A 141780-nucleotide genomic window follows, 5' to 3' on the forward strand; every position below is an offset into this window, starting at 1 on the left:
GTTAATTCTAATAAGAGGCATTTGCAAATTTGTCACTCGTTTTTTTCTAAATTGCACGGATGCCACTTTAATGATAGTTCTAGTGGTATTTTTGTAATTTTCTAGTAGTAATTTTATAATAATATTTCAAACCAGTGCTAAATTTGTAATTGTCCCTTCTAATAACCTTTTGATTTTCCAACACTGAAGCTTCCTCCGACGGAAACTGACACCGAGCGCCAACGATTTGGTTCGTTGTGAGGAGGGAAGGGATTAAATTTTCTTCCTCACCAAATCCACAACTGAGATGGTATCAAAGGCTCAAAGCAACACCTGTAAAACCTCAAATCCATTCTCTCACCTAAACTCACCTGGATGACGGCTCTTTTATGAAAGGGCATTTAGCCTAGTGGTTACAGTGACCTGAGTAACGCCTAAGGTCCTAGGTTCAAATCTCCATAGTAGCATGAATTTCATATTGGGTATTTGAGAGGCTAGATCCCCAACTTGGACTAAGTTTCCAGAGTTTCTAAAATAAAAAAATGGATCCCCAACTTGGACTAAGTTTTCAGAGTTTCTAAAATAAAAAAATGGCTATATATATCTGAGTGGATATAGAGGCCGGATAAAAATACCCTTCTTAAAAAAAACTCACCTGGATGGAGTTGCTAAAAGCAGAAACTGGTAACTACTACAACAACATCAGTTCGGATATAAATAATTGCACAAGTTCATAGCAACTGGCGTGACAGAGGCAGGCTCTATTAGCAAGGTCACCGATTGGTTATTTAGGGAAAAAACGAAACGATATACATGTTCCTAACGATTTAAAGGTAAATATTGAAAAGTAAACTGCGACAAAAACACTCAAAATCAACTTTTTAAATTTAAGGCTAAAAGTTTAAATTTTTAATTATAAACATAAGTATAAATAAAAACATATGGGTGGAAAGATGTATATGTAGAGATGTATATTTTCTTAAAACCACAAATTGGACAAGATAGAGATATACACCACAAGGAAAAAAAATCCCCATTTGCACCCTGGCTAGAAGCATTACATGCCGAAGAATCAAACACAAAGGTATAGTAACCTACATATGGATTATGGTTTAGGGGTTCATTACCAATGTTAATTGCCTCCATGCTAGCTAGGTGGCCACACAAACATGTGGACTATGGACTAAAATGGATCGGTGAGGCCAAACTCCATCTCCTTTCGAGCTAACATGTCCATCTTGTAGCAAGCAGCCTACATGATTTAGGATCTACCATCTGTGAGATTTCTCATCTGGTTCTTGGTTTTGCTGGTCCACAGTCGATACCCTATCAAGAAATCAACATTACCTAATTTATAAGTACCTGTAAGGATTTTTTTTCAATTATCTTAAATTTAAATAGGAAATTGGGACGTTTAACTGAAAAAAAGACCTACTTCATATCAAAGCTTATCACATAGGTGTCATATACTTTTCAGGCCGCGTTCGGCCGGGGGATAAGTTATCTAAACCCTCTCGTTTTCCACGCATACGTTTCCCGAACTACTAAACGGTGTATTTTTTGCAAAAAAATTCTATAGAAAAGTTATTTTAAAAATCATATTAATCTATTTTATATTTTTAAATATTTAATAATTAATTAATCATATACTAATCTATTACTACGTTTTTCGCGTCAGATAACTAACCCACTCCACACCTTCTACCGAACACGGCCTCAGTAATTAAACTAAGCTAAAGTCTGCATAATTCATTTATTTGCGTTCTCCCAAATATTTCTCACCTTTTTCTTCGACTATTGCGTGCATGCTTACCGAATTGCTAAATGTTGTGTCATTTTGCAAAAAGTTTCTATATAGAAGCTTATCATCTTAAGTAAATTTTTAACTTTGTAGTAGTTAATTCCATTGTCTAAACCATTAAATAACTATCACAAAAATTAGAAGATATTCATCTTCTCATTATCTCAAACAATGTCGTGGAAAACATCCAACTTGGCCGCTAATAAACATTAAATTTTCGTATTTGGCAATCAATTATCTGATTTTCTGTTCAATATTTGCATAATCTATATAATTAGGAAAGTCCACCCCACGGTAACTAGTCTATCTAGACTGAATACATTTTTTGCTACGTTGGGAATTTAAATTATTGGCAACTAATTAATTATATTATATTTGTAACTATGTTTACTACTATTTTATATTAGTAACTAAGTTTTTTGATGTTTTATCTATGAAAAATAAACTAAACATAATATTATTTGGAGTGGAATTATAGCCCCACACTCATCCTGGTTCATTTTGTGGTTGCTCAAATTAATAATGGTATATCCACATCCATTTTATACAATCTTGAACATTTAAATATCTCCAAAACATTTAGTAATACCAATACATACATGTTAATACAAACATTAAATTTTCTCATAATTACGATTAATCTTCCGTATTCCAATTAATCGTTTTCCGACACCCCAATTCCGTTTTTCCACCGCACTGATCTCAAACACAGCTTAAGATATATAGGAATGGGCAGCTTCGCTGAAAAGCTAGACTGAACACATGGACTTAGGTGATAACAAACATGCATGGGCTGAATAATCTGCAATGACTATTGGGCTTAGTAGATAACGAGGCTGGCAACCCTTAGCCCAGTTGGAGTAGACCTGGAACTGGAAGTGCAAGTGATTAGTTGAAAATAATGGCCCAGCCCAACAAATTGTCAGAAAGGAATCAACTATAGACTCGATGCCCGTTGCTTCTTTTTTTTTCCCCTTTGGACTCTAAATTTTCAGGCACACCTTTTTGACTATGTCAATATAATATCTTTGAATGAGGTTTCTTTTGTTAAGTATATAAACATTATATCATATTGCAGAGTCATATTTGATTAACCAATTCAACCACTGCAGATGCAGACTGGTACGAGCAATAGAGTCAGGAATTGTCACCCGCTAACTTCTTGTAGTAGTACAAGTTTTCGTCCTTTTAAGCTGCCTATTTAATTACATCACCATTGTTTGTTTTACCAAAAGTAAAATTTGATGACCATTTATTGGGGATTCTTTTGTGACCTGAGGGAGTAACATCAAGGCTGTTCAAAACGGTTCATCTCTCCAGAAAAATCCATGTAAGAATACTGAAGACACATACAAAACACATGAACGGACAAGTTATGCATCTTACTAATTTTATTAATATTACACAGAAGAATTACATAGGAGATATTGCAATCCAAAGAGGGTTAAGCTTAAATGACCTATTAAACAGCTGTTTGCCTTAACCTCGGGGCCAACCAATACCAAATTTGTGGATGGAAGTGCCTGCAACTGAGGGGGCTCAGGTCACAGAATCTTAAAAGCGAATGTGCAGTTGTCACCAACCAGCTGGGCAACAACTGCAGGTAATCACAGACTCATCACTACCTGATTCAGAAATCAAAAAAAAAAAAATGAACCTGCTAATAAAAAGTGATTAGAGAGACCCTGAATTTCCTGGCAGCCATGCATGTCTGCAGTCGATGGAGGGTTGACAGCTAACTACTTCAGTTTGCATGTCTGTGTTCATCAGTTATCCACAGCAGCAGCAGCAGCAGATTAAGCAATCAACACAGCGCTACTGCGCTATCAGATGATGCCTGCAGCATCCTGTACATGCTAGTACTCTGATCAGTCAGCTCCTGCGCAGACGCCACCGGCTCGATCATCGACAGCCGCTCCAGCAGCGCGGTGAGCGCCTCCCGCATCCAGTCGTACCGACAGAGTTGGTAGGCTTCACCGGGAGAGACCTGTACACGGTGATCACCATGAGCAGCGACAGTAGCTGGGTTAGTTTTTTCTGAATTCTGAGATGCAGAGCTTCCATTGACAGCTTGATGACAATGGTGAAAACTTCGGTTTCGTTGTACGGTGGACAGTGGCTCACCCATCGGCGGCCATGGGTCGCCTGCTCCGGCCATGACTCGAGCTCCTCAGTGACCTCCATGGCGAAGATGTAGCCCTTGCAGGCTCCCCTGGGGCTGCTGCTGTTCTGGCTGCTCTTGCTCTTGAACACCCAGTGTCCCAAGGTTGTCCTCTGCAACACAACACACACAGGAAATGTCAAGCACCCAGTTGTCAATGAAACGAATCGCATATCTCTGCCGAATTCACGCAACACACTGAATTGTCCCAATTGCTGTCACAATTTTGCAGCGTGCAACTCAGCAGCCGTTCCTATCAGCATTTGCAAGTTGCCTCCGAATTGAATGGTGCGAAATGATGCACCAAGTGAACAAAGAACGCTGTACAGTACAGAGTACTAACAGCAACATGCTGACATGAATGCATCACCTACGTAGGAGATGCACTGATCAGACTGGCGATGGCAGTGTCGGGGGGCAAGTAGGAAACACACCACATGCATAGTGGTTGGGGACATGTATGCACCAGAGATAAATAAAAATTGCGGCCTCTTGACTCCGATCTGAATGAGAAACTATTTTTCTCTGATGATGAAACAAGCCGGCAAACCAAGTATGGAAGAAGAGCTTTACTTCCATCCCAATGATTTCAAATTGCCGAGATCTTCCCCACAACTAGAAAATCACAATGATTTCAGAGTATCACCTTATAAAATTGGTGGGTAATGATATGTTTAATCCCCCAACCCAATTGTGCTCTGCAATACTGATTAGGTTGGTTAATCAAAACTTTTCTGTTGTTTCATACTTTTTTTTCTCTCCTCCTCATGTGTGAGTTGCAAACCACCAACTGATCGATTGATAGTGTGCTAGTAGAGTGTAGTTCTTGCCAGTGCAATGGCTATAGAGAAACTTCCATGTCGCTTTCGCTATCTGGAGAATCGTCAGATTACTGGAGCTGCCCATGAGGGGCCCTTTTCTGCTACATGCCTACATGTTGCTTAGAGCTATCTGATCAGAGTCGCAAAATGCAACCTAGTTTACGGTTTGCTGAGCTTTCATCGGCAGGGCAACTGGACCAAATGGCTCCAAATTTGCGCCGCAACACGACACCGAGAAAGGCGTCGCGACCATGATCCCAACCGGCAGACTTTTCAGGATGCACATAGCGTTTTTACTCTGGACGCTAACAGCAAGTATAATAGCAGGTTGTTAACCTGACTAAATGTTGGACAGAGGAGAAAGAGGAGCAGTGGACTGTAAGCTTACAGCTGACTCGGCAAAGAACCAAGAAACTCTATCAGAGATAAGTGGGTCATATATTAATGATAAAGAGTTAATTATTATATAAGTGTGCTGAACAAGTATGTAAAAAGTCTTACAGCCGATTTGCTGGTTATATTATTAGCCTTACTATAATCAGCGTTCAACCAACCGCACCAGTAAGAACACAAGGGAGCTTAATTAATGATTTTTTTATCATTCTTAAAAGTAAAGCTTGAGGTATTATATTTTTCAGCGTAAAAATTAGTATCTTAGGGTATAATATATCTTAAGGTATCATAATTTTACATTAAAATTTTTTGGTATCTCAAGATATTCTTTGTTAAAAAAAACTTTTAGTTATATGAAATCAATCTGCTGGAAAAAAGAAGAAAGGACAGGGCAGTGCAGAGAGGGAAAATGGAATGGTGAAAGTGAATATAATACATCGATGATGCCCTTGACGCCGGCCTCTTCCATGGCCTCGCGCGACGCCGCCTGGTAGACGTCCTCGTCGTCCTCCCACCCACCCTGTAACAAGAACAGAGTCAGATCGATCGATCGATCAATCAGGAATCATTTTTCGGTTCAAGAAGAAGGAAAAGAAAAAACTCTCGAATCATTTCGTCCCATGAATTTAACTCTGAAGCGTGAGCGATTTCGGTCCAAGAAAGCCTGAAGAGATGGTGGTGCAGAGACGAAGGATTACCTTGGGGAAGACCATGTCGGCGCGGTTGGGGGTGGAGATCATGAGCACCTCCACCTGCTGCGGATCGTCGCCGAGGCTGCAAGGGTTGCCCTCGTCGTCTTTCTTCACCCGGTACGGCACACACCTGCAGAGAAGAAGAAAAGCGAAAAGATGGCGGCAAGAAATCAGACAGTCGAGAACGCAAGCAGCGTGGTAATGGATTAATGGAATGGAAACGGATGCATCCGCGGCGGCGGCGACGATGGGGGTACCCACCCAGCGACGAGGCGGTACTCGTTGTCGTAGCGCTGCCTGAGGCGGCCCGTCCTGGCGATCACCTTGTCCGGCGACGACATTGCCGGCCAGCTAGCTGCCGCGGCACGCACGCACGTGAGCAGAGCACAGAGAAATACGGGAAGAAGAATGCACTGCAGCGAGGGAAGCCGCTCGCTCACCTTACGAATACAAACGCAACGCAGGAAGCAAGAAGGGGGCGGAGGATGAAGAGGAGGAAGACGAGGAGAAAAGTGCGTCTGCGATTCGTGTGGAGGAGGGATGGTGGTGAATATTGGTGATGGTGGCAATGACGCCACGGCCTTATCTCTCCACGGGGGAAGGGAAGAAACGCCAAGAATCGAAGCGAAGACGATAAAAAAAAAGGATGAAAGAGGAGGAGGAGGAGGCAATCAGAAACAGGGGGCTATCGTATAAATGGCGCGCGGCCTTCCCGCCAGATTTATGGGCGCGCGCGCGCGAGCCAAGAAGAGCGAGACGACGACGACTAGGAGAGAGAAAAGGGAGGGAGCGCGGTCAACGTGCCCCGCCTGGCACTGCCATTGCCGTTGCCACCACCGACCCACCGACCGTCTCTGCCGCGACACCCAAAGAAAGGAAGCCGGACAGATTTCGCGCCATTTTTGTTCATCCGTGGCTAAATATGCCGTCAGGGAAACAATGGTTTTTTTTTGTTTTTTTTGCAAAAATGGCAGCCGATGGTCTCACGTGTTGGCTGGACAATTAAGGCATGCTAGCTGGAGCGTGTGACGATTTACTGGGCTATTAACGATACTATTGTTTATCTTTTACTATTGTAGCATATTGGGTTGGTTTTGGGTTTTAAATATGGACTTAGAAATTTAATTTTGGAGTTGTTTTTTTTTAAATTTTGAACTTTATCTTTTAAACCACGAACAATAAAATATAATAGTTTTTAATTTTCTCTTGGTGGTAAACACTTGTAATCAACTATTGGTCAAACGATAAGATTCGTGACTTGCATACATGTTTAGGACACGCCCAATGTATAAATGAGCAACATACTAGTAGGTCCTAGAGCATCCAACACCATGTTTTCATCATCTCCACAATCTTGTGGTAATTAAATTTAGTAGGATGAGAGACTTTTGGCTACCATTTCCATGAAAGTACCACAAATACTGTATATCTATTGTTATTAATTTGCTTGATGCAGGTAGTAAAACAATAATCTATTATACTATCCGTTACATATTATAACACTTTCTAGCCTTACTTCGATTCATCAAATGTATCAATCTATATATTTTATATATGTTTCTAAATTCATTAACACACAAATAAATTTAGACAAAACTAAAAAACATTATAATATGAAAAAAGGGGAATAGTTATTACCACATTTCTCATAGTGGTACATTACACCTGGTTACTAGAGTGCTATATACTTTTTAACCACATTGTGATTGCCCTTACATGGGTATATAGGTCAAATCATGGGAAAAACAAGAGGAGACAATATTGCCAACAGTCATGTACTAGTACTACCTCCATTTTGTATCGTAAGACTTTCTAGCCTTGTCTAAATTTATCCATTGATGAATAAATATAATTTATATATATGTCTAGATTTATTAACATTTATATGAATATAGATAAGGCTATAAAATTTTACATTACGAAATGGAGGGAGTACAATATAATTTTTTGTTGGGACGGCCGAAGAATTTGGCCATCCAAATTTTATTAAGAAGAAAGAGGGTGTTACAGTTGTTACATGATCGACATTACATTGTTAAAAGGGACAGTAGCCGTGGCCAGCGCCCCTGAAAGAGGAAAAGGGAGAGGCAGTGCCCCATTTTACACTTAGGCCGCGTTCGGCTGTAGGAGGGGTGGGTTAGTTATCTGGCGCGGAAAACATAGTAATAGATTATGACATGATTAATTAATTATTAATTATTAAAGAAATAGATTAATATGATTTTTTTAAAACAACTTTTCTATAGAAAATTTTTGCAAAAAATACACCGTTTAGCAGTTTGGGAAGTGTGCACGTGGAAAACGAGAGATGTTAGATAACTTATGGAGGATAACGAACGCGGCCTTAGGGGGTGTTTAGATTGAGAAAATTTTTAGGAGAAGTATCACGTCAAATGTTTGACCGGTTGTCGGAAGGGGTTTCGGACACGAATGAAAAAACGAATTTCACGGCTAGCCTGGAAACCGGGAGACGAATCTTTTGAGTCTAATTAATCCGTCATTAGTACATGTTGGCTACTGTAGCACTTATGGCTAATCATAGACTAATTAGGCTCAAAAGATTCGTCTCAAGATTTCTTTCGTAATTGTGCAATTAGTTTTTTTGGTTCATCTATATTTAATACTTTATTTAGATGTCCAAAAATTTAATGTGATGTTTTTGGAAAAAAATTTGGGAACTAAACAAGGCCCTTATTTCAGCTTCTTTCTAGACCAGGATTTCATCCTCGACGGCCCAATACAGCTGCGAGGCTGAGCGAGAGACGTGCTCGAAGATTCGTGCATTGCGCTGCGCTCCTTCCATAGGAACCAACACTATAAGGCAGAGGGAGTCAATCGTTGCCATGTACCAGGGTCTGAAAAGAGTTTCCAGCCGATATCTACCAATCCGCAAACTCTGCTCCTTCATTTGTCGGTAAAGAGAAGGTTGCCCCGATCCATCCTGGTAGCATGGAAAGGGTTGTATGGTTGTGCTTCAGCATATCCTTTGTCTGTTTGAAATTGTTATTTGGACGGGTTATGGATGGATATTTCTATGGACGAATCAAATATTGTAAAACTAACACATAGCTTAATTGGAGCAAGTTATCTTCGAAATGTTTGGTGTAGGAAGTTTTTAGGGAAAATTAGTATTTTGGAAGCATAGCAAGAATAATCCACACAGAATCCATTAGCCATAGGCCCTCCTCTTTTCAACTTATTTATCTAATTATTGAAACAGATTACCTTATGCTTCAAAAAGTATTTTTTTTCCCAAAAATATTCTTCTACGGTATTTATTAGACCACATCTTTAAACTTATTTTGAACTTTATTTTTAAATATTTTATTTATTTCTAAATAAGTGGATGATAACAATAAATACACTTAGTACTCTAAAACAAATTTGTGGTCATATAAACCATAAAGGATGGGCTAATTGTAGCATCGATCACATACTCATCAGTTAGCTGAAGGCGGTTGGATCAGATCCTGCTCACAGTGGATTGCGATCCTCTGCAGTACATTTAATATATTCTTTTTACCGGTGGATCAAAATGAAAGGATTAGATCAGTTGCTACAATAATTGCTACTTGCTACAGGAGTAAAAAATACTTAAGCACGACTTTGGTACTCTAGCACTTCATGGTATATTTGTTCCTCTCGCATAAACAGTTTACACCTACAGTGATATAGACGATTCAGACCCCCCGTACTCATAAGCTATTTGAAGCCTGAACAAGTGAAAGGTACTGGTGATAGTATAGGATAAGAGTGCATATACATTCATTATTGCTTCTTTTATTCTATTCTCTGTTACTCCCAAGAGGTTACAGACATATATATAGGTAGCATGTCATGGTTATTGAGAAGCACCTCTGGTGCAGTGGAGCTGTGTATATATGACTCCACTATAATAAAGGAAGTCACAAGCAAATTAAATAAATGATATTTTCATAGTTTTTTAAATAAGACAAATAATCAAACATTGTAAGTAAAAAAGTCAAACATCTTACTTTATGAAACGGATAGAGTATTTGCTTAAGCCTCAAATGTCTTGTGTAGCTGTGTTACGTGTCATCATTTTCAAGATTTGTCACCATCACCAAACAGCAATTACTATCATTAGTTCTATTCAAGGACTGTTACGCAAATCAAACCTACATGGTATGTTTTATACTTATTAATATTATTGAGAAGCTTCGTCTGGAGATCACGAACATGCATGAGCAACACAATTTGTCAAGTTTAGAAATGGCGATCATGTACTGTTGGATTCCTAGCTAGGTTGTTGCTACTCAATACAATTAATCAACCATCAAGAATCTCATCTGCTCCTCAGTAGATGGAATCTTCTCATGATTGAAGGAAGGCAGTGTATATAGTTAGGTTCTTGGTTCAAAGTACATATACTTTTTTTTAAAAAAAGCATATTGGTTTTTGGATGATCTAAAGTTTTGAAACATCTGAAATCATCTAAGGCAACTAATTCAAGGACTATATAGTAAAATAATGTAGTTTAATAGCATACATGTTATGACATCCATCTATTTCTAGTCTAAAGGTTACTAAACCCACATAATTTATACTCAGTTTTTAGAGAATTAAATTAAACTTAAATAGTGACAACTTATAATTAACATTAATTCATGCTACTTTCTGGAACAAGAATTAATATATATTAACTAATAATTTCAAAAATTAATAAGGCACGGTATACAATATGGATTATTATTATTATTATTATTATTATAATAGTAGGTTTTGGCCGTTCATTATACAAATAACTGCACTATATATAAGATACGTAGTACTGGACACTAGCATATATATATATATATATATATATATATATATATATATATATATATATATATGGCATTTTTAATTCAAGTAATAATTCACAATTAGCAACATAAATATCGTGTAGACATTCATTGATTGATTTAGGTGCAACCGCTTTAATTAGTTGTGTGTTATGAACTGGTTATGCTCACTGTTGTTAATTAATTTGACATAACAGAAAAAATACGTACGCGTGAACAACTTCTTCTTTAGTAGTACAATATATACAACGTAGTACTCTAGATAATTTGCTTTGCTAACTCTTCATGCCATTCTATATGATAGCTAACTAGCTAAGTATGATTTGCTTTCTTCTATCTTTAATAGCGCAAGCATATAATACTTGTGCCAAGTATATATGCACATATCATTCATCGGTTAGACTGAGATCGCAGCTGCAGGTCGATCGGAAGCCTGTATTGATCGATCAAAACCAGTGGCGGATCTGGCTAATAATATTATGGATTTTGCACAAGTTAAAGTTTTAGTCCTGTTTTCTATTGTTTTTTGCCAGAATTTTTTAAGGGGGTCTTTATGAGGCTGTAAAGGCTTTAACGGGATAACGGGGCCCGAGTCCCTACTGCCCCACGTTAAATTAAATTTTCAGAACCATTTTGTCACAAAGTATCATATTTGAATGTATCATTAATTAGTACGAGTAGCTGTAGAATGGAAATATATTCTCTGACAAACTTACCGTTTTCACATGGATATAATCAAATGCATTTTAATCGGCTCGTCAGTCGTCAATTGTGCACTGAATCTCCATCCTGACCATATACTCCTACCTCTGTCGCATAGTACACGGGATTTTGACTACTCACTTACAATCATTCATCTTATTAAAAATTTAGTACAAATATAAAAAATTATAAGCAATACTTAAACTACTTTTAATAATAAAGAAAATAATAAACAAAATAAATAATACTTTTAATTTTTTTAATAAGACGATTAGTTAAACATTACAAACAGAAAGTCAAAATCACTTTTAATCCGGGACGGAAAGAGTACTTATTAAATACTCACTTCGTTACATAACGTAAGATGTTTGACTTTTTACTTGTAATGTTTGACCATTTATTTTATTTAAAAATTATGAAAATATCATTTATTTTGCTTGTGACTTACATTTTATAAAAAAAATTTAAGCATGACTTGTCACTTTTTATATTTGTACTAAATTTTTGAATAAGACGAATGGTCGAACGATGCATCTAAAAAAGTCAAACATCTTATATTATGAAATGGAGATAGTATTAATTAACTGTTTCTTTCTAGTATTGCTGAAATTAATGTTTTCCATTGATCTGTCTATTGTACTAATTAACTAATGTTCGATACTTGATATGTCTATGCATGCATTCTGTTTGGAGTTCTACACAATTCCTGCAGCTATAAATTCTCATTAACCAGGGATGAGAATTACTCTGCTGAGTCAATAATATAATGTTCCCTTTTGCAGAAAAGGTTGAACATAGGTGGTCCTAGGAAACAGGCCGGGAGCCTATTCTTTTCACTTTTTCCCAGATATTTCCCGCAGATTATTTGCTCATGTTTCTAAAAGTATGATTTTTTTAAAGAAAAAATATTCTATTACAATGTTTAGACCGCTTTTCTAAGCTATTTATGAAGTTCATCTTAAAATATTAATTTACCATGTTAATCAAGTAAATTTGCCTCAATAATCCAAGAAAAAAAATGCTATGTCAAATCAAGCCTAAAGGCTATATATATATGCTTTCCGAAGCCCTAACACACCCAACAAATTTGATTATTCACAACACCCCCCAAAAACGATCCTAGGCAGCCGTTAGGAGGCACCACCTGTGATTAGGAGTGCTAATGAGCCAAGTCGTTTGGGTTCTTTCATACCTTATTTAATTCTTAAAATTTTTTAATTTAAAATTTTATATATTTTATTTTTAACTTATTTTGAACCCAGCCCTTATATATAAAATGGTTTAACTCATTACCACCCCTATCCGTGATTGCTCAGCTGGGAGGCCCGGGGGTGGGGGTTGGATTGGGGGCACCTCCGCACCTGCGAAGATGAAACATTACAAGTGGTCTGCTTAACACGCTCGCATGTGATGGTGGGAACATCTTCACAGGCGCGCGTATTAAGCAGCCCGCCTACGATGCTCTGCTATAAATTTTTGGGACAACACATCAGACAAGTTCAAAGTTACAATATTTTTACATCACAAAAGTTAAACATTGTGAACATAAACCTGCCTACATTTGCTACATTTTGAAAGTATTTATGGGATACTTGCAGCGGGCATGGAAGAGTCACTCCTTGAAAATCAGAGTAGAGCTGCGGAGGATGAGCGACGACGATGAGGATGAATCATAGTTAATTCTTCTGTATGACTTTTTGGACAAAACTCCCATATGTATGATTTTCTTATAATATTTTATAGATATATGATCCGAATTATTATATGTAATGTATTTGGATTATATTACTAGTTTCCTACTAGGTTTCTCCTAACCGTTTCCTACTTGAAGTAGGAGTAGAATTAGTTTCCTAATAGGATTCTATCCGTCTTTTCCTATTATGACTCCTTGATTTCCCCTTATATATATCCCTTGTAAGCTGCACGGGAAGGGTGCGACGGCCCGGTGTATTTCCCTGCTATTGTAATCATCACCTCATAGTGGTTATTGCCGGTTGACGCTCGTGGTTTTTTCCCGTAAGGGTTTCCACGTTAAATTTGCTTCTCGGTTATCTGGCTAATTTACCTAACAAGTGGTATCAGAGTCTGGCTAGTTTAACATCTCTAGCCCGATGGACACAGTGTGTGAAGGCCTGATGAACCGTAGGGTGCCTGCGGGGATGCACGGCTTGTATACCTGATGGACCGTGGGCTGGTGATAGCCCGGATACGGTGAAGGGGCGGTGAAGTGCTGAGAGACACCAATGTGTGAAGGGGGAGATTGTTGAATAATTCCACATTGGTCGTGGAGGGGCAATGGACGTAGGATATAAGTGGGGGAGCCCCTCACCCCATTGGCTAGCTTTTGAGGTGGGATAGACCCTTTACGATCCTACAGTAACGTTTTAAATCTATTTTCTAACTCTATCATAGTTAATTCATTCATTTGAATCATTGAATTTTTGTCACAAATCAAGCATGCCATGCATGTATGTCCTGTATCTACATATATATGCCCTTAAGATACGATAATACTTATCCAGATTAATAGGAAACAGTAACTAAACTTTTGGACGGGGGAGCATATGTAATGTGTTCTGCCAATTCTTTCTAGTTTACCATTTTCACTTGCTAATGTCATTATTGAACCCTAGCCTGGTATGTTTTTTGCAGGAGCATTAGTACATATATATAATTCCCTTCTTTCTAACGGTTATTAATGCCTTTTGTTCTAGTGAGGAATTAAGTGGTAATGTTTGATTTTATGGAGGTTCTTTCATGTCATCAATATTTGGAGATGCAGCAAATTACATATGATTTTTGTCATAAGAGGTTTCCAGACCATTAAGGAGGACGTTTTATATTTTAAAGAAAAATAATTAATCTATCTCCCTGGAATAATGGAAACAAGTGGGGGAGTCCATTGACATGGACATGGAAATATATTTTTATAGATGACATGATACAACCGGTCTCCATGAAATCAATAAATTTAGTTTGCAGGTACCAAATATGTCCAAAATAGGCCACTGGAAGTACTGTTTCCTTGTCCCAATTGCATCATCCTTGTGCTGAACTTTTTTTTTATTGGGGTTTCAACTGTACTGAATTTTACAATAGATTTGAAAACGATGTTGGGGGCAGAGAAGAAACAATATTATTCATGGAGGAGAATTGGTGTTACATTGTTATGGCCTCTTCGCCATATATAGCGACAATATGCATATGGGCTGCGGACTGTGCCTTTTAATTGGACTTTTTCCTTCTAAGCACGTGGAGCTATGCTCAGCAGTTGCGTCAGTACCTCGCTTAATTATCGACATATTGAGTACTTATGTTCACAGGTATTCTTCATCATCACAGTGAGTGGAGTAGGTTACAATGTTTTTTTCCCGATGAAAAATCTATGACAGATTTACCGCAGCTCGGCTGTAAAAATAAAAAAAGGTCTCTAAAAGGCCGCGTTCTTGATCGGGGAAGTAACTGATGTGAAAAAAGTAGCAAAATAATTAACATATCATTAATTAATTATTAGCTATAAAAAATTAAAATATATATTGATACGATTTTTTAAGCAACTTTTCTATAGAAAATTATTTAGCGGTTTAGAATACGTGTATACGAAGAACAAGAGAATCTGGCTTATTAAGAAAAGCAAACGAACGCAGCATAAGGCTCACGAACGGCTCAAGGTTGGCTCGTCGATCTTAGGTTTTATTTTGGAGCAAAAGTTGTCATGTGGTACTTAAAGTTTGCTCTCTTTGATATCGGACATCGCAAAATACATATTTGCTGGAGAACAAAATAGAAAAGTAAATGGCCTACTGGACTTCGATGGTATTATTTTATATATGTGCTATAAATAGAAAGAGAAGCAGCGGCAAAAGCACCAACTCGCCCTGGTCTCAATCTTTACAAGCGACTAAAACCAGAGCCACTCTAGTCCCCCTCCCCTGATCTTCCAGTTCCTCTTTCCTCAAACTCTAGAAATTGGGGTGGACAATGATAATGGGAGTAGTACAGTACTGAACTGATGGAGTTGTGATGTCGCTCGGGAAGAAGTCTCTACGGAGGAAGACGAAGAAATCCATGGTTCGTTTGATGAACATGGTGTCCCTCATACCGGCTCACCGCTACAATTGATCGTCGCCTGCAACTGCCAATTGTCGTCGCAAGCCCAAAAGCTATATTTTGGGAGAGGGGATCGGGTGAGCGGGGGTACCTTGGATTTGGTTCGAATCATATCCGATTGGATTGAGATTCATTGGCCCATGGGCAATCTTGTTTTTAATGAATGCTTCCCTCTCCATTTAGAGTAGATATAATAAAATAATATCACTGCTCTCTAGCAGCCAATTATCTATTCTTGTGTATCCTCCGACGGATACATATCATTCTTCCAGTGCTATGCAGCAAATAACACATATGCTAGGAATGTCTTGTAGTATTTTTTTTTTACGAACTTCACCTTAACTCGTGTTCTAAACCGCTCTTCACGTAAATAATTATGTATTTTCTCAGCATAACCAACTTAATTTGTGGACAAATTAGGCGTGGGTGTAGTTAGAGGTGGGAAAAAAAGCTCTACAATCTTGAGCCAGCTATCTTCAACTCGTGTGTTCTCTTTCAGACAAACGGAGTTGTCTTTTTAGCACAATTTTATCAGAAAGTCTCTCCTACGGAGTTCCGTTCAGACGGGACAAATAAAAACCAACGTCTTCACGCATAACATATGCGTATGTTTCGCACATCCTTCTTTCTCTCTCTTCTCCATATTTCTATCTCACACGGGCTAGCTACGGCCGACAACTGTAGGCGCCGCACAACATCGCCATCGCATCGCACCGTGCCGTCCTCGCATGCGCCACTGCCACGCTGCCCATCCCGCCGCCGTTCGGGCGCACTCGAGCTCGTCGATATGATACTACCTGGTACCACCTAGTATCATGTGGTATCTGCATTCCTCGAGTTGCCCTTTGTCTCATGACGCCATCATACCAGATGATACCAGACAGTATCATCTAGTATCATATCAGTGGTATCATCTAGTACCAGCTACGCGCTGCGACGTGAGGTGCATCGGAGCATGGAGGCAAGAGGTGCGCAGAGATGTGTGACACGCGACAGCAAAAGTGCGACATGGCGTTGCATAGCGCGACGGCCGTGGAGGTGGGTGGACGCGTGGAAGCGGGTGCACCCGACGACGGGCGGAGGTGGGCGGACACGCGGAGGCGGACGCATGAACATGGGTGGAGGCGGACACGGTATTTTTTTTATTGTTGTGTTGCGTAATCCGTTCAGATGGAATACTGTCCTGCAGCAATCCTCACTAAAGTCTCAGCAACGGCTTCCCTACCGATGGGATAAATTAATGACTAATTTATCTTTTTCCAGGGCTAGCGAACCTACGTCGGCGCTGCATGCTTCTTCCCCGCCGGAGCAACCTATCCCGCGCTCGCGCCTCCGCACACTGGTGTTGCCTTCCCCTGAGCCGGACCGCTCCTCTCTGCACACACTACATTCCTATCCATGGAGTTCGCCACTAGCACCGATCTCAACCCGTGCCGAGAGGGCTTCACCGTCGTCGCCGATCTCCTTCGTTGCTCTCTCCTCAACCGTCGGCTTCACCGTATTCTACCTTGGCTCTGTGTTGTTTTATCGTGCACCGTCAACAATACCAGATGATATCAGTTGGTATCATCTGGTTTCCTCTATGGTACCAGGTGATACCAACTGGTATTAGTTGGTATCATCCTGTTTTAGCTACTCATGTTGAGGTAGCGGGATGTGACAACGCGAGGTGTAACCGAGCAAAGGAGCACATGTGGCGGTGAGAGACGCGAAGAGGCATGCGGTGTGAGGCACAAGGTGGCGTGAGAAGTGCCGTACGACAGCAGATACACGATGCAGACTGCGGAAGTGCGCGGATTTGTGGAGGCATACGTGTTTTTTTTGTTTTTTATGCATGCCGATCAGGATCATTAAGTATCCTGGTACTGTAGCGACATCTTGTACCGTAGCAGTTCTCTAATTTTATTTATATTATGATATATAGTTACAACATGTTGCTATTGCAGCTACAAAGTAACCGCATCATCACTTGTTTTTAATATCTTGGGCTAATATCGAAACATTAGCGGTAGGTAAATCTAAATTAACACGACTATATGACACCCTTTTGTAGTTAACTAATATTTTACTGCCGATCAAAATACACCACATCTTTTCGTATCTGATTAGGCTAATAGGCTAAATTTTGAATTTTAGATTTGGAGTTAATTTTAGGGTTGTTTCATCGAAGTTTATTTTTCAGTCTTGGCTTTTAAACTGCTAAGAATATAAAAGTTTATTCATAAATTATTTTTTCGTTTGCAAATATGTCCTAAAAAGCCAAACAATCACCCTTTAGTCATTACTATTCCCCCCTTCTCAATATAAGTCTAACTTTTGAGTTCATATATTTATTTAGAAAACTACAAAAATAAACTTAGGTGCAAAGATATAGTATTTCCCTAATATATACTCAATCTAATTAAAGTTATTTATCATTTAGGAGAAGATTTGGTCAAAAAATTTTAAAATTCTAACCATCTATTATTTCTTAAATGATTAGTTTAAATATAAAACAAGTGATATACATAAATTCTTCTGAAAGAATTCTCTCATAATATCATATCATAAATTTATTAGATTCTATAAATTTCTTTTAATAAAAAATGTTTATCAAAATTTTAAAGGCCTAACCAAATCTTACTAAACAAGCAATATTTGATCGGGAGGTGTATTAACAAGCCGAATGAACCCAACTTTAGCCGAACCGAAAACGAGTAGGGCCGTGTTCGGCATGTTATGAGTAAGTAATAGATTAGTATAAAATTAATTAATTATTAATTTTTAAAAAAAATATAAAATAGATTAATATGATTTTTAAAATAACTTTTTTATAGAAATTTTTTTAAATATATTGTTTAGTAGTTCGGGAAGCGTGCGCGTGACAGATAAGTTGGCAAAGCGAGGAGAGATAAGTTGGCGGGACTACTCCATCCACCTCCTGGACACTGTACGTAGTGGGATCCACCCCCTTGGGAAGCTTCCATGCTTGCGCATGCTGTCGCTATGCCGGCATATCATCGTTCATAGAAGATGCTGGTTGCTACAGGTACATGTAAGATACATGTACACGTATAGTTAGCAATCCTAATACAAGAATTAGTTATGAACTTATGATCTTCATATCATTTATATTATAAACAAACTATTACTTGATATCAGTAGCATATACAGTTTTTTTAAATGTGGGTGTTCCAATTTACGTAATTTTTTAATTATCACAAATATAATATACGATACAAGATAATGCATTATATATATTAATAAATAGTAAATTTGTTTTGTATTACTATGCTTCTAACCCCTCCTCATAATTTTTTTTGTTGGGGAAGGCTATGGGAGCTCCAATGGCACATACCGGGTAGGGCTGAACCGGTAAATACGTCTCTACTTACGATGAAAAAAATACTATGTCTAATAAAAAAATTTCTCTTTTACTATTTATTTATTTGTCACATCATTGTTTATTCTATTTCTACGTGACAACTCTTTAATAAAACTCTTTAATAAACACCATCGTAATCATGAATTGCATGAACCCCGGTCTATCTATCTGCACGCGCGTACTTGCGGGCGCATGCATGCCGACATGCCGCAAATCGATCGTGTCGTGTCGCGAAGGTCAATTAAATGGAATCGGTCGGCTGCATGCATACGCAGAAAGGTGTACGTACGTTGCGCGCGGCACACAGACAGAGTATGATGGAGGAGAGGTGTACAAGTCGTGGCGGCTGACCAGGTCAGCCTCCTCCATCGACCGAGTCTGCACGTCAGCTCAGGTCAGGTGCTTTACTTGCTTGTCGGCAACTCAGCATCAATGCATCATACTCCACACACACACACACACACACACACATATATATATATATATAACACACGCACGTATAATGGTCCTATTTTTTTCTACAAAATTTAAAGACTATAGTTACAATGAATTGAAAATAAAATTTTATAAAGTTTTGAGCTAAAATATTTGAGTATTAATAAGATTGTGAAAGAGTCTTGCCCATAACCAATCCTGCATGTAAAATTTTTTTACTAGGGGTAATTGTTTGTTTTTTATGAAAAAGTAAAACAACAATATTTGCAAACAAAAAATAATTTATGAATAATTTTATATACATATTATTAGCGATATGAAAGTCAAGACTGAAAAATAAAATTCGTTAAAAAAACTTAAAATCAGCACTAAATTTAAAATTAAAAATTTAAATTTTGGCTTACAGGCATAAGAAAAAAACAAAAAGAAGAGGAAGTAAACTTAAGTGCATAAAATTTTTAAATACTTTCTTCCTACCGTTAAAAAGGAAAATGTTTCGATTTTCATATGCTACTATGCGTTCGTATAAACTAAACCGAACGGCTTTAACAAAAATTAATCCTTGAAAATTCTATTTGTTCGTTTTTCGTTTGGGCTGAATAGACCCTAAGCAGTGGGTCGGTACGTCGGTCAATTAAAGCACGCGCGCGCCCAAGCTGCCGATCGACCGCACTCGCTCGTAGATGTAGCCCCTCGGACACGGTCACAAACTCACAATCTTTACATTACACGTACGTACGCGTGCGCCTGCGTGTGCTTGCTTTTACTGCTCATGGGCGGCCGCTTTTACTCGGTTGGCATATTTGTAAATAAAAAATAATTTATAAGTAAAATTTTTATATACGTATTTTTTGGTAAATTAAGATTGAAAAATAAACTTCAGTAAAAAACTATAAAGTTAACTTTAAATTTAAAATTGAAAGTTTAAATGTTGGCTTATGAGCAGAAGTGGGGAGACGAGATGAAGGTTAATCGTCGATGATCTTTTCCATCCCTTCGCAGCCTCTTAATTGACGAAACAAATAGCCAAAACTCCATTTCCAATCACGCAACCATTGATTAATTCTGTTCGAGAGACGTACTATCTCTAAATTGACTCAAAAACCAGAGGAATTAAACTCTTCTCTATGTCGGCTTTAGAATCACACGGAAAATCACCCATTTCATGTGTTATGAAGTTAGGTGTTGTTTGTTTTATAAGTCCTAGGACTAAAATTTAGTTCTAGGACTAAAACATAAGTCCCTTTTAGTCCTGTCCTGTTTGTTTGAAGGGACTAAAAGGGACTAAAATCTCATTAAATGACATACTCAATAGTACACAGCATACACACATAGCTATAGGTCTAGAGTAGTAGAGTAGGTGTATTATAGGTCTTTAGTCTCTTTTAGTCCTACCCTGTTTGTTTGGAGGGACTAAAAGGGACTAAAACCTCATTAAGTGACATACTCAATAGTACACAACATACACACATAGCTATAGGTCTAGAGTAGTAGAGTAGGTGTATTATAAGTCTTTAGTCTCTTTTAGCACCTCCACTAGGGATTTATGGATCTAGATAGTTTTAGTCTCTTTTAATTCCTCCTATTTAATATTTCAGAGGCTAAAAGGGACTAAAATAAAAGAAGTTATGGATTAGTCCCTCCAAACAAATAACCCCTTAGTCGTCTCTTCTCTTTTAAGTGTGCATTAACTAAGAGGACGCATTTGCGTGCGTGGGTATGCATGTGTGCTTACGTATGCTTTTTGTATAACCACAAAAAGGAAAAGGGTATGAGTATGGATTTATCACGGACGTTCGGTTCAAATGTTTTATCAGATGATCAATACATCATTTACCATAGAGGTGAAGCATTGCTTAATTAAAACGGTAGAACAATAAGGATGTGTTTAATTTTAGGGATAGGATGGGTTGGAAGTTGGTGGATGGGTGGGATGAGTTGGACTAGGAGAGGAATATCTCAGATTCAGGTCCAACCCATCCCATCAAAACAGTGAGACGGATCCGTCCTAGGACAACCACGACGACAGAGGGGGTGTCCATTTTATTTATTAAATTTATTTAAAAAAATATTGCTTGTATAAATATACATCTAATTACTTTAAGTTATTCATATATTTATCCTAGTATTTAATATTTTATTTGTGGATATGAGAGGTATCTTTTATCACATTACATCACTTCAACCAAACAAAAAACAGGACTAACCCATCCCATCTCGTCCCTCCCATCAAACAAAAAAAACAGTATCCAACCCATCCATCAAACTAAACAGAAAAATAAAACCAACTCATCATATAATCTAGGGATGGATCCAACCAACCCACCCCGTTCACGAACCAAACGCATCGATCCTAAGACACCGTCATGTTGTGTTATGCGTTTGATGCCAAAAAAAAAAAGATTTTGCCACATCCTCCCCCCCCCCCAAAAAAAATAGAAAAATTCACTTTCCTAATTGCAAATTCTGAAAGTAACGCGAATTCGATGTAAAAATCTGGGAATTGAGTGGCATCTAATTACTCTCAAAAAGAGTGGCGTCTGATGAAATTTCTCCAACGAATCTGCGGAGGAGAATGTTCTGGCCCATTATAAGCCCATGGCTGGATGTAGCCCATACATGCAAAAGTGTTTTGGACTAAGAGCAAGAACACGTTCCATTTTCCCTAATATACTTCTTTAGAAGATAAGTACGGAGTATACTATCAGAATTCAAAACGAGGACAAAAGAAAGACGGTGTAAAAATAAACAAAAAAAAATTATTGTTGAGAGTGGGATTTGAACCCACGCCCTTTCGGACCAGAACCTTAATCTGGCGCCTTAGACCAACTCGGCCATCTCAACTCACTGTCTTGTTAATTCAAGTACACCAATATACCTTGTAACTACTCACATAATCACACAAGGCCCGTGTACCAAATTCGTTAATCACCCGGATCGCGTGTGCCCGTGCGCGGGAAAGCAACACCACCGCACACCAAAAGCGCAACTCCATCATCACACGCCACATCAGTAAGCAAGCTAAACTAAACCCCGCACATTATATAAACCCATCTTAACGACACACCTCATTGGCAGCAGCTCGATCGATCACTTGCACATGCAAACCAATCCATTCGCTCCTCCCACACACTAACGAAGCAGCTAAGCGGGCTAGCGAGCGATCGACAATGGCCGGCGGTCGAGCTAGCGCCGTCCTCCTCCTCCTTCTCCTGGTAGTCGCCGTGGCCGGCGCGACGGCGACGGCGACGGCGGCATCGTCGTCCTCATCGTCGCCGCAGGTCGTGGGCACGGCGGCGGCGGACGACATGGAGCACGTGAAGGGGATGATGGAGTGCATGATCGGGTGCTTCACGCAGGTGTTCATGTGCGCCTTCGGGTGCATGGCGAAGGGCCCCGACCTGCCGCTCTGCGTCGTCAGCTGCAACCAGAAGAGCGTCGTCTGCATGTTGCGCTGCGCCATCACGCCGCCGTCGCCGTCGCCGTCGCCGCCCGGCCCGCCGGCGCCCTCTCCCACGCCCAAGCCGTCTCCCCCCAAGCCGCCCAAGCCCTCGCCGCCGTCGCCGCCCGGCCCGCCCTACGCCGGCGGCCGCGCCACCGAGACCACCTTGGGCTAGACCTAGCTAGCTACGTACGCACCTCGCTCCTACCACAGTACGTGTGCCCTAGCGCCTACGTGTTATAAGAATCAAGAAAAATCACCATCTGCAAAAAAAAAAAAATTGTCTCTCTGATTAGTTTCCATATAAATATACATTTATTCAGTCAAAGCCGCGACTTATTAACTGTTCATCGTTTTATCTTAGCCACCTGTTGCAAATGAAAAATGGGTCGTCACTTGTATTGAGTGTGTGTAATGTACGACCTGAGAAATGTATACTCATTAATGTAATGTGTTCGTCGTGCTCTGAGAGTGAAAATGTTACTTTAATTTGTGCAAGCGTCTGTTCTCAATTCCATGTTGGATTTTTGGATGTGGAGTTTGTAAGTAAAATCAAAGTGGTTAAGCATCGTATACTTCATTTAAAATGGGAACAAAGTGATTTATGGATTTTTAGAGGTAGATACCAAGCTTGAAAAAAATCTTGGATCATAAGTTGTTCCAAATAGGACCTTAATTACGACAACCGTCCTCGATCCCTACGTACCTACAAAAACCACACCAACGGCAGCTGCAAAATTGCGTTTTCACCGGTCGCTTAGTCGGCAGACTTTAAATCTTCAGATAGTAGACACCAAGCTGTACTATATATAAAAGGCTGTGACTTCGAATGCGTAAAGATAGTATTCCCGAAAAAATGTGTTAAAATATGAAATAGTAACTTAATTGACAGTTAAATACTAATAAATCTATATATATATATTATATATTTATCAATAAATGAATATAACAAAAGTAAAACGGAGGTAGTATTATTTACAACCTCCTGTATCACCAGCCAGATTTGTATCCTCCATTACCCGTTGTTTACTCCACTTTGAGACAGCATGTAGACTTTCTTTTTTTGCAAGTATATAATCAATTTAAAATCCTGTAACACAGAGACATATTTGCAAGCCAGCATTACAGCTGCACTAATTTACTGCACACAAAACAAATTCTGACATTCATTTCTTTAATTTTTTATACAGTTACAAAGCTACAAATTGTTCCACTCACTTCCACAGAGAGTAGGCATCTAGCTCAGCGGCACTGGAGATATACAACTTTGGTAAATATCATCTAATTCTGTGAAACTAGAAACTCCTCAGTGGAAAAATACATAACTTCACAATAACATCAAACCGAGTCTTTCATAGAACCTTTTCTACTTCCAAGGCTTCAGATCTGCTACAGGCCCAGCTGTCCAGTTAAGATGCTTCTCGCCTGGCTTTAAGTATACACTGTCTGAGTGCGGGAGCTTCCGAGCAAGGCCGTTGAGGATTTGATGGAATGCATCCATAGGTTGCGCTGGCTGGGGAAACAACATGGCTTGCTTCATTGATGGATTGGCGAGTAATCTTTGCTTCCTTAGGATATCATCAATTGGGATGGATGTCAGGATTGAGTCTAGCCTTGGAACATCTTCCTCGTTAACAAAAACGCCAATTTCGTCCCATGGGATTGCATCAGCAAATGGAAGCACAATATCATCAGCTATGATGACCGGAATGCAACCAAAAACTACAGCCTCCACTAATCTAGGGCTCCATGGTGCCCATCCCAAGGGACACAAGCAGAAGACCGCGCGCTGCATATCTTCATAGTAAGTGGTTGGGTGTTCTGTAGAAATGTCGAAGAGGGGATTGTTCTTAAAATTCTCCCACAGTGAAGCTCGCGCACCTCTGTACAACACATTCAACAGAGTCAGTAATGCAGGACCAAGTACCACAGGAGATATATCTTTGAAGATATTGCAAACATCCTTACCTTGCATAATACCCACCCTCAGGGTCATTCCCATTGTCATAGAACAGGCCTCTGAAGTAAACAAAGATTGAGCGGGGAGTATCTGGAGGAATTAAATGAGCCTGCATTTTCTGAGGAGGAGCATATGGTGGTATAGTGATAGAACCCTCCTTCAAGCACACATGGTTCTTCTGTCCAAAAGTTTGAACTAATGTGGCACGGCGGAGCAATGGAAGAATCCCCCGCTCAATAGCTTTCTCTTCCTGTCAAGACATATTACCATTGTGTATACAATCAGAATAGCTACGAACTACAGGCAGGATCATTCCTGAGCTACCTATATCAGATAAAAATACAGTGGAGCTGAAATCCTGACCAGCTATGGTAGTCTCAAGCACTTGGCAGGTAAGAAGACTAATAAACTAATAGACCACTACCTGATAATGAAAGCATGCCCCAAAATCATGTGGAACAACAAAGAAATGATCTGCTCCATCAGTTCTATTCCAGAATGGCCACTTTCTTGAAAGAAACTGGATTGCACTCCGCATCATCCTTGGGGACTTGAATGGCAATGGAAGTCCGGCATGAGTCAAATCACAAGTAGTGTAGACAGGGGCATAGAACCAATCAGCCTGTTCAGGGTTGAGAGTTCGAACAGCACTAGACAGCAAGAAACGATGCATAAATATCTCAGCAGCAAACATGTGGTTGAGGCATCGTGGGTCTTTAGCAATTATCCTCTTGTTGTACTTGCTTGGCAAGTCATAAACAAAAACCTTTAACCGCCCAACTGGATTGTCTTCTAGCACATCACCAGCACTTCCTGTAGGCCAATGATCTTGGTTAGAAGTGCATAGTACTATTCATGAAGCCAATAATTAAGGAGATTCTAATGGAAACCAATAATGCAGCTATAATATATTGAACAGGTAAAGAATTAAGGTGGGAATAAACTGCTAGTAAGGAGAAAAGAAGTAAATTTTATCTAAGCTTAGGGGAATCCATTTCCAATAAATCATGAATACATGAACCTAAATCCGTGGTTTTCTGAAACCTAAACTCAGAATGCACCACCGTCCTAAAAAAATTAGGTAGATCCTCCTCTCTTTTCTTTGTGGTACAACGCATTTATTGGATAACAGATAACTGCATAACCTGCAATTATTCTAGTATTAGTTAGACACACAATGGAATCGGCAACAAACAGATCACAGTATCTTGACAATAACTCAATGGTAGTTGGATGGGACTTTGTCAATGAGAAAATGACATAACTCTGTAGGTCTGCAGGTAGAACAGGGCAAGTATGATTGTCTAAAACTACCAAATGTCAACTATGTAAAACGTAAAGAAACAGAATAGGAGGAAAAATAGGTGCTCCATGGTAGTAATTCAATATTTCTACATGTCTACACAACAATAATTCGCCCTAAGGGAGAGGCCACATTCATTCGAAAAACCACAAGAGTCAGAGACTCATTTTCAATCAGAGATCAGTACTGAATTTACATCAGTCTACTGTTGGATATCTTGGATCCCCTTCGTTATAGGAGAAAAGCATCAGTGAAAATTCTAAGCGCATGTGCGTTGTACGAATGCACATTATCAGATCGTACCCGAAATTGAATACATGGTTGGTACTACTACCAGAGGAGAATTTCGACCTAGGAAACTGAATCGTGTGTAGCTGGTACCGCTAGCATTTCGCACCGGACGAATTCGATCAAACCGACCTAGAAGCAAGCAGAAGTAAAAATGCTTGCAAGCAACCTAAGGGCAGTTCATAGATTCCCCAAGCCGAGTTCGTGGCCAACTCCAAGAGGCACATCTGAACCAACCCCTCCACCCTCGTCTCGCCATCACAACCCACAAGCCGACAGCCCACACCGCCCACCAGGTAACGAGCAGCAGCTACAAGAGCTCACCTGAGATGCGCTCGGTGCTCCCCTGAGCCGCCGCCGCCCCTCCGTCCACCACCTCAGCGGCAGCCCCCACCGCCGCCGAGAAGAGAGCCGCGAAGACGCACGCGGCGACGATCGCCCCCGCCGCCGCCGCCGCCGCCGCCGGCGCTGGGACCCGCCCAGCCCTTGCTCCCACCATGAGCGCCACCGCCCACCACAACGCCCCCCCTCGGCGTGGCGGATCAGAGAGGGGCGGGAGAGAGAGAGAGAGAGACGGCGGCGGAAGCTTCTAGAAGACGCGAGAGCAAGGGAGGCAGAAAAGGCGGAGGAGGAGATGGAGAATGGCGAAGTCGGGGAGGGTTTTTGTTGCTTCTGAAGGCAACAAAAAAATGAAGAGGGTCAGGCTGACAAGTGAGAGCTACCACCATTGACCAGCAGCATCAGGAGGCACCAATCAGAGATTATGTTGCTGCTAATTTGCTACTACTCCCTTCGGTTACATAAATAAAATATGTTGTTTTGAACCAGTTTAACGTCAAACTTTTATAACTTATACTCTATATATGTTTCGATAAAAATCGCTTGGAAATGGACGGAAACCAGCCCCACTGATTCCGTTTTCATTTTCTTTAATTAGAAACCTTGATACGATAATCAAATATTATCATATACATAAATAACGTTTATATAAATTGGAGCAAATATGGTAATGAAAATTTATTGCATTATAAACCCTTCGAACTGAGTTCTAATTTGTTTCTAAAACAGTTGATAAAAATTCTAAACTTTAGCAAGTAACAATACTATTTTATATTATAAGGATTACAACTAAGCTCATAGATCACTTTTATCAATCGTCATCTCAATAGCAAGAAAAAAGTTACAATTTACAGATATTATAAATTAGAGTACATATCTCACATATTATTCCAAAGTTCACATAGCATAGTAAAGTATACATCATATAAGTCATTACAAAGCAAAATTTTTATTTATATGTTTTGATTAGTTAAGGGTTTAAAGTTAACTTGCTAAAGTGGTTAGGCTATTTGGCCTTATTTTATGGATTTATGGCATATGGGTCTAAAAAATTCCAGATAACTTCTGACTAGTTCCGATTTTCAACGGATAATGCTCTTACCGTATCAATTTCCCTGTACGAAAAATTTATGAAAAACTTATGAAATTTTTTTTCAACTAGGTAAAGAAAAAAATTATTTCTTTTGTGAAAATTTATGAAAAATTTTGATCGACGATTTTTGTTCCCAAAAGCTAGTTTAGAGTCTGAAAAGTTTCTGAACCATTTTCAACCGGGTAAAGAAAAAATGAACAAAGTTATTTTAAGAAAATCATATCCTTATTTAAAACGACAAGTATTATAGAATTAAACGGTCTATTAAGTATTTTCTTTAATCACGAAAGGGTGGTTGGTTTAACTTTACACGAAACGAGCCTCGAAGCTAGGTCCGGAACACCCATAATTGCTTGTTGGGTTGGAAGGGCTTAGATCGGACCACTTCAGCTCGGTAGGTAAAGGAAGGCTAAGCTCAAGACCAACTCTATGGTGTCACTGTTGCGCTTTTTCCATAATGCTTGTTTAGCCAGGAAGCGAGGGTTTTTACTTGGACTCTTTTGGTTTTGGAGTACTAAATTCAGGAATGCATGGGTATGTACAGTACAGATCGAGGGCATGGTTTCACATTAATTAAACTGACTGATTTCGTGTCCGGGCATTAATCAATCACCGTGACTAAACTCACATCATCGTTTGGTTCAGCACATGGGATTATATTTATCCATTTTCCCGTCATGTCAGGTTCTTGTTTAAGTACAGCAGCTACAGGTGCCTTGACGGCGAGGTTTCAGAGGCTAAAGTTGTGCCAACTATGCTGGGTAGGCCCCTCCTTCCATCGATTTATACATACATTCATCGCATTGTTGGAATGGATCTATTGTTCCATCTTCATGAAAGTACCGTTATCTTAGAAAATATAATTTCTTCTAATGTAATAACGTTAAGCTTATTTCTTAGAGAAAAAGTATAATTATCCTGGTAATTATCTATTAACTCTGTTTCATATTATAAAATATATTGCCTCACTAGATTTATATTATATGCATGATAATAGGTCTAAATATAAAACATACATATTTATTTATCTATGAATTTAGATATAACCAAACTATTTTATAATATAAAATAGAGTGAACCGATAATTTTAAACGGGGCCTAAGGGCACTCCTAATGCTAGAAACTACCATAATTTCTATACTCTAGGACATCGTGTCAAGAAACTATGTTTCATAATGTAACTTTTGTATCTTGTTATCATATGACCCACTCATTCCTCTAATCACCATCCTTGTTTTATGTGAAGACACTAGTTCTTAGTCTAGATCTAGATCATCTTCTTTCTTAATCTAGATTTAATTTCTTTATTTTTACTTTTTTTTAATAAATAACCTATTACATCATCAAATTATTTATATGACATAGCCGTAAATACAGATAAAACCACCGCATCTTCTGCGCTGTAAGTGACGTAAGTGGACTCAGCTCACCACCGGACAGTGCGGTTGTCGTTGTGACTCGGGAGTCATTGTCGGCGTGGATCGCACGACCGGGCCATTTTCTGACTCCAACGTGTTCATCGGTTCGTGCGTGTTTGCTTTCAAGGAGTTCGTTGGCAGAAAGGAAAACGGAATTTAGCGGGGTACAGCTTGACGGATCGATTGATGGTGCCACGTATATATATATCCTACTGTATGTTAGTGCAGCACGTGTAGATACACACTCTGGTCGTAAATATTTTCGGATAAAATTTGATCTTCAACTTTTAACCTTATATGAAATAAACATATAAGATGTAATGAGGTTTGGGTATCATGATGGTATGATGTTCTCTTTTTTTAGCTTTTTTTAAGAGAAGATATAGAAAAAGTCAAATGATATATTTACAAACAAAAAATAATGTTTAAATAGAACTTTATATATGTATTGTTAGTTATCAGAAAGCTAAGGCTAAAAAATAAACTATGATAAAAAACTTTAAAATCAACTCTAAATTTAAGATTCAAAATTTAAATTTTGTCTTATAAAAGATAAGGTGAAACTAAGTATTTAAAAAAGTCATTTATGGTTAAAGTTTAACCGCATCATGTTTTAACCATTAAATAATTATTACTAGAGGGACACACATACAGGGTCCCTCGATCAGCCAATTACTACTGGTAATACGCCCACAACTTATTAGCAATAAAAAATAACATGTAGTCAAAAATTTTACATATTTATTCTTAAGGACTTAAGAGTTAATTCTGCAAAATACTAAGATAAAAAGCTTTAAATTCAATTCAAAATTATCATTCTAGGATTCAAATATAGCAGCGGTATATCTATTGTAGCACATAAAATGTGGCCAGGTGATTATTTGTTTTTTCCATGGAAAAAAGTCAAGTGACATATTTGTAAACAAAAAATAATTTATAAATAAAACTTTTATAGACGTATTCTTATGTATATAAAAGCCAAAGTTAAAAAATAAACTCTAGTGAAAAAAAAATCCAAAATCAAATCTAAATTTAAAGTTGAAAATTAAAATTAAAATTTTTGTTTATAAGAGCGAAAAAGTATGGGATGTTTCCTAGATCAGCGGCTAAACAAGCGGCCGAACTTACGTGGGTATCAGGAGAGTATTCTCAAGATAAATACGAATTGCAGTGCCATTTTCAGACCATCAATTGTGTAGGTTTTCATGGTTTTTTCAAAAAAAAAAAAGGATAGATAGATAGACAGAGATATATGTGCTAATCCAGAACAGTGTAGTACTATCATTGATTCATTGCGGCTAGAGCCATCCTCGGCAACCAAACTGCCAGCAGCGTGTGGTACTTTTGAGTCGGCGCCACGCTGTTCTTGTGTGCTGTGCACGTCCAAAAAACCACTATTCTAAGCATAAAAGGACCAAAGCTATTCCACGAGTCCTCGAATGGCATGCACAAATTTGACTCGAATTTTGTACAATTTCTTCAATATTTAGAATATCCATTAAGCCAGCTACTAGTAGGTGAATTTTGCTAGAATATGCCTAACACATTTCAGTGCATTCATCTCCTGCGTGCCTGGGACAAATGTCACCACAATGTCTTCAGGTCGAAAACCATTTCAGATTCTTCAGACCAGAACGCTAAGGTAAAAATATATTCGACGTCAATTGCATGCACATAAAAGCGTTCATGTAAGAGCAACTTTACCAGTGTGTCGCGCATCCTTGCGACCATGAGGAACTACCTTAATTACTGCTTGATGTAAATTATATATCACAAGTTCACAACTGAACAGCTGACAGCAATTCTAGCATCATCATGTGAACAACAAGCGTTTGCAAAAGTTTCTCATGATAAACAAATCAACAGTCAATCACATACATACACGAAGATTGCAGAAGCGGGATGAAAGTTGACCGCGTATACGCTTCACTGTGCCAGGTAAGACAATTACAAGATAAATCCTATTGATATCAGGCACCAGAACCAAACTCAGAAATTGATTAACAGTAGCCAAGTAGCAGCTCATTATTCTTTACTAGAAGGTGCTAGGAGATAGCTCATCAAGGTAGAGCAACAAAAAGGTGAAACGTCAAACCAACACTGAATATAAGTGACATAAGATTTAAACCCTGTGGTCAGTAATCTCAGCCGATGAGCAATTTGTTCTCTTCCAGGAATGTGTAGGTTGGGACCTCAAGGTTGTACGGCGCAGGGCCCTTACGAATTCTACCTGAGATATCATAATGTGATCCATGGCATGGACAAAACCAGCCACCAAAATCACCAGCGTTGGGGAGCGGAATGCAGCCCAGATGAGTACACACCCCAATCACGATCAGCCACTCCGGGTTCTTGACTCTCTCTGCATCCTGTTGTGGATCACGAAGAGATCCAACGTCAACACTGTTTGCCAAGTTGATGTCTTCCTCTGTCCTGCGCCTGATAAAAACTGGCTTGCCCCGCCACTTCACAGTCACAGTGGTGCCAGGCTCAATACTAGAGAGATCCACCTCGAGGGAAGCAAGAGCAAGAACATCCTTGCTAGCAGACATGCTTAGAACAAACTTCAAAACGAGCAAGCGTAGGAGCGAAGCATAAATAAACCTTCCACCACTCAACACGAAGTATGCAAATGCTCGTTTACTTGGGTCACCTGGCTGGTATCTTTCATGGTTATATTCATCATACACAATCTTTTCACTGGGATTCTTCACAGCTGATACTGTTGCAGGGAGCTCAGCCAAGCCTACATCCTGGTTCCTTGGAACAATAGTTTGTGAGGAAAAGCCTGCAAAAGGAAATTATCATTACATTACATCATCAAATATCAACATAACACCAAAAGTGGTATGAAGATAACTAAGCATTATTTTATCTTAACACAGTATAACCAATAAATGTCACACATGAAAATTGTCTCTACAAATTATCATCATATAGGCTGCCATTGTGATTAAAGATCAAAACTATTATAATGCCAACTGTCCAAACTCTCTGCTCTCAGCATTGCATCCTTGCAATACACTGTAAGGTTACAAACTCATGCTAGCTTCTGTCATGATCAATCTGAGTTGTTCCAAACAATGAAGAACATTCAATGATTTCTACAAAGGTTTCTACTATCAAATGTAGTAATCCAACTAGAAGCCATACTTAATCAGTAATGCATGAATTAGCATAAAACCTAGAAGGTAATTAACATAAGACAGCACACATTGTGATCTGTAAACATCTCACTGTGAAATGTTTGGCAAGTACACAAGTAAAAGGTAAAAGATGGAAGTGTTGAACAGCCCAATTACATTCTGATATTTGTAAGCATTCTACAAATGGACACATATGAAGAGATGAGATATTGCAGAATACTAATGCAATAAGATTTGCAAGGTTCCTTACACAATAAGTAAAAAATTAAAGCATGGATTATCTTAATCAACAAAGCATGTTTGCGATAGTTGGAAATGCATACTAACTGATATAGGAAAATAGCACCAACACCTAAAAAACCAAGAGCGCTGATCTTCATAGCTAGTTACAAATCGGAAATAGAATAGAAGCATAAAAAGTTCATAGTTCACATCAATATTCTGTAGCAAAGGAAAATACTAGAACAGTGCGATAGAAGACTCATGCACATGATAGGGTAACAGTAATCAATGAGCAAAGAGGAGCTGATCGAAGGTAGCTTGCACAAACTCAATGAACCATCTGATTACTTGGGACAGTGTTAATGCAAAGAAAACAATTTGGACAGGGCAAAGCAAAACGATACTTTATTGTGTGTATGCTCCACATTAATCATGTTAAATGGATAAACTAAATTCTGGCATGTCCTTCTCAAACAACAGCAATCAGGAGCATCATCAACATGAGCATTGGCAGTCCAGTCCACATACATTAAAACTGATAACTACACCAAAAAGATTTTTTTTTGACATAAAAAAAGAGGGACAGAGACTCCCGTATCACTATGTATTCTAACCATTACCTAATAATGCCTAGCTAGGCCAATTACTAAGGATGACAATAATATTTATATAGCCCTTTAATATGATCTTGCCAGTTGCCAAGCATATATTTGCTCAAGCCTTAAGGCTACCAAAAAAAATAAGCCATCCTTAAAAGCAGCCATCTGACATGTGCTGTCATTTTCATTAGCCCTTTACAGTTTACACCACATGCATTTACAAACTTACAGATGCTTTCAGTTTAGGATGGCTGATATGTCTACACTCTACATGGATGAATACATCATATAAGCATTCAACAGTGAACTATTTTTTATTCTCATAATTCAGTAACATTGAACAAGATATACCAATCACATACATATATGCATCAGTTAATCAGTTTCCATAAGAATATTACAGTTTTTTAAGTTGACTGTAGAAAATGATGTGTACAAAGTTAAAATGGAGTCAACTTTGCAGAAAAGATAGATGCCAAGTGTAGCATGCAACATCTTGGCCATCTTAAATGGGCAGACTTATATTCAGGGATAGAAATTTTGCTTTAGTAAAAGTTAGAGGTTAGTGCAGTTACACAGACAACAAAAACATTGACTTCTAAGACAGATGGTATTTGAGAAATTAGTTTTGCATGGAAAACTGGATTTAGCTAGATGCAAACTAAATATGATAATAATTACGGTAAAAAAGCATCTTAGGGTGGTACCTAAATAATACTATCTTGAGCCACACATTTTTTGCTCAGATGATCACGCGAAGAATCAGTGGTATAAACAACACATATTTCCCACGATTGGAGGCCTATTTTTGCAATTTTTTCCTTGAGACATAACATTTCTAAGATGGCATTTGTAAGAACTAAGAACTTTAACTAAGTTTCTCTCTTTCTCTTCTGAGGAGTATGGGTCATTAGGAGAGTGCGCGTGAAGAAAAATTCCACGGAATCAAGGACGAATTCAAAACAGTTGAGCAACGGAAACACGCCTAAGCATAACGCCAATCATGCGTACACAAGATAACACTTTTTAAAATTCAACCATCCGTCCAGCCGGTAAAAATCATACCACAATCCAATAATGCCCTCACCCTCGCAAGAAGCATGCATGAATTAACACGCAGATCAACGAGCTCTATAAGCCGGGAACGCCTCTAGAAAAGTAAATATCAAAACACCGATCAGGGATCAAACAGCCGCAACTACCGGGAATCCTGGATCCCCCTCCGAAACCCTGAGAGAGCAGGAGCTGGATCCCCCCCCCCCCCCCCAAACCGGAACCCACCTACGACTACGAGGTCCGCAGATCAGAGGTAGAAGGAGACCACGAGGGGGGGGGGGAGCACACGTACCCCTCGAAGCGGCGAGGAACGGGGAGTCAACCGCGAAGCGCGGCCTCTGGTGCTGGCGGGAGGCGGAGGAGGAGGAGTCATCGTCGGCGCCCCCGGCGAGGGGGCCCCTGGCGCCGGCCGCCGCGGCGGGGCGCCAGGCGACGGCGGACGTGAGGCGCCTCCCGGCGACCCTGAGCATAGCGGCGGCGGCGGGGGGCTTCCTCTCCGGCGGATCGGGTGGGTATCTGGTGCGGCGGTGGAGAGGAGGAGATCGGGTCGAGGCGGCGTATCGTATTGGCGTCACGGAGATGGGGTGGACCAGGATTGCAGCAGCAGGAGAAAGAAAGGAAGGAAGAGGGGAGGAGCACGGAAGCCCGGAAGTTGGCCCACCAGGCCCACCGAGAATTGCTGGGCCTTCGGCTGCTTACGTGACTTCTCCTCGGTTTTTTATTCTTTTTTCTTTTTCTTTTCATTTGTCCCCCAAAATACTTCTCCTTGGTCCCAAGATACCGCTCCTCCGCTTCACAAGTAAGACTTTGTTTAGATTTATATGTATGCTAATAAATCTAGATATATATATAAATTATCTGTATTCATCAATTGATGAATTTATACAAGGCTAGAAAGTTCTATAATAACGAAGGTACTATCTGTCTATCTTGGTTTGTTTATTTGACGTTATTAGTTGATCATTTGTGTTATTCAATATTTAAAAAAATATACAGAGTTATAAGTTGTGCTTAAAATATTGGTCTTACAGTGGCATCGCACGTGCCACGTGTAATCTGTTGTAGGCGCCGACGTACGTACGTGGCGACGTGGATTGTGACGTTCTTTTTGGAAAATGCTTCGCGTGGTTTCGTATGATCCGTGTACGACGCGCACGGCGCTGGTGCGTGCCATGCGGACCGTGTCAATTATACACGGTTCATACGAATACGATCGTATAGGCGCTCGTTCTTTTTTCCCCTGCCTTTCAATCGAAATGGAATCTGAATGAGAGCTCGTCTCACGTAGATGAAAGGTATCGTGTGTGTGTTCTTGTGTTCGCGTTGATCCTTGTTCTGTCGTGCCCATTGCCAGACCTCCCATGCTTCATGGTTAACTGGGATGGTCGTAGATTGATCCATTGGGTGATGGTCGTCAATATTTATTAAATCAAATAAATACGGATTGTGTTTGTTATTTTGCACCGCTTATTTCATGTTACAATGATAAGTACAACAAATTACAAAGTAATAAGTGATAACAGTGGTTACAATTTCAGTAATTTCAGTCAAATAGTGAAAAACATAATTGAAGTTTGCAAAGATTTTAATCGCTTGAAAGCTAGATGTCCTTGTGAGTCATGACCTCCAAAACCCACTAACAATGAACTAGGTAAAAGAACACACCTTGGAGATTGTCTAGCTTTTAGATGAGAAAAAACGTTAAAAAACCTAAATGTTCATCTTTCATCAAAAAAACTTAATTGATCTCGTTGCTGACTCCTCATTTTCTCAACACAATTCCCTCTTTTTTTTCTTCCTTAGATGAGTTGCTGAACGATGAATTGTTCTCACATAAACATAAGAAATAATTTGGGGCAAAGTATATAGAAATTTAAATGCGTGAGAGATGATTGATGCAACAAGTAGTATTGCAAAATAACTTACATTTAGAGACAAAATTTAAAATTATACTTCACAAGTCAAATATGAAAACATTCATTAAAAAATAAAGCAAACCTGTTAACAAAATCATAATACAAATAAACTAAAGCTGCATCTCACTTAGCATGCGCTAAATTTTTCGGATTAGCAGTGTGTTACTCTAAATGATACTCCCTTCGTCCCCGATTATAAAGAATTTAGTCTATTCGCTTATAATTTTTAATCATTCGTCTTATTCAAAAATTTAGTATAAACATAAAAATTTATAAGTAATACTTAAACTACTTTTAATAATAAAGAAAATAATAAAAAATAAATAATACTTTTAAATTTTTTGAATAAGACGGGTAGTCAAACATTACGAATAAAAAGTTAAAAATCTCTTATATTTATATCATAGGACGGAGGTAATACTATGAAATTTAGCCACGCACCCGTGGAAAAATTAAACAAGCCGCTACTTGCAAGGACATGCAAGAACGCGCGTAGTTGATGCGACATGCGACAGAAGAGAGAGAAAAATCATGGCCGTAATCGCAACCCATGCATACACACGAGCTAGCTCCTGTGCTCGCCGCGAGGCCACGTGCTAGGAGGACTAGGAGGCGACGTCGTGGTCGGCGTCGGCAGCGGCGGGACACCGACGAACCGCTGCGTCGCGAAGTCCATGATCTGCACCGGTGCTGACGACGAGGTCGGCGCCGCGCTGCAGCTGGCTGCAATGCTGGGCACGGCGGCGGCGGCGTCCGCGCTCCGGAGCAGCCGCGCGTACTGCATCAGGTCGGGGAACGGCGCCGCCACGGGGGCGGGCACGGCGGGGGAGACGAGGAAGCCGCCCTGGCCAGTGCGGCCGCGGACGCGCTCGGGGAAGTTGAGCTTGGCCTTGGCGCCCTTGAAGCGGAGCGCGGCGTCGTCGTAGGCGGCCGCGGCGGCCTCCGCGGTGTCGAAGGTGCCCAGCCAGACGCGCGCCGCCTTGTTTGGGTCCCGGATCTCCGCCGCCCACTTTCCCCACGGCCGCCGCCGCACGCCACGGTAGTGCCGCTCCGCCGCCGCCGCCGCACCTGCACGCACGCGCGCGTCACCACACACACGCACTGCACTGGTACTCCTTCCCATTTTGCATACGGAAATTGCGTTCTCCATTTTGCTCTTAATAAGAAATTGGGTTTGCTTTAATTAAGAAGAAATTCCGTTCCCCGTTTATTTCAACAGTATACAGCAAGTTAATTACTCTAATGGTTACTTCGGTCTATGTGTGGAATCAAACAAGCTGATACGTGATTAGCAAAAATACACACGAGGAAAAACAATTAATTAGCTTAATCTACACGAAAATAGGCAGATTTAATTATAATTTACTTAATAAAGCTTTAGATGAATCATCTGAGCAGAGAGTAGTAATTAATTATAGTATTTTTTTCATAAGGTAGGATAGTTTTTTATATAAAATTTAGTATTTTTGATATCTCAAGATGGTAAAATTGCTAGATGTACTCTGCTACATGCTCTTCCGTTTAGCCATAGCCCATAGATCGAGATAATCATGGCAGCTTAATTAACCACGTACGTGCTTGGATCACGTAATTACGTGCGTGTTAAGGGTAACACATACCTTGCGCCTCCGCGGCCTGAGCGCCGGCGGCGGCGGCGGCAGGCGGCCAGTCGGTCTCCGACGACGGCGTCGCGCCGGGCGCGGCGAGGTACTCGTCGTGGGGGTACCGATACAGCATGGCGCCGTAGGCGGCCATGGCGCCCGCGGCGTGCTCCTCCTGCTGCAGCTCGACCTGGCCTCGTCCGGATCCTAGCGGGGGCTGCCGCGACACGGGTGAGCTGCCGCTGCCGCTGCCGGCCGAAGCTTGCGGCGGCGGTTGGTCCGGCCGAGGCCGGCGCGGCTCCGGATGATCGTCAGGTAGGCGAGGTCGCTTCCCATGCCTCCGATGCTCCACCTTAATCCGATTCCGACGATCACACACACTCAAAAACTCGAAAACAAGATTGGATTACGAGATAGAGACGACGATCTTGGTGAGCTAGAAGAATGAGATCGATTCGATCGATCGCTTTCTTTCTTGATCGATTGAGCAAGAGAGCGAGCTAGACCTAACCAAAACTAATTAAATACGGATAATTAATGGAGCGATCGAGCCAGGAGAAATTAATCGATGGAATCGATACACATGCGGAGATTAATTAGCTGGACACGTAGCGGCGAATGGATATATGATATGGTCGTTGCTTTGTTAAAGCGAGCGGAGAAAGTCTTCGAGTTTGCCTTGGCATCCTCCGATCCTTTTACGTGTACGCCGCAGGCGTGGTCACTAGCTAGATTTTCCTACGTGCACATGGTTCACTTCACACTCAACGTCTCTTTCTCTGCACGCACGTACGATTGTGGCTATCACCTCAGGTATTTATGAGCTATACTCCCAGGTCTCAGTATAATAAGTATGCATACTATTTATTTATTAAGGACAAGCATGTAGTTGTATTACGAGATAAGTTCGGAGAAGTTTCTATATTTTGATACGGTAATACAGGAAGCATGTACGGACTGGATACTCTACAGTCGACATGGTGCAGTCCTCACTGACATATAGGCCCGGAGGGTCATTGGGCCTACATGTCAGTGACGAGATTCTTTGCAGCCGTCGACTGCAAAGGATCTTAAATCGGTATTAAAGCGGTACACAAATTTCCTTTTTTAGATTGCTTTTAATATTTGTGATTCATCTTAATCTTTGGCAAACTCTAGTGAACTCTGACAAAGAAAGTACGGAGGGGGAGGAGGAGATTTGTGGTGGGGAAGTGGGATGTGTTTTTCACATTATGGTCATTTCTTTTTTCAAAATTAATTTTATGCCTACTAGACTATTGCGTGCATATTTTCAAACCACTAAACAATACTATTCCTTTGAAGATACTTTCAATATGGAAGTTTCTGTAGTAAATCAAATAACATTAGGATGGAGATATCTATGCTTGTGTATAATTTTATAGGGCATGGAAAAAAGGTAATCATTTATTTTGTTGTCATTATTTTTATTTTAAAATGTGTTTTAGTTATAAATTACTTTTTTACATATTTGTATAAATTTTTTGAATAAAATGGTCAAACATGTGCTAGGAAGTCAATGGTGTCATCTATTAAAATACTAAGAAAGTAGGGATGTTTGTTTGGCATATTTGCAAATGAAAAATAATTTGTGAATAAAATTTTTTTAGCTATAAAAGAATGAACAAGTCCAGGAAAGAGAAGATCAGATCCAAGTTTCCTCAAGTCATATAAGAATACAACAGAAATAAGATATACACACCTTGTAGCCCGAATCTATGTAAATCTCTTCTCTTTTTGCCCGTGTGAAACTCTCTTGCTTTCTCTCCTGGTCCCCTGGCTAAACTCATAAAGGAGTGCTTCCAGTCTCCTGTTTAAGAACAAAGACCCTGACAGTAGTGTTGTTACTATTATTAATCCAATGATAACAACGCTTATTGGCGTTTGAGAAACCCTAGGTATTACAGAAGATCAATCTTATTTCATCGTCACAAACCAGCTCAATATCGTGTATTGTTATCGTCTATATTAAAAAAGACGCCTTACTACTGCTAACATTAGGAAACCATAGGTTTAGCTATGGTTTGCTAAATGTGTGGTCAATATGCTGTTAGCCACGTCCTGCGTATAAGTAAGAAATTGAATATTCGACATGAGGAACCATATGGTTAGAAAGTGTGATCAACTATGGTCCTAACATCAACGAAATAACTGGCTAACAGTTGATGGCGCATCTAAAGGTTTGACGTGACAAAGTTGAGACAGTACTGTTGAGTCCAACCCTCCGTCGGCCGTCTCCACTCGCAAGAGAGGACCAATTAGGGTGGGGATGCTGCCGAGACACTAAACCATTAACCATCGAGTACTCAGCTCGCATCAACTTTCCGAGAGGGCATCATCCTTTCAGTGAACTGCAAAGCAATTTGTCCGACGGGATGGTTCATGCGTATAGACAGAGATAATGTATCAGAGAATCGAGAGTTCCGATCCAGCGATCGGTACTAGCTTTGGTTGAAAATATTTGTCGTTCAGGATAAGATTCAGTTAAATTTATAAAATTTCAGTAATAAATTATTTCTTAAAGGCTTAGTTTAAATGTAAAACAAAAGGTATACATAATATCATAAATTTATTTTTGAAAATGATTATAAGAATTTTAGAAGGTTGACTAAATCTTATCTAAGTGATAAATAGCTTTGATAAAAGAGAGTACTAGAGTTAGAATATGGTGCCTTGAATAAGACAATTACCTATTTATAAACGAAAAATAATCTGTAAATAAAACTTTTCTATACAAGTGTTCTTAGTTGTTGAAAAGAAAAAAAGTAAAAAAGATGAAAAAACATTAAAAAACAATTATAGATTAAAATTTAGCTTATAAGTATAAATATAAGCGAAAAAATATCTACATATCGCGGAGAGAGTTGGAGGAATGGCTGGCCGGCACCGGCCAACCGGAAGCTATAGGCGATTGATCCGTCGCCCTCAACATCGGCAGCGGCAAAGATATTGATGGATGTGGTGACCATAGGACCATAGGATGTGGCCCGGGAGTCAAAGATACGCAGTACCCACAACGTCAATTGATCGACATCCATCCGTGATCCATCGTCCTATCCAGCACTGTGTTACGTTATTTCTATCCACCACTGTGTTACGTTATTCTCTTTTTTTCTCAACTTTTTTCTTATTTTATGCTCGCATGCTTCTTAATCGGTACGTGTTTTATATAATACTGCATATAACATCTCACGTTTGTAAAGTCTAAAATAATTTTTATAAGCTAATTTTATTGTTCATATGGTTAAATAGCTAAAAAATATTTTATCTTTTATCTACTGCTACTGAAGAAGGCAACTATGCACACCAAACGGAAGTGACTGCTCGATCAGTCCCCGACCCCATGAGAGGTGAGCGGCCGTCCCACGTTCCAGAGATTAATGCGCCACACGAATGCATTCAACCAAGCAACACGGTTACTGGAAGGGTTTATGTCCGTAATTCAAAGGCGACAAATTTGTTTGGTATTGTTATATTACTTTTTTATGGCTGTGTTACTATACTTTGCACGTTACTTTGTTTTTAATACATTATTAGCAAGTAGAGTTTTTTTTTTCGAAATAACAAATATTTCCTCCATTCCACGTTATAAGATCTTTTTAATCTTGCCTATATTCATATGTGGGAATATATGTGTGCTTATGAACATATATATATATATATATATATATACATACAAAATATATATATATATACAAAATATATATATTGATACATAAATGAATCTAGAAAACCTATAAAATCTTGTAATATAAAATGGATGGAGTACAAAATTAACATCAATGAGATCACTTTAAACATGGCATCGCATATGCGTCTTTCAATATATATTGTGTTAGTTCAATTACGAGAAAAAAAACCATATTTAACCTCTCAGCTGTGGCATAAGAGTGTGTGTATATATATAATAGCCTTATAAATAAAAGCACACACAAATGCTTTTACAATCACACATCTTTATACCTGCTTATGAAAATACTCTGTTCATCAAAAAAAAGGAAGTGTATTCCTAAAATTCCAATACAACAATAGTGAAGTGAAGAAAAGGATCAAAATACATCACATTAATGTATAAGTAGTATTGGTCGATGAATAAGCAGAAGGTACCTAAGTGAATTGATGGCAGGGTAAGAGTGGTTGATATATTTTGTTTACAAAGTTTTAACTCTGGAAATTAGCTTATTTTGGAACGAGAAGAGCAGTGATAAAGGATTTGTAATGGGACCACGTGGCCACAAACTACAGTGTCCGCGTGCTGAAAATTGGAAGCAAGGCCTGCTGGGGACGAGATCTCCACTGAACAGGATTGCTCCTCTTTTTGGACATCTCCTCGCCTTGGCCAAATTATTATATTGCGATTCTGGAAGCTGGGTCTCTCAGGACTGAATCCTAATTGGTAATGTATCCTCTTACGACATCATGCAGACCATTTAGTCCTAGGGGTAATTGTATTATAAGTAGTATTAGCAGTGATTTGTTTGTGCGTGTTCTTTTTGGAAGAGGGGCGCAGCACAAGTTACTGCGTTTTTTATGCACCGTGTTTTTGTCTTTTATGCATGCTTCACTGCTAAACAGTTCATCTTATATAAAAGATCTATATAAAATTTTGTCATCTTACCTCCATACTTCGTAGAGTAGATTTCTAACTTTTTATAATTAATTTTATAGTTTATACGCTATACAAAATCAGAATGTAGCCCTGGTCCTGTCGTGCATCGACAGAGTTCTGGACTTGGACGATAACTCAAGAACACGTCAAAGGTGGCAAACGGATCTCTTGTGACGCCATGTGCAACAACTGACGGACTGAAATCATACAGAACTCCCGATAGATATTGCTTCCAGGTGCATCATGTCGTATCCTATGGATTCAGAGAAGAATGGTCACAATTCAGAAGATTCAGAAGTGCACAGCTCCAGGTATTTCGTGCTATACCTGGTACAAGATTCTGATATAGCACTAGCAAAAACATTAAACTCATTCTCAGATAACACAAACAAAAGTATCAAACTCATCAAAGTAAACTACAGCACAAGATAGTACTGGTTATAACGATAACGCAGGTAGCAAAACTGCATGTACATCATCATAACGCCATAACATGGAGAGTTATTAACAAAAATGTTTTTTTTACCAGGTACGAAAAATCAACATGGGGTTCAAACCCTTAATGTCAAGTCATGAATTTACAAGCAGGTATGAGTAAAACGAACACGTCCAACTTCCCTGATAGGAACAGCTAGTCTGGGGAATCTCCCAACTCAACCCGAACAAAGAAAATCAAACCACCAATCACTTGATTTTGAGCAGAAAGGTAGAAACGCCGAACCTTTAACCTTTACACGATCACAACCGATTCAAATGTTTAATCTGAGAACAATTTCCAATCTGTAGTGCCAACCAGTTCCTGCCTCAATTCACCTGCCCTGCACCATACTGTAGACTTGGCTTGCAAGAAGACAGCATGAAATGTGACGCTGATATTAGACCTTGGCTACAATTTCCAGCAGATCCATCTCTCTGACCTTTAACATGTCCAGACTATCCATCTTTACACATTTTCACACATCCATGGCTTTAAAATTTGCATGATGATGTGGCCCAATAGCCAAAATCATACTAACAAGACCATTAGAATGCGCATCTTCTATCATGTAAAGAATCAAAAATAGACGGTACCATATATTAACTAATTGCTTGAATTTCTCTTGTTCTCATGTAAGTCATGAACTGCCCTGGTATTTCAGCAAGAAGTGACTGAACTGTTGAAATCCCGCTGCCTGCGAGTATAGAATTAAATTATCAAATTGCTTAGTTTTCCATGTAAGCAAGACTCTAAGAATCATCACATGCAGAAGGAAATGCATACCATGGGCATCCTTCATTGGTGCAAACTGTATCATATCCCTTGATGCCACTCTTCCCGTTGAACTTTCTAGTCTCTCTCCTTTATTTGGATCTAGAAACTGCAAGGTGAAAAGTTTAATATCAACTAGCGTTTGCACATATTTGTATGACGATGCTAAAGCATTAGCAATCAGCCAGTCACATCACTGCACTCCTGTAGAACTTACGTGCCATATTTCAATAGAGAAAACTAAAGAAAATTAAAACTGACAGATGAGATGGCCATTTATACTTGTTCTAACTTTTAAGGCATTGGGCAAGACCTAGTCAAGCGCTTCAGTCTTAGCTCCAATAAGAAATAAGCAGACGAATCATACAACTGCAAGAAACTTTTTCCAGACCCATTACCTCCATTTCCTTGAAGTCCGCTCCACCAACTCCAACAACAAGAATGGACAAAGGAAAATCAGATGCCTTTATGATTGCATCAATAGTCTCTTGGAAATCAGTCACTACACCATCCTGGACAACAAATAGAAAAACATTGCCAGCATAGGAGAAAAAAATGATTATTTTAGGAAAACATGGGTTCAGTGTTACACATACCGTGACTATTAACAGAACAAAGTATTTCTGCTGATTGCTGGCAAGTGATTGGTTTGCTATTGCAGTAGCAGTGCTAACTACCGGACCAAATAGGGTGGGCCCAGCCAATGATACATTACGAAGTGCACTGATATAAGCTGACATAATCCCTTGTATTCCCTCTACCTAAGGAAATTTCATATAGTCAAGCACTCAGGCAACAGGCAAGCAGCTAACACATAACCACAAGAAGCATCTCAAAACCACAAAATAGTATGCACATAATTTCTTAGAAGAGAAATACATATGTTGTAAACCAAGGGCGCAAATGGAAGATCTCCAAATTTGCTTCCCAGATGGGGCACTTAGAATTCTTCTGCAGAAGATCATGGTAACTAAAGCACAACTACTAGTAAAGAGTAGAGTACCTCAGGTTGGTAGGTGCTGCCATTCAGGTTGAAACAGTGGGAAACAGGACCATCAATAGGTCTAGCTCCAAAACCCCACGAGGGAAATCGCTTGGCTGGGTCATAGTACTGTAGTATATCTCCTACTTCCAATATTGCCTGACACCATTAAAAAACAGTTTAAGTACCTAAGTCAATGTGCTCAGAGGGCCATCAGAACACAAGAACTAAGAGATGATAACCAATTGCTTACTTTCTGATATGCATTTGGCCGGCCAGTGGGATCGATATAATGCAAAGAATCTGGAAGCCGTGGATTTCCATTTGAAGCTACACAGCACAAAACATCAAAGACAATAAATTAAGTATGATTTTATGAACTAGAGAGCTGAAATAGTAGAAGGCCAGCCAGAACTGGCATACCCGTGAAGTCTACGGCTACCATAAAATTCAATTGACACCCAGAAGAAATATAATCTAGAAAAGTTTGTCTGTTGTTTTCAAGATATTTCTCCACATACACTTGACTCTTCAGTACCTGCATGCAATAGTAATACTCAGTTAATGCAATATAGCTGTTGCAGATATTCTACAGTAACAAATATTACCTCCTTACTGTGACTATCATGAGCAGTGCTGGCAGGAACAAAGAAATTTTCACCATCCTGACTATGATACATCCTTTCCAATTCTGCGACTGATTTTACTATCTTGCTGTCGAATTACAAAGGGTATCTAGTCAGAAAACAAATTGGAATTCAAGAATCAATGGCCCACGATCTAAGGTGCCATAGAACATACTAATGAATGAAGTAAACAGAAAAAAATAAAAGGACATATACAATTACAGTGAGTGCAAAAGGCACGGTGAGATACAAAGAGAATAATTACCCAACTAGGTCATGTTTGCCGTTGCTACTAAAGTTGAAGCACTCTATGATTAAAGGGTTCTCCTGCAACACAATAAAACATATTAGGTTCATTTTCATTGGTCCACAAAAACTCTCTTTTCACATGAAGGGAAGTATCAGCAGCAGCTAGTGGCACAGCAATCAAATAGGAGTATGTTATTTTCTTCCACCAACATGAAAGGTAATATATTTGTGTCCCGAAATAGTTTCTGATTGTAAACTCAACGTAAATACAAAAAACGAAAGAAGGATGAAGAAATTTCTCGTGCCTTACTTCCAATCTGTTGGAGATTCAAGATCACTGGCTTCCACTTGGGATTGAGGTCATTCTTCCTTACTTCTGTCTTACAAATTGGAACAGGCACTCCACTCTCTGATATTCTAGATATTAGCAAAAAGGGATCCTGTAACAAGTAAAATTAGAACGGTGAAAATACTTACAATAGACTGAATAAACAATTCATGTGCGTTGGTACAGACAGGCATGGACAATTGCAGGTCAAATGACAGAAAATACATACAAAACAAAAATAAAGAAGCTCATAGAAACATAAGCTTACACTTTTTGAGAGAAGGTCCTTGATTTCAAGATCTGAACAGCGGAATACCATCTCCATTATTGCTTTTGAACCAGCACTTTCTTCTGCCTGAATATTTAGCTCACCAAATTTACTAGGATTTGGTAGGTTATGTTCAGAAACACCAAGCTTTAAAGTCAACAGCCTGTTTTGTTTAGTGATAACCTACAAAAACATTCATAATCTTATTGAAAAAAAATAAAAACACCATGCATCTAAAATAATGGTAACCTTCAAACAGATTTGCAATCATGAAAACATGACCTCGATTAAGTCATCTCAGAAATAATATAAACAGTAAAGTTTTCCTTCACAGGTTAAGCTTCCTTTTTATCTTTCAATTATTAAAACAACTCGAATTGAGCATCTATATATATTACTTAAAAGTGAAGTCATCCGTCCTGTTTCCCACCCCATGACATGTAAAAAACACCGTTTCCATAAAAACCAGAAAAAAAATCAAGTGGTTTCTTTTCTCTATGGGCATGTGCAGTCCATTATCAAGTATATGGGTCTGTTGCAATGCAAGGGTATACTACTAGTAAATTTCAATATGACAATTAGAAGCGCAGGAAGAATATGCACAGAATCCACTTTACATTTTAGCCCTTTTCATTGAGTTTTAAAGTTCTACATTCCATGAAAAAAAGGTACAAAACAAAAATCACGTGTCAACATAAGGTATTATGTGTACTAAATTACTCAAGAGAGGAATAAATGGCCACAAAATTCTTTTAGCCAGAGTTAGGCATACCTCCGACAAAAGACAGACAGCCTCTCCAAGAAATTGTTGCTCTTCCAGCTTAAGCATCTGAGTTGAGGATCATATTAGTGCAAGAATTGTAAATTAACTGAGAGAAGAACAAAAGAAATGTGTGCTCCATAGTTAACACATCAGATGCTTTAACATCCTAGAAGAAACAAATTTGTCCATTCAAATATAGCTTAATAACATCAGCATTAAGAAATGGTTGGGACTAGAAAGAGCAAACTAAAGTAATTTAAATCTATAATTATCATAAGCATGGACAGATAATTCTCAGGACAGTTTTATTTTATGTTAGGCATGAAACTAACACTTTTAACATCCTAACTCACATGTAACTGAATTTAATGCAACATTTATCGCCGTAGATCAAATGGTCCCTATAACATGCCAGATTTTATCACATATGGACTTCCCAACAAGTGGAATGGGCAAAAGGATATTTGAAAATAAGAACAAACACAACTAACAAAATTACCTTTTCACTGACATCATGAAACTGTGGATCAATGTCATATACCTGAAACCTGTAAAGACAGTTATCTGTTAAAAAGAATAACATGATTAATGGGTGCCAAGTGAGAATTTTACAGTAAATCATAACAGACGCTTACACCATTGGCTGAAGAACTTCAAACTGGTAATTCACATTGATTCTTGCATTCCAAGATGGGTTCAAAGAATTCAATATTACTTCAGTACGCCCAAGTTCTTCAAGTGCTCCTTCTTTGCTTTTAGAATATGCAATGACCATGGGATTGCTCTGAGAGAAGTTGATAAAATATTAAGGAAAGTTTAATGAGATAGCACAAGAAGAATTTATGAAATTCACCACGGCACACATGCTGAAAGAAGATGATTGCAACTACTTCTACACAAATATTTAACCGAGGCTTGCATGCCCACAGGAGCTTTAATGGCATGAGTGTACTGGTTCGTAAACAAATCAATTTATATTTTGCATTTGTATGGACTATTTTGGGTACAAATGGACATTGAGTTATTGATATCACAATAGATTTCGTTGGTTGTGAATTATGTTTGGATGTAGGCACGTAGCATGGACTCACAAAATATTCATCTGTTGGTCTTATAACATACCCTTCAGACCATTGGGGGCACCGGCATACAATTTTAACAGATAAGTTAGAAGGCAGCTAAGTATATGCAACTGTTCAGGCTCGAGTATGACCAAATTGCCAACACTTCACTGGCTAAGTCAGTGGTTTGGCAAAATAGCATCATGAGATGACAATGCCGGTTGTCACGGGTTTGTGTGTTTGGGAAACGGGAATGAGCGGAGGCAGTAGCAGAGTAGCCACCCACGGTCAAAAGAAGGATAAGGGTGATACTCTCATCTCCCTGACACCATGGCAAGCTGAGTGAGGGTCAGGGATAGCATGCCTATAGAAAAAAATATGCCAACACTACAATTAAGGTGGAAAATGAGATGAGAAGAGATGGCTTGAGTAGTCCAGCATGGGTGGATACTGTGGCATGTTGACAACTGACATGGCTTTCTGACAGAGTTGTAGATGTGACAAATTTTACTCCCAACAGTGTAGCTCTCAGCTCTCTAGAATTTGACTGAGGTTGTCGTTCCTTGATAATTGTAACAAAAAAGCTATATGGGCTAGCGATAATTGTAACAAAAAAGCTATATGGGCTAGCAAAATCTACTCTCAATAATTTCTCTAAATATCTATTAATTAATGATGATTCTTAACTTATGAAAATTAGAGATGCATAGTAATGCTCGTTTGTAGATACCTAACAGGCCTGATTTACTCTATAGTGCACCAAATGATTTTACTCATTCTACATACTTCATTCATCATCCTTCAAATTGTACGGCTAAAATTATCTTTGTAAGATTGGTCAGTTAGGACGGATTCCACCCCTATTCCGCAGACTTTCTATATATTAGAGAGTTTCTAAATTAGAAATTATATTATCAATTATAGAGTTTCCACATGCTAGAAATTATCTTTCCAATTAGAAAACAAGACAAACACTTTATATATCAAAGACTTTATATTAAGATAAAGACATAAACTTTTCAATTATAAAGTTTCTATAAATATGCGGTATATATCTTTAGAATCAAAGTCTAATCACAACATCGACGTGGCTAGCGTAGTAGCACAAGCCGACGCAAAATGCCATTAGAGCACCGATAACGATGCCAAGACAATAAAATCCATGTTCATCATCGCACCACAGTTGCTCTCATCATCAGATCGATAAAGGCTCTAGACCACTATTATCGAACGCCCAAACCACCAAAAATTACTAATAATAACATCAGAGATAAATATATGGTAAATAGGAATAAGTATTTGGGGTTATAGGAATATTGCGTTGGCACCAACTTTTTATGTGAAATAAGCAAAGTAGATAAAATGTCGAATGATGCATCACTGCAGTTTATCATTTTAATTATTGAATGATATGTGCACCTATTGATAATAATGAACATGAAACACAACCACTGAAAACATCACAGGTAATTTTGCTTTGTTAAAAACTGTGGTATATTTTTTGAACTAACAGGAATTCGTGTGATAATAGGAACTAAAAGGAAACAATTGAAGCATACCTTGGTAAAGAATTCTTGGTCGCCCAAATTTGATGCAGAGAAAGATAACTGTTTCAAGAGGTCATATAGAGTTCTTGTCAAAATAACACACAATTAAACAGCGCATAAATTTACACAACGCCCACACATCACAATAGTCATCACATGAAGCTATGAAATGACAGAAATGATTAAACACACAACTTGCAAGATTCCAAGTGTTCATGCACGAAATCTTAAACCAAACTATAATTATCATCTTTTGAGCGACATTGTCAATTAGAAAAACACAGCAGCCAAATGCTGCAGCCGTCAGAAGATCGAAAATGTTCAGTGCTGCATCAAACGACAGGACGGCATGCTGAAGTTTCACGCCAGGTCCCAACCATCGTCAATGGGGCGCAGACCACACGCAAACTAGTTCCGTAGCGACCCAAGCAGAAACCACAACTCATGCAAAACGACGCGAAACCGCCAACCGCCCGCGCGCGGGCGCGCGGAATGGCACGGCTGGGGCACCTCGAGCCCCCGCCCGCCGGGACCACTACTTCGTCTACTCCCGCGTGATGCAAGCATAATTAAACCGCCTTCCGAAAAGGGCGTGGGTGGTGTGTCCGTGTGTGTGCGTGCGCGTGCGCGTGCGCGTTTCCGCACCTCGACCTGCGTGGACGCGCCGGCGCCGCGGGAGCGGAGGAAGCGGTCGGCCGCGGCGGACGCCGCCTCCGCCGCCGCCGCCGCGGGTCCGACGGAGTGGTGGTTGTTGTGGTGGTGGTGGTGGCGGCCCGCCCCCGCGTGCCCGCCCATCTCGTCGGAGCAGCAGTTCCCCATGGCTCAGCTTCCTCCTCCTCCTCCTCCTCCTTCCCCTCGCCCTCGGGGATGACGAAGCGAGACTGCGAGAGGGAGAAGGCGAGGCGAGGGCGCGAGATCTAGCGAGGCATCGATCTGGATTGCGCGGAGGAGGAGGAGGAGCAGTGCTGCAGCGGGGGGGCGGGCAAGTGGAGACGACACGGAGACTTTGGACCCCCACACCCGCACCCGCGGCCCGGTGCACGGGGAAGGGAGGGGAGGGCACGGCACGGCACGGCGAAACGGGGCGGAATTTACGGCTTTGGCCCTGCTCCTCCGCCGGACGGGGTGGGTGGGGGGAGTCACGGAGAAAAGTTTGACTTTGGTTTGACCGGCTGGGCCCTGGGCCTGTGGAGTGGGCACGACTACCTGCCCAATCAGCTTCGTAGCGAGCGCGTAACTTGCGGAGTTCACGCTCGGTCTTCGGATGCTGCCTCCGTTCTTCAATACTCCCACCACCCTTTCGGAATAAGTGATGATCTTGATTGAAATTGTATCCTAAACCAAAGTGTAAAAGATTATCTGCTGGAGCACTTATGTCGATTTTTCTTAATAAGTAATATATAAGTAAAAAAAAACAGAGTAAACAGGGATGTGTACAATTATTACACATCAAAGATGTACATTATGTTACTTGAGTACTGGAGTACTTGTCTGAAATTCATCGAAGTAAATGGCATTGCTAATTTTTTAGCACATTTGATTATTTTCCTATTTAAAAAACTTATGTAATTTTATTTATTTTATTAGATTAAATTTATCACTAAATCTATTTTAAGTATAACTCATATTTGTATAAAATTATTGAATAAAAGGAATGGTTAAACATGTGAAAAAAAGCAACACACCATCTACTAAAATACGAAGGGAGTGGTATATTTGTAAATTTAAGTTAACCATATGTTTTATGTTTAAAGTTAAAAAATGTCTACTCCCTCCGTTTCATAATGTAAGATATTTGACTTTTTTCTTGCAATGTTTAATCATTTGTCTTATTCAAAAATTATGAAAATATTATTTATTTTGCTTGGGACTGACTTTATTATCAAAAGAACTTTAAGCACAACTTATCATTTTTTTATATTTATACTAAATTTTTGAATAAGACAAATGGTCAAACATTACAACTAAAAAGTCAAACATTTTAAATTATGAAACGGAGATAGTATGTATTATGACTTTTGGCACATTATCACATATTAACATGACATGTGGCACGTAATCACGAGAAAAAAAGGACAGAGGTGAAAAATGCATTTATGTCATCTTTTATTTTGTGTTGCCCTTGAACTTATGTTTTTTTTTCACTTTGTACCATATAAATTACAGTTTGGATTACATGAAACAACTTTTGATATACATCAACGACCTTAAACGTATTGATTTAAGTACACCAGCGAACTCACCGTCTATATGCAATCTGTGTATTATCATATGGGAGGCTAGACATGGCCAGAAACTAGAGCTGGGTGGTCCAAATCATAAAAGTAATAAATTTATTTGGTCCAAAGTGCAAATCATAGTTTTTGCATTCATCCAAAGTGAAATTTAGACAATAAATATGACCGAAAGTGTAATTTACTTTCGAACAAATTATGAGTTGGCTCAAGGCTAGGAATTGTCCCCTACCACCCTGGAGATTGATGCTCGGGTTTGATACACATATGACACGCTGTGGAGTCTGATGGTCATATAGTGTCAATGGATATTATGAGGAAGCCACGGGAACACTGCCTCACCATTTCTAACCACGTGAGATAGTAGATCCACTCAATATCTCCAAGCAACTAGTAATCGTGCACGTGCAATGCACGTTTGTCAAAAAATACTGTAGGAAAATACATATAGTCACATTCAAAATTTAGGAGATACATCTCAAATAACCAAAAAGTTGTAGGTCAGCAGCTCTAAAATTGCATCAGAATTTGAAAATAACAACCGATATGGAGAAGAAACCTACCATCTATAAGCTTCATATACACTAAAACCAAAATTTAGGAACTACATCTCAAATAACCAAAAGTTGTAGATCAGCAGCTCTAAAATTGCATTAGAAATTGGAAATAACAACCGGTATGGAGAAGAAACCTACCATCTACACTAAAACCTTCAGATACATGGTGCTGATAATTAGCAGAAATTATCTTTGTTTGCAAAATTTTCCAATTTAAACCTTGAAGGTGTACCTAAGATTTCAAGATTAAGATGTTTTGTTATTTTATTTAGATCTATCGCATGTTCTTCTAACATCACCTTCAGAATTGTAGGGCCGTCAATAAGGGCATGGAATGCAAATGAAGATTTATGTATAGAAAAGTCTTTGAATTCTTACATGCACCTCACATAGTTTGGCTGCTGGAACTCCCCTTTAAAGCAATGGAATTAACTTACACAAAGCTATGATTAGATTTTCACTAATTAATTAAAAGAATGGCAGGAAGTGATTGTTACTTGCAACATTATGGCAACACTTGGGCCTCGATGGTCCAAATTGTTGGCTCATGACCTCTACATTCATTTGATCTCCAATCCAATCCAATGACCAGCAATCGTTTCCTTTATTACAACAAAGGTCCCTCACAATGATTAACACATTAATTTCTATAAGCACTTTGACTTTCCTAATACATATGCTAATGTTGTTTGTTAACAATAATGCTCCACGAATTTGGGCTCGCGTTCATTGCTGCCCTTGTATTCTAAAAAGATCAGTATCAAAAAAATCAAATCAGACCAGCACTCAAAATCAATTTGTTAGCAACATAATCGTTTGCTTAGTCGATTTAGTACCCCCTGGTTAGATATCATTGGATTCACTTCTTAATAGATATGAAGCCATAGTCTCATTATCTTGAGTGCCAAAATTCATTTATCTACACAAAGGGAATATTCATGTTCCACTTAATATTGAGCAGTGGACAAAAATGTTCTATTTCTGCAACTAAAATTACCTAATTAATTTCATAGATAAGCTCCCAGGATTCCTCTAAGAGATGTGACCACAAGAGATTTGAAGGAAATGGCAGATTCACAGTAGAGCTTCTCAGGTTCTTTGGTAGCCTGTAGTCAAAGTTTTGTGGAAAAAAATGACTAAAGAGGAGAGCAAAGTAAGATTCAGGTAGAATCCAACTGTTTCTCATCATTCATAACAATATTTTACGGTCACAGAACATACCACAAGTACCATGGAACGGGAAAATAACTAATACCTATAAACCAGCCAGATTGTATGGGGGCAACAAGAATAACTACCGCGTCTTCTCTTCTCATACAACAAGAATAACTAATGCTCCATGAACAAAAAAGAAATAACTATTGCTCAACGATGCTAAATAAGCTTAAACCAGAAATCATGTAGTGGTATCTCTTACCATAACCAAAGTATTCATTATTTAGCGCATATTCTGGGATGATTTTCTTGGTCTGTATTTGCAGGAGCTGAAACCTCAACCTACAATATTATGCAGGTGAATTAGAACTACATGAGCCTCGGCCATGTCAATAGATCACAAGAATAATATAATTAATTATAAAGTCTGGTAATAGAATAACATGGCAGTATATCATAGGAGCAAGAAACTGGGTATCAGGACAACAACGATGATATCCTATTGAAGTATGAAAGTACAAATGATTATTTCACCCCACTACCAAGGCAAACAATCAGTACTGCAAAATTAATTAGTTAAAATGTCTCAACTATCAAGATACCATAATAAATTAAGTTAGTTAAACCATGCTAGTTTCAATATCATCAGTTCGTCGCCGGCGGTCTCCTCCAGTCTACGTGCAACCCCAAATTGCAGTGCCATTAATGATCACATAAAAAGCAGATTATCTAGCTATAAGGGCAGATAGCATCAGTAGACCAGTGAAGTGCCTGATTGGACAGGTGGCTAGGCAGGGAGGTGATGATATGGGGGAAAACAAGTTAAGCAACAGAGGAAGCGAACCAGGAGAATGAGCGGGTTACCTGAATGTGGAGATCCTCGATGATGACAAGGTTGCAGTTTTACCCTAGTAGCATTTCACTCCTCAATTTTGAACGCTAGTTTCTTCCCCAACTTGAATGAAATCTGAAACACCACTATGTGGTATTCACTCTTAGGAGTACATAGATATTGACAAACTTCCTGACTGTCAGTGGCAACTTTTATTGGACAAGGCTAAAAATAATTTTTGACTGGTATTAGATAAGCCAATCGTTCGCACGATTATCCTGAAATACACATATATAGAGAGGGACTTCAGAGTTTAGAGAGCATATATTCTACGTACAGAGTTTGGTTGAGAAATTGAAAATTAAAGCATGGGAGACATGAATGTGTCATTACATGTTTGTGCATAAAAAAATGATCTGGAGCTTCTACTTGTAGTGGTGCTATGTATTATAGTAGACACAAGGGCAGAGATCAGTGACCACATAACTACATTGTGTACATACATGAGCACTGATTGGAACCAATAGTCGATCAATCAAGATCACTTGGCTATCTCAGGATTGATCAAGTGGTGATATTTTGCAAGCATGGAAATAAGTGTCACACATGTTCACGTGTGTTATCAAATTATATTGTTGGGGATGGAAATAAGTGTCACACATGTTGTAGGCTCAATTCAGAATGTTACTTACCTGCATCAAAGAGGACTAAATTATGTCAGAAATTGAAGTGAATTTTGCCAAATATATTCTACTGTCAGAAAACTGGGGTGTGCCTTGAATTTAAGAAAAATAGAGCATACACAGTCAAGCATTAATATGCTGTGATTTGAAATATATAAGAGAAGAACTCGACCTGGTGGCTTCCTCTTTCTTTTGGAGAAAGTGATGATGAAAATAATTCCTGAGCAAGTATAAACTCCATGTCCTGTGGCTAAAGAGATCAGGTATAAGTTTCATGTCATGTTGCTTGGCAAAAAAATATAAAAAACTAAAAAATCAAGAAGTTGGATGGATGGCATGAAGTTGAAGATTTCACTCTCTAACAAATACGAAGATTAGCCAGGATTTGTCCGTACTTCATAGCGAGTGTTTCTTTGTGTTAGTTGCATTCATTCGTTCATAATTTTTTTACATCAATCTTGGTGTAGGTCCACCAACTTAAGCATTACACTGTTTCTGATAGATACATACAACAGAAGTTGAAGTGAGGCGTTGTATATAACCTGCAGTAGTGAGTAGTAACAATAATTTGTGCTAGCTTCTAATCACATAACATCCCTGCTACTAACAATTGTAAGATCAAGGAGTGATCTACATGTTTTTGTGATGAACAAATTGGTGGTTTGCGAGATAAATGTTTTTGTGAAAATTGACCGGGCGGTCAGACCGCAGGTATATGGGCGGTCAGACCTTTTAGATAACTGCGGTCAGACCGCAGGTATCTGGGCGGTCAGACCGGCAGGTCAGCCCCGAAAGTTTCAGCTTTCGGTTTTCTTTTCGGTTTCGGATTTGTTCTTTGTGAATTTGACTTCTAGTTGGTTTCTATATGTATGGGTACTGTTGTTTTGCTAATCATGAGTCAAGTTGGAGATAGCTTGGTCTCGAAATATGCTTTCTTTGTTTGATTCATGTGTAGGTGACTTGATGCCTCGGGAGAGTATTACCGGTGATGGATCGGGAGTCAACTTGGAGATAAGTTGACGTCCGGTACTCGAGATATCATGCGGGATACGTAGGCTAGAGTTCAATACACGTGGTGGTGAAGATTCCATGTGGCATACGATGGAGATATTGTGTGCGTATGGGATATGGAAGTTGAGTTCGGATAGAGTCCAGATTTGAGAAGATTTGTTATATTAGAGATAGAGATATGGTTAGTTACGGATAAGGATTGGTTTCCCACGAGATTGGGAGTCCTAATTTGTACTAGATACGTGGGCCTTGCATACCCACGTCGAGGTTATAAATAGGTACCGAGGGGTATGCCCCCGGTGAGCTTTTTTGTGCCGTTTGAGAGGAAAAGTTAGGGTTTCGACTCTATTTCGATTTTAGATCGAGAGTTTTGGTTAGGAGTGTTTTCTATGCAATTTGTAAACACTGGTTGATCAATAAAAGTCAAGAGATTCAATATACATCTTGAAGCTTTGTCGATCGGCGTTTTTCTAGGATCCCGACGGTCTAACCGCAGGTAGACTGACGGTGACCGGGCACACAACGTCGGTCTAACCGACGTTATGCGAGGGGTCTGACCGGCCATATAACGGCGGTCTGACCGGTGGTACATTCGCAGTGCGACCGGAGGCTTTGGTAAGGCTTTTGTGAAGGTAATCTTTTGTTTCCGCGAAAAGATTTGGTTTTTGATCTAACTACCATTCACCCCCTCTGGTAGTTCTTTTACTCTGTTTGCGATCCTACAAGTGGTATCAGAACCTCGTTTTCTTCTTTGGATTTTAACCGATCTAGAGATTTTTCTTGGATTGTAACCGATCTAGAGTTTTCTTACCATGGCTCACAAATTCACAACAAAGCCTCATGTTTTTGATGGATTGGATTTTCCTATTGGTGTGATAAGATGCAATCTTATATTATGGCCGAAGATTATGATGTTTGGCAAAAAGTTGCTCAGCCATATGAGATTCCTGAACAGATTTATACTCCTACTTTGAAAACCGAGTTTAGCAACAATTGCAAAGCTCGAAATATTTCATTGAGTGGGATTTCTCGTTCAGATTTTGATCGTGTTTCGCATCTTAAAACTACCAACGAGATTTAGAATGCTTTGAAAAATTTTCATCAAGGAACAACGAACATAAAGGAACTCCGTCGAGATCTTTTCAAAAAGGATTACATTAAATTTGAGATGAAACCTGGAGAAGCTTTGGATGATTATCTTGCTAGGTTTGATAAAATTTTGAGTAATCTTAGATCTATTGATTCTGCCTATGATGTTAATTATTCTCAGTCTGAGATTTCTCGTCACTTTTTGAATGGTCTCGACATGTCTCTTTGGGAGATGAAAGTTACTACCATTGAAGAATCTGCTGACATGTCTACTTTAACTTTGGATTCTCTTTACACAAAACTCAAAACACACGAGATGAATATCCTCTCTCGTAAAATTGATTCTAAATCCAATGCTTTGGTTTCTCCCTCGACTTCTTTTGATGTTGGTGCTTCACCATCTAATTCTACCGCTCTTGCTTTGATTAATGCCATGTCTGATGAACAACTCGAATCATTCGAGGAGGAGGATTTGGCTTTGGCTGCTAACAAGATTTCTCGAGCTATGAACAATGTCAGGTACAGAAGAAGAGGAGGACCAGCTCGTTGCTTCGAGTGTGGTGCGTATGATCACATCCGCTCGCATTGTCCTAAGCTCGGGAGAGGCAAGAAGGAAGATAATGATGGAGACAAGACCAAGGACGATAAGCCCAAGTTCAAGAGCACTTTTCAGGGAATGAGGACCAAAGAGAACCTCAAGAAGATGTTGAATCAAGTCTATGCCGCTTTTGAGCCTCTAAGCGATGTAGAGGGAGAGAGTGAAGATGAAGATAAAGCAAGGAACATCTCTGGTGTCTGCCTCATGTCGCGTGGTGAATCAGATTCAGAGTATGACGATAATGCGGTGAGTTCTCTTGAAGAAGTGATTTATGTTTTAAGTGCAAAAAATAAGAAGTGTGAGAAGATGTATAAAAAACAATAGTTTATAATTGAATCTCTGAATGCTGAAATTTCTAGATTAAAATCTCTTATTCCTAATAATGATGATTGCAAAAATTGTGAGGTTTTGATGCATGAAATTTCAAAAATTAGAGATGTCAACGTTTCACATGATTTGAAAACTAGATCTTCTCTTGTTCTTGGTTTTGCTTTACTTACACACACTTGTAATGAGTTGTTTTTAACTAGAAAGATGTTGAAAAAATATCAAACTGCTTTTTATTCTAGTTCGATGTTTAGCATGCTTTGTGCTAAAAGGTTAAAACAACACCGTAATGTTTTGGATTGCTCAACATGCACATCAAGTAAGATGAAGCTTAAATTTGCTTTAACCCGTGTTGAGTACATGGAAGAAATGATGCGCCAAGGTGTTCCCAATCTTCACGGCGTAGGATGATCACCAAATAACTGATAACTTGCTGCAAGCAGCGATAACCAGTGCAACCTGACGAATAAAACTCGAAGCCAACCACCGTCTTTAACCGGCAACCTGAATCGAGGATTCGCCCAACCACACTCTCAAGGAACCAACCAACACAACCTACAATCAATCGAGGAGACCTCGAAGGGAGTAGGAGCACCAATTGGGAGCGGATGAAGCCGCCGCTGTTGTATTCCCGCGAAGGAGATCACAAGAGCAAAGGGGTAGAGATTTCTCTCAAGGATTTGTTAGCTCACAGCTAAACAAAGGGGGTCTGTATTTCATTTATCAAAAGTCCTGCATTTGCTATGGAGCAAAGGGGTATTTATACAAGTAGCAGCCTTTCTAGATAGGTGGAAACACGAAATAGAAAATGAAAAGACAAAATGTGAAAAGGCCTCCATGCTCCTGAGTGGTTCCCGCGTGGCTGTTGGTCTTCGGTGCAGTCTTCAGTGTTTTGGCAATAACTCCATCCAGGGAACTCCAAAAGACATGCCGTCAGTTGCGTTGGAAAGTTAACTTGATGCACTTTCACTCCATGTGCAGCATGTACCACGAAATATTGTACAATGGTACAGTTTTGCACAGGAACTTGAACGTCAGGTTGGCTGTTGACCTTCTGACCAGTCTGCACTAAAAGTACTCGTCTGCCTTATTGGAGAAACCAAACTAGTCGAGACTAGTGGCATTAGAAAGTTAACTTCAAGAGCTTTCCATCATGTACTCATACACCTTCGTAGCTTCAGGGAATCAAAAGATATGACTGGTTCTTCTTGACAGTTCTGTCAAGCTGAACTGATTTGACGTGGTCCATCTCTCTGGTTCATTCTTGGTGTATTCTTGTCATCCTCCATGGTGAACCTAAGCAATAGCAACATGCACGATTTAGGCAGTATATAATTCTCATCAATGTTAAAATTAAATTCACAAGGTAGCGCGTGCACCTCTTGTTGTAGCTTCTTAGCTCGACTACGTGTCATCGGTCCATCAAAAACATGAGATGGTGTAGTTGGTGTAGCTTGACTTGTAGAAGTAGTCATCCTGCTTGAAGTAGTCGGCATGTTTGACGGTGTGGTCGGCATGGTCATATCAAGAAATTGTGAAAACTAATGAAGTGCAGTCTTGCCCCAAGTGTCGTAATAGCAAAAGTGTCAAGGTTGATTGCAAAAACTGTGCTAATCTTGAAAAGGAGATTTCTTATTTGAAAAGTTTTTTGAAAATATTTTCTTATGGTAAGAAACAACTTAACATGATTTTGGATCAATCTAAAGTGACTAGCTGCAACAGGGGTGTTGGCTTCAAAACTTTGGCAAAACCAAGCAATGAAAAAATAGTGTTTAAATCTGCTGGTTTTATGTCCTCTCCTTCTGGAACACTAAAAGAAACAAAAACAAAAGTTTCAAAACCATCTATTTCTAAACAAAAATATAATTGCTCCTTGTGTGGAAAAGATGGACATCTTGTTGGTTTTTGTTTCAGATTAGCTCGTAAGCAGAAAAAGGAGAGAGAAATTGCTTTTGCAAAATCTAAGCTGCAAAAATATGCTTTTTCTTCGAAGAAACCGGTCAGACCGCAGTGGGTTGCACGGTCAGACCGAGGACCGGTCAAACCGGCTACTAAGCCACGGTCAGACCGGACACCGGTCAGACCGGAGGTACAAAAGCGGTCAGACCGGCTACTGCACCTCGGTCAGACCAGCCTCGCAGAGATTTTTCTAAAAATTCTCAAACTGTTTTTGCACGACGATATATGCCTATTGGATCTATTGGTCATATGTCTCAGTACTGGATTCCTAAATTTCTTTTATCTAACCCAGTACTGAGGCTTCGACATCCTCTCATGTGTAGGCATTGGTGGAGAGGAAGGAGAACGTGTGGATCATGGATTCCGGTTGTTCGCGGCACATGACCGTGATAAAAATTGGTTCTCCTCCCTTAAACAGGCATCCAAGACTGAATCGATTATCTTTGGTGATGCTTCTACTAGTGCCGTTCTTGCTATAGGTATGGTCAAGGTAAGTGACAAGTTTGAATTGAAAAATGTAGCTTTGGTTGAGGATTTAAAGTATAATTTGCTTTCAGTTTCACAAATTGTTGATGAGAGTTTTGAGGTTCATTTTAAGAAAACTGGAAGTAAAATATTTGATTCTTGTGGTGATTCTGTGCTGAATATTTCTCGCTATGGAAAAGTTTTTAAAGCCAACTTTGATAATCCAGTTTCACCTGTGATAACATGTCTGGTTGCTAAGTTTAGTAAAGATGTGATGTTTTGGCATCGTAGACTTGGACATGTTGGTTTTGATCATCTCACTAGGATAAGTGGTTTGGATCTTGTTCGTGGTTTGCCTAAACTTATGAAGGATCCTGATTTGGTTTGTACACCGTGTCGTCATGCTAAGATGGTTGCTTCTTCACATGCCCCAATTGTTTCTGTGATGACTGATGCACGAGGACAGCTGTTACACATGGACACTGTTGGTCCAGCTAGAGTGCAATCGGTCGGAGGAAAGTGGTATGTGTTAGTTATAGTTGACGATTTCTCTCGATATTCTTGGGTTTACTTTATGGCAACTAAGGATGAGGCTTTTCAACACTTTCGTAGTTTGTATCTTCAATTGAATCTTGAACTTCCTAATTCTTTGAATAGAATTCGAAGTGATAATGGTGGTAAATTTAAAAACGTCTCTTTTGAACAATTTTGCAATGAAAAAGGTCTTGAACATGAATTTTCTTCTCCTCGTGTCCCTCAACAAAATGGTGTTGTTGAAAGAAAAAATCGTTCTTTGGTTGAGATGGCTAGAACTATGCTTGATGAGTATCACACTCCAACGAAATTTTGGGCTGAAGCTGTAAACACTGCATGTTATATTTCAAATCGGGTTTTCTTGAGATCTAAACTTGGAAAAACTCCTTCTGAACTTCGATTTGGTCGTCAACCCAAAGTTTCTCATTTACGTGTTTTTGGTTGCAAATGCTTTGTCTTGGAATCTAGAAATTTAGACAAATTTGAGACACGCTCTACCGATGGATTGTTTCTTGGTTACCCCACACATTCACGTGGCTATCATGTACTTGTTTAGGAAACTAACAAAATCATTGAAATCTGTGAAGTTACTTTTGATGAAGCTAGTCCAGGTACTAGACTAGAAATTGCAGGTACACTATCACAAACTCAGGGGGAGGATGGTCCTATTTTTGAAGACGAGAGTGACGACGACGACGAAGTCGGCTCGGCCGGTCAGACCGGGCGCCAAGCCGGTCAGATCGCCGGTTTAAACTTTATCAAATGGATGTGAAAAGTGCTTTTCTAAATGGTTTGATACAGGAAGAAGTTTATGTCAAACAACCACCAGGTTTTAAAAATCCTGATTTTGCCAACCATGTTTTTAAACTGTCTAAAGCTTTGTATGGCTTGAAACAAGCACCTAGAGCATGGTATGATAGACTTAAGAACTTTTTGCTTGCGAAAGGTTTTCGAATGGGAAAAGTTGACAAAACGCTTTTTGTTCATAAGCATGGTGATAATCAATTTTTCGTTCAGATTTATATTGATGATATCATTTTTGGTTGTTCATCTCACGCTTTGGTTGTGGAGTTTGCTAAGACTATGCACAAGGAATTTGAGATGAGCATGATGGGTGAGTTATCGTACTTTTTAGGATTGCAAATTAAACAAACACCTTAAGGTACATTTGTGCATCAAAAGAAGTATACTAAGGATCTTTTAAGACGATTCAAGATGGAGAATTGTAAGCCAATTTCAACACCAATTGGTACTACAACTGTGCTGGATCCTGATGAAGATGGAGAAGCAGTTGATCAAAAGGAGTATAGAAGTATGATTGGATCTTTGTTGTATCTAACTGCTTCTAGGCCAGACATACAGTTTGCTATGCGTTTATGTGCACGCTTTCAAGCTTCTCCTCGTGCTTCACATCGTCAAGCTGTCAAGCGAATAATGAGGTATTTGCAACATACACTTGAGTTTGGCATTTGGTATTCTACATCTTCTATATGCTTGAGTGGATATTCCGATGCTGATTTTGCTGGGTGTAGAATTGATAGAAAAAGTACTAGTGGAACATGTCATTTTCTTGGTACTTCATATATTGCATGGTCTTCTAGGAAACAATCTAGTGTTGCTTAATCTACTGCTGAATCAGAATATGTTGTTGCTGCTAGTTGTTGTTCACAGATTCTTTGGCTTTTATCAACTTTGAAAGATTATGGTCTTACTTTTGAGAAAGTACCTCTCTTTTGTGATAATATTAGTGCTATCAACATTGCTATGAATTCTGTACAACACTCACGCACGAAACACATTGATATTCGTTTTCACTTTCTGAAGGATCATGTTGAGAAGGGAGATGTTGAATTGACGTTTTTGGATACAAAATTATAACTTGCTGATATTTTCACTAAACCACTGGATTCTTCTCGCTTTGCCTTTCTTCGTGGAGAATTGAGAATAATTCATCCTTTTGGCATAGTTTGAGGGGGAGTTTTGCACCTCATGGTTTTATCAAGCAAAAAAAAATAACAATAAGAAATTGACAAAGAGAGCTTTGTTTTATACATATGGTGTTTCATATGCATGCTAGCAATACGATGAAGGTTTATTTGTCTCTAGCATAGTCTGTATGTATTCTAGTCTTTTTATGAAACTTAGACATTGCTTTTAAGGGATATGATGCATGACACTTAAATTCTACTTGAATTAAAAAATTATGCAATATTGATGCTAGCATATGGTTTGATTTATAAATGCTTGTATATATGCTTTATTGATTTGTTATTCCTCAAATAGCTTTTAAATTGCTTATTGTGCAAGAGAATAAAAATATGAGAGAAAAAATGAATACCGAATCGTTAGAAAGTCTTGACGACAAAGGACGTATTCGATGTGTGAGAAAAAAAATTGGTGCCGAATCCTTGGACAGTCTTGACGACAAGGACGTACCCAGAATAATTGAGAGAAAAATATGAGCAAAAAGGCTCAAACAAAGAAAAAATATGTAAAAAATTCTCTTGAAAATTTTGTGCTAAGGCTAATTTGAGAAAGAGTGATAAATGCAATAGGTATGTATGTCTAGTTTTTATTCTTCAATCTATGTGCTTTGTAACAGTGTTGCATTATAAATCGTTTGAAATAAGGAATTTTGATTGTTGAGATGACCTTAATTGTAAAGTCTTTGATTCATGATTATACTTTAATATATGCTTGCTATATTATAGATGAGTTCATCTTCTTTTTATTGCAACACATAACTTGATATGCTGTGTGTATGGTAAGCTCTTAAACATTAATGGACATAATTTCTACGCTTGATGAAATCATTGTCAAAAGGGGGAGAAGAATTTTGGAAGAAAGAGCATGTTTTTGGAAAAATTTGGAAATTTCTTTCTTTTCAAAAGTGAAAGATGTTTCTTTTAAATGCTTTTTGGAGTTGCTTCACAAAAACAACAAACAATTTTGAAGTGTTTGCCAATGTGTTCATCGAGGGAAAGAATGTAAGATCAGGAAGTGATCTACATGTTTTTGTGATGAACAAATTGGTGGTTTACGAGATAAATGTTTTTGTGAAAATTGACCAGGCGGTCAGACCTTTCAGATAACTGCGGTCAGACCGCAGGTATCCGGGCGGTCAGACCGGCAGGTCAGCCCCGAAAGTTTCAGCTTTCGGTTTTCTTTTCGGTTTCGGATTTGTTCTTTGTGAATTTGACTTCTAGTTGGTTTCTATACGTATGGGTAATGTTGTTTTGCTAATCATGAGTCAAGTTGGAGATAGCTTGGTCTCGAAATATGCTTTCTTTGTGTGATTCATGTATAGGTGACTTGATGCCTTGGGAGAGTATTGCCGGTGATAGATCGGGAGTCAACTTGGAGATAAGTTGACGTCTGGTGGTCGAGATATCATGCGGGATACGTAGGCTAGAGTTCAATGCACGTGGTGGTGAAGATTCCATGTGGCATACGATGGAGATATTGTGTGCGTATGGGATATGGAAGTTGAGTTCGGATACAGTCCAGATTTGAGAAGATTTGTTATATTAGAGATAGAGCGGATCCTAATCGAGTTTCGACATCAGAATCCAATCATCTCCCTTCAAGCTATGTAGTGAAATAAAACAAAACGTCAACATGACAATATATGATAGATGGATGATATATATATATATATAGAACAAGAATTACAAAAAAGGGTGCATGTATTACTTTGAGGCCTCTCTTATCGCTGTTGCAGGTGGCAGTGTTGCACGCGACAGACTTTGTGCACTGCGTGATTTAGGGGAGGTTGCAATCCCCTTGCAGATCAAGGCGCAGAATGGTGCAAGAGCAATTTCCGGCGGAATTTGCAGATCAAATGCAATCCCCTTCCTGTGAACACGTTGGGGTGGAGTAGTCAGCGGCCGTTGGCGTGGGCCACCGGCGGTGGGGCAAACACCGCGTGGAGGGCATCCTGCAGCAGGTTGTCGATGTTAGGACAGCAGCAGGCGGCGGTCGTCAACGTGGGCATGGCCGGCGGCGGACCGAAGCATGAGCGCGGCCAGCGGCAGAGGTGGACATCGGAGTGGTGGCGGGAGCCGGCACCAACCAAGATAGTGGGCATGGTGGCGGCCGGGAACGTGGGGGCGGTTGGCGGTGAGCGAAGCCGTGGGGGCAGTCGGGAGAGTGGGGAGTGGGCGGCGGCATGGGGGAGGCACGCAGAGGGGAAGAGACGGGGCTAGGGTTTGAGGGCAATGGGTGGGCGGAGGCGCGTAGTCATAGGTTGTGTCCCGTGTACGATTGCAAGAGAGATATTTCAGGACGTTTTAGGCCATTGGATATATACATCTAACGATGAGAAATCAATTGAGTCAATCCTGTGTACATTTGTTTGGATAGCGATAGAGAAATTCTAACTCCTCCTTTTTATATTAGTATAGATGTGTGCTTGACGACTAACTACACGTCAAGAAGAGCTTTGTCTCGACCTGTCTCCCTTAGGCCTAATGTCATTACCTCCTCCTACATTCAACAACAGTGCAACAACAAGCATCGGGTAATCGCAAGTACGCAAAATAGAGGGAGATCGATGGTGTAGGGGACCAGGAAGCAGCATGCATGGGGCTTGTTGGACCTAGAGATGGCAACGAGGACCCGATCATCGATTCCCTACAGTGAATTCATACATTAGGGGATGAGGATGGTTGATATCTATCATCCATAAGGAACTAAATGGTGCAAAACTCATCTCATCGAGGATGGTGAGGGCAGGGACGGTGCACCACTCCCTGTCCTAGCTCCCCATGGTGAACCGTTTGCATTGTAAAGAGATGAAAATATAGACTTTATAGATGTTTTGGCAAAAAAATGAAGCCTAATAACGATGTTATATAAAGCCTAACCCTAATAAACAACCCTATCCATCAGCTTCTTCATGCAGACCGTGGAGGTGTGAAGCACTGCAGGCTACAACTCCAAGCGACCGGGCATCCGGTTGCTCTGCCTGTCGTTGCCGACACGCCCTCCACCTCCCGCCGGTGTGCCACCGGCACGCTGCCTACTTGCATCAATCCACTGCCTTAGCCTGTTGTTAATAAGGCCAAGGAAATCACAAGGGAAAATTATCCCAGTGGAGACGAAGACAAGGTGGTGACCCCCAACAGTGAATTCCCCATCGCCATCTCTAGCTAAACTCAAGCTCGCTAATAGGGGCAGGAGCAACAGATGTAGGAGACGTCACTAGCGTTGGAAGCGAAGGAAGCTCACCTCACTATATTCGCGTTAGGCTCAACGCATCTAACCTCCATTTGCCTCGTCCAGCTCTGGCTTCCCCCTAATATTGACCACTGCTATGTCCAGCTGTGCACCACCATCCTCCTATCACCTTAGCCAATTCCAACTCCATGATCCTCCTCCCACATTATTGGATCCTTGTACGACACGGATGTAGACATCATGAAAACTTCCTAATTGTGTTGATATTGTTTTCAATTTTTTTTCTAATATTTCATTATCAAATTTTAGTTTTTGCTTAAAAAAACATAAGTGTTCATACATCCTAAAGTTACCCCTAAACAGTTAGATTCATATATATCAAAATCCTCTACTAATTATATAAAAAATAAGAAAATTATAGCACATAGTTTTTCCCCTCTGGTGGACACCCTCCGTGCATATCGACATGCCCCCATCGTCCACGTAATGTCTTGGTTGGATCCGACGATGCCAGGCTCCACCTGGTGATGGAGACGTGGTCGGTAAGAAGAAAAGGTGAAGGTGAAAAAGATATGATAGGGAAGGGTAAAAGGGCATTTTATAAGAGGTTAGAAATTCCGTTGATCATCGACTAGATGGACCGTGATGCATTTTTGAGGTATGTATCCTACGGGCTGTTTGGAGTCAGATACTTTTTTTTAGTTCCCATCACATCGGATGTTTTGATGTTAATTAGAAGTATTAAATATACTGATAATAAAACTAATTGTATAAATAAATGTTATTTCATTAATCAAATTTTAAGCCTAATTAACCCACGATTAGCAAATGTTTACTGTAGCATCACATTCGCTAATCATGGACTAATTAGGCTCAATAGATTTGTCTAGCAAAATAGTCCAAAGTATGGAATGAGTTTTATTAATAATCTATACTTAATATTTCTAGTTAGTGTCCAAAAATTTGATTTGACAGGGACTTAAAAAAAGTCACTAAAAACAAACAGGATCTTAGACCAGTTTGGGGGTGATTATTTGGTTTTTTATAAAAAAAAGTCAAACGGTATATTTACAAATATAATAATTTGTGAATAATACTTACTTATGTATTCTTACGATCTAAAAGTTAAGCCTATAAAAATAAATTTTGATGAAAACCCTAAAAAACAGATTTAATTTTAACGTTAAAAATTTAAATTTTGGCTTATAAGTATAATAAGAAGAAAAAGATAGGGGTATCACCTGCTCCAGTGGTGAATAGGCACTTAGTTTATTTTATGATAAGTTTACAGTTGTTTCTAACCAAAAAAAAAAGGCCCTATATCATGTGCTAAATTGTGAAGTACGTACACCACGGTTAGGCGCTACCACCACACTTCGGTGAAGTTGGTGGCTAGCTTATTCACCAACACGGGGGCGACTTGCATTGGAATGCCCATCATTTTTAAGTACATGACATGGTTAACTTTTAGTTACGGTGTTTAATTTATCTTATTAAAACTACCTGAATGTAAAATAGTCATATTTAAAGTATATACAGTAATAAACAAGTTGCAACAATAGATTATACCTAGGTACTTTTTATTTAGCGCTAAAACAAGTCCCATCGTATAAATGATAATTTTCATAGTTTTTTAATAACATGATCAAAAGTTGTCATCGTCATATATTTAAAAACAAAGGTAAGAACTAATGAATTATATATTGCTCATTGGAAAAATATCAACCTATCAGCAACAAACTTATCTTTCGAGTGAGTTGCATATACTTGTATCTTTGTTGAGAAGACCATAATGCTGGGGAGATTTTACCACTAGAGAAGGTGATAATAATACCAAACGAGCAAAAGCAACAATGTTATGATATTTCCACAAAAAAAGAACACGCACACACACATCAATGTTACGCACTGCAGATAGAAAAATGCCTGAATTGAAGTTTTCAATTTCACGAGGTTTAGATACTTATATCAATTAGTATCATAATATGAATAAATTTCTCTTGAACTTCATTTAATTTTGACGTATGGTTGAGTGACAGGAAAGAATGTTACGCAAGTCAGCTCATGGAGGTGAAAATTTTTGTCTTAAAAGAGGGTTTTAATTAGAAAAGAGATTATAGATAGGCCGGTATAGCCATATATATGGCCATATCATATGTTAAGTAGATCTGTAGATGATAGTCACTTCGTTTCTACTGGAAAGTAACAGAAACATAGAAAACTTCACTCATTTCCGTGAGCACTTTTTTTCAACAGTTAAACGAGACACTTTTTAAATATTTTTATATAAATATTATTTTACTCCTTTTCACAAATTTGGTTAAACTAATATTAAATTTATCATATATCCTATTTTGTAGATCTTATACCTCATTCCCTCGCTCTCAAAGGAGTAATTTTGCTGAAGAAAAGGGGAAGGGCTAAACTGAAAAAGAGGCCATCCATCTCCGTCGCTCCCCCAATCTCTTTTTATAAAGAACCCCCCTACCTTTTGTGGAGTTGACAACTACACCCTTGAAAACATTTCTCGTTAACCCCCCTGGAATAAGCGAGATTAGCAGATCGGACCCCGCAACGCTTCCCGCGGAAAGTTTTTTCTAATCCACCCCCTCGCCCCGCCACGATGGCGTCCACGTCCGGCCCACCAAAAGACGAGAAATCATCGGTCCGTTTGCGCGGGCAACGCGCCGCCGCGGCGCCACCCGGCGATGCGTCGACCTCCGCCGCCGCCGCAGGCGGAGCCGCCGTTTCCCCACGCGGGGGCGGGCCACCGCGCCCTGGGCTGCGGGTACCTCGCTTGGGGCTCGGGGTGGTGCTGGACAGCGCGTGGGGGAACCCGCCGCCGCCTCTGCCGCCTATTCGCTGGGATCCCGACGAGGCGCTCACCCAGGGAGGGGGGCATGAGCAGGGCGGAGGCGGAGGCGGAGGCGGAGGCCGCGGCGCCGACGGTTCATCATCATCATCACCACCGGCACCGCCTGATGATCGAGAGCTACAGGTGACGGCTCCGGACGATCTCGCGTTTGTTTTGTCAGGCCGGCCAGCCGTCGCGTTTTGCGTTTTGTTTTTGAGCATTTCTTGGTTTCCCCTGAAGGCGCAGAGGAGCTCTAATCCCTCGGAAGGGAAGTTACTCGGGAGTAGCATGCGTGCGCATCGAGCCCACGCCAAGAAACCATATATTATCGGCCAACGCGCGTTCCGCGTCCGCGAGGTAGATGATGCCGTCATGGAGATCGAGATGGTGAGTATCTCGCGCTTCGACTCGTTCTGTCATCGCGTGTTTTGGCATCTTGGAGTTCTTGAGCATTTCTTGGTTTTCTGGAGTAGGCAGAGGCTAGGAATAGGATACCGCGGAACAAGGACGAAGAGTTGCCGGAGATAGAGGAGGAGGAGGTGGTAGACGAGGAGAAGGGGTTGCTGAATCCCGTTTCCGAGAGAACAAATTCACCCGGGAGTATAATTCTTGACTATATCATCAGTGTGGTAAGAAGTTTTATTGGTCCTCATGATTTACAATTTTTCTTGTGAAGTCTTGGATGATTTAGTGTAACTGAGCGAATCAATCTTGGTTGAAATGAATATGTTGCATTCCAGAGTAGAACCAAAATCACTGTGCATGCTAGGGACAATTTGGCTTCACCATAGTTGGTCCAGCGGCCTACTACGGAAATTCAGGCAGCAATTTTCATCTTACTGTAAAAAGCTAAAAAAGTTTGAAAATACTGTATCATATCATTTTTTTGCTGTTATGTCTTGGTAAGAAATCCTAATTCACATGACATGAGCATTCACTGTTAGTGATTTGTGCTATAGGAAGTTAATCTAGATGTGTATTAGGACTGCATTAATGGATGCAATTTCTCTATTTATTGATAGTTTGTATGTAAAAGCACTATCGCTCTTTAGTTTCTGCTGAATAGATTCAACCTCTGTCTGGTTTACCTGAAATTGGATGGAAGAGACTTAGGACATATAAATGGCAAGCGTCGAGCAATTCTGGAACACCAGTTTCGTTCTCCTGCTATGTTGTTTACAAGTTTCATGCATTCCCTGTCTCCTTATTACCTAACCTAAAATGATTTATCTTGATGAAAATTCTCTGTAACCGGTGCCAATTCTGGCAGCACATGAATTTTGACCATTTTTTCTTGTCAAATAGTTCTTGGGTAGAGAAGGAAGTCTAGACAAGGCAACAAAGCCGTTACTTCTTGTGCATCACCAGGTTTGACTCCTTTTAAACTTTATTAATGTTGGAAATGAACGTGTGTAAATAATAAATCTGATCAGATCCCTTAAATAGTATACTGTTCAATTGAGCTATCTTGTCCTGTCTATGTACCATCATACTAGTAGTGTTTCCCTCACAAAGAAAAAATAAAGAATATAAGAACAGGTAGTAAATAGTATACTGTTCAATTGAGCTATCTTGTCCTGTCTATGTACCATCGTACTAGTAGTGTTTCCCTCACAAAGAAAAAATAAAGAATATAAGAACAGATAGTGTTTCACATGCAATTGACAGTATTGGATTGTGAGAGAACCTGGATCGGCCTAGTACTGCTAAATTTTCTGACAGGATAGGATCTTTTTACTAACAACAACCGATCTATGACAAGTAGTATATTCATTAATGATTTTAAGATTGTCAGATATTACAGAAACTAGAAAACTGCAATGCAAAAAATTGGCATTTGGTCATGAGCTGAATTCTCTTGTCAGATATTGCAATGCAAAAATTAGCATCAATCCAAACAGCCCCCATATATCATTTTATATGTATCCTTTCTTGTCATTTGTTCCTTAGTTGAATTCTCTTATCTGTATCTGTGGTGCAGAAATTTTCCCTGGCTTATGCCCCTGAACATTATTGCCTACCGGGTTTGCGGGGAATTATTTCTTCAAATTTTCTGATCCTTCTTACTAAGTATTCAGAATTTAGGGTGGTGCGCGGAGATGGGGAATGTTTTTACAGGAGCTTCATAATTTCATATCTGGTAGCTGACCAGCTGTCCTCCTCCTTGTCCCTAAACATATGATGTATGCTTGGTGATTTATTCCTCTTTATTTGGCAGGAGCAAGTTCTTGACAGGGAGGGGACAGATGAAGAACAACGTCTTCTTGCTACTGTTGAAGTTAAAATTAAACCAATGGCTATGCAAATTAACTATCCTGAACTTCCAACTGTATTTTCCTGGGGCTACGAAGTAATCACTCACCTTCTCTGTATTTGCTCGTTTAGCTTTCTGTTAGAAACATATTGTAACAGATGATCCTGTTCAATAAATGCCTTTCTTCTTACCCCTCTCTTATCAAATATTTGCTTTCTAACAGTTTTTGTTATGCCTAATGTTTAATTACCAGAGATTCTGAGATGACTTATCTTATTATCTTTATTTGTCTCAATATCGATGATATGCATTTTGCAAGCGTCATTGTAATATACCGTTAAACTCCTCTCTGAGTGCAAAATGCCAGCTGTTTGTAAGGCTTACCGTGCGCAATTTATTGCATCACCGATTCTCAGTTTTTTAAGAAGCTGATGCAGAACATAATTGGATGGAAGAGCGGACAGAACGGTGACAGGTGTTTATATGCTCCACTCTTATAGTTCCAAACAATTGCTGTTTATAAATGCATCCCGTCCCATCCCACTGACCATGTATGGGCGCTTTTTTTCAGATGTAAGAAGGAACTTCTCAACTTTTTCAGCAGTGAAAGATTGTCGGATGACAGTAAGAACAACATCCTTGAGAGTCTACGTTCCTCCGATTCATCCTAACTCTTGTTTCTGAAATTTTGTTTTTGTCAGTTTTTCTTTTCCTCAGATCAGTAGCAGTTGCCTGGATGTGTGCGCACAAAGATGAATATGAACCACACGTACCTGTGCTTGGAGATGGATACCCCCTGGAACTTGTTAGTGAACCAATACACTTTCCCTTACATTAGCTCATTCTTGAACAACTCCCGATGAATATTCTTTATAGAGCATTTTTTTCATCCTTGAGAAGGTATCGTAATACCACTATTTTCTATGTAAAATTACTAAATTTTATAGAGAAAACGGTGATACCTCTTAATATCTTCTCAATAATGATAAAATTGATCTTCTCGATACCCGTTTCACTCACCTTACCTGTTTTTGCGCTGCAACCAGTGGTGTGTCACCCATGTTCTTCCACTTCGTCAGTACGCGGACCATATCCCGATGAGGGCCCTGGCTGCCGCGCTTGGGGTGCCTCTCCGGGTGGAGAACCTGCACGGCGGACCAGCTCATGACATCTTCACCGACGATGGCATGAACACCCCTCGCGTCACCGTGCTGTACACCGGCATCCACTATGATATCCTTTACCCGCGCCTTTCTTCTTCTTCTGGTGGGGGCTCTACACAACGGGCTGGTTGCTTCTGGCGCTTCTGGTAGAAAAATTTAGACTTAGATGTTGTAGTAGTTAGAGCGAGCTGGATTGTGGATCGCTGCAGATGAGTATGAGCATTGCTGAGCTAGGTGGTAGAAAAATTTAGACTTTTGATGTAGTAGTAGTTAGGCACACACCTGCCCATGGGCTGATCAATTGTAATAGTTCTTCAGTTTTCTTGAAAACTGTGACAAGGAGAAGAGAAACCTGTGTTGTGCCGGCGTTTGAATCGGTGATGTGATGTGATGATCTTGATTCTTTTTGCAACTTGTGATTAAGTTCTCTTATGTGCCTTTGCCGCAGAATTTTTTTCCATGTACATAAAAGAAAACATTATACTGGAATCCTGATTGGTTTTGTTGCGCTGATCTACATGTTTCCCTGTACTTGTTTGGTCGGGAGAATGAGGATGAATGAGATGGAATAGTAATAATCGACTCTTTGGTTGCATATGTATGGGATGATCGATGTAGGATAGTAGAATTCCATCGATAAAACGGTATGATATATGCCTGGTTAATGTGTACCAGTCCTGCTCACATATCAACAATATATTGATCAAATCAAATTTGTATTAAAAATAAACAAATTTAAGCAATTATTTTGGACCTACCGCACTCTTGGTCGTTTAAATGGTAAAAAAGCGGTGCAAAGTTGGCATGTTTGTTCATGTCCCTGGTGGCAAATTAGAAAAAAAAAAGATAAACCCAGCGCTTAATGTTACATATGTCACTACTTTCTTCTTTTGAAGTTATAGATTTGGTAAAAGAAAACGGATCCTTCAACCTAGCACTGTATTTAGGGGGAGAAGGAAGCGGAGTTGGTCAACGGTATATTTGCAAACAAAACATGATTGTGACTAAAACTTTTATATACATGTTCTTAGGGATTTAAAAGTCAAGACTAAAAATAAACTACGATAAAAAAATCAAAATATAACTCCAAAGTTAATATTAAAAAATATAAATTTTGACTTATAAATATAAGCAAAAAGCGAAAAGATGGGGTCGTATGCCCTCTTGATGGCGGTGAAACTCCGGTAGAGAGATATGGGTGGGTTGGGGCAATTTTTTTTGTGGTCACACGACCAACCTTTAGATCCATATTGGTGGGTTGAGGAAATTTTTTTGGTGGTCACACGACCACCCTTTAGATCCACTAGGAATGACAATGGGTCGGGTTTGGTGCTGGTAGAGCAATTACCCGCTCGCCAACTCGAAGGTTACAGGTAAAATTTTCAACCCGTATCCGTATCCATGGATAAAATAATACATGTACCCATACCCGTCGGGTATCGGGTACCCGTCGTGTCTATCATTTCACATGTCAAAAGCATATCAAAATAACCATCCCAACATATACGATAAACTAAACATACCACACATAATACAATATTACACCACACATGAAAAGTTCAACAAATACAACAATAATAACAACACATAGCACATTATCTGCTGTTCTGATTCAACCATTCAATATTACATCACACATCAAAAACTCAAGACATAGGTCACATCGAAGTTTTTAGCTAAAAGGGAGTACATCACAAATATTATTACATAAATAACATAATAAGTTTTTAGCCAAAATTCAATATGTGGGCTATGTTCGGGTACCCGACGGGTTACCTGCGGGTGGGAAAAATGCCTATGCCCGTATCCGTGTTGATTCGAGTCGGGTACGGATACTACCCACGAGTAAAAAATTATACCTGTACATGTCCCGGTCGAATCGGGTATCTAATGGGTACCCGATACACGTACCCAAATCGCCATCCCTAAGCTCCAGGGGTGGGTGGGATTAGGAGGTGGCGTTTTTAAATTATTTTTATGTATAAATATGCGTTTGGTATTTTCTTTAAAAAGTCAAATAATCATCCGTATATTTGATAGGTAGGACAATAGACAGTAATAAGGATGATTGTGTTCGGGACGTTGCTTTGATATGTGGCCTTGCTACTGACTGTGATTGCTTACGTGCAAGTTAGATGAGAACAAATGGATCATGTATGCCAATATTTAGATAAACAACGGGTATGTAAATTTTCGTTAACCTTAAATGTGAAAGGACATGCGTTTGATTTTTTTTTTACTATATATCCGTATGGTCTTTTCGTTTTGGATATCTTGTCGCAACTCAAACTTTTCTCTATGCATCGTGTCGTAACTCAAACAATTATCCATATTCCCGTGAAATGCATTTCTTTGTAATAACTAGCTATTGTTTCTTTAATCGTAAAATCTAAATAGTGCATGCATGCATGATTTAGGCTTAACGAGCGATGGACGCTGAGCTGTCCGATTCTAAGCAAGGGACCAAGGGGGAATTGCTTCTTATTTCCAATCTAGGGATGTATCTGGTTCCAGGGATGAGCCTGACCCTATTTGGTTGGTGGCTAGAAGGGATGGGTTGGTCCAACTCATCTCATCAAAACGGTGGAACGAATACATCCCAGGATGATCATGACACACAGAGAAGGTGCCCATTTTATTTATTAAATTTATTTAAAATACATTACTTGTATAAATATATATCTAATTTCTTTTTGTTATTCATATATTAATCGTAGTATTCAATATTTTATTTTAGATATAAAAGGTAACCTCTGTCCCATCTAGGCCTGGGCGTTCCGTCTTCGGTTCGGTCTCAGTTTTCGGTCTCCAGAGAAAATTCGGTCTTTCAGAACTCGGGCCGATCGGTCTTTAAAAAAAGCAAGACCGAGAAATTCGATCTCGGTCTTGTTCGGTCTCGGTCTCGGTCCTGACCGAAGTGCCTGAAATTTCGGTTACTCGGAGGCCGACGGGAGGAGGCGAGGAGGCGGGCGAGAGGAGGCGGCGGAGGGGAGGCAGCCGAATTCGGTCTTTTCGGGTATTTCAGGTACCCGAGACTGGTACCCAAAGACCGGACCGAATTTTTCGGTCTTTCACCTCCTCCACCCAAGACCGGGACCGAATTTCTCGGTCTCGGTCTCGGTCTGTTCGGTTCGGTCTCTCGGTCTCGGTCTTTTTGTGCCTAGGCCTACTCCCATCTCATTTTAACGAAACAGAAAACATGTCCAACGCATCCCGTTTCATCAAACAAAAAACAAGGTCCAACCTATCCATACAACCAAACAGAAAAATAAAACCAACCTATTCTATAATCTAGGGATAGATCCAACCTAACTCACTCGTCCACGAACCAAATGCATCCTAGATTGGATTTGTACCAAAGAAAACCAGAAATTCCATATACCGAGGCCTCTTGATTTTTCTCTTCATGTTTTGGATTTCTTTTTTTTTGCGTAATGCAGATTTACTCTTATTTTACTAGTAAATAAATAAAGAAAAAAAATAGAGGTTTCGGCCTATGATTTAAAAATAGCTTCGACACAAAAAACAAAAATGGTCCCTCCAACACATAGGGTTAAGATAGGTAAGGTCACGTGTGGCTAATTAGTTGATAGCATGTATGGCAAATTAAAAAAAAAGTATGTGGCTAGAGTGAACACCGGAAAGTTAGTTAATATAGTGTAACTAACTAGAATAGATTGGATGTCTAGCGTCACTCTGTAGGTCTTTTTTTGGGTTTCGCTAGGGCCCACAGAGGGTGCTTTCTATTTTGGGTTGGTCGCCAGATAGTCGCATCCTTCTTTAATCAAACGACAGTTAACTTTCATTGGCAAAAGGACGTCAAACTCACATGTTGGCAATTGTTAGTAGAACAATTTTTCCAGTTAAAAGATGGACATTATCTACCATACATCTTTTCCCACGACTTATATTTATAAGCCCAAATTTAAATTTTCAACCTTAAATTCATAACTGATTTTGAGCTTTTTTTTTACCGTATTATTTTGTAGCATTTGTTTTCGGCAGAAACACATTCATAAAAAAAAAATTCAATCCTTTCATCTTTCTTCTTGAGAAGACAAAACAATGACCCCCCCCCCCCCCCCCGTCTCATGCAATTGAAAAAAATCCACCTCTTCCTCCCCCCTCCCAACCTGCATGCAACAGCCGCACCGCTTTATAAATAGCCCCCTATATTTCTCGAATTCACAGAACACCCTCCACAAATTTCCCCTCCGCCCCCTCGCGTCGGCGGGATTCGCAGATCAACCCCCGCCGCTCCTCCGGCCTTTTCCCGCCTGCGCCGATGGCTTCCGGCCCAGCAAACGAAGAAGCGGTCCATGGGCTCCAGGAGTCCTGCGCCACGCCCACCCGTGCTCCGGCCGCCGCCGACGCAGCCGCCGCCGATGTCCCTCCTCCTCCTCCGGCGGCGGCGGCGGTCGAGATCGAGAGCCCCACCAGGGAGCGGCCCGGAGACGGGGGCAGCGGCCCCGACGCTGCGGCGGCCGAGCCTTCTCCTTCGCCGCACACGTCGCCGAGCGCCTCCGCGCTCGTCCAAAGTGCTGACCTACGGCATGCCATCGGGGATTTCGAGAATAACCGGGTGCGTATCCTGGCATCATCGGATGTACATTTTTCGGCATCTCGGGAGTTTGAGCGGGTTTCTTGGTTTCTCTGGAGCAGGCCTATGGGGTACCTTGGGATCATCCCACCGTTTGGGTGGACGAGGATGAGGAGGAGCAGAGGGCCAAGAAAAAGAGGTCACCCCGGAGTAGAGTTCTTCTCTACGCCATCGGCTCGGTAAGGAGAAGTTTATTTGGCGTTCTTGGATGTGGGATGGGTTTCCTGTGCCAATTCTTGTGGAACCGCGGGAAATCTTGCATCCATGCTTGCATGCTGCTCCTGTGCCAATTTGCTTATTGGAAATGTTGAACTGGGATCTTGGCCCTTGTGTGGTTTGGTGTAATTGAGAGAACGAATCTTGGTTGAAATGATTAGGGCGCGATCATATTTGGAAATAGAGGTAGCAAAACTCTTCTGCTTTGTAGAAATTGTCTTGCATTAGTTGTGGTTGCCGTTTAATGTGAAATACTTTTCATCTTGCGTTAGTTCTGGTTGCTGTTTAATCTGATATATTTGGTAAGAAATCCTAATTCTCATAACATGAGCATTCACTGCTAGTGAACTGTATTATAGGAAATTAATCTAGTTGTGTATTCGGACTGCATTACTGGATGCAATTTCTCTATTTATTTATTGTTTATATGTGAAATCACTTGTCATACTTTGGCTTTTGCCGAATAGATTCAACCTCGTCTGGCTTACCTGAAATTGGTTGGAAGACTTAGGACATAAAGGGCAATTCTGGAACACCAGTTTTGTTCTCCTGCTATGTTGTTTACAAGTTTCATGCATTCCCTGTCTTCGTACCTAGAATGATTGATTCCGATGTTAATTCTATGTACTCGGTGATAATTCTGGTATTGCATCTGAATTTTCAGCTTTTTCGTTGTGCAATAGTTTTTATGTAGAAAAAGGATAATTCTCGGTGATAATTCTGGATGTCTGGCATGTTTCTCCGATCTAAACAACAGAACAGAGTCTCCACATCTTGTTGCCTAGCCTAAAACGTCTGTTCTTGATGTTAATTCTCTGTAGTTGGTGCTAATTCTGGCATTTTATATTAACTTTGACCCGTTTTCTTGTGGAATAGTGTTTATGTGCAAAAGGATGTACAGTTGTTCTCTCTGATCAAAAGTACAGAACAGATCAAAACGAGAGAACAGAGCCACGACCTCTTCTGCATCACCAGGTTTGACTCCTGACCTTAGAGAATGCTGAAAATGGATGTGTATAGATTATAACTGTCAGGATTGTAACCCTTAAACATGCTAATGCAGATATTTCTGAGTTTTATTGTACCACTGATTGTTCAATCAGGCTACCTTTTCTTGTTTAGAACTTTAGATATTGTCATACAAGTAGTGTTACACATGCAATTGATTGCACTGGATTACTAGGCAAGGACTGTTCTGTGTCAACTATAGTCTTGAGTTATTGCAAGCATTGATGAGATATTGCAGAAACCAGAAAAGTGGAATGCAAGACTAAATTACATTGCATTTTAGTTCTACATGATCAAATGGCCATGAGTTGAATTCCTTTATTTGTGTCTGTGGTGCAGAAAGTTCGCCTGGAATATGCCCCTGAACATTATGATATATCGGATTTGCGGAAAATGATTTGTTCAAATTTCCTGATACTTCTCAACAAGTATTCAGACTTTAGGCCGGTCCATGGAGATGGGGAATGTTTCTACAGGAGTTTCATAGTTTCCTATCTGGTAGCTCACCAGTTGTCCTTCTCCCTGTTCCTTACCATAGGATCCTATGCTTTGTGATTTATTCCTTTGTTTGCCAGGAGCAAGTTCTTGACAGGGAGGACACAGATGAAGAACATCGCCTCCTTGCTGCTGTTGAAGTTGGGATTAAGCCAGTGGCTGTGGCTATGCAAATGGATTATCCTGAATGGCCCTCTGAATTTGCTCGGAGCCACACAGTAATCACTTGCCTTCTCTGTATTTTGTTTTATTCTTTCTGGTAGAAACATGCTTCTAAGAGATGATTCTCTCAACAAGTGTCTTCCTTCGTACTACTCTCTTATCATCTATTTGCTTTGTAATGGTTTTTTTTTTCTTTTAGTTAGGCCCTTTAGTTAATGTTTAACTACCGGAGCTTTTCAGACGAGTTATCTTGTTATCTTCATTCATGTCTAAATATTGATGGTATGCATAAGCCTCATTGTAATATACAACAGTAACTGTTAACCTCCTGTCTTGTTGCAAAAAAAATGCCAGCTGTTTGTAAGGCTTACCATGCGTGATTTATTGCATTATTGATTCTCAGGTATTTGAGAAGCTGATAGAGAACATAATCAGATGGAAGAGCACACAGAAAGGTGCAGCATCAACTGACAGGTGTTTATATGCTTGACTCCTATTTAGTTCTGACAAATTGTTGTTTATATAATTGCATTCCATGATCCCATCCCATCCCACTGACCACATATGGGCACTTTTTTCAGCTGTAAGAAGGAACTTGTCAAGTTTTTCAGCAGTGAAATCATGTCAAATGCCAGTAAGAACAACATCCTTGAGTCTACGTTCCTCCTATCCATCCTAACTCTTGTTTCAGAAATTTTGTTTTTGTCAGTTTTTGTTTTCCTCAGATTAGTATCAGCTACCTGGATGTGTGCGCACAAAGATGAGTATGAACCACATATACCTTCGATTGGAGTTGGTTACCCCATGGAACTTGTTAGTGCCAATATCACTTCCTCCTTCCCCATTGTCCAGCTTTTTTTTTTTTCAATATCACTTCCTCTACATCAACTCGTTTTTGAACCAGCAGTGCAAAGAACTCTTGAACAATTTCTGACACTCATTTCACCTTACTTGTTTGCTCTCCGAGCAGTGGTGTGGTGTCTATGTCCTTCCACCTCGCGAGTACACAGACCATATTCCAATGAGGGCCTTGGCAGCCGCGCTTGGGGTGCCACTCCGAGTAGAGAACCTGCATGATGGACCAACTCATGATATCTACACTTCCGACGGTGGTGATGACGTTCCTCGCGTCACTTTGCTGTACACAGGCATCCACTATGATATCCTGTACCCAAGGCAGCAGGCTGAGCAGGGAGAGAGATGAGTTGGTGTGCTGATTTGCTGCAGATGAGTATGAGCATTGCCGAGCTAGGTGATAGAGACCAGAGAATTTAGACTTTCAGATGAAGTAGCCATTCTTTCTTCTACTGGTTGATCAATATCATACCTGCTGCCCACCTTTTTTTTCTTTCGTTCTGAAAACTGTGAGGAGGAGAAGAGAAACCTGTGCTGTAATGTCGTTTGTATACATGGTGTGATGTGATGACCTTGATTCTTTTGCGAGAGCTACTTGTGATCACGTTCTCTTAAGTAGCTTTGATCAATGAGATGTCTTTACTGCAGGAATGCTTTGCTATGTAGATGGAAGAACAGTTTATTGGAATTCTGATTGGTCCCCTGCTGCTGAGTGCTGATCAGCTTATGCACTTATTATGCCCATATTTTGTTCCATCCTGTGCTGTGCCTGGCTGGACATTCTTGTTGTGATGGAACGGTGATGGAATTTCAGCATTCTTGACGCTCTTGCTTCCTGTTAAAATAGTGGTGGAATTTCATCAATGCATTTTGTAGAAGGTTCAATATACGGTATTTATATTTGGGAAAATTTGGGTTTTGTCAACGGGAGAGCGAATTACTTGAAAAAATAGCCAATACGTGGGACTGACAATTTCGATATAAAGCCAACACAATTACTACATCGCCACTATTACTTATACAACAAAAGTTAGCTTAAAAATAGCGTCCATAATATCGTAAAACATATAAATAGCAAAGCAAAAAAAATAAGAATTATCTAAATGACATTTCCAAGAAACAAAGACGTGAAATCTCAGATTTTGGACCGTTACATCCGTACCAAGATTCATGCTTGTGTTGGCGGAGGTATTGAGCGAGACACTGACACCATTCTCACCATCTATCAACTCTTGGCCCGTTTAGTTCCCAAAAAGTTTTTCTAAAAATATCCCATCAAATCTTTAGACACTTAAGTGAAGCATTAAACATTAATAAAAATAAAAACTAACTCCAGTGGGAGATAGGTTAATCTGGCGAGCCTCATCGACGTCTGACGTGACACCTTCTCTAAATTTTTTCACAATAACTCCAATGAGAGATAGGTTAATCTGGCGAGCCTCATCGAGGTTGTTGGCGTCTCTATCACTAATTTTGTTGTCTAGGACCTGTTTAGATCCAAAAAAATCCCTGCCTAAAAAATCAGTAGTCCATCGGAAGGGACTTTTATGAACTTTTTCTCCCTCTTTCCATGCGTTGCTCCTCTTCTCTCCTCTGTTGCCTGCCCGCCTGCTCGACGGCGCCGCCCCCGCCCCCACCCGCTCACCGGCCGACGCGGCCCCGGGCCCTCGCCCCCGCCCTCTCGTCGGCCGGCGCCGTCCCCGCCCGCCCGTTCCCTCTTCTCTCCCCTCTTCTCCCCACTCTTCTCAGGGGTAATATAGTATTTGTACCATATAGTAAGATATTTTTGTGGACTACCAAAAAGTCCTAGAGACTACTTGGGAAAAAGTCCATGGACTAAAAAAGTCCCTGAATCCAAACAGACACTAGGTTATGTTTGAGATAATTATTTGCTGGTACAAGTTTGAAATTCTACTTTAGAAAAAAAAGATGTTAAACTTTGTACAAGAAACTTGTCTTTTAGTAGTTTGAAAAAATACACATAAAAACTTATCTGAAAAAAAGAAGACAGTCCAACTGAGGTATGGAAATTCTTGGAATTTGGAAATGCTATGCAGGCAATGAAAAATGCTACATGGGGATATTGCAAAGAAAACCAAACATGAGTAATCCGAAGGCAGCTCTTGGAGCCAAACAAAACAGGAAGGCATCGATCAGCCTTGCAGGCTTTGACTGTACTACTCTTGTTGCAGCCGCCGGCGAGGTGACCCACGCGACGAGGACACATGGCCAAGGGGGAGGAGGAGTACTCCAGGGTGAGGCAAGCCCTTGCGGTGAGCGCCCACGAGCGCTCGCTGGTGGACGCGGTCTCCTCGGCGCCGGCGGCCACGCCGCCGAGCGCGAGCGGGGACGTGGGGGAGGGGCATCCTCCGCCGCACGCGGCGAGCTTCTTCGAGGGCTTCGTGCTGGGCGGGATCCGTGTCGACAGCGTCCAGCCGGGCCTCGTCGACTGCTCCTTCACCGTCCCCTCCAGGCTCACCGTGAGTCCCCCTCCCCCCACCCCTAAATTTGCCGATCGATCGAACGAACTGGGTGGTGTTGCTGCAGGATCGGAGCGGGTGCCTGGCCGCCGGCGCCGTGGTGTCGCTGGTGGACGAGGTGGGCTCCGCGGCCTCCATCGCCGACGGCCGCCCCCTCAAGGTCTCCACCGACATGTCCGTCTCCTTTGTCGCCCTCGCGCGGGCACGGCCCGGCGACCGCCTGCGCGTCACCGCCAGGGCGCTCGGCCACAAGGGGGCCTACTCCGGCACCCACGTCCTCATCTCCAACGCCGCCACCGGCGAGGTCGTCGCCGAGGGCAGGCACTCCCTCTTCGGCAAGATGAAGGTAGTCTCTTCCTCCTCCTCCGCCTCCACCGCCAGCAAGCTTTGATCGGTCGATGCCGCACGGCATCGATCCCATTTCCACCCTGCCATGGCTGCCATCGCTAATTGTGAGCACTAGTAGTAATTAAGGGAGGATTAGTAACCAAGGTTTTTCTCAGAAATGGCTCAGTATCATAAATTTTTACTTCGGTAGCTGTAAATTGTCAGATTGTCAGATTCTATGATCGTGCTGCCCCAAAGTTTGGGATTTCCAATTTGTACTTCAGCCGTCACAAACCATTTGCTACTAGACTATCCCTTGCTAGGGAGCAAGTTTTAGATTCTGAGAAGCAGCTGTTTGGTAGCTAACTTTTGAGAATCTGGAAAAACTTCTAAACCTAGTTTCTCCAGATTCTGGATTCTCAGTTCATTTTTCAGAATCTATAACTACAGATTCTCAGAAGCTGTGTACTGTTTGAGGCAGCTTTTAACAGAAGCAGTTTTTGAGAAAAGCTGCAGCTGGGAGAAACTCCCCCAAACATACGATGACAGATTTTACAAACATGTGAGCTTTTTATGTAATCTTTTTTAAACCAATTTTTTACACGGTTGTTAGCTTGGTGAATGTATTAAAGCATATTGGGGGTACACATTGCGTTTATGAACCTTTGTTTGCTATTATTATTTTGGTAAAAAACGATAGACGGTAAAATGGATGACCTAAAGTATATCAGGATATGTTTTTTTTACTAAAATAGCGTTTCAAGTTAGGACCCTTTGACTCTGGTGGCTACGTACAACGTGTCATACAACACCTGTGGCTGTCACGACAAAATTATCGAAAACAATACAAAACAATAACTATTAGAGCATTTATAATTACAACACCAAATACCAAGCTGTGTCAAAAAATATAACTTATTGAATTTATGAAACATTGTTCAAGACGACTCATTTACTTCCCAACCAACTGGTTCATCGGCATGAGCGTCCTCATCATCTCTATCACTAACTCAAAGTCTGCGTCGTCATTGTCCATTGACTCTCACTCGTCCTCTAGGCATCTTCGCAATGTTTGTCCATCGCCATGACGACTTCTTATTATTCTTGAACCATTATACCTACCTGAGTAGCCCGTGTTTGTAGCAAGACCTCTCTCCCTACATGATCCTCGTGGTCTGTCTCTTTTTCTTTTTTCTCTATTTGCAACCTTCTTGATCTTATCAAAATTCGCCAGATTTTTCAGGCATATGTTCGCATAGTGACCATCTCTCTAACGCAAACGCGGTGCTACAGCGTGTTAATTTAGGACCCTTTGACTTTGGTGACTGCGTACAAATAAAATAATTGCCAATTAAAAATGATCAAACAGAAAAAAGTGCTAGCAGAGCAATGCCCACCCCTTGATACTAGATGTATGATTCATTGTTGTATATGTTGTTAATTTTTACAAGCACAAAGTGAGCTGCTTATATTTTTATTTTTAACTGATGATGATGTTGACACCATCTTTATAAATTCTAAAATAAGGTTTGAACATAAATTACGCGTCGAGTCAAGAATAGTAAATTTTGGGCAACATATAATTGAATTGATTTGAGAAGCGTACGTTGTATCGAGAAACTTATATTTGAAAACGGTAAATTGTGTTTAACATCGTAAACAAATTAAGGTAGGTGATATTTCGACTATAAAGGAAGATGGAGGCACACTAAACTCTATTATCAATTTTCAACCAAGTTCTCTAAGTCCTATCCCTTTGATTTTTTTATTTAATACAAATATTCAATTTTAAACAGAAACAATGACGGCTAGTAAGAACCTATTAATTTTCATTTTTTTACAAATATCTTTATTTTCCATTTTCTTCTTTTCCTTTTCTATCGGTTCTTCTCATTTTCTTATTTCTTTTTCATTTTTCTCCTCGTGCAATTCGAAAAGAATGGACTAAAATCCAAGTTGGACATGAACTTTACGTTCGATTTAAGCAAAATATATGCTTGAGAATCCGAATTGGACGTGAATTTTACATTCGATTCAGGCAAAACATGTGCTTAGTTTCTTTTTAAAAAAACATGCAAACCATCATATGCAAACCATCATAACGCATGAACATTTTTTAGTTATTTAATTTTTAAAATTAAATAAATGCGATGCATCGAGGCTTTATAATTAAAATTAACTTGGTTGGTGTAACGAATGAATATTTCTCTAGTTATTTAATTTGAAAAAAATTAAAGAGATGCGATACATGAACATTTCTCTAGTTATTTAATTTGAAAAAAATTAAAGAGATGCGATATGTTAAGGTTTTATATAATTAAAATTAACTTGGCTCAGCGTACGGGAGGGACATTTTTTCTAAAAACCAGCCAAAAGAAAATAAAAGATAAAAAGATGGCACCGTGCCGTCACCGGGGATCAAACTCATTAATTCATTATCCACTGTACTACGAATTGGATTGTTTTTTTTTTTTGATGAGACGAATTGGATTGTTAGTCAGATTGATCGGGTGCTGAATGTATAAGATAGGGTCACGGCTCGGTCAGCCGACGGAAACAGGTTATTAACCGTACCTCTAAACGGAAACAGGTTATTAACCGGTTAATATTAGCGCGAAGAAACAAAAAAAAAGACACGATTAGGACAAATAAACACGATTAGGACTCGGACACGGACACGGACACGGACACGATCAGGCAACGCACGCGAGCCGTATATAAGGTTCGGGGAACGTCTCCCTTCGGCGTCGCGATTCACGAAGCACTCTTCTTCTCCAGTTCCGGCCGACCGAGCAAGGCACGCCCAAGCAACCAGACTTCCTCCGATCTTTCGACGGGTGGCGGCGAGCTTGGCGACGATGGACAAGCTCATCTCTCGCTTTACCAACGTCGTCACGTTGCGCGGCAGCGCGGCGGCGGAGGCGGCGGAGGGGGAGGCCATGGAGGAGGATGGAGCTGCCGATGCTGGGTGCGCCGGCCTGGAGGAGCTCATCGCCCGCTTCGTCGACGTCAGGGTGCGCGACGACGCGCCGGCCCCCGGCGAGGCGGCGTGCGCGGTGCGGGTCCGCCTCCCCGACGGCCGGGTGTTCGACAGGGTGTTCGGCGCCACGCGGCCCGTGGCGGCGCTGTTCCGCTACTGCGCCGCGGCCGTCGCCGCGTGCGGCATGCCGGGGAGGCCGATACGGCTGCTGCGGTTCGCCGGCGGCGCGTCCGACGAGATACCGGACAGGGAGGACGTGTCGCTGCAGGACCTGCGACTTGATCGCTGCGTCCTGTACGTGGTCTTCTCTCCATAGCCCCGCCGCACGCCGCCGACGAGCAGGCATGGACGAATGACGACAACTACTTTGTGACTCTATTTGTGTTGAGACTAATCGATTGATCGTTCGATATTATAGGCCTCAGTTCTTTTGTTGAGCTGATGTACCACCGAAATTATTTTCACCGTCTGACTGGATATCTACCTCTTTCTTACCTGTCACCTAAATGATTATTAAAAAATTAAAATTTTATGAAGTTATATATATCATTATTCTTTTTTACAATTATTTAGATGACACACAAGAAAAGAAAAGAGTTAGATGCTCAATCTAGAGATGAAAATCTATGCCTGAAAGTACTATGCATGCACATGCACTTTTAGTATACAACCAATATGTTTATTGTGTATAGTACCAGGGTTATTTACTAGGCAACCGATCTGTTTATCGTCGAATGTCAATTCATATGACGTGTTAAATTTTTTTATGTGCATTTTTAGTATGCAATCGATTAGTTAAGGCCATTAGGTCTTCATCTTCTAACTAGGATGAGGCTATTCATCCAAAAAACATCCTTTACAGTGTAAGTGGCTCTAACATTACGGTCCCTTCACTTTTCTATTTCAGCCCTTACACTTTTTCTATTTATATAGAAGTCCAAATATTTACAATAAAAACCTTAAATATAATAGAATCATAATAAATATACACTTCTCCACCCCCCATGTCACTTCCACCTTTCTCCGCCTCCACCGACGCCTTCCACAGCTCTCTTCTTCCTCCCTCTTCGTGCCTGCGACGTTCTCTTCTTCCCCTCCGCCGACATCGCGCTCCCCTCCCCCCTTCGCGCCGGGCGGAGCTCAGGTTACACGGCACAACTCGAGGCGGCATTGGCCGGCACTGTGTGCAGAGCTCGGGACGGCGACGGCCGACGGAGATGACGGAGGCGGGCACTGCTGGAGGTGGCGCTCGGGACATCAGGGGCTAACGGAGGCGTCTGCCTCTCCCCATTAACAACGCAGATATGAGGCGCTCTAGTGGCATGGATCTGGCAGCAAGCGTAGATCTGAGGCAAACGACGCCGTGCAGAGCTCGGGCCAGCCGTCGACAGAGATCTACGCGCCGGTCGCTGCTCGGCGAGGTAAGGCAATTCCCTGCCCCTCACTCCGGTCGCCACCCTTCTCACTCCATTCTCTGCTCGTACACAGTGGGACCCACGTCAGTGCGAGCGGAGGCGGGGATGCGACCTCCACAGCGCTGCTCCACGCCGTCCACCTGCTGCAATCTCTACCGGCTCACGTCTTGCGGAGGACGCGAGCAGTCTGCTCATGCTACGCCCTTCTCCCCTTCTCTCTGCCACGGCGACTGGCAGCGGACATGATGTGGTGAGACCACTCATCACATCCGCCGCACCGTGAATGGTCTAATTGTCGATGGTACCGGGATATCAATTCGTATGACATGTTACTGTATAGTTTTTGTTCGCGTGTGTGCATGCATATAGCCTGACGCGCAGCAATTTTCTTGCAAATTTCAACGTCTAGGTCTCGGTGATCACCGCGGCGAGCGCTCGTGTGTACGAGGAAGCTGCTGCCCCGCGTCGCCCACTAACTCCTCGACGACGTGACGCGGGCAGCAGCAACGCCGGCCACGTACGACGTCGCCCCGCATCTGCTAGCCGGAGCGCCTGGTCGATCGAATATGAAGCGCCTCGGCGTCGACGGCTCGACGCCGCGTTGGTCCGCATCGATCAGAGACGACGTCTCGCTGGCGGCGGGAAGCGGCGCCGCTAGCTGCCGTCTCAACACCTCCTTCATAGATTATCTAACTTTGCCGCTACCGCTCCACTGCCTGACCAATGGCCAATCTAGTTTTTAGCTAAGGATATACCCATGCATCTAAAATTATTGTATATAATTTGGTAAATCCATTTTAGCAAATTGATAATAATTGTAAATACGATTTTATATACATACGCTAAGTAACACGTATTTATATTTAGATTATTTTTTAATAATATTTATACATACATATATATACCGACTATGAAGTAAAGGGTATGCTAGCATACCGTCTAGCTGCACCCCTACCTGACTTCACCTTTGTGCTTCCTCCAAATGACGGTGACGTGGTGCCCCGTTCCCGTTGTCTTTCCCTCCACCACCACAACTAGTGGCAGAACAAAACCTAGGGCAGTAAATAGGGGTGGACAAAAAACTTGGGCTCGTGAGCTCGGCTCGAAAACTAAACGACCCAAGCCCAAGCTGCCTAAGTAGCTCGTTTGCAAATCAAGCCGAGCCCAATCTCGTAAGCGGTTCGGTAGGCTTGTTGAGCTATGGAAAAACTGACCTAGCCCATTAATAAATTGTTTGGTCCATGAGAAACAGAGAAACCCTAACCTATTATGTGCTCGCACAACAGAAACTCTACTCTCCTTCCTGATTTCTCACACGGCCACGCTGCCCTCACACTGAGACCGAGACAGTGAGCACGACTGGGCGGCGAAGAAGTTGTTGGCCGCTGTGACGCCGCCTCCCTCCCTTGTGTGGTTGCGCCGACTCTGACCTCTCTCCCTAGTATCGCTCGATCTCGACGCTCCTGCGCCGTCGGCATCCCTGACCAAGCACGGCTTGAGCTGGCTCGAGCTTTGAAACAAGCCAAGCCAGACTGTTTGTTTTGCTCGTTTTCTTTATCAAGTCGAGCCAAGCCAAGCCTATCTTTGGCTCGGCTTGGCTCATTTCCACCCTTAGCAGTAAAGGCTTGAGTCATAGATTTATCTCCTTAATGCATTATAAACTCATTCAAAAACTTAGCCAAAATTTAAGGATTCAACGAATCCACCCCTAGCCACCGCCATCTTATAACTTGTGTTAGAATCAGACATTGTCATAACCAACACTGGCCCAACGTCTGTTTCCAAACCCGTGGCTTCAGCGGCATCATCGCCGTTTATGGGGAACGTACTCCCTTCTTTCACCGCCCTCCAACTCCAAACCCTAAGCTAGCTAGGGGGAATAACTTCTATGGTTATCTAGGTTTTTTCACAAATAGGATATATGGAGAAATGAGATTTGAATTTAAAATAATTTGAATCCGCCTCCTCCTCTAGAGCCAACCTTGTTGTTGTGCTCGTGAAGTCCACATACAGTAAACCACTAGCTTCCTTCTCTGCTCATCCCCACTACCCATGTTGCCAAGCTCGCCACCACTTGTTAGCCGCATCTCAAGCCATCCCAAGTAACATGCCACGCCATGGATCTCCGCCCACACAAATCCAACCGATAGCCCCAAATCTGCCTATGGAATCGTTAGATCCGATGAAGGGAGCTTTGGGTATTGTCATCCATTCTCTGATAGTTCATCCCAGAAGCACGACACAAATAAGCTAACAATCCATATCTTAAAAAACCTAGCTAAATGTTCCCTACATTGGAATGTCTTTATATTTAAATTTACAAAAGTTAATGAAAATGACATGATTGAAATTCAAAACAAAATCTTCCTTTTACTGGGGCGGAACCTCCATTTCATTAAATTAATCCTCAGGTGCTGTTTGGTCCAGGGACTTTTTTAGTCCCTTGTCGTATCGGATGTTTGGACGTTAATTAGATGTATTAAATATAGACCGATAACAAAGCTAATTGCATAAATAAAGGCTATTTCATCAGACAGAATTTTTAAGCCTAATTAATCCACGATTAACAAATGTTTAGTGTAGCATCACATTCGCTAATTATGAACTAATTAGACTCAATAAATTCGTCTCGCGAAATAGTCCAGAATATGAGGTGGAGTTTATTAATAGTCTATATTTAATACTTCTAATTAGTGGTCTAAACCTTCGATGCGACAGGGAAAAAAAAAAGTAGGAATCCAAACACCCCTTCAATTAGTAGTACAACTGTTTACACATTTCTCCTCCGACTACTACGACCTTTATAAATAGCCTCCCCTCCCCCCTCCCATCTTTTCTGGAATTCACGAACACACCCTTCGCCACATTTCTCCTCCGCCCCCTCGCCTCCGCCGGATTAGCGAATCAGCCCCCGCCTCCATGGCGTCCGCGTCCGGGTCCGGCCCACCAAAAGACGACGAAGGGGTCCAAGGGCGCGAGGGAGGCCGGGGCCGCGGCGCTGCTTCGGTCGAGCCGAGAGGAAAGGAGAAGATCGGCGAAGGTTCTACGACCAGGGCACCGCCGCTTGATTTTGAAGAGGTGAAAGCTTCCCGTATTTGCGTTTGATGATGGCGTTTGTGTCTGGTTCCTTTGGGGGGGGGGGGGGGGGGAGGAGGGTTTTGGGAGGGCTTGTTCTTAACCCGTTTCCTTGGTTTCTCTGGATTTAGCTCGCCAAGAATGTCAGGATCGCCGACTACCCTCCTCGCGGACCTCGCATCAGGCGGCGAAGGAGGAAGGCGAAGAAGCCCGACTCCCTGCTAACGAAGTTGCTCAAGAGAAGCATTCTCGCGTTTCAAAGTGTCAAGAAGAAGGTACGGAGACCTTTTGCTTTTGTCATTCTTTGGCCGGCCTGGGCATTCTTGTGCCATCTTTGTGTTGGGAGCGCGGTTCGTGGTTCGTCGTGAAATCTTGGGATCATCTTGCGAAGGAGTCAGGAGAAATCCTGTTCCTTAGATCCGGTTCTTTGTGTCAGCTTGTGTATTGGAATACGGACGAGGATCTTGGCATTCCTGGTTTCTATTTGTCTGCGTTACGGTTGTGGTTGACATGATGTTGCATCCTAGATAGAGTCCAAATCGATTAGGCAAATGTTAGGAGGCAATTCACCGTTCTGTATCCCAGGTTTTCTTGCTATCTTCTATGTAACTTTGACAGATGGAATGTCTTCCCCCCCCCCCCCCCCCCCCAGTCGAGACAAATTTTAATCGCACTCACACACTGTAAACATGAGGCGAATTTATGGGTGACGTGATATTTTGGTAAGAAATCCTAAAGCCGAATGCATGATTGGGAACTGTGATTTCGTCACTGGGTTCAGTTTCTCTAAATCATTGACCACGTACATGCAAAATCACTTAGTTCGCTCTACTGTTAGGTCAAGAATATTCAACCTCTGGCTGGTTAGTAACTGAAATTGGCTATGAAGGCGTGAAGCATAATGGGGAGGCACTGGTTTTGTGATCTTGCTGCTATTTTGTTGTTTAAAATATGCCATACATCCCCTATTCCCTTGTTTCCTAGTGTGAGCTGTTTGACCTTGATATTACTTCCCTGCAGTTGCTGTTAAATCTGGCAATATGTTTGAATTTAACATGTTTTCCTGAGGAATTGTTTTTGGATTGTAAAAGGAAGGGAAATGTGTTGTCAAATCGAAATTTCACAAAAAGAATGTGCCCACAATTGTCACTTCATGCGGATCACCATATTTGACTCTTTTTAACCTTTATAATGTTGAACATGGCGTGTAACTGTTCATACCCTAGGGGGTGATTGTTTGGCTTATTCAGGAAAAAAAAACTAAATGACATATTTGTAAATGCGAAATAATTTGTGAATAAAACTTTTATATACGTGTTCTTAACGATCTAAAAGCCAAGACCATAAAATAAACTATGATGAAAAATCCCCAAAATCTTATCCAAATTTAAATTTAAAAATTCAAACTTTAGCTTATAAGCATAAGCAAATCGAAAAGATAGGGCTGCTAGTGTTTGGTCTAGAAGATTCAGCCTTTGGCTTTGTTGCTGCCTAGAGTTGTCCCAGAAAACTTGTAGGTTGTAGCATGGTTGGGAAGAGCAGGGAAATTGTGGAAGCACCAGCTTTCTGATCTTGTTTGTCCGTTGTTTAAAAGTTCCATATATTTCTTTTTTTTTTAAGAAATCATGTATTCCCTATTCAAACTTGTCAGTTAAATATATGATTTTAACCTGTTATCTTGTGAATAGCTTTCAGTCAGAAAAGGAAAACAACTGGATGAAGCAAGCACGCCAAAATCACCACCTCATGTGGATCACAAGGTTTGACTCCTTTTACCCTTCAGTAATGTTGAAGAACCATGTGAATTATGTAATGTCAGGATGATAGATCACATGATACTGTGTATATTCACGCGTTCTTGTACAGCCAGCTGTTCAGCAGAATATATTTTCTTGTATGCATACTAAATCATAAGTTAACTCTGGTTTGCAGTTATATTTTGCATGCAATTGATAGGTTTTGATTGTGACAGTTTGTGAAATCGGCCTACAATTGTTGCTAAAATTAGGAAAACTTGTGTATCCATCCCATCATTTATGACTGAACAACAGACAATCAATAAAACTGAAGTGATTATGTTAATTAATTATTTCTCAAGAATTTATCAGAGAACGCAGAAAGTACAAACAAGAAAATGGAACTTAAAACATAAATTACATTATGGTTTTCGATATGTTGCCTTCTGGTTCAGATTGTTATTTGTCCCTTGTGTGTGGGGTGCAGAAAATTCCCATGGACGAAGCCGTGTATCATTATTATGGGGACCTCAATACTGCTATTCAAAAATGTATTGCGCTACCGGCTGCACAATCTTTTGGCCTTGGGCGTTTGGTCTCTCTTGATAGTCATTATTCAGAACTGAGACCGGTGCATAGAGATGGGGAGAGTTTCTACAGGAGCTTCATATTTTCTTACCTGGTAAGTGTCCACTGCCCTGTTCCCTGGCTGGCATAGGATGTCCATTTAGTGTTATAACTCTTTGTTTGTGATAATGCATGACAGGAGCAAATTGTTGATAGGGTAGACACACGTGAGGAAGATCGTCTTCTTGGTGCTGTTAGAGGATTGGCTAGACGAGCTGAACATTTTCAGTGGGCCTCGGAATTTTCCAAAAGACGTGAAGTAATCTCTCCCTCTCTTTCCCCCTCTTCCCTATATTAATTTTCTCTGATATAAACATGCTTGTAATGGACTGTTCTTTTAAAATTGTAGTATACAAGTCTGCTGTCTTACTTTGTTTGTTTTATCATTTGCAGGAAATGCACCACTGTTTCACAATAGTGCCATGACATCGCAGTCTTACACCTGTTGATACTAATTCTAATTATAAATTTGTCAAGTTAATTACTCCCTCCTTTCCATATTACAAGATGGTTTGGGTTTGTCCTGTCATAAGTTTGACCAAATTATAGGAAAAATGTAACAATATTTACTACACAAAAGCAGTTGTACTATAAAATAATATTCAAATGGTGGATTCAATTAATCTAATTTGGTGTGGTAGATGTAGCTACATTTTTCTCTAGACTTGGTCAAACTTAAAGTTTGACTTAGGACAAATTCAAAACGTCTTATAACATGGAGTAGAGTACCTATTTGCAACTAATATACAACCTTTCAAGAAATTTTGCAGTTGGACAGTACTAATAATAAAAGAGCAATTTTACAATCCTTCAGTAGATACTAGGAGGTACCGAATTTTATGCTAAAATTTAGTATCTAGGTATAAAGAGGTACCAAAATTTTATTGTAAGGGTTTTTTTATCATCCTTAAGGTACTTTTTCAAAAAAAAACTTTTATTGTAAAATTTTGGTATCTTTTGGTACCTTCTAAAGGACTATAAAATTGCTCATAATAAAATATTAGTAATAAGAAGAAATTACTCTATGTTTTTCATGCTGAAGACTGGAATGCCTCCTTCATGGTGTGGCCATCTGATCGACTGATCCTAAACCACAAATGCCTTTCTACCACCCTCATGAAATATCTTCTTTCTAATGCTTATCTTAATACTTGATGTTTAATTATGGAAGCTTCTCAGACAAGTTATGATAGCCATGTTTGTTCATATCAGATTATTTGATGATGAGCATCCTGTGAGCGTCATTGTAAAATACCAGTTAAACTTTTCTTTGTTTGCAAGATGCCGGCTGAATGTAATGATTACTTAATGGGACTTTATTGTATCATTGATTCTTGCAGGCATTTCAGAGGCTGATAGAGAAAATAAAGGGATGGAAGCTCATGTCGGAGGTCCCAACATCAACACGCAGGTTTTTTGCAATGTTTAGTTTTCTGCAATTCCAGATAATTGTAGTTTCTAAGTACATTCCATGGCATCCCATCTCACTGAATGAATCTGCACCTTTTTTGAGCTACAACAGGGGGGAATTTCTTCTCGAGTTCTTCAGCAGTTATGATACAACAGATGACAGTGAGAAAAAAAAAAGCCTTGAGCCTGCGTTCCTTCAACCACATCCTAATTCATGGTTCTGACATGTGCATATTCTGTCGTATCAGTTTTTGCTTTCCTCAGATTAGCAGCAGCTATCTGGATGTGCTCGCCCGACAACAGATCGATGTATGCAGCAGGTGTAACTGAGCTTGGAAATCGCAGTCTGGAAGATGTTAGTACCAGCATCACTTCCAATTATACTATGAACTGGCAATGCAATTAACATATATTCATTTGATCTTTTGATCTGACTGACCTGTTGCTCTGGATGCGATGCAGTGGTGCTTGACGCAGGTTGTTCCCCCCCGTGTGCACGCGGACAGTGTTACAATGAACGCCTTGGCGGCCGCACTTCAGGTGGCCATCCGTGTGGAGACGCCGGATTTTGGAGGTCGCCAAGATATGTACTACATTTCCCGTGACACTCCCCAGGTGTGCATGATGCGCGTGGAAGACCCTCACTATGACATCGTCTACCCACTCTCTCCTGATTCGATCCACGGAAGGCATGTGCCGGAAGAGGAAGAAGAAGCGAGCTGGTTCAAATCATGCTGCACAGGTGGTGGAGATTCAGATCTGCCACGGCCTGCACGACCACGACAGCAACGAGGAGGAGGAGGAGGAGGGGCCAAGAAACATCGTGATCCTGAAGCTGGGACTTCTTCGAGTGGAGGGGCAGAGGGAGATGGTGCTGAGAGTTCAAGGCAAGGGGCAGCGAGAGCGAGGTGGCTCCGCTCCTGCGTTGGCGGTTCCAAGAAGAAGCAGTCTTGAGCTGATGAAAGCTGATACTAGTAGCTAGTAGGGTCGATGAATAGGCAGGCCACCATCTGTTGTCTTGAAAACATTAACCATTGATTCAACCTGAATTGTGATCTTAAGTAGCTAGGATCGATCTTTGACATGGCTTTGGTGCACAGGATTTTGTTATGTGACAGATAGTAACTGAGATGAATCCAGGTTACTTCGGTTTTCGTTTCTGGTCGATTTACTGTGTGTGGAGTTGATTGCTGTGCACCCTTTGCCTTCATCTTGGCTTCCGAGTTTTGAACTTAAATTGCACTCTATCTGCCTGGGATTGGCCTTGGGAAATATATGGGATAAGCTTGCGGTACTATTTTTGTGATTATCCGCTGTGTTGTGTTATCAGTTGGCTATCAGCTAGCTTAATTGTGCCTTGCGAGTTGTGAATTACCTTATGAGATAAACCGGGAGGGATTGGACATGCCTGGCGATAATTGGACACACCCTGATCATCCGCATCACCTCCTTCAAAATGGCATCCCAGTAAACTCGGGAGTTGGGCAAAGCATCAGGTTTCTCTCCTCTCTCATGAGTCATGATTCATTACCGAATACCGATGTTCCTTAATCTGACGGAGGCAACGAGTCGACAACCCTGCCAGCATCTTAAAATGCTTCGGTGATGCGGCAGGCCCTCCAGGTCACATACATAGGGAGTCATCTTTTCAGTTTTTCAGAGAAAAAAACCACGATCATACCAAAAATAATTTATTAATAAAATTTATATATACTCTCTAATATTTGACGTCGTTGACTTTTTTTTACATGTTTGACTATTCGTCTTATTCAAAAATTTACATAATTATTAATTATTTTTATATCATTTCATTTATTGTTAAATATAATTTTATGCATATATATAGCTTTACATATTTTTTTAAAAAAATTAAATAAAACAAATGGTCAAACATATCTCGAAAAGTCAACGACGTCTAATATTTAGGGACTGAGGAGTATATTCTTAGTGATATAAAAGTAAGGTTAAAAAATAAACTACAATAAAAAACATCAAAACAAACTCTAAACTTAAAGTTGAATTAAAATTTAAAATTTAACTATAAACATGTAGAAACGAAAAGATTAGTGAGGGCTAGATTTAGATGAAAGCATGTTTGGCTGGTTGGAGACAAAACCTTCATGTAAATCACCATGTCGATGATGTAAACCACGAGTTGCTTGCTGGAACTGACTGCAGCGTTGGAGTACCTGACTGTATCAGTTTCGATCGTGTCGGAATCGAGCGTTCAATCCGGATTCCGAGGCCGTCTCGCTCTGCCTCCTTCCATCTCCGTGATCTTTTTGGATTTTTCTACCAAAAATTTCAAATTTTCTAAATTCAGGTGATATTTGCTGAACCGTATAGCCAAAAACCGTTACATTGCCCTAGCGATATGTGCTATTATTGTGATAATCCTATTTTGTGAACCCTGATTTCTGGTGGTAATGGTGGAGTTGCTTTTTGTAAACACCATTGCTCCTGAAGCCCTTAGACCCAAAGGTAGTGACAATGAAGGCGATCGATGGCATGGTTAGGTGTTTGATCTTCATGAGCTCTTCCAAAAAAAAGGTTGAACGAGGAAAACATACACTACAGTAGCATCAAAGTGATCAAATTAGAGTATTTCTTGTTCAAACATCAGAGGAGATTGAGGATGAGTGTTCTACCACTGATGGGTGCACCGAGGTCATCCAGAGTGCATGTCAGCCTTGGGCTTCATCTTGTGAGGTAATCGACATGAATTTGCCTTTGTGGTGTATGGCACGACTATCACAATTATCAATAAATTGGTGCTTGATGGTTTTACCAGATAGAGCGAGCTCTAGTTGTTGGCTTTATCACGAACTCAATGAAGTCGGAGGAAATAGACATGTTGACGTAGTCGACCAATGCCCAGCCAGGATCGGTGGATGCAGTGACAATGAGGACATAGCTGATGAGGATGTATTTGTTGAGCGCAATAAGGAAGACCCGCCACATGGAGTAGTTGGATGCACGAAGGTCGAGTACCACCGGAACGAGTGCCTTGATGTTGATGATGGCAACCTCCTATACGAGAAGATATACGACAATGGAACAGGTCAATCCATCTATGCTAGGAAAGAGAGATAACCAGGAAACCACTAGGCCAAAGTTTGCAGGTGCCCAAAGACAAAAGGTTGGCTCTACTTCCTCGTGAACTAAATTGCCCCTTTCCAGTGTTGTTGTTTTACATTGCAAATCAATTTTTGATCTGGATAACTTATGTGATTTGATATTCGTGTATTTTTAAAAGCATAGTACTTGGGTCAAAATTTCATGATAGCAACTTTCATATAAAAGACATAGATTTTAAGGTCTTTGTGAGGTATGAATGGGTAGTACAATTCCAGCTGTTGATCTAGTTAGGGGCAAGACAAGAAAAAATATAGTGTAATCGATGGTAGTGGTGTAATTACATAGGTAATTTAGTGGTAATTTTATTTAGTCACAATATCTTATCCATTGAATAATATCGTCTCGCTGATCGTGGCTTGTCTTCATACATAAATATTTCATCATAGGGCTTGTCCGCCATCAACGTCAAGGAGATAGATCGGCGTTGGATCGAAAATCATGATGTATTTGAAAATAAAATTTAAACTAAAGAAAATTACGCAAATCATGACATTGCCATGTAAAGCACATGTTTTGTTTCACTTCAACTATACAGACGCAGTACCTGTTGTTTCACTTAAACAATACCGACGCGGTATATTTTACAAATGTATGATTTTTTTGCTCTTTTGTAAAATTATTATTTTACCGTTGCTACCTAAATATCTATACTAGTACTTCAATATCTTTTATAGAGTAAAGCGCCGATCTTTATCCTTTTAAAATGCATTAATCAAGAAATATCTCATAAAAATATATTGCACACAATAATTATAGTTAAACTTCATTTATGTAACCATACGGACACTAAAAAAAACATTTTTTTTGGTCGTCGCGTGGCAAAACTCAACAATTATGTTGTGACTTGTGACCCACTGTCCGTAACACTGCTGGTGCATGAGTAACATGTACGTGTTACCCTTGTCAATTAGTACCGTGTCTTCCATAAAAAACAAGATGGTACTGTGGTATCACGAGATCAAAGTACGAGCTAGTACCAAGATTAACGCACCATTCATCTACAAAACTTTATAATTTTTCAAAAAAAAAACGCAGCACTTAAGTTGAAAATTATTGCTCAAAATATAGTCACTACTAGATAGAATGTCTAAATTTTAGAAACCACAGCAGGTACGGTGCATTGAATCATGGGTGTGAATGACTTGCTCTGCGATAATTGAAAACCATTGTTTTGTACCTAGATAACATAAGTCTTAGGACAATCTATACTTGATCTATTATCTAAATGCTAGAACTTAAGATGTTGTGGCTTTATGAGCTAAAAGAAAGATTTCATGATGCATTATTCGATTATCCAAAGGTTATAAATAATTAAGACGTACGGTAGGGCCATAGGACTAATGATCCAAAATAAGGGGTAGAAATTTGAGATGGCCTGGCATCGTTTGTGAAGGGAGAAATGCCATTAACTATAATTAGTTGGTTTAACTTAATTAATTAGTTGATGCCAACTATAGTCTATATAGAGATATACGATTTAGTGAGGTATTTGATGCTACCCTTCGTCTCTTCAAGTGCGTTAATAGTGGCGTACTCGTCGCTGTGTGCAGGTGTGGGTGTATCTATGTCTTACATGTAGTAAAATAAAAAGGGAACCTTGTATTTTTAGCTTGTTGTTTTATATTTTGTATTAATAAGTAATTGAAGTACATTTGCTAATTAATAGTTAAATTTTAGTTTCAACTTGAAAAGTTTCTGCTTAGTTCAAAAACAAAAGAAATTACATATATAGATAGATCTTCCTAGAAAGAACTATAATTTATTCTACTGTAAAAAAATGATGGTTGGAGCTTTATAGGTTTAATTTTTTATATTCCGTATATGATAAACTTCCATGTTTATGAATACAAGGTCCTATACTTGGGTCGGCAGGACGGCATCTGGCAGATGGCTATCACACTTGTTAATTAGTGCATATGATATGGGAATTTATTACTGTTATAGGACCTTATATACTTTACGCCAAAAGACTCGTTACCCTCAAGGTTTTAGATATAATTATGAGAAATCTTTACCCATCTACCCTAATCTATTCTCTTTCTCTCTTTATAGGATTCTTCATCTACGAGGAACAGAACAACCATACAATTATGTTGTTCTAATTATGAAAAAAATTTAATAGGTATTAAATTACATCTAAAAGAAAATAATCAGTTGCATGGCTTTCATCATGAATAGAACATAAGTCACAAAAGTATTATTGTCAACCTACTTTCTAACCATTCTTTTAGGAGTTTTGGAGCTGACCAAACTAGCCAAACAATTTTGAACTGTTCTCTAGCTCCTATAGGAGCTAGCTCGCACTGAAGTGTGAGTTTGGAGCTAAGAGATGAAATTCCTTAGCCCTACCAAACATGGCCTATAATAGAATTAGATCTATTAGATCCAAATTGAAGCCACATATGATCCATAATCACTTAGGTGTACTTTGTCGTCCTAAATAACTATACTTTTAGTATAAGAATTTATTTCATAAATACTATTTTTATAGCAGTATCTATAGACATCTTTAGTGCTGGCTCATTATTTTTTTCACTATAATAGAATTAGATCTATTACAAAAAAATTAAAGCCATGGATGATCTCTAACCACTTTAGTGTACTTTGCCCGCGCTCAGCAATGCATAGGCATAAGTTAACTAAGACCCCCTCGTTTTCTTTGCACAAGCTTGCTAAACTGCTAAACGGTGTATTTTTTACAAAAAGAAATTCTATAGGAAAGTTGTTTGAAAAAATCACATTAATATATTTTATATTTTTTGAATAATTAATAATTATTAATCATGTACTAATTAATTACTATGTTTTCTGTGTTCGGGGTAAGTTGCACCCTCTCTGCCGAACGCGGCCAAGACTATAGTTTTAGTTTAAGAATTTGTTTCATAAAGACTCATATTTTTAGAGCAGTATGCATAGAGATGATTAGGACCACTGTACCAGATCATCACTACTTCCTGCTCCTCCTCGTTTCTTCCCTGTATCGATGAAGGGCAAGATCGTTAATCTGCTCCAGAACTATTGTCTTTTTGTTTACCGACAAAGGAGTACTATTTATACACGCTGTGGCCATGGCAATAGCCAATAGGGCATTAACCCAGCAGAAGCTGCCACTCTAAAGCATACGAAGCCAGGAGAGATGACGAGTAGCATGCAGTCGCACCTGCACATCACCTTCCTCTCCTTGGGCTCACGAAAGCCCTGCAGAAGCTCCCATGGTGTAGCTTCCGCTGCGCCAAGAATCAGCAGCCGAGCACTGCCTAAGACGAAGACGACGCCCAAGGTTGATAGCAGGAAGGACCTCTCGAGCATGGGCCATGCAAAGTTTGAGCCTTCCATCTGGGGAGATTTCTTCCTCTCCTACTCCAACCCTCTGGCTGCCTCTGACAATCAGGTTTCAGGTTTTCTCTGTTAACATTCTGCAAATCTTCAGTGTCTCTCTGCCTGTATCTTTTGTTTGCAGTCAAATCGCAATAGTCCCTTGGCAGTAATGGAAAATGAAATAGGATGTTGTTCAGTAATAGAGAATATTATTTATGTTTCAGAATGAAGAATTTTCATATGATTTGTTTCTTATTATTTTCTGCAGAGAAGGATGGAAGAACGGGCAGAGTATCTGAAGAAAGAAGTAGCAAAGCTGATAGTGAATTCAAGAACCGGTAGCCTTTCGGAGGGACTGCATCTCATGTATGTACTGGAGCGTCTCTGTCTTGACCATCTATTCGAACAAGAGATTGCCGCTGTGCTCGATGAAATTAGCGATGCCGACGTTACTGGCTGTGAACTCCATACGGTGGCTCTCTGGTTTTATCTTCTCCGTAAACACCGACGCAGAGTTTCAGCAGGTAATTACTCTCGTTATTTCATATTACGAGACTTTTTAGATTTGTCTAGATTTATCAACATATTGATGTATATGTTTTATATATGTGTCCAATTCATTAGCATAAATATAAATCTAGATAAGCCAGAAAGTCTTATGACGTGAAACGGAACGAATACTAATTACTCTAATAACGAAGTCGTGACCAGGAGATAATTTTATTTGCCAATGATATTATTTGAGTAATAATACTAGAAAGCAGTGGTGCTAATTGGCTGAAAAGTATTCATAGATGGGCCATTTTTTCCTGCACAATTATTTCAATCCCAAAAATCTACTGCTTATTATAAAAAAGCCAATACTGTTTCTGCTGTCCGTTAGTCGATAGTGCGGTGTCCCAATCATGTAGATTACTCAAGTGATCAATCCAATTAGCAAACGAATAGAAGGTCCGGTGGATAAGGTGTTTATCTGCAGACGAGATGGCTAGAGGGCTAGAGTTTGAGTCCTGCTGGCTGCAGCGACGACGACCCCATCTCTTTAATTTTTCTTTTGGGGTGTTTAGTTGGTGAAATGAAAATTTTTGTATGTCACATCAGACGTTTGACCGGATGTCGGAAGGGGCTTTCGGACAAAAATGAGAAAACAAATTTCACGGCTGGCGTGGAAACTGTGAGACGAATCTTTTGAGTCTAATTAGTCCATCATTAGCGCATGTGGGTTACTGTAGCATTTATGGCTAATCACGTGCTAACTAGGCTCAAAAGATTCGTCTCACGATTTCTCACATAACTGTGCAATTAGTTTTTCGTTCTATCTATATTTAATACTCTATTTATGTGTCTAAAGTTTCGATGTGATGTTTTTGGGTGAAAATTTTTGGGAACTAAACAGCTTAGTTTTACCTGCAGTTCTTGACTTTTAGCTGCAGTGCCTTTTTTTTTTCTTTTAGCTGCTTTGAGATACGCATCCCAAGCACCTTTTCTACGTTTTATAAAGAAACCAAACCAAGAAATGTTTTGAATTCATATTCAATTCGGATTTCAGCTATCGTCCAGAGTTGCACAAGGACTTGTAAGGGGATAAGAAGGGAAAAGAAGAGAGAAGAAAAAGGAAAGAAGAAGGAGAAGAAGAAATGATAGAAAAGGAAAAAGAAAAGAGAAAATAAGTAGATTTGTAATAAATGAAATTAAAAGGTTCTGAGTAGCCATCACCATGCATGGTTTAAAATTGAATATTTGCATAAAATGAACAGATCAAAGGGTGTACGACTAAGAGAACTTGGTCGAAAATTGCTAGTAGTGTTCCGTGTGCCTCCATCCTCCTTTATAGTCAACATACTATCTATCTTATTTAATTTGATTATGATATTGAACACAATTTACTATTATCAAATATAAGCTTTTTGATACAACGAACGCTTACCAAAATAACTGTATGTTGACCACAATTTACTATTTCTGACTTGACGTGTAATTTATTTTTAAAACTTATTTTAAAATTAATTTTATCCTCGTCCAAGTGAGCCGATCAGGTTGCGTCGCCCATGTCACACGCACGATATGGGCATTCCATTGTCCGAGTAGTCTACCTTGAGTGGTTTGTGGCATTAATACAGTGGTGGTGTGTTCAGTTCATAACCGAAAGACTGTGAGTCCGGTCGTCGTCGGGAGGATGTTTTGTGTTTCTTTCTCTTTATTTGTAGCAGTTGTTTGTCCGAGACTTTTGTTTCAACCCGATTCACACTTGATCTTAGTAAAGATAAAGAAAAGCTTTGTACCTCAATGGTTAAAGACACTGGTCAGAGACCTAGATGTTGTTGGGTTCAAATCTTAGCATAGTCATATTTAATTTATTTTTTTCTTTTACTTGCCAAGTCAAGCGGCGATGCAATTTACCTTTAATTTTTTTAAAATAAAATGCAAATAGAAATATAATTAACAACAGAAATAAAAAAATCAAAGGAAGTATAACTTAGAGTACTTGGTTGAATATAGCATAACAGGGTATAGTGTGCCTCGATATTTCTCTGCGGTCAAAAGATCATCTATCTTATTTAATTAGTATATAATGTCGAGCATAACTTATTATTCTCAATGATAAGCTTTCTGACGCAACGTACTCAAACTAATTGCATGTTGACCATAATTTACTATTCCCTATTCGACGCACAATTTATTTTAATTTGCACAATTGAAATTAACTTGATCCGGTGCAACGCACGGGCATTTTTTCTAGTTAAAAAACATATTAGAAAAAGCTGGTGCCATTCGCAAATTAACTTTGATTTTGTATTCTAGATGTGTTTCTGAAGTTTAGAGATGAAACGGGAGCATTTGCGGCAGAAGACGCAAAGGACCTGCTAAGTCTTTATAATGCCGCTCATCTCAGGACACATGGAGAGACAATACTGGATGAAGCTATTTCCTTCACTAAAATGCATCTAAGATCATTGATGCCCAATGTTATTGAAGGGTCATTGGCCCATGACATAAAGTGTGCATTTGAGATCCCTCTCCCTAGAAGGGTTAGAATATATGAGGCCAAGTATTTTATGTCTACATATGAGAAAGAAGCTTCAGTGAACGAGATGATTATGGAACTTGCAAAGTTGAGCTACAATATCATGCAGATCCATCATCAGGAAGAGCTAAAAATAATTACAAGGTCATGTAACTTGTTTCCTAAAATTATGTTCCATATGAATGAAAATTAAAATATACTATCTATGTTCTATATTGTAAGATTTATCCATAAATCAATTCATATGTTTTATATATGTGTCCATATTCATTAGCATCTGTATGAATATAGGGTCAGAAAATCTTACGATATAAAACGGTGATAGTATTAACAACTCTACAAATGTACAGGTAGTGGAAGGGTCTGCAAGTTGAAACACGACTCTCATTTGCTAGAGATAGAGTTGTGGAATGCTACTTTTGGATAGCAGGAGTATATTTCGAGCCATATTACTCAAGAGGTCGAATAATATTGACAAAAGTGCTTGCCATTGTGTCCATTTTGGACGATATTTATGATGTCTATGGATCTCGAGAAGAGTGTGAACAGTTCACCAAATGCATAGAAAGGTTTGTATTCTCCCACGATATATTAAATTATTTATTTACCATGAATCCTGAGAGTAAGCAAAGCCATAAACTGTAATTCAAGTCAGAACATTATATATTATTCAATTGAAATTTGGACAACTGTAAAGAGATTTTTTTTTTTAGTAACAGCTCCACTTTCTATATGGAATTTTCCTATATATCCAAATTCGTTTAGAGAATAAATTTTATAATAATGATATTCCTTGTCAAGTACTCCCTCCTGTCAATATTATCTGTTGCTTCTGATACCAAAAAAGAACTAGTTACAAGTCATTTGCATGGTCCAAAATGACAAATACTTCCATCCGGATAGAGTAGTATTTCATTGAATTGTTGTATAGAATGTGTAAGCTCTATAGATAGGAATGATGTATTATTTAGTAGAAAATAAGCATGTCCTCTGTTTTTGACGTTCATTAATCATCTGCAGCTGGGACCCTAAGATGGGTATTTATCTCCCCGATCTTCTGAAATTTGCGTTTGAAAAAATTTTGGATACCTACCAAAACATTGAGGATGAGCTATTACTGGAAGAAAAATATCGAATGTCCTACCTAAAAAATTTTGTAAGTTATTTCTCCATGCAAATTTATTCCTTATATTAGGAATATCGAGATCTTAAAACTCTCTGAAGGTCTTACACCAATATGTTATACTACGTTACCTCTCAATTAGTACGTCAAAGCTAGCTGGCACTTGCATAAAACAGAGTAAGGCCGCGTTCGTTTGTGAGTAAAGGGTGTTAGTTATCCGGCGCGAAAAACGTAGTAATAGATTAGTACATAATTAATTAATTATTAATTATAAAAATATAAAATAGATTAATACGATTTTTTAAACAACTTTTCTATAGAAAATTTTTGCAAAAATACACCGTTTAGCAGTTCAGGACGCGTGCGTACGAAAAACGAGGGAATACAGGGATAAGTAATAGGCAGCCGAACGCAGCCTAAATGTGTTGAGTTATAAGGGCATTCACACCCCATAATACTAGATATAGTTTCCATAAACTCCCCATCATCAAGAAACTAGTACTAGACACTACTCTTCCAATGCAAACACTATTATTCCATACTTCAATTTAATGCTACTTATCTCACATGATATCTTGGATGTTGTGTAGAAACCATGTCTCATGCAAGACATGATTTTATTTTCTTTTCCCATTTATTCACTTGTCACATCATCTTTCATCCTAGATGACAACTTATTTAATGTTATGGACACCATCCTAGTCATTAGGTTGGGAATGCCCTAAGTGTGGTGCCATCATTGGCTTTTGAACCGGTACAAACAATTAGTAACAGTTACAAAATTTGTTGGTGGCATAAATTTCACAAAAGGAACCACGCATTATATACTCATTTGACGGTGTTTTCTATCGGTAGGGCTAGTGAGGTTTGGGTTGTTGTTTATGTAGCAGTGAAGGTACCATAAATTTGTTCTAACTGAATGATGTCCCGCGTTATGATACGGAACGCATGATAAATGTATACTCCCTTCAGTTCCATCGTATTTGTTGTTTTGGACAAGGATATATATGGTCTTCAAAAATAACATTAACCATTATTTTATGCTATATATATATACACACACACATAAAATAAATATATTTTATTGAATTCCCTTTAAAGATTTATTTATACCTACGGTCACCATTCTTCTAAATTAAATATTGCAAAAAATTATTCATAGTTAAAGTAAAAGTTTGGGTTTAGTCTTGTCCAAAACGATATGTATTATGGAAGTTGAATGATGGGTAAATATGTGAAACTATCGTAGAAATGATGTAGGAGATGATTATTTAACATGATTGCATAAGCTCTAGACTCTAATAAATTGTAGTAGATGGTGTGCAATGCTTGTATGAATTTAGGATAAATTAATAGCATAGTCGATGATGTGACATATTTGCATTTAGCTTTAGAGCTTGTAGGTTCTAGCCCTGTCATGAATTGCAAGTATCGATATCGTTCCAAAACCACATGAGCTCATCATTTAGTGCAAGGTTAAAACTTAAGGCGCTATGGATGGAATTTAAAGGTTTGTGTCGACGATCTGGATCGGCAATAATATGTAGGGTAGCTAACGAGGTGCATAAGTCGATGGTTAGATGAAGACATGGGGTTACTCATGTTCAAGATCTCAATATACGAGATAACACCCTACTCCTACTTGGTTATTGTATTCGGTTGAATATATGTGTCTTCCCTTGGGGGTGTCACTATCCTCCTTATATAGCGAGGGACATGGTTATAGATAGAGACCTAATCTGATAATACTAAGATCTACCTGACCTAGATACAGTAGGATCCAGTAATCCTAGCATGCAATCTAGATATTATCAAACTTCTAACCAACCTAGTACAACATAACATTGCTTTTTTATTCGGTACCCCTAACCTATATGGATATGTAAATATTACGTACAGCAGTCCCTGGAGTCATACATAGCCAGGCAAATCATCCGTGTAGATTGCTGATCATCTGGTGTATCTTTACATGATATGCTTGATGTTTTCCGAGTGCTTCCCGAGTGTTTTTCAAGTGATCTCGAGTACTATGTGATGATTGTAGAGGCTGTAAGGGCTCCAAAGAAATAATAAAGATAGGTGCATGCATACTAGGTATAGCCCACGACTCTATGCTTAAATAGGAAATTTAAACATATAGTCTAACAAAGACTAAAAATTTAGATGCATCAAAGATAGAGTCTAATAAGGACATTTAACCTAGGCATCCTCGAAATATCGAGCATCCTGACTCGAGCAACACTGTTCTAAGTGTTTTCAAACCCAAGTGGTACCAGCTCGAGTTACTCTCTCTTGAGTGATTTGAACCTGAGTGATTTGGTGATAAATAATTATTGTGTCTCCTCAAATAGGTAATTGAAAAACTATCCTGCCCAAGCAGTAGATGATGCCTATTGAGCATAATCATAACGGACGAGTAGTTGGCGCCGAGTTAATGGGCTTTACTCAAAATCAAGCATGGCCTTACTAGTGCATTAAATGTCCTGGGTGTAATCAGACAACGCATGCATTTTCAACAGAAAACCAACTGTTGGTCCATTTTGTGGACACGCTGCTGATACCCTAATTGAGAGACATTGTGAATTTTATATTACAGTTTAGGTTGCCCATAAAATCACAACGTTCTCGTTGACATGTTATTAACTAAGCCAGCACCGAGCTTTAAGCATCAACCCGTTAGGCCCACGGAAGAACACAATAACACTTGGTCAATTTTAGAGATTTGGAGTCGTCGAACCGCTTTTTCCGATGTTTTTGCCATAGGTGCGTCAGAGCACCTGAATCGCAGTAGTCGATCTCGAGGCCCAACTTAAAGCAGTCGAGGCTACCATGGACCGGTTCGCTTCTACAACCTTGGTGGTCTTTGGGTCCCTCGAGACTATGATGACCAGCTTCAATTCCACGTCGGCCGATGAAATTCTTCAGAAGCTTAAAGAGGTATTCGGGCACGTAGCCAAGGAGATGAGGAACACAACGAAGGTTGTGGCTTGCCAAGCCTTCGCGATAATGAAATCCCTTTAGTACTTTGCGGTATTTGCGGCAATGAAATAGACCTCTCAGCCACTGTCGAAGTATTTGCGGTCGATTGTGACTTGGAGAAGGCGTTAGCACTAATGGAGGAGGCACAAGCCAGCAGCGACTCCATAGTCTCGACCCGTGATCTGTAGATAGCAGATGTAGTCATTAGCAGTAATCTGTCCTATGTCAGACTTTTGTTTTTTTTTTGAACGTGATGTCAGACTTTTGTTTCGACTACAATGTAAATTATTTTATTTTGCTATTGCTTTAAATCTTTATCCTCATTTTAGATCTCGCAATCTGAAATGAGTTGTATAAACTCATATTGTGTACCCATACCGAAAACCCCCGAGTAGATTTAGCCAGCACAGAGCATAGAATATTACTGATTCGGTACGGTAAGTAGGGTTTAGCAGCGAAGCTTATTTAGCTTAAAAAGTAGAGACCTAATCTGATAAGACTAAGCTCTACCCAACCCAAATAAGGTAGGATCCAGTAATCCCGACATGCGATCTAGATATTACCAAACTTCTAACCGACCTAGTACAAGATAATATTCTCTTGCTATTTGGTACCCGCTAACCTATACGGATATGTACAGATTATGGATACCTTAGTGCAGGCATCCCACAGTTTATATGATAGTTCCAGCTGTCTATCTAAATTTTCCACTTTTGAATAATCCTGCAACTCTACACAATATCCAAAACATGATATCCAAAATTTATAGAAAAAAATGAGAGATGCCCATTTCGAATATGTTTGGAATTCAACAATATATATAGTTAGATTTTAAAAAAATCATTTTTCTTCTTTCTTAAAGTTAAGAAAATGGTTCTCTGGCTACAATTTTTGTTTATTGGAAATAGCAAGAATATGTTTCAACCATTAGAAGTAAGAGAAAGGCAATACAACCAATCAACCATAGTAAAACAAAGAGAAAATCTAACAAATGCCATTGACAAATACAAAATTCTAAGAAATGATATCGACTAGTGCAAGTTCTGGGAAATGTCATCGTAGAAATGAATTTTTCGAAGAAATGTCATCGCCGTTAGGGTTCCGTTAGCATTTCTCCGTTAAGTTTTATAGTGTGAACAGTGTATTTAGCGATAAAAATGGACGGAACCCTAACGACGATGGCATTTCTCAGACAAATTCGTTTGTACGATAGCATTTCCTGGAACTCGCACTCGTCAATGACATTTCTTAGACTTAGATGTTTGTCAGTGGCATTTTTTAGATTTTCTCTAAAACAAAAGGTAAGAAATAGAAAATAAAAGGTGAGGACAAAATGGTCATTTCCCTTTTATCCAGGATGTGTGGTTTTAATTTCTTATATACTTGGAGTTCTTGACATTTGCGATGTTGATTTTTGTTGGGAGACCTTTACGGTGGTATTATCCAAATCTTGTTTCTTTCATAGGCCACTGCGAAAAATCTACATTATGAAATTTGACCTTTCAAACTCTTTTTACATGTGGATGGTAAGCATATTGTCTATGTTATATATACGCAGACAATAGATCTGGTTAGAGCATACAACAAGGAGGTGAAATGGCGTGAAGAAGGTTATGTTCCAGCAACCATTGATGAACATTTGCAGGTTTCAGCAAGGAGTGGGGCGTGTCACCTACTTTCTTGCACTGCGTTTGTAGGGATGGATTATATAGCTACAAAAGATTGTTTTGATTGGGTATATAATGTACCCAAAATAGTGCACGCACTCTGTATAATCTTGAGGTTGTCCGACGATCTCAAGTCATATGAGGTAAATAATGCTTATTTTTTAAAGTTTGATGGATATTACATTTCTAAAACTATAATAAAGACCTATGATCTTTCGTATTTTTATAAATAATTGGCTACATTGCTCAAATAATTACTTAATTATAATAATATTTTTCCATTGATTAAATTTTAATGAGGGATTTTCTCCTGCAGCGGGAGAGATTGACTTCACATGTAGCGTCGACAATAGATAGCTGCATGAAGGAACACAGCATTGCCATTGAAATAGCACGTGAGAAGATACATGTACTGATAGAGGAGTCATGGAAAGATTTCAATGACGAATGGTTGGATTCTAGTAATACTCAACCAATGCAACTCATGGAAAGAATATTCAACCTAACAAGGACGATGGAGTTCATCTATAAGAAAGATGATGCATATACAAATGGCCACACCATAAAGGATAATATCCACTCATTATTCGTGGATCCTGTAATGATGACCTAATTGGTCACATTTTACATGTGCATGTATGTAATTTGTAGGCTATGGTTTGGTCATAACGAACAATAACAAAAGAAAAGAAATTATGATACTCGATCTTGAATCTCATGTAAACACATATGCCTATTGTTACCATCTCAAATTGCACCACTCATTATAAATCTTTAGTTTTCATAACCCACGGTCAACAGTAACTAAATTTATCATGAGCCAGCAGTTGTCGAATGCCAATCCAAAAATAACAATTGCCTGATCACACATCTCTCCAATTTCGCTATCCATTCGACCATAATGTAACATCCCAAAGATTTAACTACCGGTTTAAGTGGTCATACAATATAATTTGAGTCAAAGGGCGGAAGTTCTATAACTTTTATGTTGACAAAAATATTTTATTGTTTCTAATGTATAAAAAAATCGGTAGAAGTAACTTGTCTAAAAGCATGATAATGAGGTAAGGTAAATAGTAACTATATCTCTGTATAAATTTCTTTAACAATAGTTGTAGTTGTAACACCTAGGGATGGATTTACAATACGGGTTATGGGGTCTTGAGCCTCTACTACCAACTCTCAGACTATAGAGACCTCCCTAAGTCCCTACTAAAAAATTTCTGCCATAGATACATGGAGACATGCGTTTGACTCGATGGTCTAGTTTGTTCAGTCACCACTATAATTTGTTCATGAATATTCATACTCTCCTTTGAGGCACACTAAAGAGTCGGATCTCCCTCGATCCCTTGCCTCACCAAGCTATCAACTAGGGCCGCGTTCCTTAGGTAGAGGGGTAAGTTAACTTACCCGGCACGAAAAATATAGCAATAGATTAGTACATTATTAATTAATTGTTAATTATTAAAAAAAATATGAAATAGACTAATATAATTTTTTAAAGCAACTTTACTATAGAACATTTTTACAACATATACACCGTTTAGCAGTTCGGGAAGCGTGCGCGCGGAAAACAAGAGGGATAAGATAACTTACATGCACTGCCGAACGCGACTAGGAGGGAGTTTTGATCTTCAAGTCTACTCCAAGGGAAACACATTTTCAAGAGGTCACCAAGATAACAACTCCAACAATGTGCTCCCATCTTCGATATTACTTGCTCTACCAAGAAAGCTCCTAGAGAAAAGATCATATCTACTATGTTACCTATTTCCTTGCGGAAGTAAGGATGATATTCACAATATTCCTAGAAAATCACATGGTTGAAAGCTCAGGGTTATGCTTAACCGGCTAGGAAAAATCCCTCAATAATAACAAGCATGAATAAAGGCCAAACGTTGATCACAAGTGCTCCAACCAAACATCCATAGGTCTCTCCTCACAAGGTCCAAAAGAACACTCACTCACAAGAAGATTTTGGCTCAAGAATCAAGAAGTGAGTGAATAGCAACCCTTGCTAGCATAAAGGAATAAGGTAGAAAGGTGTAACATACATCCACTCAGAATGGGGGAAAGAGAAGTTATATACCCCCTTTCTTTCCAAACTAGTCATTCTGACATTCAAACCTTGGATACTCCGGTCTACCAGACAGAGAAATCTGACTAGTGTCTCTGGTCCCTCGGACCAGATAGTCCGGTACAAATTCTATGTTCATAAACAAAAAAAATTTCTACAAAAGTGTATAGTTCCTTAAACCGAATTCTCTAGTACAAGCTTTCTGTTTGATAGAGCTAGCTGACCGGGAGTGTCCAGTAGTTTCACCAAAAATACTCCTACCTCTTGAATGTGCTGAAACCAAAACCCAAGTGCATGTGGTGGTTCGTGACTCTCCATATAAAGCTAGGAAATTGATTTGAGCACATGGTCACTTTTGCCGGCCTTAATTGAAGCACATATTGATAGTTGGACAAACCCAGGACCCAATAAAAGAGAAAATTTACAATAAGGAGTCCCGAGTCCTTCGCCTTTTGTTTTCTTTTGGGTGAGAATCCCTTTTTCAACTTGCAAATACATATGGAGACTAAACACCTGCACTTTCATATATAAACATGTTAATCACCTAAATATCTTATCACAAGTCAACCAAAACCTACAAGAGGGACCTAAATGTACTTTCAAAACTGAGTATACACTAACCTCCTTAAACTTGTGCGTAAATATCATCTAGGTTTATAAACTTAAAAAATGCATGGTTATACCTCTAAACTTGCCAAGTATCAAGGCCTATGAAAAATTCGACGTAGTGTCCCACATGGACACTAATATTGCATCACCATCAACCCTGCACTCACTGACAAAAGGGTCCTACCCATAATTTTATTTCCCATTCATTTTCCTTTTTTGCTCTTTTCCTTTTCTCTTGTTTCTTATCTCTCCTTCCTCCAGGTCTATCGACTTCTTATTTCTCCAAACCTCCAATGTAGTGTGTGTCCACCAAAGCAAGTTTTCAAATCTCTGTTCCTTGGTTGAGATTGAGCTTGACATGGGCCACCTACACACAATACATAAGAAAGTCCATTGTGTTGCTCGCCTCGACTTGGCCTCACTACTCCTCTCGAGGCATGCGAACACCACACCCCTTCCCTCATTCGTTGGCTTCTAGAAGGCAATCTAATGTACCATCAACACCTACACCGTGCTCGCGGCTTACCACCACCTTGAGTGGATGTGGTGGCTATGCACTTAGAAAGGACTTGGGTGGACTCAATGGTAGGTGTCACATCAACTAAAATATGAGTACGAGTCAGTTATGCCCTACGCACATAGGGTTTCTTTTCTCCTTCTCCGTCGTAAGTGGTCAAACAATTTAGTTTCTTCTTGTTTGGTGATGGTGCCAAACCTCAGCCTCGAGTTTCTCTGGCTCTCTCCTTCTCAAGATCATGGTCAGGAAGCCAAGCACTACGGAGGTTGTCCTGCTCCTTGGGCCTGACCATGGGTAGGGTTTGTGGACATGCAACATTAACATCCATGTGGCACGACACATCAAATTTTAGATCAGCATCGACACATTTAGCAAGTTTAGTAACATATATGACACACGTACATAAGTTTAAGAATACTGAGTACATTTTACGTTAAACAAAATAATAGGCATGGATGATTGGAGAATCTATCACTTGTGCAGATATAATAGGGACAATTACATAACTGGTCCTACTTTAGAGTCTAATTATAGATTTAGCCCTGTTTTTTCAGTTTGTAGATTTAGCCCTGGTTTTCAAAATCGAAGCTTCCGTTTGGCTCTACTGTTAAACAACCGTCAACAGTGTAAAGAGAAAAAAAAAGACAAAAACACACGAAATGACAGCAATACCCCTGTCTACTCTAACCCAATCTGCACTCTCCTCTCCCTCCCGGTTAGAAGCTAGGGTTCACTGGTTGGTTCAGGTGGGCGGCGAGCAGGCCGGCGCGTGCGACGGCAAGGTCGCGCGGCGGCGCGGCGGCCAGCAGACACCGCGCGCGGGGCGACGAGAATCCGCAGATCCGGTGGCGTAAGGGCGAGCTGATTGGGAGCGGCGCATTCGGGCAGGTCTACCTCGGGATGGATCTGGACACCGGCGAACTCCTCGCAGTAAAGCAGATGAGGGCGGTTTCAGATGCAGGATTAGGTTTAATTTTTTCTGTTCGGAGTTTTGGTGGTGTTTGGCATATTGATTAGCTCTTTTCTTCTATTTGCTTGCTCCAGGTCTTGATCGGGAGCAACAATGTTGCAACGAGGGAGAAGGCCCAGGTGAGCAACTATCATGCAACTGGCCTTTTATTTGGCTAGAAAAGCAAAAAAAAAAAAAAAAGGAAAGAGAGAGGCATTTGAGCTAACATAGATCGCTACGTGGTTTTGTCTATTATGGTTAGGCACACATAAGAGTGCTTGAAGAAGAAGTGAAGCTCCTTAAGAACCTGTCAATTAATTTGTGTGACCGTGGACTTGTTATGTGCTGATTTGTGTGGCTGTGGACTTATGTGTTGATTTGTAGGCTGTTAGACATGATTATGTGTTATTTTTACATGAACATTCTTGTATATTTGTTTCATTGTTTGCAATTTCGAAATTTTTAGGTCATATGCTGTCAAAATTTTGTAAAAAGACAGACAAAACTATGTTAATTTTGTTTAGCACAATTTTTTTCACATTTTAGTCGAATGTATTTTAAACTTAGTCAAATTTATCAAACTTCAATCAAATAACAATTAATACCAACTCAAATATGTTAAATACAAGTTAAATATTACAAATATGGGTCTTAAAGTACACACATGTGTAAAAACATAGCCAAATATCCAAATAGTACTAACAAAACAAGGTCAAATGTGCAAGGGTAAAGACGTCCATTTTTTCTCACTTAACATCGTTAACATGACTTAAGGGAGTAGAGCCAAAAGTAAGCTTCGATTTTAAAAAAGCAGGGCTAAATATGTAAATAGAAAAAACAATGCTAAATACGCAATTGAACTCCAAAGTAGAGTACTTATGCAATTGCCTCGAAACGAAATTACGGTGGCAAAATCGAGTGCATATGTTCGTGCATGTCAATTTATTAGACAAGCATATGTAAAAAAGTAACACACTGGTACATGTTGCGCATACTCTAGCAGATCAATCTAGTCTGCAGGAAATTCCCGGTAAATTTCCATGCAATAGCATCTAATATTAAATAGTCAACCAATAAATGAACACTCCGAATGCACTGCAGATGCTGCGTGCTACTACATTTTTTTTATTTTTTAAAAATATTTTGCCGACGGTGTTGAGCTCGATGGTGATGTTATTGTATTATACCTTTCGTCTGAAGGTGAAAAGGATCTGTATACGTGGTGGCAGTGACATTTACTGACAAGAAAAAATGCAGTAGCACAGGGTCTCCTTAATTAATCTGTGTTATAACATCACTGACTTGATGATGATGTGTATGTCTGTGTGGAGGTCTCCCGTACTTCACCAGGAGTTCAAACAGTGCAGAAAAACTGAATAAATCAAACAAATAAGTACAAGAATTTCCTGCAGCTAATTAATCTCACTTGAATATCGATAACAAAGTGAAATAGTTACACACGTCTGGCCAGAAACAAAAAGGTTGCTGCTAAACATTTGTAAATTTCACTTCGATTTTCTGAACAGTATTCTAAAACACTTTCAGATGTGTTAGATAATGTGAAACGAGACCAATCTGCTTTTATATATCATCATTCTTGTCTTTTCGCTTCTACTCATACTTATAAAGTAAAATTTAAATTTTTAATCTTAAATTTATAGTTAATTTTAGGTTTTTATTCACTGAAGCTTATTTACCCGTCTTGTCTTTTAGACCACTAAAAATATATATAAATATATATAATAAAAGTTTTATTATTAAAATATTTTTTGTTTGTAAATATATTGTTCGAAAAAAGCCAAACAAACAACCATGTGATTCTCACGTTTCTTAACACACAAAACAAACAGACAAATTTCACGGAAGATATACACGTCACAATTAGGACGCGAGTAGTTTCCCCCTCATTACGGGAAGTGTTTAACAATACTACACAGTTGTGTGTGATCATAATCAATATGCCGTCATGTTGATGTTCCTGAACATTTCCAACGGCACCGTCCTTCCACTCTAAGCTTTGTCCGATCTCCAAAACTTAAACCCTACAAATACTGCCATAGCAACCATGCAAGCATTCCAGGTTTCCAGTGCAACCATATTCACTCATCCACCATTGCTAGAGCTCTGTTGCTCGATCACTCTCGTTCTCAGCTTCTCTCTCCGATTTAAAACGTAAGGTGTTTTAAACTTCTTAGCTCTGTTCTTCCATGTTTACGATAACTAGATAAGTTGCTGAATATTGTACTACTTCTCCACACATAGTGAATTAATGTTTTCTTCTGTATCAAATTTTGATATCTCGTAATACCTTAGAAATTCAGAGATCATATCTTTGTTTTCTTTTAGTGAATTAATCAAGGTTATTCAAAGAGGGGAGGAAGCATCATTTAAAAAAAATCGAGGACCTTAAATTTTTCTAATGGAACAGTAAAGTTAATAATTTAAGCCATTTGCTTAATCCATATGCAGAAATCTGGAAAACAGGGAGACGGCACTCCATGAAGCTGTCGAGCTGCGCCTGCGCGAGAGGCCTCCTGCTCTTCATCTCGACCAAGAAGGCCAAGGCCATGGTCGCCGTCGTCGTGTCCGTCGTGGCCAAGTGCAGGGAGCTCTGGGAAAGGCTGCTCGTCGTCACGACGGGCTCCGGCTGCGCCGCCGCCGGCGACGACGGCGGCTACTACTTCGGCCGGAGCTACGAGTTCTCGTGCTCCGCCACCCCAGTCGTCTTTGCTCCGGCGAAAGGCGGCGGCGGCCGGCGTCGTCGTGACCGCGGCCGCTGCCTGCCGCCCTGGGTGGGAGGACGCAAGCAGGCGAGGGAGATGCTGATGGAGACGAGTGCGGCGGCGATGGGTAGCCCCGGGCCGGTCGCCGCCGGCCGGGAATGCTCGCCGCCGGAGCGGTCGCCGCAGTGCTGGAGGGAGCAGGAGATCGACGGCCTGGCCGAGGAGTTCATCAGCCGGTTCTACGACCAGCTGAGGTCGCAGGTGGCGGAGGAGCGGCGGCTGGGGTGGAAGACGCCGCCGTCACCGTCTCCATGACTGCACGGCTCTGCGCGTTCAGGATCACCGATTCACCGTGCAACGTAAACTACTCCACACTGGTGTGTACGTGCGCGAGTGACTTATGTGTTTTCTTCGGTTTCTTTCACGAGAGAGGGTTCGTTGGTGCAGTTTTGAATTTTTTTTTTATCTTTATGTCTTCTTGTGCGGGCATAGATCCTATGTAATTATGTCAATAGTTATGTCAGTATCATTATATCTACTAATATGTGGATCTTATCTTTATATTGTTATATCGTTTACATAATGGTAGAGGATATGAATCCTACGTATGCATTTAGGAATGGTTTCTTTAGCTAAATGGAGCGTTTGATTACTCCTAATTTGGCTGCCTATATAACTGGACGCTGTTTGTTCATTTTCGTAGATAGGTTCTCGTGTAAATGATAGTATAAATATATTGCTGGTTAAATAAAAAGCGCATGTAAACACACTACTGTGCACATAGGGTTTGCACAACCGGGTCAAATACCAACCGAGGGTCGGTATTTGATCCCTTGTGAATCGTTCATAACTCTCTGATTATCACTAAAATTTTATAGTATTCTTTATCAAATAGGTCGTTTTTTGTCGAAATTTATGAAATCGTATGTACGGAGGAACATATTGAATTTTGTTCTGGATTATGTTGCAAAAGTATGAGGAGGACGAATAAATAATGTAGCACACAAGCCATTGTCTAGAGATAATGGTTAGTGGTTAGGTACTGTTCGCCAATAGTAGATGGAGATTTAACAATAAGATTTACTTTTAATAATAGCTTCCCATCAGAATTTCCGGCGGCTAGAATTATCAATTTTCTACCCTATAGTTTTAAGTGACACTTTGATTTGTAAAATTGAAATAGGAATTTTGTAGGATATAAATGATCCTTTGAAGCAAATGATTAGGACTTAACAATCCCACGAAATTTATATGAAATTGATGAAAAGGAGATTTTAGAGGAAGGTTAGGAAAACTTTTCTTGAAGCATTATCTCTTCTCTAATTCATCCCTGTGCTTTTCTGGTCTTATAATTATGAGCATTTTTTCTATCACTGAGGTACCATAAAATATCATTTTTTTCTATATAATTTTAGTACCTTCTGATATCTAAGATATTGACATATACCAAATTTTACATTTTACATAGAAAACAGTGGTATATCTTGGTATCTTCTCAAATATGATAAAATTACTTTATAATTATACTGTTCATACGTTCTATCAATCTTGCATTTTAAAAAGGAACATACAGGAGCTGCCATGATAAGCCATCCAATACAGTGAAAATTGGTGGAGACTTATAGGCATTTCCGTACCGTGCAAAGTAGGAACAGGGTATCACCAGGAGAAGACAAACGTCAAAAATACAGGACCATGAATTGCGAGTGCCAAGCCTCTTGACGCAAACAGACTGCAGTGCAGAAGAATAGACTACTGGCTACACCACGCAAGTCAAGGCCATGACCGTGTCTTTCAGAAATAAGTCAAAAATTGCGACTCTGCAACTGCTAATTACTTGCACCAATAAAGCGTACATGTGAGATTCTCCTTCCAATCCACGAAAGTTCCATGAATGCAGTCAACGCAAGCATATAACGAGGTCAAAGAAAGAAAACCATCGAATCCAGAAAAGACGACAGTGACCATCTTGGGATTAGCTTCTAAGTTCAATCCTGAATTTTTAATCCAGAAAAGACGACAGTGACCATCTTGGGATTATCATGTTTGTCTACAAAAAAACTGCAGTGCGCAAAGTACACGACCTTATTGAGTTTAGGGGAAAAACAATGTATCTTTAACCTCAACATTACGATGTAAAACGGAATAATAATTCAGCATCAAGCAACAGCGCTCAAACTGAGGAAGTTTCGCCTCGCTAGCTTCTGTTCTAACTGCATAAATAAGGTAACCCTCATTCTCTATGGTTTCATCTAAGCTCCCGGTAAGAGTCCGACCCGGTGTCCAAAACTTGATAGCTTACCGACGGCATGGCTGCCTTGAGCTCATCTAGCGACGCCCTCCAGCTTTCCTGGCAGCTGGTGCTTGCTCTTCCTCGTCAGATTCAACATCTCCATACTGCCAGATCTGCAGCCTTTCCTTCTTTGCTTTCTCCTGGAACTGTTCCAGATTCTGGAGAGCAGCCTTTCTCTCCCTAGTATCCCACCTCTTGCTTCTTTCAAGCCGAGCAAGCCCTTCCTGCATAGAATAATAATATTAACAATGAAGATTAGTTTCAGATTACACAATTTTGTGAGTAGTTTGCAAGCAGCCTTTCAATCTCTAACGGAAGTAAAATAATATTCGTTGGCCAGTACGCTGATTAGCATTCATATATGATCCACAGATCTGATAAAATAGAGTGAGCCAGCATTCATCTACGACGCTGAATTTTCCTTTTCATTGACAGAATCAATATTTAAATACAATTCAAAATTTGGCGTGACAAGGCATATGATATCTGTGACTCAACTATATCAAACCAGAGAGTTTTCATGTGGCATTGGTTTTCTAAACTCAATCAGTTTTTTTTTCTTTTTTCGGTTTTTCGAGGACTCAAGTTAGCCAGATCCTAACTATATTAAAATACAGACCATCACAATCTTTGTAATATATCAGCATTTTTTAAACTCCTAAAGTATAACCAGCATATATTAAATATCATTAATTAAAAATATGCCTGAAGGAAGTTGCATATGAGGGGAATAAGGGCAAGGCATGCTGTGAAAAATGCTTCATAAGTCTATTTTACATCCTATAATCAATATTAGCGTGAAAAATATGGCCCTATCCTCAGTAGTCTGAATCACCCACTAAAACAGTTTAACCATATCACTGAAACAACTACTATCCATCCCCAAAAGACTCTTTTTTTATGAATCAGCACATCTGCCAAAAATGAAGTATTTTTGGGACAGAGATACTATTTTTTGTAAACCTCAATTTGCGGAGGATAGAAATCAACTTATTTTGGGGTAGAGAGAGTATGTGCAAAGACAGCAGACTTGGAAGAAGATAACTGGCAACTAATTCAAGCCCACCACAATTCACAAGGTTAAGTAGCAAATAGCACGAACCTCGAGCATGGCAGCATTGATGCTAGTTTCTGTCTCTGCATCAACCAGTGTAACACTCAGAATAGTTCCAGTCCCTTGTCCTTTGGACTTTCCACCAGAAGTATCACGCTCTTCAATCATTGCCCTATATTGTTTTTGGCTGTTGAGCAAACAATCATTCAGATAAACTGCTGCTTCATGACCAAAATCATCTTCTAGGTTGGGAACTTTTATGAAGGCAAGGCTGCACAACTGAGCAAGAGCAGGCGAAGAGGAAATTGATGGGTCAGCAGGCCGTATGCGATTGTAAGGAACAACTTCTTGGTTGCCATAGTCAATGTAGAACACTTCAAACTTGTCATCTGGAGATTCTACAGCTCCTCGAGGTCCATTCACAATCTGCAGATCAGTTACAATGGAAATACTCCTAATTATTTTGGAAAGACAAGAAGCTAGAAACAGGAATATCCAACTAAAAGAAGTACAGAAATGATAGTTCATAACAAGAATGAAACATTGAGTTTGTTCAAATTCATACATATGACCACATGGATGATGGATTATGTAAATAAAACAAGAATGAAATTACTAGCAGCTAAAGTAGTCAACAGCACATTAGTGAAGTCATGAGGTAAATAGACAGCATGTGCAGAAACAGTAATGCCCAAGTCTCTTAAATATATTCAACTAAAGAACAAATTGGTTAAGTCACTTTTATAATAATCCTTCATTTTAGCAGGCACATGGTAATTTATAGAACAAAAGTTTCAGCAAGTTAAGTGAATTACAATAGATTCTAACTATATAACAAATTTCCTGGGTCCAAATTATATCAAGTGGTCCAAACATTTAGTAAAAATAAGCAATAACTCAATTGTATTACCCAACCACTTGTAGACATTTTTGCTTGACTACACATAACAGCTTAACCAAGGAAAATTTAAATTCTGTCCACAAAGATAGCATATTATTAGCATTCCAGCAAACCCCTTTTGCAAGGAAAATTTTAAATACCAAAGGAAATTTTATGAAGTTATAGTAAGCAGCTGAGGTTAGCATAAACCTTAACCATGACCCCAACACAGCATAGTTTCGACTTTCAACATACATGTCAAGCATACCATGCAGCTTTCAGGATCAAGAAAGAAGCAAAACATACCATTGCCCTATTCCAGGAGTTGTCAGCGCTAAACTGAGCAAGAACTATTTCCCCCTTCACAGGATTAAATGCACCAATGACAGGTGCCTCTTTAAGTTTCAAAGATGTGAGCTGTTGTTGAATGGAAGCCACTCTTTGGTCACCTACTGTTTGGACATAGAACTTTCCACCACCAAGGATTTCAGTAACAATGACCTGAATATGGAAACCAGGTTAACAGTTTCTTTATAACATGGCAAGATTGCACTTATGAATATTTTCTTAATTAACGGACCTTCAGAATTTCCTTTTGTTTTGATTCAGATGCAGATCCATTCGAAACTTCTTCACCCTCTACATAGTTCTCCCAAATCTTGAAAAAGAAATTATGTCAGTTCGTTTTCTAATTGTGCAGTTCAAGAATAAAAGTGGTTACCTTGAGCTTCTGCTGCTTTGCAGACTGTTCAGCCCTTGTTAGAATATTTGCATCTGGAATCCTATCCAAGCCAAATGAACTAAGCTTGGCCAGACCAGCCTCTAGAAGGACAGAAGACATGTTGGTTTTGGACTCCCATAGGGAACCTAAGAATGTCCCAGTTCTATCAACTGCTTCAACCTCTATCTGCAGAATCAAGTGGCATTATTTAGAAATCAAAGGCCATGAGGTGGATAAAACAAAGATGCACAGTCATACCTCAACATCTCGTTGTAGGATTCTCCTCCTCATCAAAGCAATAGCTTCGTTCGAGTAGGGCTCATCCTTACCAGGGCATCTAACACCAGAGAATGAAAAGGCAATGCTGCAAGTCTCCTTAGGAATTGTTAGTTTGAAGCGGTGGCCACTGAAGACATATTCAACGATCGCAGAATGTCTTCTGTTCCGCTGTAAGAAAGGAAGGAAGTCTCTGGCCTTCTTCGCTGAAACCTGAGCACATAGGAACCATGAGTTAATAAAGGTGCCAAAGGAAAAGTAAAAGAACAAGCAAGAGTGCCAAACCATTGTCAAGTCAGTTATGTGCATCACAGGAGATTCTTTTGCAGAATGAACTCCTTTCTTTGCTTTCTCAGCTCGTGATTCAGCTGCTAACAGCAGGTCAAAATAGTGTGACCTTTCCTCATAGTCCCGATGTTTAGATGTTCTAGCGAAGCCTCGTGAGAGCAAAGTCTCAGCAATATTGATACCAGGTTGATTGCCAGAGCTTGGAACGGAAGAAACATCGTCACCATCAGCCTGCGAAGGTGAACCGAGGAAAACCGAACCATAATCCAAAACCCTGGCATCAGCCATGTTTGTTGTTGGCTGCCCATCCACAGTGCTGATCCTTCTAGAGTATTCCATTTCAACAGTCACCTGGAAATATAAAAAGAAGAGGGGAAATCAATAAACTTCCAAGTTTCAACAACTAGATTCCCAATGGATTATCATGAGCCCATGGTACATACTTGTTTCCCAATCAATCTTGTGCGCAAAAACTCCTTAGCTTCCCGGGCAAAATTATCAGGCTTCTCATCCCTACGGGGGTTACCCAGTTTAGGAGCTCTAATGCTTGAAAGGTTAACCCGGCGTTCTGCAGAAGGACTTCCGTAAGGAGCTGCATCATCAGCAACAATAATGCAGTCCCCACTCACGACCTCTACAACCTATGAAAGGATCAACACAAACCAAATTAGCTTCAACCACATGATCATGTTGAATACACTATTAGTGAGAACAGGGAACCCACTTTTCCAGTGAATTTCTGGTCATGGATTGGCTTTGAGTTTGTCACTGGCGGCTTAAATCCTGTCCAAATTCTCAACTGGTCCTTCTTAGCCTGAAGCTCAGCACTCTTCAGCTTTATTTTTGCATCAACATCCATCATGTTGGCACTCCACTCAACATACTTGGCAAGACCCTGCACAATTAATCATACAAAAGAATTTCAATGCAAGCAAATCTGATTATTATTAAAATAAAAGGCACAGGAATTTTATAAGAATCATGTAAGTCAAATGAAAGAGGGTGGATAAATAATTGGTCATACATTTTCAACAAGCTCAAGGGCCAGATCCTTTAATGTATCCCCTTCAGAGTAATACACCGAACCAATTATGTTACTGAAACTATCTGTGCCTTCCACCACAATTCGCACCTAGAGGGAAGGTCAGAATAGAACAAAAAGAAGTTATGAGAGATAGTAATTATTGATTGCAATGAGGTTTAAAACTCTGAATCATGATATGTCTTACATCTCTATTGAGAACCCGTGTCTCTGTGAAGTGCTTAGCTTCTAGTCCAAACCTGTCTGGTGGAATTTCAGTAGAAACTGCTGCTGCTGCAAGCCTTTGGGCTGTAGTCAGTGGTGCTGGAGTTCCCTCAGAATCTCCACCATTTGTAGTGCCATCAACAGAACTCTCTGCTTCAGCCACTACTGTAGGATTTGGTGGCCGCCTCCCCATAGATGGAGACTACATTTTTGCCTAATTAGTGTTCAATTCTAAAAGTAAAAAAGAAGCAATAGTAGACAAAGGGTCCATGACAAGCATACCTGAACTCCAGCAACATATATTTGAACAAATTGGAAACTTGGGAGCAAGTAAACACGAACAGTACTACCATCACGAACTTGTTCAACAATAGCTTCCAGACTTTTTCCTTTATTTGCAACTGCAAAACCCTTTGCATCAAAACCACTCGCTTCACCAATCGCTGATGGTGGAAGATCTCTAATTGATTCTTCAGCAGCACCAGGTTCCTGAAAGATTGCAAAGAAAGTGCATATAGAAGACATCAATAAAGCATTCATCTCTTGCAGTACAAAATACAAAAAGGGAGGGGACAGAAACAAAAAAAAAAACTAACCTTGCTCCAACGACCTAAACCCTGTTGCTTGGCAACTTCCTCCAACCTTAGAAGTTCAGCAAGATATGGACTTTGTTCGCCACCCTTTGGGCCTTGCTCCTTTACCCTTGCCCATCCTCCTGCAATTATCGAGTAGGCAACATTCTTGTCACCAAGGTAAACAGTACCAAATTCTCGTCCAACATTTGGAACTGTGTAATCCACTCTGAATGTGACCTCCTGTAACAGGTTTGAAATTTTCATTGTTAAAAGTGGAACAGGCGTGTTTTCTATGAACACAATGAAATATCTATACATATAGGTAAATTTAAAGAAAATCTAAAATCCACATAACATACCTTTCCTATGCAGAGTTTCCTTAGAAACTCCCTGCTTTCCCAAGCAAATGGCTCATCCACTCCACCACGGCGAGCCTTGAGCAGCACAAAGCTTTAGTTTCATTACATATAAGCGAAAAAAAAGAGGGAAAGATGTAGAGAATAACAATAAATTCCAAAGCTCTAAACTATATGAAAAATCTAAAACCAAAGCGTAGGAATATTAACTAAACGGTGGGAAGAATCCCAGTGTCAAACTGCCATATTACATTTCCATTAGTTTTAGGGGCTACAAAAAACCCGTCCACCCGTCCACTTTGGAACAGGCCAAAGAATTCCACAAATTCACGAGACAAATGAACCTAGAAAATTGAGTTCAGGTGAAACCTTACCAGCCTTGGGGCCATGAGATATGACAGAGTAATTGACTTCTCAGGCGGAGGGGTGTCTGCCTTTGTGCTCCCCATGATGAGAAGACAGTCCCCAGAAGTCACAGCCTTCACCTTACCCCTCAGCCATCCTGACGCTGCTGTGGCTGACGCCATGATAGAAAGCTAAGCTATACCTTGCGATCAAAAAAGAAGCACAGAACCAGTTTAGCCAAGCCAAATTTAGAGTGACCGGCCTACATGTCGTACAACCCACAAGCCTCCTCCTAAACAAAGACGCGGCAATCAAGATATTCAGGAGGAATCGTAGAGTAGTCGAAATAGTACGCAGGCAGTGTATCATATCACGATCTTTATTTATCCTACACTGGCATGGCTAAAAACGAGCAAGTTTCTCTAAAAGGAAACTTGGGAAAAAATTGCACCGGAAAGATTTGGCCCACACCCACCCCAAATAACTGCAAGATTCCAACCGCTCCAATGGCCAGAGCCCAAACCCCGGCCACCCTTTCTGCCACGGTGGCCAGCGCGCTAGCGAGTAAACAGAGCCAATGCGCAAGGACGTACAGATGCAAATCTCACCTCCCCCCCGACTCTTTTCACAGATATGTTCACAAAAAAAACACCCACGGAAAACTGCGACGCTAGCAGCACGCGCGGGGGCGCAGATCTGACGCCTAGCCCAACCAAAACCCCGCGCGATCTCACGAAATTCCGGCGCCACGGAACCAAGCGCCGCGCGGACCAACAGATCGGGCGGTGGCGGGATCCCGGACGGCCAGATCTGAGCCCCGGCCCACCCGAAACAGCACGAGACGGACACGGCGGCATCGGATCAGGGAGGGGGGAGGGGAGGGTGGGGGGCGGCGGCGATGGCTCACCTCAGCTCCGCCGCGATCGCCTCGAGAAGCCGCGGGGACGGCTAGATCTGGGGGCCGGCCGCGCGCGTCGTTGCCTCTCCTCCACGATCCTACGATCCCGTCGCCCGTCGCCGCTTCTCGCCGGCGTGGCCGCGACGAGGCGAGAGAGAGAGAGCGCGTGAGAGGTTTTTGGGGTGTAGCGATGCGCGGAGCCAGGGGGAGGGGGGAGGCCTCGGTTTTTATACTGGGAGAGTTAATTACCGTTTCGACCAATTAATTTACTGTATTTACCGTGGTTAAGCCAATGCGGAGGGAGGGATCGGGGGTCCACGGGGATAGATAGATCAGGTGACGTGGCGGCGGATAAGGCCCCACGTAGCAGTGAGAGGGTGCGGCGAGCGGGGCGTGCCGTGTCCGCCTGCGTCACGCAAACGGGGCGTGGATTTGTTAGGGGACACGACGGGCAGACGGTTAGGCAGAGTCAGCGTGGTAAATACTCTTTTACCCCGATTATTTTTGGGTTTGTTTGCGTTTGTAATACTGTATTTTCTACGATAATTTTTATATAAAAGATTATCGTTTTATATACGGAGAACTGATTCTTAATTTTTTATATTAGTTAATTTTATTATTTACACTATAAAATAGCTATAAAAATCAGATAATAATAAATTCTTAATTTTATATTAGTCAATTCCATTATTTACACTATAAAATAGGTATAAAAATCAGATAATTGTTTATCTTTCGTCCACCAAAAGAAGTGATATAGAGCTAAAGAGACGTATCCATTAGTACATGACATGAGTTGGATGTGAATAAGAATCGGATAGTATTTTTTTAATTTATACCAATAAAATTAATTATATTATTTTATTGGTTATCATATTTATTGATTCTAAAGTTGAGAATTCATGTGTTAATTGAATATTTTCCAAAATTCTCACCGGTAAAAATATAACCGTATATAGCTTGAACACCGACAAATACATATAGCATGTGTGAGTATATTTTGTATATGTGTGTATTTACATTTTTTTATACATTTTTGTGTGTATTTACAATTACATACATATATACGATATGCATTAAATGGAAAGTTTATGAATTGGAGCAACTATAGAAATTTACTAAATGCATCATATATTCATATGCATGGATATTTAAATAAAAAATATTAGTAGAGGTGGAAAATATAAAAATATCTATACATCCCGATGTAGAGAACAATGTTGTCCTAAAATTTATCCAAATGTTGTTTGCAAATCATATCATAATAATATATACGGGTTGATGATTAGCATGTCAAATCCAAATGCAAATCAGATGTGCAGTGAATTTAGACCATATAGCGATATATTCTAATCAATTTCCTATATCCACTTAATTTTATTTCAACTATGCAATAACAACACGAAACACGTCCTACATCAATTGACAATCATGAATTAAATTAGGTGAGAGGAAACAATACTTGATTCTATATTGATTTTTGCTAACTATTAATGATACTGCAACGCGGATAAGAATTATCTACTTCAATTTGCATTCAATTCATATAGGTAAAAACATTGTCGTATTTTAAAAATCTTAGGCATTGCATCGCTCATGTAGGCTAGATTCAAACATAAATTTGGACGGTGAGTACAATAATATCCAAATGTATAAATTGAAATCATCCCCATCATTTATCATATTTTAGTAGATCGAATATATTTAGATAGTAAGGTATGCTTTGATCGCAGCCAAACCAAAAGATTGGCTGAGAAAATATTAGTTGTTTGTTTGGTTTGTAGCTAAAAATGGCATGCAAAATTTTGGCAAACAAATCAAATGAAGTGTTTGCCAATTCTTACAAAAAAAAATGGCAATGGACCATTCTTGCCATGCCAAAAAAACATTGGCAAGACTAACAATGGCAATAAACCAACAAGCTCTAAGCATCCAATTTGCACACCTAGCTAGAATGAACTTGCCAAGGGAGTGATGATGAATGAATTGTGCTAAAAATGAGAGTTAAGCAAGTAAGAGAATAATAATAAATCATTATTATGACATTAATGCAACAATAATACTATATGATTTATCCTAAGCTCTAACTTTACCTTGTATGCGTGAGTAGCATTTTTCCGAATGTCTCAATTAAGATTTTGGTAAAAAAAATATATGTGTTTTTATTAAGTTTGCTTAAATACGTAGGAATAATTTGTATTGTAAATGACATTTGTAACATTTACCTTGTGTGGTTGATGGTGGCTAGAAACTTGTTTTCTTTATTTTTGGAGTTAATAGAGGATTCAACTACATTTGGATAAAGATAATCAAAGTTGGGCATGTTATTACTTTCTGACCATTTATTAATTTGTCTCATAGTTGCTATAAAAATATGGATATTTATTTGTCTTTTATAGAAGCAAAGGAGAGCACAACCTTCCATAATGCTAACGACATGGTCTTTTCTTGCTTTGTATTTGTTTGATTCATTTTCAAGGGCAAGAAGCTTGTGTTTCATTACTAGACTTGTTTCTTGCTACTATTGTTTTACTACGTCATAACAAAACTGTGGTATTTTGTTTTATTTACTCACACTACTACACTAGGGGTTGATATGTTCTTATTGTTGTGCCCTAGAAAGGTATTTTTACAACTACTTATCCATTGGAAACCATCTAGTTTAGTCTGGTAGTCGACTACCTTTGACACTTTAATTTTGGGCCTATATGTAATATTAAACAATTGAATATAATGGTGTCGTAGGGGAATACAATCCTCTACATATTCAAACTACATTCGATTTCAACAGCCGAAGACATGACGAATTTGGTTCTTTCAACTATGTTTTGGTTATTACCAAAAAAACGAGGATTTGTTATGCTTTGTTTGATTGAATAATGGATTAATGTGTCATCTACTTGCATATATGGTATGTAATAGCATTTGAATCTTTTCTTTCTCACCTCGTAAATTTATACAAAGTTATTCAATCAATCTCAGTGAGTAAATTAACTCAATCAATTATGGTTTGGGCTACCATGTAACCTTCTTTGAGGAAAAGTATGTGGGTTTGCCATTAGTAGTGTACTTTCAATTATTATTATTATTTGGTTCACAACTATAATTTTGTAGCTACTCTTTAAACGGTATGTCTGTATGGCGAGAACTATGGTAGGGCTTTTGAGGAATACATGTTATTAACTTAAAATTGGTGGGATCAATCCTCTCTAGACCAATTCAATGTAATGAGTTTTTTAATTATACAAAAGGATCACTAAAGTGGTGCAAACAGATTAGATTATTTTGTGTAGGTATGAAATTAAAAATCCATAGATCTGAGATGACAATTTACTACTATAAAAATTTTAGAAATGTTATGTCCCTGTGTCTAAATAGAAGCTAAAGTATCTAAGGCTCAAGCAGTTAGCCAATGCCACAATAATTGTTTCCATTGATCCAACACATTTTTTCCAAGATGATTTTTTGTACTACCAAATGCATGTGTGCGCCTATACCTTGTCTTGTTTTGCTTCTGTAGTTTAGTCATTCTCTTCTCAATGCTCCACGAGGAAGAAGAGCAGATAACGAGGTTGTTTATGGGGTAGCAGAGTTTCATTAGGGCCAAGGTGGTTGTCAGTGTTATGGATATGATATACATCTTATTCATGTGGTAACGTGCCACTGGGAATATCACATTTTCTATTTAATATGGATAGATATCCTAATACTATAGAAAATATATGATACAGGAAAGAAATTGTGCTTAAATAAGGAAAGATAAGCGATCTGATCCGAGTATGATCATGTATTACTGTTAACAGCAAAATTTGAATTTAGCCATTGGAGAGAAAAGCGGGAAAAGATAACCGAATCGGATAAGAATTGTGACAGTCGGACTAATTGTCACACCCGGAGTTTTGTCCCAAGCCTAAAATTCGTAAAGAAAATTCGTAAATAATAATTGGCTTAATCAACTTAGGAAAAATCTCTCTAAAAGAAATTAATTTAATTAAATCGAGGTTCGCAAATCGATTAACGAGATTTAAACTTCAATTGCAGACTATAAAATTTGGCCAAACAAATTAATTTAAAACTCGGCAAAAGTGGGACTTTTCTTTTTCCCTCCCTTTTCTTTCTCCCTTCCTTCCTAAATTGGGCCGAAGTCCAATTTGCCTCCCCTTCCTTTTCTTTTTCCTTTTTCTTTCTCCTCTCCTCCTTCTCGGGCCGGCCCAGCCGAGCCGGCCCATCTCCTCCGTTCGGCCAGCCCAGCCAAGCCGGCAGCCCTCCCGCGCGCGCCTCCTCCCTCCCTCCTGGGCCGCCGCCTCTGCCCAGCCCGCGCCGCACGAAGTCTGCCGCCCCCTCCCTCACGCCACTGACAGGCGGGACCCGCCTGTCAGTGACCGATCCGGGCGTCAGCCGAGTCCGCGGCCTTCGCCGCGCCGCCACCGAGTCCGCCTCGTCGCCGACTCGGTCTCCAACTACCTCGCCGCCCAAGCCGGCGCCACCTTCCCCTATAAATCCCCCTCTCCCGAGCGCCGCCGCCGCTTTTCCCCGTCCGACCCGAGCCACCGCCGTGCCGCATCACTTCGCCGCCGCAGTCGATCTCGCTGCTTGCGCCTCGCCACCCTCGCCGCCGGCTGTCACTCCATGTCCCGCCGTCTCGCCGACCTTCTGCCGCCCCCGTCGTCAGCGGCGGGTATCCCGAACTCCCTCGCGCCTCTTCCTTCCCTGCCGCCACTTCGGTCGCCACCGTCTCCGCCGCCCACCGATCACGCGCCTCGCTGCCGGTCGTTGCCGCGGGATCGCGTCATCACCATCGCCTCGTCCTCGCCGACTTGCTGCCTCTTCTCGTCGCTGCCAGTGCGCCATCCCCTCCTCTCTCCCTCCCTTTTTTCGTCCCCGCCGGGTCTCCTCGCACCCACGCCGTTGCCGGGTGCCGTGCGCTACCGGCGCTCGCCGCCGCATCTCTACCTGACGTCGCCGTCGTCGCCCTCCCGCCGCTGACCGTCGCCGTCGTTGCCGGTCATCGCTGCGTCATCGTGTCGTCACCGCCGCGCCGTGCGCCGCCGCTGTCGCCGCCCGCCGGTTGCTGCCGTCGGCCGAGCACCCGCTCCCCGCTCCCCTGCTCTCTTCTTTGACCGACGGGCCCCACCCGTCGGCCTCACCCTCTCTCCCTCGCCCCGTGGCCCACCTGGCAGCAGCCCGCCCCTCACTCCCTTTCTCTCCTCCTCCGGGCCCGCTTGCCAGCCTCTCTCTCCCTCTTTCCCACCGACAGGGGGCCCCCACCTGTCGGCGCGCCTCCTCTCTCCTCGCTGACGTCAGCAGCCCCATTAATTACGCAATAATTGATTTATGACTTTTCTGTTTAGTTAAAAAACCCAGAAAACTTCTAAAATTCATAAGTAATTCATCTAGTCTTCGTTTAGGTCCATTCAAATTTCATTAAATTCATAAAATTGTCAAGAATCCATTAAAAATACTTTCTTTTACTACTTCAGTAGAGTTTATGCCTGTTTTATTTATTTTTATGCTTTGTCACTTAGATTCGAACCCCACCGAAGAGTCGGTTTACTTCGAGATCGTCGCCGAAGTACCCCAGGGGCCAGAGCAAGGCAAGTGGCACTCATCTTTGATCATATTAAACCCATTATTGCAAATTCCCCGCTTTATTTATTCAAATATCCATTGTTTTAATTAAGGTATCTATTGTATTTATTTTTCGGGTAATCCTTATTATTATATCGTTGATTATCCAACTTTATTCATGCTAGACCAGGGGTAACTTGATTAGAGTTAGGCCTAGGTTAATGCTTAGCCGTGCTTAGATCAAGTAGCTCATGGGCTCATTTAATAATCATGCTTAGTTCTGAATAGCTGTAATAATGATTCATTACCCGGTTCGGGCTAATGTCAACTAAAATATTACTAATGGTGGACTGTGGGTGCATGGTTTTGAGAGTCACACCCATGGCAATTAACAACCGGTTCACGGGAAACCCTGGAAGTAATTCAGTGCTAGCCACATGCCGAAATGGGTAAGGTGGGATTTGAAGCATGGCTTCGAACTATTTGACGTACCAAGGCAAGGGTAGGTGTGATGAAGTATGGATGGGCAATCATGGTGTAACGAAAGCCTCTGCTGCTTCCGGATCTACCAAGGCACAAGAGGGGACTGCCCGACTTGGTGTAAAGGAGGGGGTGAAACCTGAAGTGCGGTGCGATTAAATAGGGAGGGTTATGTGACGGGTCCTATCACGGTCTCCTTTCCGGTATACCACGGTGGTATGTCGGCGCACGTTCAAGTGTAGTAGAGTCGTGTCTTGTGGATACAGTAGTACACCTCTGATCAGAGTATAACCTATTCGAATAGCTGTGCCCACGGTTACGGGCGAACTCCCAGCTTCACTATGATTAGTGAACCTTAAATGACTTGGGTAAACTGGTTTTCACTTCGGACTACTGCAACGTGGTTTAACGTTGAGTAGTGGTTGGGCCTGTTGCAACGTGGTGTAACGTTAGACAGTTTTGTGGTATTTTACAACTGTTATTTACTTACTCTTTAACGTATTTAATTACCTTTATTCGGTTTATTCTCTGTTATTTATTTAAGTGTTGCTTTATTGCAACTAACCCTAAGCCTATCCTTGATGATCCTTATGCATCATTTATTATCCTCTTTTCCGTGTTACTTGTTGAGTACGGTGGTTTGTACTTAACCTTGCTCAATTTCCCCCTCCAGAGCTAGAAATTGAGTCCGATGGAGGTGACTCTCAGGAGTGAGCTGGTCTACCGTTGAAGCTTTGGCTATGGACTGGAGCCGTACCCGCTGGAGCTAGTCTACCTTTCTTTCCGCTGCATTTCCGTTAGAATAAGTGTTTTTTTCAGTTGTTTCTAAGAACGATGGTTATGTAATCAACATTGTCTTTTTGTGTACCCTGGCTGGTCCTGGACAGGGATTCTAATACACAATTAAGTTCAGAAATTCATGTGAGGAATTTCTGGGCGTAACAAGTTGGTATCAGAGCCTCCTTTGACCGTAGGATCAGCCCAATGGAAACCCTAAGAGCCTTCTGCTTTCTATGTTTGTGCATAGTTTGTGAAAGTTAGAGTGTCCTTCACGACAGGATACCCCTATGAGCCAGAGTACACGATCCATCCTCTCGAAGGCGAGTTTCCCCACCGTGTCAGGTTGGAGCTACACGGAATCCCCGTTTACCTCCCTAACTTGGAAGCAGAAGGAGCCGGAGGCTCGCATGAGCATGCCTGCCAGGAGGCCGCCTACAGTCTGATGACAACGCTCAGGGCCAGGCACAAACCTGACGTTTCGGCATTCGGCATACCGATATCATCCTGGTCGTGAACCCAATTCCATGGTCAGTAAGTTTCGGTCTACCCGGAGTGAGCAAGACCCTACCTTCGGTAGGATGTGCACGGTGCTGCAAGGCCTCGACCAGATGCATCACGACCTCCATGAAGCGTCCAAGGCCTTGAACGACGCCAAGCTTACTCAGATCGTCCGTCTGCAGGATGAGATCGACCGTTTGAAGAAGGAGAACGTCAGGCTCAAAGGACTCCTAGAGCCCGGTGGTGCAAGGCTTCGCACCACGGCAAGGAAGCGAACCCGTGGGCCACCAAGAGTTCAGTTTTACCCCAATGCCCCGGATAAACCAAGACCACTGATGCAAACGGTGCCGACGTCACCGACCTCGGTTCCCGAGGAAGGTGTCTCCCCTTTTGACACTGCAAGAAACCGCAATAGCACCATCTCAGTCTCTAGCAGCAGTGAGTCCGCCTCTGGTGAAGATGAAGACGGTCTCCCCAACAACTCTAGAGCCGATCCGAAGACGAGGAAGAAGATCCGTCCCCTGCCGTTGACCGTCGCTCTCCCTCCGCGCACTAGACGTCACCTTTAGCTTCGTTCTTAGTCGTTGTGTGCTAGTTTTGGTGTGTTAGGTTTGCTTCGCTTGGGGCTAGTGGTGAACCATAGCAGTAGTGGGGTTATGGTTGTACCGTCAGGAGTTGTGTGGTTTTTAAGCGTGTTTCTTAAGCAACACAATTACAGTTCATTAATTAAATAAAGCCCCCGTTTGTTTAGTCGTTTCTTTTTCTTCTTTCCCTTTCTGTTCCCTCCCGCTCCTGCAGATGGTGAACACTCGCAACGGTAACCGCGACACCGACCACTCCAGCACCGGAGGACCTCCACCTCCTCCACTAGAGAACCCGTCACTTGCTCAGATCCTCGCTAGCCAGACACAAATGCTCACCCTCATGATGCAGCAGATGCAGCAACAGTAACAGCAGCATCAACAGGTGCTACAGCAGCTTCTAAACCAGCACCAGAACAACCAACAGCAGCATGGACCACCCCCTGTGCAGTCAAAGTTACCAAAGTTCCTCCGCGTCCGTCCCCCAACCTTCTCAAGCACCACTAACCCCATGGAAGCAAGTGATTGGCTCCATGCCATTGAGAAGAAGCTCAACTTACTGCAGTGCATTGACCAGGAGAAGGTCTCATTTGCTACGCATCAACTGATGGGTCCCGCCTCTGCTTGGTGGGATAACTTCCTGGTTACCCGCACCGCTACCACAGAAGTGACATGGGCGGAGTTCTGTGTCAACTTCCGCAAAGCTCATATCCCTGACGGGATAGTCACACAGAAGAAGCGTGAGTTCTGCGCTTTGCAACAAGGTACCAAGACAGTGACAGAGTACCTTCATGAGTTCAATCGCCTAGCGCGATATGCTCCCGAGGATGTCCGCACTGACGCCGAAAGACAGGAGAAGTTCCTCGGAGGTTTGGATGATGAGTTGAAGAAGTAGTTGCTTTCGGGTGATTGTGCTGACTTTGAGAGGTTGGTCGACAAGGCCATCCGTCAGGAGGACTAGCACCTCCAGATGGATAAGAAAAGGAAGGCCTCCCAGTTCAGGTCCAACCAGCCGCACCCGCAGAAGCCTCGGTTCCACATCGACCCTCATCCTCAGAATCAGCAGCACGGGCAATCGACCTTTATTGTCCACCAACACTGTCCCTACAACCCCAACAACTTCTACAGTGGTGGCTCATCCCAGTGTGCTCCACCTCAGCGTGCTCTCCCTGCACCAGCTCCTCGGCAACAGAATGCACCTCCACCAACAGCTCAACCTCTTCCAGCTAGGAAGGATACAGGTTCTAAGCCTAGGGTGTGCTACAATTGTGGCGACCCAGGTCACTTTGCTGACAAGTGCCCGAAGCCGAAGCGCAGCGGGCAGAGGTTCGTGCAAGCTCGCGTGAACCACATCACCGCAGAAGAAGCACAGGCTGCGCCAAAAGTAATACTGGGTACGTTTCCTGTCAACTCCGTACCTGCTACAGTACTTTTTGATTCTGGTGCTACCCACTCTTTTATTTCAAGAAAGTTTGTGGGATTTCTTGGGTTAAGAAGGGAAGAGTTAAGAAACCCGATGCGGGTTAGTACTCCAGTGCATAGTATGATTTCGGACCTTTATAGCCCTAATGTGCCCATAGAGATCCAAGGGACATTTTTTCTAGTCAATCTCATCCTTCTCGAATCCAAAGACCTATATGTCATTTTGGGAATAGACTGGCTTACCAAGTATCAAGGAGTGATTGATTGTGCCAAGCGTAGTCACCCTAACTAGTGAAGGTGGTGAAGTTGTGGCATATCAGTCGCCGGAGTCAGTGATAATATGGACTAGTTTGAATCAGATGGAAGCTGAAGAGCAACCCTCGGAAACAGTCAAAGATCCAAAGAAGTTGGAAGACATACCAGTGGTTTGTGAGTATCCGGAGGTGTTTCCAGATGATCTCACAACGATGCCGCCAAAAAGAGAGATCGAGTTCCGTATCGACTTGGTACCAGGAACTGCACCGATCTATAAGAGACCCTACAGGATGGCAGCTAATGAGATGGCAGAAGTGAAGAAGCAAGTGGATGAACAGCTTCAGAAAGGTTACATCCGACCGAGTACCTCGCCTTGGGGTGCCCCGGTTATCTTCGTTGAGAAGAAGGACAAAACTAAGAGAATGTGTGTAGACTACCGTGCTTTGAACGATGTCACCATCAAGAATAAGTATCCTTTGCCGAGGATTGATGATCTGTTTGATCAGTTGAAGGGAGCCAAAGTCTTCTCCAAGATCGATTTGGGATCAGGGTATCACCAGTTGAGAATTCGGGAGATTTGAACCTTCGCCAGCGAAGATGGTTGGAATTGATCAAGGATTATGATTTAAGTATCCATTATCATTCGAGCAAAGCAAATGTAGTTGCAGATGCTTTAAGCCAGAAGAATTATTGCAATGCCGTTGTGGCCACGGAAGTTTGTGAGCAGTTACAGCAGGAATTTAAACGACTAAATTTGGGTATAGTCGAAGGAGGTTTTGTGGCAGCCCTAGAAGCGTAGCCCACATTGGTGGATCAAGCTCGCCAATTTCAAGCAACTGCCCCGGAGATAGCTGAACTAAAGAAAAATATGCGAGTTGGTAAAGCTCGAGATTTTTCAGAAAATGAACATGGAACAATCTGGATGGGAAACATGTTGTGTGTACCGGATAACAAGGAGCTAAAGGAGTTGATACTTCAAGAGGCTCATCAAACCCAGTACTCTATTCATCCCGGGAGTACCAAAATGTATCAGGATCTCAAGGAAAAGTTTTGGTGGGTCAGTATGAAGAGAGAAATTGCAGAATATGTCGCCTTGTGCGATGTTTGTCAACGAGTCAAAGCAAAACACCAAAGGCCAGAAGGACTGTTGCAGCCTCTTCAGATTCCAGAATGGAAATGGGAAGAAATCAGGATGGATTTCATCACTAGTTTACCGAGGACCGCTGCCGGTCATGACTCGATTTGGGTAATCGTTGATCGATTGACGAAGGTCGCCCATTTCATACCAATTCACACTACCTACTTAGGGAAAAGACTAGCTGAGATTTACTTGGCTAGGATCATGTGTCTACATAAAGTACCTAAAAAGATCGTTTCTGACCGAGGAGGTCAGTTTACCTCAAAGTTTTGGCAGAAGTTGCAGGAAGAGTTGGGAACCCAACTGAATTTCAGCACAGCTTATCACTCGCAGACAGATGGTCAGACGGAAAGTAATAAAACAGATTCTTGAAGACATGCTCCGAGCTTGTGCTCTCGACTTTGGTGGAACTTGGGATAAGAATTTGCCGTATGTAGAGTTTTCATACAACAACAGTTATCAAGCCAGTTTGCAGATGGCACCTTTTGAAGCGTTGTATGGTCGGAAGTGTCGTACACCCCTCTTCTAGGATCAAACCGAAGAACGTCAAGTTCTTGGGATTGAAGTTTTAAGTCAGGCGGAAGAAAAAGTCAGAATAATTCATGAAAGGTTGAAAACAGCCCAAACCAGACAGAAAAGTTATGCAGATAATTGTTGAAGGGACTTAGCCTTCGAAGCAGGAGACTATGTGTACCTCCGCGTCACACCTTTGCGAGGAGTACACCGGTTTCAGACCAAGGGAAAGTTAGCACCACGGTTCGTGGGACCATACCGAATAGTGGAACGCAGGGGAGAAGTCGCGTATCAGTTAGAACTCCCTGCTAACATAGCCGGAATCCATGACGTGTTCCATGTGTCGCAGCTCAAGAAGTGTCTCCGTGTGCCTGAAGAACAGACCAACTCCGAGCACATCGATTTACAGGAAGATCTGACTTATGTGGAGAAACCAGCACGGGTTCTGGAAACCAGTGAAAGGAAGACTCGGAACCGTGTGATCAGATTCTGCAGAGTTCAGTGGAGTCACCACTTAGAAGAAGAAGCGACGTGGGAAAGAGAAGATGAGCTCAAGGCCGCCCATCCGCACCTCTTCGCCAGTACCTCCAAATCTCGGGGTCAAAATTCCGTTTAAGGGGGGTAGGTTTGTCACACCCGGAGTTTTGTCCCAAGCCTAAAATTCGTAAAGGAAATTCGTAAATAATAATTGGCTCAATCAACTCAGGAAAAATCCCTCTAAAAGAAATTAATTTAATTAAATCGAGGTTCGCAAATCGATTAACGGGATTTAAACTTCAATTGCAGACTATAAAATTTGGCCAAATAAATTAATTTAAAACTCAGCAAAAGTGGGGCTTTTCTTTTTCCCTCCCTTTTCTTTCTCCCTTCCTTCCTAAATTGGGCCGAAGTCCAGTTTGCCTCCCCTTCCTTTTCTTTTTCCTTTTTCTTTCTCCTCTCCTACTTCTCGGGCCGGCCCAGCCGAGCCGGCCCATCTCCACGGTTACGGGCGAACTCCCAGCTTCACTGTGATTAGTGAACCTTAAATGACTTGGGTAAACTGGTTTTCACTTCGGACTACTGCAACGTGTTGTAACGTTGAGTAGTGGTTGGGCCTGTTGCAACGTGGTGTAACGTTGGACAGTGTTGTAGTATTTTACAACTGTTATTTACTTACCCTTTAACGTATTTAATTACCTTTATTTGGTTTATTCTCTGTTATTTATTTAAGTGCTGCTTTATTGCAACTAACCCTAAGCATGTCCTTGATGATCCTTATGCATCATTTATTATCCTCTTTTCCATGTTACTTGTTGAGTATGGTGGTTTGTACTCAGGCTTGCTCAATTTCCCCCTCCAGAGCTAGAAGTTGAGTCCGATGGAGGTGCCTCTCAGGAGTGAGCTGGTCTACCGTTGAAGCTTTGCCTGTGGACTAGAGCCGTACCCGCTGGAGCTAGTCTACCTTTCTTTCCGCTGCATTTTCGTTAGAATAAGTGCTATTTTCAGTTGTTTCTAAGAACGATGGTTATGTAATCAACATTATCTTTTTGTGTACCCTGGCTGGTCCTGGACAAGGATTCTAATACACAATTAAGTTCAGAAATTCGTGTGAGGAATTTCTGGGCGTGACACTAATCGGCTGGAGATAGAATCGGATAAAGCCGATGGAAAATGAATCAGGTTAGGAGACGGTTACATTAGTGGAGTCAGATCCCGATCAGAGTCCGATTGGGCCCTGGAAAGATGCAGATTGATTATATCAGGGGGTACAAATACAACACCCCGTCGCTTGTAAAATGATCAATAGACATCTGATCAATACAACTTTTGGTGCATCGCCTAACTTTCGACAGGAGTGAGCTCTCGGTGCGAGGTAAGCTTCGCAATGTGAGTTCATAATTGTCAACTCATCGGATCGGCTAGATAGAACTATCTCGATTTAGTTCGATCTTCTCTCTAGTTTGTTCGATGGTTTACCTGAGATTTGTTGTTGTTTCAATCTATGCATTAGTTTGGAGTAATAGTTTATTCTTAATCAAGGTTTATGCTAGTACTTTGTCAAATTTGTTGGTATGGGTTTGGTTCACGTGATTATATCTCGGTTTAGTTCGATCAATATCATTTGCTGAATCTATTTTTATAGATTAGATCGAGTATTGCGTTCCTTTTGCTAGAGTTCTACCGACATTATATCAAGTAATCTATTGGTTTATATGTTAAACTCATAGATCGTCATGTTTTCTGTAATTATATTGGCTCAGATTGCATACTGTCTTGGTTTGGTTCGATTTAGTTCCAAAAGCTTGTCTAATCTGCTAAGTTTAGCAAATAAGTCGATAGATTATGTTGATTTAGTAGTTAATTATCAATATCATGCAATTTTCTATTAATTTCATGCTTGATCATATTTAAGCCTGAACTGCCTTGGTGTAGTCTGATCTTATAGGTTTAGCGTAAGTATGCATGCGGTTGTTTAATATTGTTACATGTTGGTAATTAATCTAGTAGTCTAGTTTTATCATATTTAATTTACATTGAATCATATCGGCTACTGCTTGCATGTGAGATTAGTGGTAAATTAAGCTGATTAGCTGGTTAATCTTGAGATTGTCTCGGTTAAGTCCGATTTTTCAGGAGAGATTAGTTGATTGACTTATTTGATAGTTATCATACTCATAATTCAACGGATAAGTTATTTTAAACTTATCTACCATGAAATCCCTATAAAACCGAATGACATAGTCCATCGGCTAAGGTCCGAAAGCGATATCGGTTATCTAGCCGATAGAATCTTTGGGTTTAATGTTTTATCAATGTTTGTTTATATCTTGTCAGTTACATGATCAAACTGGCTGGCACTGAGGTGGTCTTAGATTGACTTCCAGGCCTTTGTGTATGACATGTTAGGATCAACTTTTGACGTCAACAATTACATAAAGTTTTCTCCGATTCTTACTTGGAGAAGGGGTACTTGTCCGATTCAAGGAGATGTCTCGCTGCTAGCTGCTTCAATCTCATCGACTTTGTTGTCACAGTGTAGTTGGATAGCTACAAGAGTAGATAGCTCCTATTGTATTTATTGTGGTTTTTTGCCAAATATATATGAAGAGGAGTAGGGCTATTATCCATCATCGTGGGGCCACCTATATAAAAATCCATGTGTTATCCTTGTTGTTGTTGTCGTCTCACAAATAACTTGGTATCAATCGAACTCCATCTCTTCAAATATTGTAGTTAGATATTTATTCGACAATAGTGGCCAACATAAAATTTGTGATTTTTATTATAGTGTTGAACCAGTAGGGTTTAGAGCAATGCATTATTAAAGTTTCGATTACCCTCATTTATGTGGACTAGTTATTTTTTTTGTCAATAAGTATTGACCCTTTATCATCTCGAGCTCAAACTTTTGCCACTACTCCAATGTTTTTTATTATTCCTTGGTGTAGTTGCGATATCAACACAATTCCCTCTTCACGTATGGTTACTCGATGCTATGGAAGAACCCACCCCCATTTTTAGCTCTTATATACACAACAACTATGGGTGTTGCAGATTTAAATATGTATTATAGCTCAACTTCTTCTTCTTTTTATACCCTTACCTTTGATAATGAGTTTCATTTATTTAATAGTTAAAATAACACTCTTCTTAAGAGTCACTTTAGCTCTTGCTCAGAGAGATATTAAAAGAAGCTTAGCCTATTCTACCATGTCTCAATTGGGCATGTATTTCTACAGCATTGAAACTTAAAAAGTAGTGCATTAAGAGTAGATTCACCATCTGAAAAATATTGGACACAACAATTATCAAACCTCCCCCATTTGATTGTGGTGATGATTGGCTATAGACCTAAGCCTTTATGGATGTCGCATGTCAGTGCTACTGAGTGACATATGGGCTAGGCAGTGTTGTGCTGTGAGAATCGTATATACTATACTAGTGCTAGGTTATGTTCGATGGCTAATATTTGATGCAATAATTTGTAGTGTTACGAGGTAGGTAGAAAATGAGGGTGCCAATCTCAACAACCATGCTAATTGCTTGTCCCTGCGCTCTACTAGGGGTGGCAGGAAGAGGTTTTCATTGCACTTGTTGAAGAGAGCATTTGATATTGTAGTAATTTACAAGCATTTGTTAAATACGTCACATCCTTTTTCCTATGTTGTTGCACCATTTCTCAAGTTATTTTTGCTACAACTAAACTTGATTTAGTTTATGTTGTGTGATGATTGTTTTGTTGAGTGTTGCAATTCCATTAGCCTTATAGGATGTTGCTTTGCCCTACCCTTATGCAAGTGTCTCGTGGATTTAGTTTTATTTCACTCTGAGTGACCTAGTTATGACCCACATCACCCTATACCCCTAGACCATCCCCTAAGTAGTGGTGGACAAAAAGCTCAAAGCTTGTGGTTTTATCGACTCAACTTGTACTGGCTCAAACTTGTAGTCTTGAATTATTGATGAGTTAAGCCAAGATGGGATTTTAGCTTAAGAGTTTAACGAGCTGCTAGTTTACCTAGCGTGCAAAATACCCATATATCTTTGTATACTTAGGACTTATTAGCTGGTGTTTAATCTTGTAATTACATCCAAACTATTTGGATTCAATGTGTTCTTTATTAATTATTGTATATTATTACATTATATACAATGAAATGGTAAACTTAATATAATATAGGCGAGTTAAATGAGATATAATTCAATATTGAGCCAAACCTCTAAGCCAAGCTGAGCTACTCCTATCCTAGGATTAGAGTTCTCTAGCATATTAGCCACCAGTTCCAGCATACTATACTTCATCTCGTCTCATTAGGCATCTATAGGCAATTTGTCGTTTTATTTTTGTGAGTTGTGACTATGATCGTTAATTGTCTCATATTCATAAAGTTTATTATATTTATCAACGCATATGTAATTTCTTTATCATCTAGCTTGTAGAATGTGCCATGTCGCTACCAATGCCCTAGTTAATGGGTAGTGGCCCAACACCCAACTTATATGGTGTAGTTGGTGTGGTGATTATCGATTTATTTCAAACACGAGGGACCAACTTAGATGTTCTTTGTGACTAACTATTTCAAAATATAAATATTTTACCGCAAATTTTGTACCATAATATAAGTATTATTGCACTAATTCTTATTATTTTAATTTATTCTAATTATTTTAGAGCCAATCATATCATTGGAAAAAAACCTAAATGGTTCAAAAATCTAAAGACCCCGCCTTAGTATCATTAAACAAACTAGAAATAATTATACTTCATCCATTCCAAAACATAAGCATTTCTAGGATTTAAATATTATACTAAAATATAAATATTTTTAACACTATTTTACCATACTAATTGTCTCATAATCACTTTCCATTTAAAATTCTTCCGATCTTCCCCTACTTATTCTTCCACTTCCACAGTCCATCCAATCCTATTTACGAAAAGACACCCTAGTCTTTTTGTTCTTTTAATCCTCAAATTTTAACAAAGAGACTAGAAATAATTAGATTCTGGGATGAAGTATATGTTATATGAGAGGCAGGAGATAGTTTGATTATCTATACAAAGCATTTCATCCTCCTTTTCTGGAGTAAATATTATTTCAATAATATGGCCAACTGCTAGCTCCAATTCATCTATAGTCAATCTAATAGTCAATTCATATAATAGATACCTATAAAACATATACTGCCATGTTCCACCTATCATATACACATTGCGTTTTGGAGTCCGTGCTATAGCTGGCTACAAATTGATAGCTCATTAGAGCAAAGCTAATAATATAGCCAACAAGCTGGCTATAAGACTCCTTGTAGTTTTCTTATAGCCCACTCATATAATGGTTAGCTATTCATCTTTAATACATGACTCACATGTCTCTCC

The 141780-nt window shown here is 40.3% G+C and overlaps 12 protein-coding genes, 1 non-coding gene and 1 pseudogene across 17 annotated transcripts; 7 read left to right on the forward strand and 7 right to left on the reverse strand.

Moving 5' to 3' along the window:
- Window positions 1-3134: 3134 nt before the first annotated feature.
- On the reverse strand, window positions 3135-6606 carry LOC102703277 (nudix hydrolase 12, mitochondrial-like). Of its 2 annotated transcripts, XM_040520847.1 has the most exons (6): window positions 6288-6606; window positions 6109-6202; window positions 5854-5977; window positions 5592-5675; window positions 3905-4054; window positions 3135-3767 (listed from the first exon to the last, which is right to left on the reverse strand). In XM_040520847.1, exons 2-6 carry the CDS (start codon window positions 6186-6188, stop codon window positions 3585-3587), a joined length of 621 nt encoding a protein of 206 aa, XP_040376781.1. In that variant the 5' UTR covers window positions 6189-6202; window positions 6288-6606; the 3' UTR covers window positions 3135-3584. The 2 variants fall into 2 exon arrangements, with proteins under 2 accessions (XP_040376781.1, XP_015688984.1); XM_015833498.2 differs by having other exon boundaries at window positions 3582-4054.
- Window positions 6607-22026: 15420 nt separating this feature from the next.
- On the reverse strand, window positions 22027-22107 carry TRNAL-AAG. The gene has a single exon. It is a non-coding gene; the product is annotated as a tRNA-Leu (tRNA).
- Window positions 22108-22340: 233 nt separating this feature from the next.
- On the forward strand, window positions 22341-23203 carry LOC121053603 (formin-like protein 10). The gene has a single exon (XM_040521204.1). The coding sequence runs from the start codon at window positions 22434-22436 to the stop codon at window positions 22878-22880; it is 447 nt and encodes a 148-aa protein (XP_040377138.1). The 5' UTR covers window positions 22341-22433; the 3' UTR covers window positions 22881-23203.
- A 644-nt stretch (window positions 23204-23847) lies between these two features.
- On the reverse strand, window positions 23848-26925 carry LOC102701982 (probable glucuronosyltransferase Os02g0520750). Its single transcript, XM_015834026.2, has 4 exons — window positions 26581-26925; window positions 25090-25478; window positions 24674-24915; window positions 23848-24588 (listed from the first exon to the last, which is right to left on the reverse strand). Exons 1-4 carry the CDS (start codon window positions 26753-26755, stop codon window positions 24072-24074), a joined length of 1323 nt encoding a protein of 440 aa, XP_015689512.2. The 5' UTR covers window positions 26756-26925; the 3' UTR covers window positions 23848-24071.
- A 4070-nt stretch (window positions 26926-30995) lies between these two features.
- On the reverse strand, window positions 30996-34705 carry LOC121053544 (cytochrome b-c1 complex subunit Rieske, mitochondrial-like). Its single transcript, XM_040520878.1, has 2 exons — window positions 34422-34705; window positions 30996-31894 (listed from the first exon to the last, which is right to left on the reverse strand). Exons 1-2 carry the CDS (start codon window positions 34597-34599, stop codon window positions 31251-31253), a joined length of 822 nt encoding a protein of 273 aa, XP_040376812.1. The 5' UTR covers window positions 34600-34705; the 3' UTR covers window positions 30996-31250.
- Window positions 34706-36440: 1735 nt separating this feature from the next.
- Window positions 36441-37800, reverse strand: LOC102702259 (ethylene-responsive transcription factor ERF113-like). The gene is made up of 2 exons (XM_040520612.1): window positions 37665-37800; window positions 36441-37113 (listed from the first exon to the last, which is right to left on the reverse strand). The coding sequence occupies exons 1-2, from the start codon at window positions 37798-37800 to the stop codon at window positions 36611-36613; spliced, it is 639 nt and encodes a 212-aa protein (XP_040376546.1). The 3' UTR covers window positions 36441-36610.
- Window positions 37801-42712: 4912 nt separating this feature from the next.
- Window positions 42713-50689, reverse strand: LOC102702537 (protein BONZAI 1-like). The gene is made up of 16 exons (XM_040520902.1): window positions 49992-50689; window positions 49359-49406; window positions 47374-47522; window positions 47238-47286; window positions 46748-46804; window positions 45976-46158; window positions 45685-45819; window positions 45396-45457; window positions 45113-45218; window positions 44928-45042; window positions 44758-44834; window positions 44526-44663; window positions 44119-44283; window positions 43921-44034; window positions 43535-43631; window positions 42713-43445 (listed from the first exon to the last, which is right to left on the reverse strand). The coding sequence occupies exons 1-16, from the start codon at window positions 50163-50165 to the stop codon at window positions 43351-43353; spliced, it is 1764 nt and encodes a 587-aa protein (XP_040376836.1). The 5' UTR covers window positions 50166-50689; the 3' UTR covers window positions 42713-43350.
- Window positions 50690-68430: 17741 nt separating this feature from the next.
- LOC102702823 lies at window positions 68431-72679 on the forward strand. Of its 2 annotated transcripts, none has more exons than XM_015833126.2 (10): window positions 68431-68966; window positions 69063-69209; window positions 69296-69451; window positions 70128-70190; window positions 70804-70962; window positions 71041-71172; window positions 71493-71551; window positions 71648-71700; window positions 71778-71881; window positions 72123-72679. In XM_015833126.2, exons 1-10 carry the CDS (start codon window positions 68592-68594, stop codon window positions 72387-72389), a joined length of 1515 nt encoding a protein of 504 aa, XP_015688612.2. In that variant the 5' UTR covers window positions 68431-68591; the 3' UTR covers window positions 72390-72679. The 2 variants fall into 2 exon arrangements, with proteins under 2 accessions (XP_015688612.2, XP_040377109.1); XM_040521175.1 differs by having other exon boundaries at window positions 69069-69209.
- A 3768-nt stretch (window positions 72680-76447) lies between these two features.
- On the forward strand, window positions 76448-80313 carry LOC107303605 (ubiquitin thioesterase otubain-like). Its single transcript, XM_015833626.2, has 9 exons — window positions 76448-76821; window positions 76902-77018; window positions 77932-78030; window positions 78403-78561; window positions 78639-78776; window positions 79124-79194; window positions 79302-79354; window positions 79430-79533; window positions 79691-80313. Exons 1-9 carry the CDS (start codon window positions 76525-76527, stop codon window positions 79922-79924), a joined length of 1272 nt encoding a protein of 423 aa, XP_015689112.2. The 5' UTR covers window positions 76448-76524; the 3' UTR covers window positions 79925-80313.
- Window positions 80314-81666: 1353 nt separating this feature from the next.
- Window positions 81667-83020, forward strand: LOC102703003 (acyl-coenzyme A thioesterase 13-like). Its single transcript, XM_006647184.3, has 2 exons — window positions 81667-82055; window positions 82123-83020. The coding sequence occupies exons 1-2, from the start codon at window positions 81801-81803 to the stop codon at window positions 82444-82446; spliced, it is 579 nt and encodes a 192-aa protein (XP_006647247.1). The 5' UTR covers window positions 81667-81800; the 3' UTR covers window positions 82447-83020.
- Window positions 83021-89627: 6607 nt separating this feature from the next.
- Window positions 89628-94911, forward strand: LOC102703099 (OVARIAN TUMOR DOMAIN-containing deubiquitinating enzyme 1-like). The gene is made up of 9 exons (XM_015833533.1): window positions 89628-89855; window positions 89984-90127; window positions 91541-91612; window positions 92076-92270; window positions 92355-92474; window positions 93556-93626; window positions 93738-93787; window positions 93874-93980; window positions 94088-94911. The coding sequence occupies exons 1-9, from the start codon at window positions 89697-89699 to the stop codon at window positions 94577-94579; spliced, it is 1410 nt and encodes a 469-aa protein (XP_015689019.1). The 5' UTR covers window positions 89628-89696; the 3' UTR covers window positions 94580-94911.
- Window positions 94912-99862: 4951 nt separating this feature from the next.
- Window positions 99863-109629, forward strand: LOC102702721 (annotated as a pseudogene).
- A 5485-nt stretch (window positions 109630-115114) lies between these two features.
- LOC107303529 lies at window positions 115115-116235 on the forward strand. The gene is made up of 2 exons (XM_015833127.2): window positions 115115-115202; window positions 115500-116235. Exon 2 carries the CDS (start codon window positions 115529-115531, stop codon window positions 116066-116068), a length of 540 nt encoding a protein of 179 aa, XP_015688613.2. The 5' UTR covers window positions 115115-115202; window positions 115500-115528; the 3' UTR covers window positions 116069-116235.
- Window positions 116236-117695: 1460 nt separating this feature from the next.
- Window positions 117696-124870, reverse strand: LOC102702441 (ribonuclease TUDOR 1-like). 3 transcript variants are annotated; one of them, XM_015833738.1, is made up of 17 exons: window positions 124695-124870; window positions 123817-123989; window positions 123446-123520; window positions 123108-123326; window positions 122794-123000; window positions 122495-122713; window positions 122290-122397; window positions 121990-122160; window positions 121709-121906; window positions 121263-121616; window positions 120960-121190; window positions 120702-120887; window positions 120561-120638; window positions 120287-120481; window positions 119149-119526; window positions 118056-118270; window positions 117696-117966 (listed from the first exon to the last, which is right to left on the reverse strand). In XM_015833738.1, exons 2-16 carry the CDS (start codon window positions 123967-123969, stop codon window positions 118082-118084), a joined length of 2961 nt encoding a protein of 986 aa, XP_015689224.1. In that variant the 5' UTR covers window positions 123970-123989; window positions 124695-124870; the 3' UTR covers window positions 117696-117966; window positions 118056-118081. The 3 variants fall into 3 exon arrangements, with proteins under 3 accessions (XP_015689224.1, XP_040376598.1, XP_006647246.1); XM_040520664.1 differs by having other exon boundaries at window positions 117712-118270; window positions 123817-123983; XM_006647183.2 differs by having other exon boundaries at window positions 117712-118270.
- Between the last annotated feature and the right edge of the window lie 16910 nt (window positions 124871-141780).

Source organism: Oryza brachyantha, chromosome 2, assembly GCF_000231095.2.
Source record: "Oryza brachyantha chromosome 2, ObraRS2, whole genome shotgun sequence".
Lineage (NCBI taxonomy): Eukaryota > Viridiplantae > Streptophyta > Magnoliopsida > Poales > Poaceae > Oryza > Oryza brachyantha.

What these genes read in the sequence shown, in the direction of transcription:
- LOC107303605 (XM_015833626.2), top strand. Translation starts at nt 76,525, where the DNA reads ATGGCTTCCGGCCCAGCAAACGAAGAAGCGGTCCATGGGCTCCAGGAG. An exon ending in GGGATTTCGAGAATAACCGG is followed by an intron (nt 76,822 to 76,901) that starts GTGCGTATCCTG and finishes TCTCTGGAGCAG; the next exon opens with GCCTATGGGGTACCTTGGGA. An exon ending in TGAAATCATGTCAAATGCCA is followed by an intron (nt 79,355 to 79,429) that starts GTAAGAACAACA and finishes TGTTTTTGTCAG; the next exon opens with TTTTTGTTTTCCTCAGATTA.
- LOC102702537 (XM_040520902.1), bottom strand. Translation starts at nt 50,165, where the DNA reads ATGGGGAACTGCTGCTCCGACGAGATGGGCGGGCACGCGGGGGCGGGC. An exon ending in AGGACCTTCTCTCAAAAAGT is followed by an intron (nt 45,820 to 45,975) that starts GTAAGCTTATGT and finishes TACTTGTTACAG; the next exon opens with GATCCCTTTTTGCTAATATC. An exon ending in TTGTTCTGTTAATAGTCACG is followed by an intron (nt 44,035 to 44,118) that starts GTATGTGTAACA and finishes TTTGTTGTCCAG; the next exon opens with GATGGTGTAGTGACTGATTT.
- LOC102702259 (XM_040520612.1), bottom strand. Translation starts at nt 37,800, where the DNA reads ATGGCCGCCTACGGCGCCATGCTGTATCGGTACCCCCACGACGAGTAC. An exon ending in TCAGGCCGCGGAGGCGCAAG is followed by an intron (nt 37,114 to 37,664) that starts GTATGTGTTACC and finishes GCGTGCGTGCAG; the next exon opens with GTGCGGCGGCGGCGGCGGAG.
- LOC102702823 (XM_015833126.2), top strand. Translation starts at nt 68,592, where the DNA reads ATGGCGTCCACGTCCGGCCCACCAAAAGACGAGAAATCATCGGTCCGT. An exon ending in CTGATGATCGAGAGCTACAG is followed by an intron (nt 68,967 to 69,062) that starts GTGACGGCTCCG and finishes TTTCCCCTGAAG; the next exon opens with GCGCAGAGGAGCTCTAATCC. An exon ending in TACTTCTTGTGCATCACCAG is followed by an intron (nt 70,191 to 70,803) that starts GTTTGACTCCTT and finishes TCTGTGGTGCAG; the next exon opens with AAATTTTCCCTGGCTTATGC.
- LOC102701982 (XM_015834026.2), bottom strand. Translation starts at nt 26,755, where the DNA reads ATGGTGGGAGCAAGGGCTGGGCGGGTCCCAGCGCCGGCGGCGGCGGCG. An exon ending in GAGCACCGAGCGCATCTCAG is followed by an intron (nt 25,479 to 26,580) that starts GTGAGCTCTTGT and finishes ATTGGCCTACAG; the next exon opens with GAAGTGCTGGTGATGTGCTA. An exon ending in GAGGGTGGGTATTATGCAAG is followed by an intron (nt 24,589 to 24,673) that starts GTAAGGATGTTT and finishes TGTGTTGTACAG; the next exon opens with AGGTGCGCGAGCTTCACTGT.
- LOC102702441 (XM_015833738.1), bottom strand. Translation starts at nt 123,969, where the DNA reads ATGGCGTCAGCCACAGCAGCGTCAGGATGGCTGAGGGGTAAGGTGAAG. An exon ending in ATCTCATGGCCCCAAGGCTG is followed by an intron (nt 123,521 to 123,816) that starts GTAAGGTTTCAC and finishes GTGCTGCTCAAG; the next exon opens with GCTCGCCGTGGTGGAGTGGA. An exon ending in CCCTTGAGCTTGTTGAAAAT is followed by an intron (nt 122,161 to 122,289) that starts GTATGACCAATT and finishes TTAATTGTGCAG; the next exon opens with GGTCTTGCCAAGTATGTTGA.
- LOC102703099 (XM_015833533.1), top strand. Translation starts at nt 89,697, where the DNA reads ATGGCGTCCGCGTCCGGGTCCGGCCCACCAAAAGACGACGAAGGGGTC. An exon ending in AATTTTCCAAAAGACGTGAA is followed by an intron (nt 92,475 to 93,555) that starts GTAATCTCTCCC and finishes TGATTCTTGCAG; the next exon opens with GCATTTCAGAGGCTGATAGA. An exon ending in GTCCCAACATCAACACGCAG is followed by an intron (nt 93,627 to 93,737) that starts GTTTTTTGCAAT and finishes GAGCTACAACAG; the next exon opens with GGGGGAATTTCTTCTCGAGT.
- LOC121053603 (XM_040521204.1), top strand. Translation starts at nt 22,434, where the DNA reads ATGGCCGGCGGTCGAGCTAGCGCCGTCCTCCTCCTCCTTCTCCTGGTA.
- LOC102703277 (XM_015833498.2), bottom strand. Translation starts at nt 6,188, where the DNA reads ATGTCGTCGCCGGACAAGGTGATCGCCAGGACGGGCCGCCTCAGGCAG. An exon ending in GAGTACCGCCTCGTCGCTGG is followed by an intron (nt 5,978 to 6,108) that starts GTGGGTACCCCC and finishes TCTTCTCTGCAG; the next exon opens with GTGTGTGCCGTACCGGGTGA. An exon ending in CCGACATGGTCTTCCCCAAG is followed by an intron (nt 5,676 to 5,853) that starts GTAATCCTTCGT and finishes TTCTTGTTACAG; the next exon opens with GGTGGGTGGGAGGACGACGA.
- LOC121053544 (XM_040520878.1), bottom strand. Translation starts at nt 34,599, where the DNA reads ATGCTCAGGGTCGCCGGGAGGCGCCTCACGTCCGCCGTCGCCTGGCGC. An exon ending in GTTCCTCGCCGCTTCGAGGG is followed by an intron (nt 31,895 to 34,421) that starts GTACGTGTGCTC and finishes TTCCTTTTGCAG; the next exon opens with GCTTTTCCTCACAAACTATT.
- LOC107303529 (XM_015833127.2), top strand. Translation starts at nt 115,529, where the DNA reads ATGAAGCTGTCGAGCTGCGCCTGCGCGAGAGGCCTCCTGCTCTTCATC.
- LOC102703003 (XM_006647184.3), top strand. Translation starts at nt 81,801, where the DNA reads ATGGCCAAGGGGGAGGAGGAGTACTCCAGGGTGAGGCAAGCCCTTGCG. An exon ending in CCGTCCCCTCCAGGCTCACC is followed by an intron (nt 82,056 to 82,122) that starts GTGAGTCCCCCT and finishes GTGTTGCTGCAG; the next exon opens with GATCGGAGCGGGTGCCTGGC.